Source organism: Chenopodium quinoa, unplaced genomic scaffold, assembly GCF_001683475.1.
Source record: "Chenopodium quinoa cultivar QQ74 unplaced genomic scaffold, ASM168347v1, whole genome shotgun sequence".
NCBI lineage: Eukaryota > Viridiplantae > Streptophyta > Magnoliopsida > Caryophyllales > Amaranthaceae > Chenopodium > Chenopodium quinoa.
In genome coordinates, this window is record NW_018744878.1 from 5801217 (window position 1) to 5917152 (window position 115936).

The following is a 115936-nucleotide window of genomic DNA, read 5'->3' on the forward strand; positions in this document are numbered from 1 at the left end:
ATGTACTTGACGTGATGGGCCTTTTCCGGGCATGAAATCGAACTCTAAGACCCTGATTGGACTACCCATTTCTAGGAAAACAACGATAAGAACGCACCACTGTTCACCGCTCACCACCTGTCGACACTCAACCGCCACGAGGTCCACAGATGGCAATAATTCACTTTGCCCCACTTATTTTCATTTTATACAGTGCAGAGAACATTACAAAGATTCATTGATGAGACGAGGTCCACAAATGTCAATTATATATTACTCGCTTAATTATTCTCATTTTATATGATGCAGAAAACATTACAAAGGTTCATTGATGCAGACGAGACTTGAAATTAGATAATACGATAAAAATTCTCATACAAATTCATTACAACTACATAGTTTAACTTTTTCAAAATGTTTCACTTATTCAATTATCAACTTGATGTAGTATTTTCCTTAAAATCAACTTCATGTAGTAAAATGTTTTAAAAGTTGAACATTAAGGTCTCTTGGATTAGAAAATGGACATCTCAACTCAACATTTAAGTCTCTTGGAGTATTACATGATAAAACAGGACATTATTGTTTTTAAGCACACGTGCGTTTTAAATTGACCCACCTAAAACTATGACTTCCACAGTTCCACTTCAATTGCTCTCCCATTAGAATGGAGGCCTAGGGCTTACCCTCCTTCTACTATGTATTAAATAATTATCAACTTCGATTTTAATGAGCAATATATACAATATGAAAGTATTTTGAATAATATTCATTATCGCTCCAAATGATTTTTTTAGTCTTTAACACAAGTATACATTTTTATAAAATCACAAAAAGTTGTTTTGAAAATAATTGATTGAAATTTCAAAACAACTCTTTAGTAAAAGAATAACATGACCGCATATATAAAAGAGGGCCCTAATATTTCATGGTAAATAAGTAAATTTATATTATCAAGCTAATACTGAAGACTAGAAATATTTCTGAGCATCACCTTAAAATATACTTCCACCTGCTTAAAGTCTCCTTAAAACTAAATTACATTACAAATTAAAAGTCAAACAAAGTCTAAAAGTTCCTTAATTAGAGTCTAATGCTCTTATGAGAATTATTAGGAGTTACACATACTTGCTGATGGAATTTACATTTTCACCCAGAAAAAAAGACAAGATAAAAAGGTAAATCAAAAGTAGTTGTTACATATAATAGCAATGCTTCCAATTTTTCATAGGGCAAAAAGTTAGCCCTAACTAAAGCATCCACCTTGCATCCATCCTGGTAAGAATCCAGGAACTTGTGCATGTGTTGTTGCAACACTCATCTGCTCAGTAGTTTCCGGGTTATACCTGCATCCATCCAACCAACCAACCAAACACGATTAAATTGTAGTCTGTATCGTGTTGTGCATTGCACGGGTTTTAAACTAGTAGTTTGGTTTCATGCTTACCCTATTTGAAGGGTAGGGTTGCAACCAAGGGGCTGGAAATTTAACAGCCCCTGAGATTGAGCGTGTTGCTGTCCATAGTGAACGTTCTGATCGGTACCATCCCATGATTGTCGGTATGGAGCATCCTTAATCGTGATCCGATCAAGCTACGTACCAATAAATCAAATTCCAAGATGTAATTGAAAATCAGACTCATAGGACAATTTGTACAATACATCCTAATTAATTATGCATATATATGAATGTTGAAGAAGCTATGATTGTTTTGTTACCTCAGTTTTCAAAGATTTATTAGCTTCCATTAGTGCATGTTCCTGTACGCATGACTACCATATTATTTTAATGATATACAATATGATCGGTTTATTTTTTCATGTTATAACATAGACACAATTAGTCTTCTAATATCTAAAAAAATTCACATAAATGAAACTAAAAATTTGTTTTAAAAAAAAAATGTTAATAATATTATTTTATATCAAAAATAAAGTAATATCAGTAGTTCATTTAAGAACTACAATATCATTAAAATATTATGATAGTCATATTTCAAACGACTACTATAGCATTTCCAATAAAAGTTGCATATAAAACAATTAGAATGTGATAATACTTGTACATACAAAGTACATACCTTGTGCTGAAGGTCAGTAAGTTGATCCACCATTGATTGAGTCTGCATAGATAGCAGCAGTACACACACATGTTTTTCAAGTTAGACATATATACTACTATACATTTCAGTGATTCCAATCCAACAAACAGTACACAAGGTTATTGCAGTTAAAAGTTGAAAAAGATAGTGGTTTCAATCTTATATCACAAAGTAATAAAATGAGTAGAAAATAGATCATGATGCACGCTTCAATTCATACAGAAATACAAGTACTTGATAAAATGATAGCAATAAAAATGCAAAAGCATGAATCTGATTAATAAAATGGAGAGACATCCTAAAGTAGTACACGTGACTAGTACTGAGCAAAGATTGTATTTGTACGCACTCTCTTAAATGTAGGGTAATGTAAATAAATATTAAATAACAGTTACACATTTGATTGTAATGAGATCAAGTGCTTGGTTTATGGTTACTAGTCTTACTACGTACCTTAGTTGATCTGATCTGCTTCAGAGAAGTCTCCAGCTGCCTCTCCAGCTGATCAAGCTCCTTCACATTCAGAGGCCCCAAGTCCTCTCCAAGTAAGTTTCTGAGTGTATAAAATAATGAAATAATACAACCATAAGTTCATAAAACAAAAATATTACTAGTCTCCAAGTAGTATTACATTCAGAATATTCTTCTAAAATACTAAACAGATTTGTTTCACAAAAATGATAGAGAGTACAAATATTTTACCTTTGAGTTCTTTGGAGTGATTCATATCTAGCTTTCAGCTTCAAGTACTCCCTGTAGCTGCTCTGTTGAGAACAAAGCAAAACAAAACAAATTAACATAAAATTCCAAACAAATAAAAAGTCCATTTATATTTACACTAATAAATATTCTTGCAGCAACTGCCTTATACGCAGCGTAGATACTGGATACCCTAAGGCAGTGTGTGATGACATGTTTGCACAAGCACAACCTTGATCAGGTGCATTCGGGTTGTGCCTAGAGTACATCCGGTTTATGATAGAATGTGTACAGAGATACAAATAATGAGCAAAAAATGGGATATATTATTACCTCAAGCTCTTTAGATGGCTTGTTGACTTCTACCCCACCATAGCTGCACTTCTGGTATCTCTCAAGTGTTTTGAGCATGCTGCATGCAATGCAAATATTAATTATATAATATTAACAAGCTTAGTTTATCAGTAATCCGTTGTAGTCTAGTTGGTCAGGATACTTGGCTCTCACCCGAGAGACCCGGGGTCCCGGCAACGGAATTTTTTTTCTTTTCTTTTTTCTTTTTTTTTTTTTTTTTATTGAATTTCTTTACCATCTAAAACATCTCAGTTTTATCTGGTGTTTTCTTCTGAACTGCATGGACTGCAAAGTCTTAAGACTCTTGACTCCTCACTTCACATCCTCTCTACACAAAGATCTTAGTAGCTAAAAGCTCGAAAATAAACGAGTTTTTTTGTAAAGCAATCTGATGGATGGGAATATATTGAGAGTGCATGATGCAGTCAAATTTTTAATTCAATGAATGGAAATATAGTTTTGTTAGGAAACATGTATGTAAAAACCTCAAGTTAAGCATACATGTATCAAGGCTAAGCTTTTTTCGTCTTATGGTGAAGGTCTGAAGGACATAACAATGGCCGAGCTAGATTAATTTAATTAGTGAAGACAGTAAAGTAACAAAGAAGTCAATCGAATTCAAATCAATGACTACAACAAACCATTTGTATAGGTAAATTTGCATATCACACACCTACAACATTGCCCTATTTAATTATATATATCTTTGTCATTAGGTCAATATGAAACCCCCTCTTTTTTCCATTAGGAAGCAGTATAACTGTACAAGGGCATGCTTATACAAATTAAAGTGCATCTAAACCCATAGTATGTGATGCAAAAACAATGTTGGTTGTATGATTGTATTAGTTGATTTGAACTAAAGAGTGGATATTAATGCAAAATTAAGTCCTATTATTGATAATTATAATTGCTTTCATTACTTATGTAACACTACTTGAGTAAAACTTGACAAGGAGATCAGATCAGGACATAAATAGGCAAATAGCATACCCAATACAGCTATTATAAAAGCACATTAATTTTTTACAAAATTTGAAAATAAGAAAAAGGATTTTTTTTTTTCCCTTCCCCTATACAAGGTCTTAAACATCAAAGTGAAAAGACAATTTAGCAAGCATATACTCCGTATAAGTAATCTGTGATTGAGTACACCATAGAGAATGTTTTGAACAATAAATTAATTTCAAAAATAATAATAATAATAATTATTATTATTATAATCATCAGTAAAACAGCTTTACTAAATAAAATATCAAGTAATTAATTGCAAACAACTTACAAATCTTTTACTTTCTCCTACCAATTCAAGCCCTTAAAAATAATTTGCCTTTAATTGTAGGCAAATAAACCAATATTAGAAAATTATAATTATTACTCTGTAGGATGATTTTATTTTTTACTGCTAAAACAATAGCAAGGGTATCATAATTAAGATATAAACCAATTATGGTCAAAATTTTAGGGTTTTCAATTTTCTTGGCCAAGATCAAATTCACACAATCATGTACAATTTTTTTAATCACTTTCCCATCTTACATATGTATACTATTTTTAGAGAAAATGTTGGCTGAACTTAATGAATACTTGAAATTTTGAGGGAAATGAAAATTTTAAATTATATACTATTTTTTTTTTAAAAAAAATTATATACTTCGCATAAAAGAGTTTTAGATCTAGGGAAAAATTCATAAACTTATACTCTAAATTTTAACAAAAAATGAGAAAGATATTTTAGGTTTATAATATAATAGCTTTGATCGGAAATCAGAGAAAAAAAAAAAAATTGTTGCACTTTAGGTTGAAATCAAAGCTACGATATAACATAAATTCTTAAATAAAGCAAGCTTTAAATTTTTTATTTTTAATTTTTGAGGTGTAATCTTGTAAGACTCAAACTCAGTTAAAAGCAAAGCTGATGTTGCTATAATTCAACAAAATCATGAGAATTCATGATGAATTTTCAGAAAGTAAGAGAAAAACACAACAATTAAACATCCAATGGATAAAGAAATGCACAGGTATTAAACTGATCTTCTAAAGTAACAAAACATCATATCAAATAAAACAAAGCTGCAATCCAAAGATCTAAAGTAGTACTGGTACTATAACATCTTTAACCTATGAATTTTTACTCTAGATCTTTAATTTAAACAATTATGTAAAAAAACAAAATTACTATTGTAGAAAAAATAAGCTTACAAAATCATACAAACTAAACCTATGAAATTTTTTATTAAAAAAATCTGACCAGATCTATTGAAAACAACAAGAAAGGCTCAAAGTTTTATTTCCATTCTAGGTAAGTAAAACATAAGATGGAAATAAAATAACCCAGATCTCAAAACTTTAAGACCAACCCAGAGTCCGGGTTGTTTAAATCAGGGCGACGTTTAGCTATTCACTAAATCGTAATCGTGACCAAAACATAAAATTAAAAAAAAAAAAAAACCCGGAAAGGCGGTATGTGATGATCACCTGGGTCCACTGCAGAATTCATAGAGTTTGCCACGGTTGGAGAAGATGATAAGAGCAACTTCAGCATCACAAAGCACAGAAAGTTCATAAGCTTTCTTCAACAAACCATTTCTTCTCTTTGCAAATGTCACCTGCCTGTTTATTTTGTTCTCTATCCTCTTTAGCTCAACTCTTCCTCTTCCCATTATTTTAATCTTTACTTTTTTTACCTCTTTTATAAATATATATTTTTTTCCTTAACAATATTATTTTCTAATATAATTTGGTTGAATCTAACAAACCTACCTCTTCTTGTCTATAATATTTTTGCTAAAAATTTCCCTCTTCTCTTAGACAAAACTACACCAAATTTGTGAAATAATAAAAATTTATAGTAAGAAAGAAGTTTTTGAAACCCTAAACAAAGCTATAAATATTAATGTGAAACATTGAAAAATGAAGAAATAAAAAAGAGGAGAGAGAAAAATGGGAAGAAAGAGAGAGAAAATTGCAAAGGTGAAGATGTGTTTTTGCCAGAATGAGGTCTAACAAGAGAGAGTTAGGGTTGGTATATGTGCTTTCATCACTTCATATATTAACTCCTGTGTTTTTTGTTTTTTATTTTTTTATTACTTGTTTTATTAAATTTTTCTCATACTATGTAATTTGATGCTTTTTCCCATTTTCATGTTTTCTTCTACTTTTGTTTATCCAAGTTGCATTCTTTAGAGCGTGAAGGTTAATTCCTTAAATTAACTTCAATTAAGCTAGCTAAGGTTTTAATTTATAAAAAGTAATCATAATTGGCTTTCATGATCAAATTAACTAATCTGTAGATGTGATCATGAGCTAGCTAAGTAAATATGAGATTTGGATCATACTGGAGCAAATTATATTTTTGGATTGGACCTATATTTGACACAACAAGTCTAAAAGTCGAGTCAGATCACGTAGTAAGGGCATGTTCTAATTTACTGAACTAAACTAAACTAAATTAAACTAAAATGAATTGAACTGTTTATGAGAGAAGGAAATTAAGAACTAAACTGAAATTAATTAAGCTGAAAAGAACAGGTCCTAAGGCCATGCTTTATAGATCGACTTTACTAAGAACATTCTCACCAAGCCCTAAAAATATTACATTCATTATCTAAAGCATAATTATTGACTTAAATAATACCCTACTTTATATAAAGTACTCGTATTAATTATTTTTTGAGAGATCGTTAACGAATAGACTATATATATGAGAAAAATCAGTGAATAGTTTGAAAGATAATGTATGTTAGGATGACAATTTTAGCTAGCTCCAATTATTAAAGCTATTAAGTGATAGTTAGAGAACAAAACCATCATCAAATTAGAAGAGGATGCATGCATGCATGCATGTAGGTCTAAAAAGTGATACATATATACTGATCTGATGAGTATGATGACTAAGAATTAGCTTATTCTTATATTATTAGGTAATTTTGTGAAAACAAAGGTAATACGGGGCATAATTAATTTCAAGACAATTTCATGTTTTATGTTGTTCAAGTAAGTCTTTATTTGGTCGTACTAATATTTTTATTTACTTCTAATGTACATTTTGCTAATTATTTAATATTCTATCGGAATTGATTGCAACATATTTTTAATTTTGTCACCAAAAACATGAATTGGCAACTTTATGGTTTAGAACAATTACCCAAAAAAGGTTACTTGGTATAACTTATAACACATACACAAGTCATGAAGTCAAGCTAAAAGAGTTGTAAGTTGTCAAGATTTATTATCAAATGAAATATAGAGTAAATAAAAAAAAAAAAGTACTTGATCACTCATATTTTATTTGGAAAAAACAATAATAAATCAGAGAATCGCACGGATTGCTGCTCACAACAGTTAAGCAATTAGTTAGTTTACTAAATGCAATAGATCTTACGGGTCGTACAAGCGTTATGATGAAGTTGCTAGGGTTGCTGGCTTTTGTGTATGGAAGTTCATTCAAGTCCATTTAATCCGAGCTTTAACACTCTCTAAAGTGACGTGACAACAACCATGCAACATTGATAATTAATGTTAGGGTTCTATACTTCATTTTGTGGTCTTTACTAAGTTAATCATAATATACCGTCAACTGTGTGACTGTGTCCAGTAATCCACACCTAAAATTGAATCGCATTCATATTGATACACAATAGGCCATGTTCACTTTACTTTTAAAAAATTCTCCTTAATATTTAGCAAATATAATTTTAATTCAATAAATATCAGACTATCACTCTATAGTCTATTAGTAAACATTAAAGAACAAATATCATAAAGAATTAGTAAAAATAAATTTTAATTAGAAAAATTAATTTTGGTTTGATAAAAATGATTTTAATTAAATAAATAAGTTAAGATAATAGGGCCTAATTGGATTGGAGTATGATTTAATTAACTTACAAGATTAGTTTATACGAGAGTAAGGAATAGCTCAAGTGGTAAAGCTTTCCTCCGAATTCAATGGATTCTGGGATCGATTCTCATTCCCGGCCTTTTGGCTCTTAAACACACATACCCAAAAAAAAAAACAAAAAAAAAGAGTTTATGCGGAGTAAGTAGTGATTTTATCCGATTACACCTAACCCTTTATGTATCCAAGTACAATAATACGAGTACACAATTAATGTGAATTCCGACGAAGGATATGAAACAGCGCGAACCCTTGAACCTAGCCCTCGGACTCTACCTTTTTTTTTCAAAATTGATTTTTATGGAGTAAATATTACTGATTAATACTCCGTACCTTTTTAATACGTACTCCGTAGAAATATTATTGATTAATACGGAGTACTTCGTATGGAATATTGTTTAAGACGGTAGCGTTAAATGACGCGCTTTTGACAACGTGATGAAAATACTGGTAGTATATTTATCTCCTACAAATTCTGTACTACGTCTATCTACCGTCGTCGTTAAAAAATCTTAACGTTTCTTAAAAAAAATAAAAAAAGAGAAAAGAAAATTCTTAACGTCGTCACATAACTTAAAATGGTTGTCCACGTGTCGTTTCTTGAATGGATAGCCATCATTTTCATGCAGCATCCTTTTATTTCACTTTCACCATGTGACACTGTAAAAAAATTAAATCCTCAAAATGGTATGCCCACTTGCATTTTCCTTGCCACTTTTTTCATGTACATAAACTTATAAAAGTCCATCATAGATTCATAGTACTTGTAATAAAAGCGTTACATGTGAGCTATTCACTTCAATTTCATTTTTTTCTCACCAAGACAACAAAGGTGAACTAGATACATATATATATATATATTAGATTTAATTAAATTAAGCTAAATATCTATATATATATATATATATATATATATATATATATATATATATATATAGGAAATACTGTAATTCTTACTTTATGTAAAGCCTTTATGAATTGTGATTAAATTTTAATATTTCTGAACTGATTTAATTTTTCATTGCGTGATAGAGTAGATCATGGAATATGAAACGAAAAGAAGCATTCACACCTAATGATGTTGATGCAAATGTTGATTTGAAATAATGCTCTCTAATATAAGATCCAAATTTGGTTTTAATTAGCTAGTAGTTATATTATTACTATATATGGTCGTTGATAAGTGGTATAGTACTTTATAGTAGACATAATCTTTTAAACTCAATTTAGATATTTTGTGACTTTTTAAATGCGTCTAATATATACTTCTAACTTAATTAGGTTAAAGAAATTAGTGATCTACCCGAATTTACTCATAAAAGTTAGTAAAAGCAGTACATTAGCTTGTATAATTAGATTTCTCTCTTTCAAGTGAGGCCAAACTTAAACATCTTTTCAGACTAGAATTTCATGTACCTTCGAGAAGCAACAACCCTAATCGAGCTACCACTTAAAGTAATCTAAATCCACTACATAATTAACTTCATGTAAACATGGTGAATGAAATATGTATGTACCCAAAAGACCGTGCAAAACATGTATTGTTAACTAATTACTCCGTAGCCTTCATATATGAGATGAATTTACCGCCGTATGTATACATCCATGGCTAGCTTTATTAATTAAAATAGAGAACCATAATTTCCCAAAAGCTTTGTCATAATATATACTTATTAATAGCAAAAAAATAAATATTTTTACTTGATAAAACTAAACTGTTTGGCTCAAATTCGTGCATAATTATGAAAAGTTTCTTTCTTAAGTCTCTCCAATGAACGCATACAACATAAGTACATGTGTCATGGAGTGTCTAAATTATGTCGCTAGAAACGTGTCCAATTAAAACGTATTGCTAGTTGAATGTTGAATTGCTGGTAGTCTTTAAGGGAAATTAAATGTTGAAAGAAACGTGCTTCGAATTATTTTTCCTCAAGGATTTATTTCGATTTTAATTTAGTATTATCCAGAATGATTCTCGGCTCTAATAAAAATCCGATTTGCAACAATTTTGTAAAATTCGGAGTAACTAGATATGCATGTTAACATACATTTTTTTTTCTTTACTTGGGTGCACTTAAAAATCATTTTGTATTTAAATATGTAAATTTATTTGTACACTGATAGAGTATAAAACATATTCCTGAACCACAATCATGAGTTTAAGATTTTTGGTTGAGATGGTCCACTAACATGGTATCCGAGTCCAAAAGGCCTTTCATGTGAGGGGAAGTGATAGAGTATAAAACACATTCCTGGGCCTCAACCATGAGCTTAAGCTTTTGGTTGAGATGGTCCACAAATATACACAATACATTAGTGTTACATACTGGTTTGGGTTAGATCCATCACCAAGAAAGAGTCTATTTCACAAGACCAAAGCAGGTTACATCCTTAAACAATATGCCGCGGCAATAGGAGAAGTAGTCCCTTAGCCTTATAAAGTGTTATCCCACTCTGCTTTTATCAATTTGAGACATTTATATATGTTGTTTGGGATGACTAACTATATTTCAAAAATTATGCTTATTTACCCATACAATTTATGCCGATTATTATGTAAATAACATGAATTGATCAAACTTGAAAAATTAGGTTTTATAGATTAACGGTTAAGATTAGGGGTTAAGTAAAGAAATCTCAACCACCTTCCCCGAATCCCCCCCCCCCAACAAGAACTACTCCCAAGCACAACTGCACAAGTAGATAATTGAGCTTGTTTGGTTAACCTTCAAGAGCGTAGGAAATTTTGATGGGAATTTGCATATGGGGTGGTTGTTTGACTTGGCAATAAAATTTGAAAAAAGAGGAAATAGAAAATCTTGGGAATTTGAACTTCTCACAAAATATAGAAAATAAATTACCACATCATTCCTTGGTCAATCAAAATTCAAGGAAATTTCAAATGCCCTTGTTCTAAGGGCCTGTTCTCTTCAGCTTTTCAGTTTAGTTCAGTTCAACTTCAATAAGTTCAGTTCAGTTCTTATCTTAATATCCTTCTCTTATAAAATATTCAGTTCAGTTCAGTCAATCAGAACAGGCTCTTCATCAAACAAAATTCCTAGGAATTGCAAGTGAGAACTAATTTCCTTTGTAATATGATTTTCTATAGGAATTTACTTCCCCTGGAAACCAAACATGCCAGACTTGAACATGTAACATCTAATTAAGTCATAAAGTGCTCTACCCACCATGTCCATCAAGGTCATCTAATGCAATGGCAAGATAATTAGTATAGGTAGTACAATATGGATCGAAGTACTAATGTAGATCTTTTGAATGAAGTCACTCTTTTTCGAATAAAAACTTACGATTGTTTAAACCATGGATACACTAATACACCATGTAGGTGTACATGGATAACTGCTCACCTTGTGTAACATTATTATGGTATAAAGGAAATGTTACATCTTGTATATCAATCAAAACGCTAATCTTATCGTATATTAAATGAAATTTATCTTTACAAAGAGAAATTAACATCATTTACTGTACATGTTTTGGCATTGAGAAAGTAGTTTCTCCAATCGATTGTCAATCACTCAAATAATTTGAAAATATCTGATAAATAAATGTTGCAAGAGTCAAGACACATACTACAGTTTATGGTTACAGACAAAGATCTCTTAAGTAAATGATTGTGCTAACCCCCTAACAAACTTAGAACAACCTTTTACGTAGTGTACAATTTGTCACCACCATCTCTGTAATTTTTGTCTGTAAAATCAATGAACAATGCTAATTTCCGAGTTTTTTTTTTTTTTTACTTTCAGATAAATATAAATTAAAGTATTTTTTTACTATTTAAACAAAAAAGAAAAAAGTATTTTTATTTTTTTCAATTTAATTTGGATATGATTGTTTTTACCTTTGTCCAAACAAGCCGCAAACATCACGTACGTGTCAATTTATGAGTGGCTAATTGGAAGTTATTTGGAACAGTAATTCAGGTGATTGAAGTGCCGTGACATGTTAATGAGTGACGGCAGTGTCTGAACAGTAATTTCGGCCGTTGGATTTCCGTTTTTTTACTCATAAATTTTGTGCTCTGTTTGGCTTCTTTGCTTGACATTTGTCCTATAAATTCAGAAGAAAAAAATTACCCCTAAAACTCTAGTGAACTGTAGTAACTTGGGCAATATGTTATTTTAAGATTTGTTTTATTTGATATAATTAGAGATGCAATGTGAAATAGTCTACGGTCTAAAGTTTGAAATTTACTAACAGGGTACTTGTTCCGTGAAAACATTTTCGATCTTAAAATAATTAGAGTACTAATAAGGATAATAAGGTTGTGAATGATCGATTGACTATGCTTTAGGGTTATTATGCAAGCAATAGAAGTACAATCACAATAATCTTTCAGGACTTTCTAATGTAGATATTGTAGCTTTGTTATGTTTAATACAAGTAATATTCTGATTGTTTAGTAGTTAGGGCACACATATATCACTTTTTAAAGCAAACACAAAATATTTAAATTGGGTAACACATGAACGTGACAATTTATTTACGGAGTATAACGAAGAAAAACAAACTCATAGTGTGATTAGCGTCAAAGTCGAGGTTGACATTCAATTTAATGGAGTAAATTTCGAAATTGATAACTTGAAACCAAAAAACTGCTAAGAATTTATTTTTATTTTTAATTTTTTTGGTTCTTTTTAGACATTTATAGTAGATTTGAAATAGTATTATTGAGTACGTACATCATAAGCGACACAACATTGTCTTTAGATCTTTACAACAAAATAGTAACCTAAACACTATTATTGACCCCTGGTAGTTGTGGTGGTTGTGGTTCCTCTTCATCAACCAATCGCGGTCGAGTACGTAAATACTCTTGCCAATCGCGGTCGAGTATTTTTTCATTCCTCTTAATTCTCTTTTTCTCCTCCCGGTGAATAGAGCAACACAGGCAACAGGCGCAAAGAAATAAAAGAGCCACAATGCAGGCTTCTACAACTATTATTATTGCTCCATCATGGCGCTTTAAGTCCTTTAACCAATGCTTAGCTATGTTATAGGAAAACTTCATTCTTCTTCACCCAATCAATATAATTTTATGTTGTTTAAGAAATTATATTAACAATGTAAATCAATTGATGTTCTTAATTAATTAAATAATGTGTTAAAAAAGTACTAACGATTTCTTACCTTTTTTTTAGTACAATAATTTCAAAGTTTAGTAATTTTACTCCTTCAAAAAAAAAAAAAAAAAAAAAATTCGGACCCTTATTATGCATCATATAATTTTAATTTTGGGAACTATTTGCGTAGAAACATTATGTGGAAACTTTAGTTACTAAAATATTAACCCCAAAAGAGAACTAGATGTTAACAAAAATAAATCATATGGCATGGAATATATATATCTATAATCCTATTTTGTTAAATTTCTAAAATTCTTGATTTATAATAATGTGAATAAATTTGGCTTCCAAATGAGGAGTTTTGGTCAAATCATAACTATTATGAAGAATATACTTTTGCATATAACAAGGATATTCTTACCAAGCTTAATCCGATTTAAAAAATAAAATAGTTTAGATCCAATTTTAAAAAAATTTCCGTTATATAAAACATACTTCGTGTACAATGGTATGAATATGACTATTTTATTAGATGCGGTACATGTCATTATTCAAATAAACTGTGTCCAAATTAATAAAATGTCCAAAAATCTATATGACTTACTCGTATGTTTTAGGAATGCAAAGCATTATAGGAAGTTTATTTTATGGACATTTTGGTTTCAACGTGTTTAGAATTGTTATAATTTTAGGTTCTAGCTTAGCCAAAATGGTCGGGAAAATGTTTCTTTGATACTAAAAAAAAACCATACACAGTGACGTGCTTTCACAAGCAAATGCCTAATATGGCTATCAAACTTTGACCTTCTACTTACCATAGTCACCTCCAAAGCTAGAATTAATGCTATGTTGAAGTGTACGACCTTTCAGGTTTGCCTTTTACACACGCTTTTAAAGTGGTGGAGTTCCATTGAGTAAAGGAAATTATGAAGATTAGTGAAGTTTGTTTGATTAGTGAAAAAAAAAGTGAGATTTGTTTGGTTAAAATTGAACAAAAATTGATTTAACCAATAATAGATGATAAAGGGTGTACGATTAATTATGATACAGAGCAATATCCCCTTAAAAATACAAAATTGATACGGAGTAATAACTTTTACTTGGAATTTTTTTTACTACCTTCATTCCATAATTTTTGCAACTTTAGAGTGTTATTTATGAGATATAAAATATTCCAAAGTTACCAAAAATATAAAACGAAGATAATATAAAAAATATATATATAAAAAAGAAAAAATAAAATAAAAATGACCCACGTTGATAAAAAAAAAAAATGACATTTCTTAATTGGACTGAATATGGCCCAAAGAGTATGGGCCTGCATGATCGTTCAATTTAGATAGGATGCCACAATCGGCCCTTATTTTTACTCGCAGAAATCTCTAAAGCCATTTACTTGGGACTGAGTATAATTTTGTACTTTACGTTTTCTAATACAAGTAGTAATGTTTTGTTTGTCCAAGAACTTAAGCCAAGTTATAAATTTGCGAAAATTGTCCTTCAAAATAGTTTGCAATGACGGAGTACTATACAAAATGTAGGATCTTAGTAATTTATCTAACTATTATGCCAAAACCTCAATAGCAATTGCAAATGATTTAGAATATGCTTAGAAGCTGAAATATCTAGTTGATTCAAATAAGAATCTAAATTTTGTTTAATAAAAATTACATCAAAACATCTCATGTATAAATTTCCATGCTTTATGTAAAAAATACTTATTTGTTGGCACCAAAACATATATTAATCTCTTTTATTGGATTAACCATTAATCAAAAAAATCATACACATAGAAATAAACCAACATACAAAGTACATATATCATAGAAAATCTTCTAAGTTCTAATTCAAAACAAGGTACAAACTTTTGTATCATAATAAACTATCATACTCCATAATAATTTACATTAATAATAATCTTATTGTGATTCAGTAAAAGCTTGGTAACATTGAGGGCAATGAAAATGACCCTTAGCTCCACAATTAACACAGGGTATTGAACTCTGATTGGATTCGAATCGATCCGAAACTAAATCACCCATTGGATTACTCAGTCCAAATAATCCACCCGGTTTAACTAATCCGGATCCTTTACATTTTTTGCAAGGTATCAGCTTTACATCCCCACATCTCCTGCACATCTTCAATGAACTGCAAATTAAACCAACAACAATATAAACGACCCGTGAAGTCAAGTTTAAATTACACTATCAGCGTGACTATTAATTCTAGACGAAACATGAATAAAATACACATATCGTATAGTAAATTAATTAGAAAGTGTACCTTCTTTGGGAAGAGGAGATGAAGGCATCAACTTTAGGGGCAGCAATAGTGGCACAAAGGAGGAAAGCACCAACCCCTAAACCTGCAATTTCACTTGCTGTGATATTTTCCATTTTCTTTTTTTCTCTCTCTTCAATGACTAATATGATAGCAGATTTTATTTTGGTTGTTCATTATCCAACTTTATCCTCATTTTAGTGCAGAATGAATCTCCTTATGATTATTAACAAATGCACATATTATTAACAGTGGCCTATTAGCTCAGTTGGTTAGAGCGTGGTGCTAATAACGCCAAGGTCGCAGGTTCGACCCCTGCATGGGCCAATTTTTTCTTTTTCCAAAACATTTATGGTGTTTAATTCCATACACTAAGCCCCAAATCCTGGCCTGTTAGTGTTTCCGTATTTATATTAGCCACTAGGTCTGGTGCCTTTTTTGTGTATATTAAAGATATACTCTCATAAAATTTGAGCTAAGGTATACTCTCATAAAATTTAAGCTAAGATATAATCTCATAGAATTTGAGCTAAGATATAATCTTGATATATAATTAAGATTAGCTAATTTTATATTTTTCATATTACGATTCAATCTAAATCAAAGTTGAGATATTTATATTATTGGTCAACTATAACATGATGAGTTTTACTTAATAAATCTTTCCTAACCCTAGCTATAGAAGGGAAGAAAATAGCTAGCTAGGTCCTAATTAATGATTCGACTAACATACACTTTCGGTTTTAGGGTAAAACAATTTTTTTTTTTTTATTAATTTTTTTTGGATGATAAAAACAAACATAAAATAAAGAGGTCATCTAAACCTTTTTCCAGGTAAAACTAAAAACAGTATATGACCTTTCAAAAAAGCAATCTAATTAGCACTAATTAATTCTAATAATAGCAATTTCCACAAAAAGCAAGCATTACAAAGACTATTAACATCTGTACATTGGTCCCCTACATTGCCATACCTCTTTGGTTAATTAATTCTTACTTAATTAATTAACTTTAAGCATAGTTCCATAATCTATTGGCATTCTAATCTACGCTTATTGTCAACTTTATATTAAGATGATGCATTCTTTCATTCATTTTGTTCTTGAAGTTTCATCGCATGCAAAATTCTCATCCATATATTCAATGGCGTCACAATATATTATAATGTGCTTTCCTATTATGCACTTTCGATCGTGAACTTTACAACCTTTTTTTTCATGGCTACCTATTTGTATTAACAATGAATTAAAGCCATGAAACTAATTATGATCGACTTGCATACGTGTTATCGATAATTTATCATTAATTATATATCGGAGATATAATGAAATCTCTTTATGACATTGAGGTAATGTTAGTTTTGTGTTCTAAATATGGAGATAAACAAGTACTCCTTTTCGTCCCTAAAAGACTGGCTTATTACGTTTTTTATTCAAACTTTAAAACTCAAAATATATAGGGAGATAAACAATTTGATCTGATGATAACCTTTTCAATGTTCAAGTTTTATTATATTGTAAATATATGCAATTATGTTTTAGTAAAATGATAAATTTGTATTCTAAAAATCTACCCAATACATTAAGATTAATTCAAGAATATATTACACATTAACACTTAAAATTTTCGTATAATAGTAAGAAATTATGTTAAAACTCATATGAATATGATCACCTGAAACTGGTAAGGAGCTCTGACTACTTGAGATTTCATTCACTCTCATCATATTCATAAGTTATTGATAACACTCTCTTTTTATATGGTATACATTTAAAACAAAGTACAATTTATATCTTCATACAAGTGTATATATTTTATATAAATTTCCATACGTAGATGAAGTGTATAACTATTCTCTTACTTTATGTATGTTTAAAACGGATCCTATGACATTTAGTCTTAAAATAGATTCTAGCTTTTTTATTATATTCCATAGAGCGCACTAATATGTTCATTTCTTCCAATTAGTGTTCATTTACAACTTTAATTAGCAGCACTAATGTGTTTACTTCTTAAGTTGATGCAATGTTCTTCGTCCAATAAGTATAATTGTTGCTCATCACTTTTATCTCTGAGCGAGATAGGGGTTCGATTCTTCATTCCACACTTGGAGGGATACCCTATTCCTTACTCCGATCCATCCCCCATTAGGGTTAATTGGACACTTGTAGGGTTCAATCTCAAGTACAAGCATATAATTCGCTTTATCGAATATTTGATTTCATTGTCTTTTATTTATAAGAAATTTGGAAAGATTATGGAATATTTGATGATTTCATGATTTTGAATTTTTTTTTTTTTTTTTGGTTCTAACTTGAGCCTAGGATCGGAAGTGTTATAACACATACTTTTCATACATTCAGTAAGGGTTAGAAGATCCAGTACGTTACATAAATATAGTCACATCTGTTTTTGTGATACATATAAAAAATATCCGAACAACACTTAAGTGTATGTAACATAATTATAACACTAAAGATTAAATAATCAAGACCATGCAAATTAAGAATAGCTGGCTAATAAATAAGAAATTAAAATGAATAATAATAAAAATTAAGATCTGATTGAAGAATTAAGAAGTATATTACATACAACATACGAACAATTTAAAAATTGCATGCTCTACAGCAGCAGTCGTACAAAGTCAAAAGTGAAGCCTGAATAACTTGCATTATACAGCGCAGACCTTTCTCTTTTGCTTTATTACCAAACGTTAACCAATGATCATCATATACGTGCATTACAACCAAATTAAAACTAAATAAATTTTTTTTAAAAAAAAAAAAAAAAAAAAAAAAAAAAAACTAATAATAATGTACGATTACACATCATTAGCTGGCCTAATAATAATAATAAGTATTATCTTACAAGAACACCAATAATAATGTTTAAGATGAAGAAATTAAACTATATGATTAATATGCTCTCTAAAAAATGTAACCTCCATTATAAATATTGTTTAAATCCCCTTCCCAAGAGAATCCATTATTATTATTAGTGTTAATAATAATATTATTAGTTGTACTACTATTAGTACTAGCTTGGTTTTGTAGTGATAGTGCCATCTTACTACAGTATTGAGAAGTATCAGCTTGTTGCATTTGTTCACCAAAGTTCCATAGACTCCCCCACCACGAACCGTCTTGATCGTTACACGTGGTGTCCATCCAAGAAGACGCCGCGATCATCATCAAGTTTGGCTCCTCTATGGTGGTGTTGTTTGGGTTGTTCATCATGAACATAACCTCTTGCTTATTATTGTTATTTGGACTATTTTCTTGAGATGGAGGAACTTGTTGGTTCATTGGTTCATTTTTGGTTCCTTGTTGGACTTGTGGTTGGGGTTGTGGCCGTAGTACTGGCTTAGGTTTTAGGTTTTGGCCGGATTTTCGTCTTTCAGAGGCTTTTCGAGATCTTTCCTTCTTCTTGAAATGAGTTCGCCAATAATTCTTGATTTCATTGTCTGTTCTTCCTGGTAAATATCTTGCAATCGTCGACCATCTATACAAATAATGATAAAAATAGATAATTAGTACATGTTTTTTTTCTTCTTCTAATAATCCTTTTATAACTAAACGTGTTAGAATCATTTTTATTATCTTGGAAAATAAGTTGTTACGTATTATATATAGAAAGTAAAATTAAATTAAAGTATCTTACTTGTTACCCCAAATAGAATGTAATTCAATAATGATGCCTTCTTCTTGAGGGGTAATTTGACCTCTCTTAAGTCCTGGCCTTAGGTAGTTCACCCACCTTAGCCTGCAACTCTTCCCACTCCTATTCAATCCTGTACAAGCCCCAAATTTCACTAAAATCAATAATCAAACAAGAGAAAAATTAAACTCGATACATGGATTTATTATCGTGTTTAAAATAAGTCACTAACTCTTTCAAAAACTATAATAAGTCAACTGTTGGTTCGTGGTGGTTGGAGGTAAATTAAAGGTTCGTTTTTGCAGACATATGAACCTAACAGGTTATACTAAGCAGAGACTCGTGTTTTGTAACGTGCACAATGGAGAATGTGCACTAGATTAAATTATTACCTGCACAACGGGCGACGGAGCTCCATCTACCTTCGCCATGCAAATTGACATATTCAATGAGAAGCTTATCTTCTTCAGGAGTCCAAGGTCCCTTCCTCCAACCTTGTTGTTGTTGTTGAACAGGCCAAGCTGCCATCAAACTGCCTACCATTTTTAGAACTTTGACTATATTTTTGTCTGCTGCCAAACTTTGAGACATGCACTCACACACACACACTCTTTAAGGCTTCTAAACTACAACATATATATAGTTGTATAACATACACACTTTGCTAGTCATATCAACCCTTGAAAAGAAATAAAAATCTTGTATGGCACTCAATATATGGTGACCTCATCGACCACTTAGTCTTTAACTATTATATTAAATTATACTTGTTATGTTGTACTCACTTCATCCATTGCTGCTATTATATGTTAATTTTTTATTTGACTGTGATTTTAGATAATGATTTTGAATTCTTATACCACTTGTGGTATTATTATGTTTGTCGGATCATTAATTAGTTAAACTATAATAATAAAAATAAGCGATTGAAAAAACGTATGTTTCTAATGTTACATGAAAGGTTAACAATATTTTTTTTATTAAAAGTTATGCTAGATATATAAATTAAAGACTCAATTGATATGACAAAAAAAAAAGAGGTTAAATGATATGATAATATTTGTATGATGATTACAAGCTTTAAAAAAGGTGAGATGCGTTCGTAGTACAATATTGTTGCTTATATCTTACTTTGTCTAAGCATAAGAAAAGAAACTCACAAATTATAGAATCAAACCAATGTAAAATTTAATGAAATAATATACAAATTACTCATAAAAATATGCAATAAAAGCTTATTCAAAGAGGGAAAAAAAAAAAAAACTTGTTTGCTTGTTATTATTTGAAGTTCACGTACATAGGTCATTAGGTTGCAGTTGTTTGATATATTGCTAATTTGTTATGGGGTATGTATCATGTATCTTATCCATAATGATCAGATGAGACTGATTTGAAGATTATATGCTCATATATTTTGTTAGAATATGCCTTGAATTGTAATTTTGGGCTATAATATTTTATTAGGCCTATTGTGTTTTTTTGTTCGTTTTGGATATAGTATACAATCTCCTTAATTAAGTAATTAATTTAATCTATGTTATATCTATCTATTCAATTATATTTTATATCAAGTAAGCTTCATCGTGATCTACTGCTTGAGGGCGTAGCTCACAGATGATTAATTACTGAATTGCATAAATCTATGTGTTAGTAATTGTTATTCATCATCATTAATTTCTCTTGTCTATATTATGGAGTACAACATCGTACAACATACGGAGTATATATATGGAGTATATCATATTGAATTGACTTTTATCTCACGGCTCGCCAAAGGAGAATGACTCATCATCAACTTAATTACTTAATTGGCAATCCTCATGAGAGATAGACTTAAAGAAAATTTTCATATATAGTACACAAATCACAATCTTGAGAAACTAAAACTACCTTAACAAATAAGAGGAAGTACCAATAATTACCGTCAGAAATTAAGGTTCTATCACCTTTTTTGTCTTAAACTTTTAGAACGTTAGTAAATTACATCGATTGATAAAATCAAAGTTTGACCTATAAACATTTGCCAAATGGGGGTACTAATTGTATGCTACCGTACCGCACTTGATATCGAATATTATGACATATAATTAAAAATTAAAAAATAGATTGGGTGATAATCCTTATAATTTCATTGATTGCGTGTGTGATGAATCATTATTTGTAATACAAATTAATCCATATAATTATATTATGTGGGAGATTATTAAAGCATGGGGACATGTGCTTTACCATAATTAAAAGTAATTAACTTAGTTGAGTTATACTTTGTTTCCACATTATCTAAGTATAACCTGAACCAACAGAACTAGAGCCACCAAAATCCAAAAGATGGGACAAATGTACGAAAACTGGACCAATCTTATTGATTAATATTGGACAAAATCAATTTTTTTGATTATTTGAGTAATATACTAAGAAACTTCATCATTATTTTATTATTATAAAACATGTAGGACATATGACTCATTTTCTCTATATTATTGATGATTCAAAGCTATTACTTTCTAGAAAGGGAAGCCTTTATATATTTTAAGTATGGAAACCCTTTGCCCTTACCATAAGAGGTTTGAAACAAAAATGATGAGGTTGTTTATAAAACTTAGCTTCTACCTACTCAACATATAGATTCACATAGTATAACTTAAAATATAATTCTCCATCCAAAATTATTTAATAGTTGTGTTATGTTGTTTCAACATCTCGTGATGATCAAAAGTTGCATTTTTACAAATATAGTATACTTGTAACATTAATGAGAGTTTTGTCATTTTCATTCTTTTATACTTGTATAAAATAAAACGGGTAATGAAAATCGAGTCCAAAATTCTCTAGAATCAAGAAAGAAGCCTAACCATCTAATATGTCCTTCACCCTCATAATCATCTTATTTCAAGGAAGGGTACATGAGAAATTTCTAATGATGTCAAATTTAGGATAGAATTTATGCTCACTTATTATGGCTTTACGATGGGTGTGGTATTGAAACTTCAATTACTTTATACCAAATTATATTCAAGAATAAGGGTGTATTCTATTTGTCTGATTCCTATCTACTTAATTATATGAATAAAACTAAATTTGCTGTAAATTGAACTTGAATAGCTCATATAACTTTATCTATTTTTTTTTTCCTTATAAATTGGGAAAAATTGTGATAGAACCGGGCTAATTTACGACTACGTAAAGTATACTCCTTTCATTAGGGTTGTATGTAGAAACAACTATTTTATTTTTTTGAAATTTGTAATTTTGAACCAAAAGATTTTATTTTGTTTGTCTAGATATATTTTGTTTGAAAATGACTTTATTATAGATGAAGTATAACTATAAAATAAAGAATTTATGTAAGGATTCATCAATAATTAACAACAAGAAATATCATCCTATTAAATTAGATTTTATATAAGATCATAAAATTTCATTTCATATGGGGCCTAAAGTGTTTAGAGATCAAATTAATGCCGTACTAAATAAGTGCAATTATGCAACCATAATCTCTAGATTAACATGTCTAATATTCTTATTCATCCTAAGCTAGGGCCAGCTAACTCAACAGTAAAACATAATTTTGATTCACCCGGGGGCAAAAGATAAGTGGGTTGTTGGTGTTTCCTTCGAAAGCGGCTTCTTATCCAATGGTTTCCTCACATTTGTTAATCTCATTAACCTAAATTATATGCTTTGTAATTAAAATATAATAATCCCCCAATAATATTTGTTATATATGGCATAAAGAAGTTTCTAGGATACCTTATATGGTAATGGGGCTTCCTTTATTGATATAAAAGGGAAGATGTCTATGACTCATCATTTGGACACGTGGTCGACGATATGAGTCATCGGATCGACACATGGCACTCGAATATTTGTAATTTGGGAAAGTAGTGCATTGTTTAATTGGGTTAAGGTGATTTAATTAAGGACATAATAATGCCATAAATAGGTAATGACATTGAAGTTTATAGGATTATAATATAATGAAAGATTCTAAAAGACAAAATCTAATATAAAGTTAGAAAGATTATATCATGTATAGTACAAGAAATGAGAAAATGCTTTGAATTGATAGTCTATGACAGAAGTGAATCACTTTTTGGTTTCTTGGGACCAATTTTTTAATTTCCCTTAAAAAATTAATTAACCCAAGTACATACTAAACAACAAATTTGAAGAGCCTAGCCTTAGAAATGTAAATGATATGTTGTTAAGCACCCATTCTTCCTCCAATCCTTTTGAATTATTATAAACAAATTAAAGGCAAAATCTATGGTAGATCTAGAGCCAACCAAGTGTACATTAAGATTCATAGTGACTTGCTATTATTAGTGATAATAATAGATTAGGCCCTACTCTTTGTGCCCTATTATTACCTATTGCAACTTAATAAGCCAATATGGATAGATAAATAGATAAACCACAATTGATTATTTAACCCTTAAGTAAGTGTGATAGACGTAATTTTTTAAGTAGCAGTCTTATGTTATCTGGTCCAAATTCTGATAAACATCCTTATAAATTATTTCAATAAGGCAACAACTTAAAAGCATTAGTTTGTTATCTAATCTTTTTATGAAAATATGAGGCCGGCTATAACATTTTGTTTGTAACTCAAAAACTAGCTAGTAGTGCAATTTAGGGTCATGTTATATGCATCTAATTTTTACTTGAATTTTGTTCTTAAATTCGATTTTATTGAACAAATATGATATTTGCTCCATTTCATGATTTACTAATTAATTTATGTTAGTCAAACTAATTATTACGGAGTATTCATTAAAATTACTCGTAATATTTACCAATAGAAGCTTTATACTTCGCAATTCAAATTTAATTACTACTAAAAAATTAATTTTGTAGGGGAAGAGAACTAGGCCTGATTGCTTACAATTAGCAATAAAAAGAAACACAATTATTACAATCACTGATTTTGCAAAGTATGACGTGAGTCCATATTGACCTTATTAGTCATTGACATGAGGTTAGGTAATTTCACTACCTAGTAGCTAGAATTTTACTAAGATAAATTTGGCCTAGTTAATTGTTCAACTACGCTCATATGCTCAAAGATTATCGACATAAATTAAGAATAAACCATATGTTATTTTATGCATTAGTAATAGCAATAGGTGCACATTATTATTACTCATAAATCATAATAATGCTTTAAACGTTGAAGTAGGAGTAACAAATTAACATGACACCCCATATCATCCCCTTCTAGTAAACTCTTTTGAGTTTCAGTGCTACAACATGATATGGAGTAATATATTTGTTATCATTTTATGTGATCATTCTATTTTGAAGTACGTTAATTAAGTGTACATAATATAAAGTCGGTTGTCTTATATATATGTAAATTAAATAATTAATTAGTCTATAAATAAGATAGAAATTTGTTAAATTATTTTTCAATACGCCAATTTACATACATAAAGCCGGTCTTATGCGCGAATTAGATTAACAATTAGGCTATGTATAATTTATAAAATAGAAGATCACTTGAGATGTATCATAATAACCAAGAAGCAAAAGGCTTAGCTTCTAGATGGAATTAGTTAAAATCCAAGGGAAGATTCCTCGTAGACCTTTAGAAGACTAAAACGATAGGTATCATGACATTTGTGGCCCTCTATTACGTCTCTAATCCAACAGAAATTAAAAAACACCACCATAATATTTGTATTTATTAGGATTATTATTTACATGTCTCTTCATTATTTCTTATTTCTATTCTAATTTTACATCATTGGCCCACGTTTTATAATCTACATTCTACACTAACTCCACATTGCAAGCATTTCTACTGTACCTTAAATTTAAGGACGCAAGCATTAGATTTGGGATCATAGGGCAACTAGCTTAGAGTTTCCCTTTTGTCTTTCTCTTCACTCTTCTTTTGAAGGGTGTATGGATTGGACATTTGTAAAGTTAGATGATCTAGATTACATTTTTAATTCACATCTTGGACATCATTATTCAAATTAATGCCGCACTACAAGTTATCAGACCAGATAGCGCATGTATACGTACAGATTTGTTTATTCTGTGTAATTATACAGAATTAATTAATTATCATATTAGGATATTACGTATGTTTGTACATACACCTCTTATAGTTCTTTTTACATTATATTGATAATTGATTGATGAATAGTATATATCTTAAACTAATAAGAGTGAACTATACATTAATCAATTACATTAATTGACATTTGTAATAACATTATTTTGATTTCAATTTATATAATAAGCAATATTTTTGCATTGTAATGGAATGCACATTCATTGAAAATCAAAGATTCATTCAAAGCACATGTGTGCATAGGAGATGAATTTTATATGATATCTACACAATAAAGGAGAAGAAAATTATAAAAAGATATTTACACAACAAAGGATGACCTTGTTATGAAATTGGGGATAATGACTGTTTAATTTGTATACATTCATCTTATTAAAATGTATGATATTTTTTGTTTGGATAGTGACTAGTGAACGTGTTTGAGTTGTATGACCCTATTTCTTCCATTATATTGTACATTGCCACATAGTTGTATGCTTCCATCATCTAGCATACTTCTTGATTGACAATCATTAGATTCATCAACAACTAACAAGTACTTGTAATAATGTATTTGATAGGCGTTTCACCTTATGAATTTGATCTGTTGCAATATTTCCTAGGAGTTAAATTCTCTTACTACCCTTCCTTCATTATTCCTAGAACCTAATTTGTGTAGTTAGACTGACTTGTTAGTGTAAGATGTATACCGATTATTAGCCTATGTAATTGTGATGATGCCTTTAGCATTATTGTAGCATTATTGTATTTATCTTTCCCCATGTGTTGTTTAGTTCCCTAGGTTCTATGTCTGCTATACTTCCCTAGGTACCTTGTATATAAACAACACTATGCAATAGAATGAGGCAAGGATCATATTCTAACACCGATCTATTCGATCTTCTTACAAAAAAAAAAGTTAATAATAATAATAATAATAATAATAATTGAAATTTCTTAAATTTCTTTGCAGAAAATGAACCCTTTTGTGCACCAAAATTCAAACGAAGGTTGGAATTTAGATAGTACTTCGTATTATATACATGTGATACACTCCCCCATACACCATATGTTGAATAATTACATGGAATAAATTATTTTTTCTTCATGATATTTTAGCATTTTTTAAGGAATTAGAGATAGATTAACATCGTCACATTAGTACTTTTATTAAGTGACAAATAATTTAGTACAAAGGGAGTGCTATTCTACTATACATGAACATGGCATAAGCAACTATTATGAATAATCTTTAATTATTTATTTATTTAAGTTATTTTTATTTGGGAGTGGTTCATATTGTCCCGTACTACTTCGATTAAATTTAACAAAAGTTCCTCTTGGAGAATGCAGGCTTCTATTGTTTTTAATTTATTTTATTTATTCTTTAATGATGAATTTTACCAATTATTTCGATGGGAAATAGTGTTACGTAAGTTCATGATTTAAGCAATTTACTCTTTTGTATTGCCTAGGGTTCGAATCCTCATGTCAGCAACGTAGTACTGACGAAATATATAATACACTTTACATCCATTTACAATGAGGCAAACCCAGTTAATTCCCCAGATTAACAAATTATTTGGGGGTATAATTGTCTTTTCAAGTACCAATAGGGGGGTATATGTGTCTTTTCATATACTAGTTGAGGGGTACATGTGTAATTTCCTCACCAAACAGTAAAAGCAAGTTGTAAACAACAATTATACTTCATTTGTTTCTTAATTACAAAAATGACCCTGCTTTTTCAATATAGTTGAGGGGAATAAATGACCCTGCTTTTTCAATATATTTACAAAAATGCCATCAGATTAACAAAAGTTTGTTTACCTCGCACATTAACAAAAATTTGTTTATCTCGCAGATTAACTTGTATTATTCCCATTTACAATATACTTCATTTGTTTCTTAATTTGAGTTTTACACGTCCTAGCACGTAATCATAATATTTTTCCTTTTGCAATAATGTAAATAGGTAACAGAGTAAGTTTAGTATAACTATGTTTTTCCTTTTGCAATAATCATACTCCGTAATATTTATTTAAACCATAAGTTCATATTGTGTAAATACAGTTAAAGAAAAAAAAAATCTCAATTATTAAGATGAATAGGAAACAAATGAAGTACATGATGTACTTGTTCGTTGACATAATAGTAGGGAAAGTAGTGGTACTCTTTTATCTTGCTCTTTTAAATAGTGAAAGTGTTATTTTTTGCAAAAACTTTTGTGTACCTTGTATATTTATCATAATACTAGTATTAATGTAAATTGAACAGTTTAGGGTAACTTTTAGTCAGTTGGAGATAAATTTTAATCTTTTTACGTAACTTTAAAAATGATGTGATCTAATGTAAATAGGCAATGGAGTAAGTTTAGTATAGTTACTTTCATTGATTTTTACTCATTAAGATAGTGTAACTCGATCAAAAAAGTGTATACTCGTACTAATGATTTATATTTATTGAGATATGATAGTATATTATTTTGATATGATAGAATATTTCCATATAATATCTTTTCTATTTTAGTTATTTTCCTAAGATCCTAAGATATCTTGTGATACTAGGATTAGGATTTGTATCTCTTATATATTTCCCAATGTGATGAATGAGAAGGCAAGCAATTCTATTCCAATTAATTTCTCATTCTCTCTAACTTGTCATGGTATCAAGAGCAGGTTAATTTTTTTTTCCCTTCAAAAATCACAACCATGGCCGGTGGTGAGACATCACCTCCGTCCCCCTTACCTATAATTGTGGATAATGCAAAAATTCATGAAAATCATCTACATCGTCAATTTGATGATACTTATTGGATTATAGATATGGGAGCTACTCATCATGTTACCGACAATAAATCTTGGTTATTTGACACTCGTTATATTGAATGCCCCGTTGGATTGCCGAATGGTGACAGTGTTCTTGCTACTTTGGAGGGATCGGTCAAATTATCCGATCAAATAACTATCTCTGGAGTTCTTTTTGTGCCACATCTTAATTGCAATTTAATTTCTGTTACACAACTCAGTGATCAATTAAATGTTGTTGTCCAATTTAACTCATATATGTGTGCTATACAGGACCGATTGAAGCAGCTGATTGGAATGGGAATTAGGCGAGATGGACTATATTATTTCTTTGGCAAGTCGGATGTGGTGCAACGTGTGTCTGTGGTTGAAGCAACTTCGGATTTGGAGCTTTGGCATAGAAGAATGGGGCATCCTTCGGAGAAAATAGTTAAGTTACTTCCGCACATTAGCAATAAAAGTACTTTAAATAAAGGTTGTGAAGTATGTTTTCGTGCTAAGCATCCTAGAGACAAATTCCCCTTGAGTGAAAATAAAACATCAAGAATTTTCGAGAAAGTACATTGTGATTTATGGGGTCCATATCGTCATGTTTCGTCGTGTGGGGCTCGTTATTTTTTAACTATTGTTGATGATTATTCAAGAGTTGTATGGATTTATTTGTTGATTGATAAAACAGAGGTTTTTCAGATGTTTATGGCTTTTGTTGCTATGGTTGTGAGGCAATTTAATCAAACAATTAAAATCGTTCAAAGTGATAATGGAACCGAATTTAATTGCTTGATTGATTTTTTTGTCGCTACTGGAATTATTTTCCAAACTTCATGTGTGGGAACCCCTCAACAGAATGGGAGAGTGGAGCGAAAACACAAACATATTCTTAATGTTGGGAGAGCTTTGAGATTTCAAGCCAAATTGCCTATTTATTTTTGGGGAGAATGTGTTTTGGCCGCCGCTCACTTAATAAACCGAACTCCAACACCTCTTCTTCAAAACAAAACCCCATTTGAAATTCTTTTTAATAAATCTCCTTCTTTTGATGCTATTCGTACTTTTGGTTGCTTGTGTTTTGCTCATAATCAAAAGACTAAGGGGGATAAGTTTGCTAGTCGGAGTCGCAAGTGTGTCTTTTTGGGGTATCCGTTTGGGAAAAAGGGTTGGCGTTTGTATGATCTTGAAACCAAAGAATTTTTTGTGTCTCGTGATGTCAAATTTGTGGAAGAAATTTTTCCTTTTGGTTGTCCGGATGACATTAATGTTGATGTAAGTGTGCATGATATGTCTGATAATGTTCACAATGATTTTGCGAAAATTTTTGTGGGGGAAGAAGAGTACGAAGACACCGAGGCAGCCCACACCGCAACCCCCTTGTGGCACGATGATGCTGGCCGCAGGGGGGCTGCGGAGTCTCCTGTCCAGCACGCAACATGGCAACAGCAAGCTGGCCATGATGCTCACGCAACACAGCAGCAAGCTGCTGCTCATGATGCTGCCTCTGTCTTGCAGCAGGGCCTTGGCGAGGCTGATCAAGGTGGCAGCAGTAGCACAGAGGAACCGCATCAGCCGCACACAGACCACACCAACACCACTCCACCCGTCGCCCAACAACCAGATTTGGGGCGCGATTTTCGGGAAAAATTCCCGTCTGTTTTGCTCCGTGATTATGTCACTCACACGGTTTTTTCTAATAGTCCATCTCCGCCTTCCAATTAGTCTTCAGGTACTCCGTATCCCTTAGCACATTATATACATTGTGATAATTTTTCTGTGAATTATCGGAAGTTTATTTCAGCGGTTGTTCAAACCAAAGATCCGACGACTTTCAAAGAAGCTATGCAATATGAAGGATGGCGTAAGTCCATGAATGAAGAAATTCGGGCCCTAGAGAACAATGGTACTTGGACTTTGGAGCATCTTCCCCCGGGTAAAAAGGCTCTAGGGAGTCAATGGGTTTATAAGACCAAGTTTCTCTCTAATGGAGAGGTTGAGCGTCTTAAATCTCGTTTGGTGGTATATGGGAATCATCAAAAAGCAGGTGTAGATTATGATGAGACATTTGCACCGGTTGCCAAAATGACAACGATTCGAACTGTTCTTGCTATTGCAGCTGCAAAGAATTAGGAAATTCACCAGATGGATGTTCACAATGCTTTTCTCCACGGTGACTTAAATGAAGAGGTATACATGAGACTTCCACCCGATTTTTCAGAGTTCGGATCCTTCTTTGGTTTGCAGGTTGAGAAAGTCCCTCTATGGTTTAAAGCAGGCACCGAGATGTTGGTTTGCTAAACTTACTACGGCCTTAAGACAGTATGGTTTCATACAATCCTATTCTGATTATTCTTTATTTACATTTACTACTCGTGATTCTCAAATTACTGTTTTGGTATATGTTGATGATTTGATTATTTCTGGGAACGATTCCGCTGCATTATCTGTGTTTAAGGCCTATTTGTGTGACTGTTTTAAGATGAAGGATTTAGGTCCTTTGAAATATTTTTTGGGGATTGAAGTGGCTCGTAGCTCTGCAGGTTTATTTTTATGTCAGCGAAAATATACTCTGGACATTGTTTCTGAAACAGGTTTGCTAGGCGCCAAACCTAGTGGTTTTCCCATGGAGCAAAACCACAAGTTAGGTTTAGCCACTGGCGCAATTCTCTCTGATCCGGAGCCTTACCAGCGGCTTGTTGGTCGTTTAATTTATCTTACTGTAACGCATCCTGATTTGGCGTACTCTGTTCATATTTTGTCTCAGTTTATGCAGCAACCATGTAGTGAACACTGGGATGCTGCTTTAAGGGTGGTTCGGTACTTGAAAGGGACTCCCGGACGGGGTATTTTGTTGAGCTCTGATTGTGATTTAAATCTGCAGGGTTGGTGTGATTCAGATTGGGCTGCTTGTTTCCTGACTCGCCGATCTTTATCTGGTTGGCTTGTTTTTCTCGGTAAATCACCTATTTCGTGGAAAACCAAGAAGCAACCCACGGTCTCCTTCTCTTCTTCGGAGGCCGAATACAGGTGCATGTCTTCGTGTTCTAAAGAGCTGATTGGGTGAAGGCTTTGTTGTTAAGTCTTGGAGTACACCATCCAAAGGCTATTAAGTTATTTTGTGATAATGAAGCGGCTTTGCACATTGCAAAGAATCCGATTTTTCATGAACGGACAAAGCACATTGAGATTGATTGTCACTTCGTTCGTGATGCAATTACTGAGGGGTGGTTATCTACATCTCATGTTCCGACTTCTTCACAGCTTGCGGATATTTTTACAAAAGCTCTTGGGAAAGCACAGTTTGATTATCTTCTTTCCAAGTTGGGCACTTACGATCCAAGCGCTCCAACTTGAGGGGGGGTATTGAGATATGATAGTATATTATTTTGATATGATAGAATATTTCCATATAATATCTTTTCTATTTTAGTTATTTTCCTAAGATCCTAAGATATCTTGTGATACTAGGACTAGGATTTGTATCTCCTATATATTTCCCAATGTGATGAATGAGAAGGCAAGCAATTCTACTCCAATTAATTTCTCATTCTCTCTAACTTGTCAATATTGGATGACTTTTATTTATTTAAAGATAACTTTCGACCGTTTTAGAACAGTTTTACAACAGATTTACAATATTTATTGTACATCGAATTTATTAAAAAGTTTGTGTGTTATTTTTATTGGTGAAGTAAAAGGAGAATCAAAATTCAGAATTTCAGACCACATGATCTGAATAATACAGTCTTTTTAAAATATTGGGCTGCTCCTTTTGCTGATCTTGACAGGGTACAAGGTTATGGCCCATAAACCCAGCTGAGATCATGTTTGAAATAACTACAGTTCATTTTGGCTTTGGTTGCCACCATGTTGATCCAATTTGTAGCTTAACCTCAAATTTGAAAAGAGGTTAAGTACTTAAATATCAAATTATCAACCAAATTATGGTCTTATGGATGTTATAAATTGAACTTATGCAGTAACCTATCGTTTTAAAAATAATAAGAACGCTTTATAATAGATCTGTAAAGATTTATGTCACTGGAGTATATCGCATTTTTATGATTTTCTTGTCGTTTTTAGCAAAAACAAATAAAGGGTATAGTGATGTAAAAGGAGTGAAGTACAACCAAGAACTTAAAAGGAGCCTCAAATGTCTTTTACCCTACTAAATTTATGTCAATATTTATTCCATTGTAACCAAAGTTATGTTTATCCACAAAAGGCAAACTAATAAGTGAGTCAATAATACTTTCTAACCAACAAATTCCAACTCTTAAATGTAACATTATTGATGAGGGTCAAGCATATAGAATAATAGCACTATTATTCTCACTGTTTCAAGACTAAAGAGTACCGCTTTTGATTTTAACATGGAATAATGAATAATTTGGTGGGTAAAATGTGATTATTACACTTCATTGTTTACTATATATTCTTGCAAGGTAGTTTTGAATATTTTTGTATTGCCTTTTCACCTAAAGTATCATTATATATTGGCAACCGTCAATCATCACATCACCTCAATTTCCCATAATAACTTTTACCACATATAAGAAAAAAAAAACTTTTATTTTCATCCAATAAATCGGTCTTCGTCCTAATCAATCAACAACTAACAGCCAAATAAAATTAAGTTACGTTTCACTTAAAATGGTAGAGTATATAACCAATATTAAGGCAAACGCGAAACCCTCCATGAAATTTATAAAGATATATCAAATATGACGTATAAAGAAAGGTAAAATAGGGCAGATCTACTTAAATTAACATCTTGCTTTTCATTTTTTGCAACATAAAGAAAGCCATCACACCATAGTACAAGATATAAACAAACCTCGAATCCAACATAACCTTTTAAAAAGCTTACCAAAAACTAGGAGACATTCACTTAATATACTCATACTGATCAAACTAATTAATAAACTTGTGGATTACAGCTAATGCTGCATCATCAACATAATCAAGAGCAATTTGACAACGATTAATTGTTTGATTACATTTGCTAATTTTGTATTAAAATAAAACTTGTGGGCTACGTTCACAAAGCGATATGCTAATCATAGTTTATTTGTCTTTAATTTGACAAAAATTAAGCTAAATCATAGGTTATATATATATATAATGTAATTTGTCTTTGATAGATTAGCCTTTTAACCATCATTTTCTAGTCCTTTTACCCTTGGCAATAAGATGTGCGTGTGTGGTAGGTCTAGTCAATTGTTGATTTAAAAGCATATACTTAGAATCCTTAGCAAAAATGTGTTAGGTATGATTGTTCATAGATTTCTTCGAAAGGGATTTCTCTAATACCGACATAATAAACTATGATTATAGATTTAAATTCTTTAACTTCGAAAGCTATGTCACTGATTTAATTACTGTGCATGATTTTAATTACTAGGTTTTGAAACAAATGAGATTTTTGTTTAAAAGAGAATGTTATTGCTTGCATGATATTGACTTCCATTATTAGGTCAATACCTAGGGTGTGACCATGTTAGGTTCCAACTTACAAGCTATTCCAATCGCTAAGGGTTCTGTTACCACGAGGACACGATACTATAATATGGTGTAGAAAATTACTAGTGCGGTTTGCATTAATAAAGGTATTGTTTATTAACTTATAATCTAATCTAATATAGAGAGTGAGGGACAACTCAAATGGTTAGAGATTCCTTCCCAATTTTAAGTGATTCTCATTTCCGTCCTTGTGACCCTTTAAATAAACACCAAAAAAAAAACCTAATCTAATATAGTAATATATAATAACCCACTTTTTCTTCTTTCACTTCATTGTTTAACTTATGTCTTATCTTTACCCTCAAAAAAAAACTTATGTCTTATCTTGATGTAAGTAGTTCATTTCTATTCTCACTTCTCATGTAATAATTTAACCTAAAATTGAAACGTTTACAATTGTTACTCAATATTTGGGCAAGTTCTTTATAATAATAAGAATGAATAAGATGTAGGGTATTAATTAAGTTTATTATATACGGAGTACATCAAAGGCCTTGTTTGGTAGTAACCTTATTGGGGGTATATTAACTTATTTGACTAACTTTAGCTGATTGACTAGTCAAATAAGCTAACATAAGTGTTTGGTAGAAAGCTTATTGAAAGAGCTTATTTCACTAAATAAGCTCTTTTTGAAAAAGCTCATTTTAGGAGCTTTTTCAATTAGCTTATTCATTAATTATTGTGAAATGACACTTATAACCTCATTTAATTTAAAATCCTATCTAAACTACCTACCCCACAATTAGCTTATTGGTCATTTCACAAACTCAATCACCTTTAAGATATCAGCTATTTACCAAACACTTTTATATAACCAGTTAATACAATAAGTTAGTCAAATCAGTTAATAAAATCAGCTAGTCAAAATCAGCTAACTCAATCAGTTTCAGCTTTCAGCTTTCTCCCAAACAGGGCCAAAGTCTTTAAAATATGTTGTCACAATATAATTCTTTGTTAGATGTCCTAATTTAATTGCAACCACTAATCGACTTAATTTTTGGCTCTCTTTAAACTTAAGTTAGGAGCTTGACTTATTAAGTTTTAATAAGAATTGTTTTGAAAGTAAGTATCTAAATTTTTAACTAATTTCTCATGGAAGGACAAAAGAGTATAATTTTATGTATAACATTGACTTTTACAGTTTTACCAACACAACACAATTATAGATCTTTTGAACTTGAAATTTTCTTCTTGTAAAGTTTATTTTATTTTATTTTTTTTAGTTGTATAATAATAATAAAAAAATATCCGTTAATTTTAGTACAACATCCCTAACTCAACAAAATATATATATATATATATATATATATATATATATATATATATATATATATATATATATATATATATATATATAGGGGAGGGATCCGGTAAGAACCCCTAGATATATAAGAACCCTAGATATATAAGAATCCATCTCAACCGTAGGATCAAGTTGTTTTAGACGGTTAAGATTAAAACACGTGTCCAACTTTTTCAACCCCCTTACCCACCTCCCAACCTTTTCTCTCTCCTCTAACTTTCTTTCCCTTCTTCCCGATTCTCTCATTTTCTCTCTCCTAAAACCCCCAAAAATCTGATAGAAGTTGCAATTTGAAGGATTTTCGCTTCAGGTATGTTTTTCTTTTCGATTTTGTTCAAATTTTCATGAAATTAGCATGATGTTCAAGTGAATTTGCAGTTTTAATTGGTGATTTTTGCAATTTTTAGGGTTCGGATTTAGGGTTCTATTTTTGCGATTTTTAGGAGTCGATTTTTGCGTATTATTTTGTGCGATTTTTGAGTTGGATTTTTCGTATGGAGTTTGATTATTTTGAGTTCGAGTTTAGCAAATTTAGGGTTCGAATCTTTGCGAATTATTTTGTTCGATTTTTGCGAATTATTTTGTTTGATTTTTGCGAATGATTTTTGTTCGATTTTTGTTCATTATTTCGATCAATTTTTGTTCATTATTTCGTTCGATTTTTGTTCATTATTTTGTTCGACTTTTGTGAATTATTTTTGTTTGATTTTTGTGAAATATTTATGGTCGAAAAATTTGATCTGTCAATTATTTTTTTTTGTTCGAATTAGTTCGATTTTTGCAAATTAATGTCAATTTTTGAATTTTTTTTTGAGTATGTGTATTCGAACAATAGATCTGTTGCTGCTATGGCTATTACTACAGCCTCTTCTACTCTGCCTACTGCCCCTCCTATCTTCTTCAAGGTTAATTTATATATATTTTGTAGTTGAAGGCATTTGGTGAATTTTATGAAGAAATTGATAACAAGAGTGTCGTTTTGTCCACTTTCGAAACAAGAAACATTGAGATGAAATGGAAGAGCAATGCAAACAAACATGATTGTGGAGTATTTTTGTTGAAGCACATGGAAACCTATGAAGGACAATGTCAAAAACAATGAAATTCGGGGCTAGAGAAGGGTAATGTACGTGTCAAGACATATGATTGATTAGGTTCTAATTACATCTCCATATTCTGATTATGTTCTAAAGTAATTCTGATTATGTTCTAAGTTAAATGTCTATGTTCTAAAGTAAATCTGATTATGTTCTAAAGTAATTATGATTATGTTCTAAGTTTAATGTCTATGTTCTAAAGTTAATCTGATTATGTTCTAAATTACTTGATTATGTTCTAAAGTAATTCTGATTATGTTATGAGTTAGATGTCTATGGTCTAAAGTTAATCTGATTATGTTCTAAAGTAATTATGATTATGTTCTAAGTTTAATGTCTATGTTCTAAAGTTAATCTGATTATGTTCTAAATTACTTGATTATGTTCTAAAGCAATTCTGATTATGTTATAAGTTAGATGTCTATGTTCTAAAGTTAATCTGATTATGTTCTAAAGTAATTATGATTATGTTCTAAGTTTAATGTCTATGTTCTAAAGTTAATCTGATTATGTTCTAAATTACTTGATAATGTTCTAAAGTAATTCTGATTATGTTCTAAGTTAGATAGATTATGTTCTAAAATAAATCTGATTATGTTCTAAAGTAATTATGATTATGTTCTAAGTTTAATGTCTATGTTCTAAAGTTAATCTGATTATGTTCTAAATTACTTGATTATGTTCTAAAGTAATTCTGATTATGTTGTAAGTTAGATGTCTATGTTCTAAAGTTAATCTGATTATGTTCTAAATTACATGGGAATGTTCTAAAGTATTTTTTATTATATTCTGAATTACATGTGTATTTTAATTTTAACGTGTTTGTATTTTTTTTGTTTGCAGTTTGAGCAAATGAAAAGGTTATGAGTGGAGTATTGTGGGAAGATTATAACATCAGAAGTAAATGAAGAACGGAAAAGAGTGATGAAGATGGCTATAAAGTGGTCAAAGCTGAACAAAAATTGATATATGATTGTGTAAATCTTAAGTTTATATCTTTAGACATATATTTAAAACAATATATAGTACATTTTTTGTACAAATATGGAGATGACTATTTTGAACATGGGTATCATTTGGAATATTAATATCATTTGAAACATTAACCTGATTTGAAACATTATTTTTATAATGTTCTAAAGTATTTCTGATTTGGAATAAGCTTAAGTTTTTCTTTCGTACAATGAAGAAGGAAGAGGAAAGGAATGAGGTCACACTAAAGACACCAACTCCTCCAAAAACGACACAAAGATATTTCTACTCTAAGCTTCAATTAGTTGTCGCTCTCACCAAGTTTTTTTTTATATATATATATAAATACATTATACTACCTCCGGTCTACTTTAGTTGCAACTATTTCCTTTTTGGGCTGGTCCACATTACTTGCAACTTTCCCATTTCTTTCCTTTTTTAGTAACTTTTTAGTGATAAAATTAGAACATAGGTTGAAAAAATTTAGAACACAGGAAAAAAAAAACTTTAGAACATAAGTAGACTAAATTTAGAACATAGAAAAAAAATAATTTTGAACATAGATAAAAGAATATTTAGAATATAGGTAAAAGAATATTTAGAACGTAAACAAAAAAAAAAGAAAAAAAAAAGAAACTTTAGAACATAAGTAGTAAAAATTTAGAACTTAGGAAAAAAAAACTTTAGAACATAAGTAGACTGAATTTAGATCATAGGCAAAAGAATTTAGAACATAGGTAAAAGAATATTTAGAACATAAGAAGAAGAAAAAAAACTTTAGAACATAGGTTGGAAAAATTTAGAACATAGGAAGAAAAAAAAAAAAAAAAAAAAAAAACAAAAAAAAAAAAAAAACTTTAGTATATAAGTAGACTAAATTTGGAACATATAAAAAAAAATTAGAAAATAGGTAGACTAGATTTAGAACATAAGAGTAGGCAAAAAAATTTAAAACATAAAAAAAGAATTACAGAAATGCCATTACTAAAGGATGGTTTTAGATGGTTGGATCAAAACTAATAAATGGTTGAGATTGGTTCTTATATAAGATTGAGTTCTTATATAGAGGAGGGTTCTTACATGAGCCTTCCTCTATATATATATATATATATATATATATATATATATATATATATATATATATATAAAAAGTAACAGGCTAACAGCCAGTGCTTAACCCCTTCACTTGGGCATTTTGCCCTGATTTAGTGATTGTGAAAGAATGGAACCATGCAAAAATGCCAAAAACGGCCCAAATAAGCAAATGGATTCTTAATTTGGGCCTAATTGGATTATTCTTGAAAATAGATTGGCCCAATTTATAAGGTCCAAACAACTTGGCCCATCCGATTGGGCTCAATGGAATAATAATGCAGCGGTTGGGTTACGTCTTATCTGGAACACTTGGAAAAATTAATTTAATGGGATTGCTAACCTTGTTCTCTTCACTTTGTAAGAGCTTGTTTGATTTTAGAAGATAAGGAAAAAAAAAAAAATGTTTTTCCTATACTATTGTCAGAAATTATCATGATTATGATAAGTTTAACTAATGCTTGATTACATTATATGACATATATATCATATGATTTTGAAAAACAAAAAATCAAAAAATAAAAACCAAAGCGATATCAAACGTAGATATTTCCCGTTTTCTTTAAAAGAAAAAAAAAATCACATATCTTCGCTGTTTTTTAATACTGGTAATACATAATTTTTTCACAGAATTTTTTAAAAAAATGAGCCTCACATGATTTAACACCTTAAATAGAGTCATTGTTAGAAGCATAGTTAAATTGAGTGGACCACAAGGTTTAAACAAATGGTAATAGTACAACTTTAAAGGTTTTTTTTCCAAAGATTAACTTGTATGAAAAACTACTTTTTCTCCTGCTATTTTACAACACACCCCAATATAATGTAAGTGCTACGGAATTTCAGACTACAAGGCGTTTATTTATTTATTTATTTTAATATATTTTTTATACTCAAGTAACTCACTCCTCCTATTCCAAAATAATTAACACATTGAACTATTTTTTTACTATTTATATTCACATATTAACTTTGACTATAGTTTAATAAAAAAATAATTTATCTCAAAATATGTTGTTAAATAGATACTTGTACGGAGTATTAATTTAAGTTTCATTATATCAATTTTTTAATCTCTATTTTTTTTACCAATATTTAATTATATATGTATGGTCAAATGCTACATTGATATGTGTGTCAAATTTAAATGTATAAATTAGGGTCTGTTCTCATTGACTGAACTAAACTGAAGTGAACTTAAATAAATATTTTACTTTCCCTGTTCTTTTTTACTTGACATGTTTCTTTTATCATGTTTGCCAATGCAAAACTTTAACGGTTAATAACTTTAATTTTCTATAATTAAAAAATATAAAAGTTATATATTATGATAGTACTTATTGAGACGAATTCAAAATGATTAACCATAAATATGTTTTTCCTTACATATTATTCACAAAACACGGTCAAGGAGGGATGGTGAATAGTGTAAAAGTCAAAGCGGGTCAAGTAAAAAAGAACAGAGCAAGTATAAGAGAAGGAAATTAAGAGCTGAACTGAATAGAAATTCAATGTATAAAAACAGACCCTTATTCTAAGACAAAGACGGTATAACAATGATACAATTAGAATTTTTTTATGAGCAAATTGTAATGAAACTTTAGTGAAAATAAGTAATTTTATACAAAATAAAAAGTGTATAGTTTAAACTCTGAAAACCATGGAGATAGGGTTTTGAAGTCGAACATATATAAAAGTCGGCTAATTTGACTCTGTGTTATGCACTCGTCGTTGCTCCCTAAATTATTTAATTTCACACAAAAACTACCCTTTCTTACTCTCCCACTTCTCCCACTCCTCCTGCACTTCAAAACTGCCCAGAAATCGCCAAATCTTCTATTGATTTCCCCCTTTTCTTCGATTTTTGAGAACAATAAAGATCAGCGGGAAGAAAAATTTGTGGGATTTGAGGAGATGGGTGGTTCTAAAGATGGGTCAGTTGAAGATGAACAGGGTAACTCTAATTCTATTGATGTCAATGATTATGTTGTTGTCAAAGAAGGAGAGGCTGAGATTCTTATGCATAACGGTAATCAAGTGTTCTTTAATAGAACCCAGGTGATTTTTTAATTATTTTATGTTGATTTTCATCTGAGGTTTATGTTAATTTGTTTAATATTATTTAATTTGAATTGGGGTTTTGGGATTTTTTTTGCTCATTGAGTTATTTTTTATGAGATGGTTATCTGCCCTTTGTTTGTTCTTTGATGCATTGGTTTGTATGAATTTAGTGTTGTTGATTATTGTAATGTTTGATTTGCAATTGGAATAGATTGGTGCTTGTTGATTAGGGCAAAGATTTAACCTTTGATCTTGTATGTTAGGTTGTTTGATTTAGTGATATTACCTCGTTTTGCCTGAAGTTTTGTGGAGGAAGTGTTAAATGCATTCGTGCATATTTTTAGTAGGTCACATTGTTTTATATAAGTACCCTAGCAAACACACTCATTGGTTTTTGCTCATTTGATCTGAAGGATTGTGGATTGGTGTAAATTAAGCTGTTGCAAACTTGCAATCCTAATGGTTTTTTTGATAATTGATCTTGCTAGCTTCATGTGTTATTCTGTGACAAAACAATCACGGGATATAAGAGTGATAAGCTATACAATCGTGGAATGAGGAGTTGAATGGAGTTTTTTGGGTGATTTTGCTTCTTGGGTTGATTCTAAAGACTAAAAACTAGCTGGGGGTGAAGCCGAGATTTTGTTAGAACTAGAATTTCTACGGTATATTTTGGGACGGTCTTTAATCTATCTGGCACTATGGAATATAAAGTGGCTAAAGTTAGTTTTTGGTGGATAAGTTTTCATTATGATTGTGGAATATTCTCATGATTCTAACTTGATATCCTGTCTTTTCATTTAATCAGGTTAACAATAGGGACATATCTATTGCAGTCCTGAGAACATATATAGACAAACGTAAACAAGAGCATGAAGCATATCTGTCAAAGAAAGCAAAGGGGGCACCTAAAAGATCTGAAGAAAAAACAGATGCCCCAGCTTCTGTGAATGGACCGGTAGAATCAAAGGCTGATTCCCATACATCTAATGGAGTTCATGATAATAATGTTGCTACTGATGGAAAGCCTGAGGATGCTTCTTGTGAAACTGTAGCAGAACCAAGCAAAACCGTGGTAGGCAAGTTTCAACGGGAACTAAAGCCACCAAGACTTCTTGAGGTATCAGCTTTTGATTTACTTTGGTTGTTTCATCTTAGTGGAGAAGATGCTGAAAGAGGCTGATCTTAATATTTTGCAACATGCATCATTATACCTTTCCTTGAGATGAATCTTTTTTATGTCCAACTCTGCAGGCGTTGTCTGCCTCTGGTTTAAGAGCTCTTAGGTATGCTCGGGAAGTTGAGGGACTTGGTCAAATTGTGGCCCTGGACAACGATAAAGGTAAGTTTCTTTTAAGATTAATTATGAGAGTTAGCTCTGACGCTCTGTGAATGATTTGTTCTAGTTTTGTACATGGCTAGTTTCTTTTATGATTGTTAGTGGGTCGCCATTGATTGATGGACATGCTGTTGGAGTTGCTTATAAAGGATAATATCTTCTCTGTTTCTTAATATTTGGCCATTGTTGTTTTTTATGGTCAAATGTCACTAGCTTTGAACATTTTTCCCCTATTAGAAAGTTAATTCCGTAATTCTAGTTGGTTTTAAAAACTGAACAAGATATACTACTTCCGTTACAGGTTATGGGCAACGATTAGACATTTCCCCTCTCTGCTTTATGTCAAATCGTTGCACATAACCTGTAACGGAGGTAGTATTATTGTCAAATAAGTAGTTGTAGATAGAAAATTTGATCTAATTATTCAAATATTGGCCTACTTTGAATTGGAGGCAGAATTTGCTTAAGATCCATATGATTCTTATTTTTGCATGAGAGTGCTGTCTTACTGATAGAATTTACCAATTTTGTGCAGCTTCTGTTGAAGCATGCCAGAGAAATATAAAATTTAATGGTTCTGTGGCAAGTTCAAAGGTGGAATCTAACTTTGCTGATGCTCGGGTTTACATGCTTACTCATCCTAAAGAATTTGAAGTGGTATGGTTTCAACTTGTGAATCTATCACTAGTCCTGCTTGAAATGTGGAATTTTGGAGTTCTGCTATTGTTTTGAAACCTTTGATACTCTATATTAGTACAATCATTAGTACAATTGTATCTAAATGCTCATGAATGGATAGAAAAGAGAGCTATGCTCTCATTCAATATTTGTTGTCTTAGTTTGCTAAATTTAATCATTCTTAGAGACCTTGGTGGATTTGCTTTCAAAATTTCATTGTCACGATCTTCTGAAGAAAATTTATTGAAAATTGACTCCTTTTTACTTCTGATTTGGTAGCTGAAGAAGTGCTATATTCTTTTTGTTTGCTTTTATATTATCTTTTTCTTAGGGGATGTACTAATTAGTGATGTTGATTTGCTTCCAGGTTGATCTTGATCCTTATGGTTCACCGTCTGTGTTTTTGGACTCTGCTATTCAGTCTGTTGTTGATGGAGGCATGCTAATGTGCACAGCCACAGATATGGCAGTATTATGTGGGGGTAATGCAGAGGTTTGCTATTCAAAGTATGTCTTTTTCTCCATTAAACCCTAATTTGATGATCTCCCATACCTACTAATTTGTTGTGGTGCTGACTGGGGAATAATTCAAAATTTCAAACAGGTATAATTCAATTCCATTGAAAGCTAAGTACTGTCATGAAATGGCTTTGAGGATTTTGCTGGCTAGCATTGAGGTAATTAATTTTGTAGTCTGAACTCTCTCTTGGTACTCAATTTTTGCCTACATTTCCAAATTTGAGACTTTGAGTAGCCACTTAATTAACTGATTGTTTTTCAATTGCTTGGCATGAATTAATTTTGTTTCTGTATTGATAAGCAACACCGCTGTGCTATCAATTTAATCGATGATTCAAGAACTGTGTAATTAAATATTTTGTTGATTGTGGGGCCTGAAGAAGAATCCTTTTCTATTCTAGTTCCTCCATAGTTCATGTTTAGATCGCTAGGTGATGATCTTATTATTCCATACAGTTACAAAGTGCCTTTTATGAGGCTCCTACCTAGGCCAAAATAAGGTGTTCGTATGTATGCAATTAGGGGACACTACTTTTAAATGCCATACTGAAGTGCCATTGACTCATCTACTATTCCAAAACTACAGTAGTACGATACAGTGTAATGAAAATTTTATGTAGTACGTTGTGATCAAAAGTCGAAAAATCAATAAATAGCAATTGTTAAAGCTTTATTGAAGATGGAAGACCTTTAAAGGGTGAATGGCCTGTGATCAGCAACTTTCTGTGATCTTTGGATATCAGATTCTGTGACCAAACTTAATGTATGTAATTGTGAAGATCTAGGTATTTTAATGGTTTTGCTAGTTTGTATGAATTCTGGAGCACTTTCTCAGACCTACTCTCTTGATTGTTTAATAGCAAAGAGAGCAATCCAAAATACGAGTAAGCTTATTTATTTTTTTGGTGTAATATATGTACTCCCCTGCTTGGAGAATATATTTATTTAGGAGAGCACAAAGTATTTGCTTTCCCCTCCAAAAATTCATGTTTTGTATTTGATGAACTTTTGAATTATTATTGTTCCTTGATCAGTCCTTACTTCTAAGATCTCCCATATATATGCCATTAGGGTTAACCTTTACTCTATTGTGCAGAGCCATGCAAACCGGTATAAACGCTACATTGTTCCCATACTCTCTGTACGGATGGATTTTTACATTCGAGTATTTGTTCGCATATACAGGTGGGTTACATATCCTGCTCAATTAAGCTATGATGCCAGATATTATTTTCAGAGCACACCATGCTACTAAATTTTTTGCTGTTGTAGTTTGGATTTTCACATTGCTTCTTCCTCAAATTCATGTCTTGACATTATGCAGTTCTGCAAGCATTATGAAGGAGACTCCTCTAAAACTGTCATATGTTTACCAGTGTGTTGGATGTGATTCTTTCCATTTACAGCCTCTGGGGAGATCTGTCTCCAAGGTAGTGTTTTTCTTATGAATCATTTGTTTATTATTTTATATAAAGTATATGTATTTTTCTTCTTTCTGAGCTACCATTTTGTTTATTATTTACTTTTATTTTTGTAGAACAACAATTTGAAATACTATCCAGGCTATGGTCCTGTAGTCCCACAAGAATGCTCTGATTGTGGCAAGAGATTTAACATGGGTGGGCCAATTTGGTCAGCTCCTATACATGATCAAGAGTGGGTGACCTCAATACTATCAGATGTGAAAGCTATGAAGGATCGTTATCCTGCTTATGATAAAATTGTTGCAGTGCTGACAACTGTTTCAGAGGTTTTTTTTTTTCCTCAATAGTTTTAATTATCACTCTCTTTAAAGATGCAGAATCTCTATACATATATTAACTCATGAACAGTGATGAATCATTTCATAGCTTTCGTGTAATTTGACTTGTCGTGCAGGAGCTGCCAGATGTTCCATTGTTTTTGTGCTTGCATAACCTTTGTGGAACATTGAAGTGCACATCTCCGGCAGCTGTTATATTCAGATCAGCTGTACTAAATGCCGGGTATCGCATATCAGGAACTCATGCAAGTCCTCTTGGTCTAAAAACAGATGCTCCAATGAGTGTCATTTGGGACATCATGCGCTGCTGGGTAATTATTTGACTTATATCTAACATCTTGTATTGCATAATAACATTGTACCTATTAAACTGAAAATTGGAGTATTGATGGCTTATGTTAGTTATGTACATAAAGTATTGAAATGTATATATTCCACTCACCAAGATTCTATTATTTGTGTTAAGTTGTGCACTGAATTAACATTTCTCTGCTGTAGGTGAAAAACCATCCAGTAAAACCGCAACCTGCCGATCAGTCAGGAACCGTGATACTTTCCAAGGAACCAGAAATTCAGGTAATTATCTTCCCACCTTGGCTGTCTCCTTTTCATCATTATAGGCCACATTTCATCCTGGAAGCTCACTATGTTTGGTCTTTTTGTAACCATGAAAATTACATGTAACTTACATTATTAGAAAATGTTGAAAATGTTTTTGTTTTTAATCTCTTACTAGAAAATTTTTTAAATTTTTTTTTCTTTTTCTTTTTCCCCATGTAATCAATCTCATGTTCTGCTGGATCTTCTACTAGGCGAACTTTACCCGAGCAGTTGCCTCTCTTAGCAAGGCACAAGCGAAGAAAGTTGCTCGTTTTCTTCCTAATCCAGAAAGGTATTGGGGGCCTAAAGTCCGGGGAGGCCGCCAGATTACCAGCAAACATGTATCTCTTTTGGGTCCAGAGGCCATCAACGGTTCTGCAAACCACGACGAAGAAGAAGGTGAAGAGTCTGATGCTAAGCGTCAAAAGATCGACAATCATACCTCTGATTCATGATAATCCTCTTTAATTATGTTTTTATGTACCTCAACAGGGGATGGAGAAGAGGACTGATGGGAAGTCCAACAGTATGAAGTCATCCTATGTTGGGACATTTTTTTTGAAAAAAAAAAAAAGCATTTTGTTTTCTTAATTAGGGTTCTTTGATGTGCCATTTTTGAGTTTGGCCTATGTTCTAGATTTTTACATCCCTATGTAATTCAGTTTTTGTTTGCTTTTTAATATTTGGCAATTTTGTGACTAAAATTATACTTGTATGATTCTTTGTTATTAACTCGATTTCTTCATATTGATTGATCGGAGAAAATTTTCGACATTGTTCACTCTCTATTTTTCCCGGACATACAAATCAATCATATAATCTTTTCCCCTTAGCGTATTGTTAGTATACTTGTGTTTTAAAGTATGTTCAAGCTGAGTGTTTTTGTTCATAAGAAGGGTTGGCTTTTCTTTGTATTGTGGTTTCTTGGAGAGACTCTGATTCGAAAGTGCGAATGAATAACCTTCCCTTATAGGTTTACATTACTGGTATCAATTTTTATTGATCAATCGTCTTCAGCAATATGGAGTCCATTGGCCATAACAGAACAAAGATACACGAGCTAGAAGGCGATATGAAGTACTCAGAAAATTGAAAGTTTTATTGATCTAAAAGCTCATGGCCTGCAGATAGCCAATGTAATAAATTCCTCTATATTATCGGTCCTGAATAGCATAAGCCTGACCATAACAGGCCAAAAGAAAAAATTGCTTAAAGTAAATGCAGAATATAAGAGCAGCTCTGCTAACCTATATAAATTACCCCTAACTCCGACCTCAAGTCACAAAACAGCTGCTTAAAAATAGAGTTTTGGAAAATAGGAGAATGATGTATAATCTGAATAGTTGTTGGTTGATCTACTTGGCATCACCGTTAGCCAACTTGGTCTCAGCCGGGTTGAGCTCGTCCCATGCATCGATCCAGGTGACCATAGCATCGGAAAGCTTCTCAAAGTAGGGGTCTATCTTGGCTAGCTTATCCTTGACCTGAGTAGCTAGCTCCTTGTAGCACTGCTGAACAGTGGTGCATTCCTTGGGAATCACGGCAGATTGGAAGAAGGGGATGATCTCTTCTTGCCAGAAAATGCCCTTGTACTCCTTCCTCAAGTTGGTAAATGGGTTGCTAGCCTTGCTGTGGTAGATGTAGGGAAGACCGGTCTTCACTCCCAATCCCAAGTGATCACAGATGACCTATGAAAACCACAACCCGAAGATAGATTGTCATTAAAATTTCTAAGACATGCTGAATTACATACCATAGGAAACATCTGAAATTTGTAATGATTCATTATATCGTTTTATAAAAATCAAGACAATGGTGCATTTTAGAAATTCATGTGTGTGAGAAAATGAGGACAATGAAATACCTTTGTGCACCATCCAGCCCACATATCATCGTAACGACCAATAGGCTGACCATCACCCATGAGGCCAAAGTACATGGCAGGGCCGATGAGCTCACGGTCAAAAGCCAAGTTCATACCACACATGGGGAACAATGTACCCTTTGGGATGGTCAAAACTGTGTCCACATACCTGAGACAGCATACATAACCAATTATTTTAATCAGCAAAAAAAATTCAGTTGAGTAGAACATTAAAATTTCGAAACATGGGTGCACTAGGAAGTCACCTCTTGTTCCTCTCAAGGGGCTTAACAAGTTGAGTGGGTGCATCATAATCAGGGATATTGAGCCAGAGACCATGGGAAACAGCAGTAGGAACACCCTCGCGCAGGCTGAAGGGGTATCCACGGACAAAGTCAGCACCATCACGGAATGGGTCATACAAAGTGTTGAAGAAGTAAGGTGTTGATGGGCACAGAAGGTTCCTAATGTGCTGCTCGAGAGCATTGATATCATTGCCGGATGGATCCTTGGCAACCTATACGCCAAAAGAATAGATTTAAGGTACATTAGTCAAAAAAAAAATAACACTTGCTTGTAAGAAAAACAACATAGCATCACGAATAATGTAATATGTAAAGGAATTAGCAGATCAAAGGATTCAGGTCTGGTGACAGAATCGAATCACAGATCTAGAGATGATTATAAATAATGTATATAAAGAAAGCTGCACATGGTATAGCAGGTAGCATCAGTCAACTAAAGTATGTCAAAACACATAAACTAAACATATTACTGTCATAATCCTGCTAGAAAAATCAGATGAAAATCTGAAATGCAAAGATCAATTCATGATTTTGTCGCGGAATTAACTATAATTATACACATGTCATCCATAGAAAGACTTAAGACTTGTTAACATATCCCTAATACTGAATTATTAGCTGATTGTCCATACACTCATCATCTTCCTATCCTATTTTCGGCATCAGCATTGTCAGATTCCAATGATTTATATCAAATCAGTTTATGCTAAACATGAGCCTCATTAGTTTATAATACAACCACCTTTTCCTCTTGTTACAGCTAAGAGTCTCAAATATATCTCAGTTATGGAACAGACAATGTGGACAACTTGAAGCAACATTATTTATGGAAAATGATACATTTGTGATAGGCTAATAACTGCAATTGAAATTGTAATGATATCTTCATTGAGAAGGGAAGGAAATAAAGCCATAACATGCCATCTGTTTCATTTCCATTCAAAAAGGTGCAAGATTAGAGGCTTTTATGACCCATGATATAGACTAATAATGTTGTGAGAAAAGAAAAAGGTTGTTACTTTTTGTAGTCAAATGTTACCTAAACAGAAAGATCTCATTCAAATTTCAAATAGTATCAAAGAGATCAATGGTCAAATTAAATAATTGCATCATTTATTTGGGAAAATATAGCATTAAAATCATGATATGCTCATTAAATTGCCATGAAAAAGAAATAAAATCACACTAGACTAACCTCACTCAACAATTCAATGGCAAAATTCACTAATTTCAACAGTTATGATACTTCCTAGTTACAAATTCAGTAATTACTCCATCCTAATTTCGTCACATTACTAGTTCAAATTACACTTAAAAATCCCAATTCCGTTGTCACATTACTAGTTCAAATTACAATTAAAAATCTCAATTCTGTTGTCACATTGCTAGTTCAAATTACAATTAAAAATCTCAATTCCGTTGTCACATTACTAGTTCAAATTACATTTAAAAATCCCAATTTCGTTGTCACATTCCTAGTTCACATTACACTATCAATATAACAATTAATTTTAAACACAGTAAAATAAGATAACAATATATCAGAATACATCAACAAAAGATAATAAAAATCACAACTTTATAGAGATAAAAATTGAAAACCCCAGATCCATGATCAAAAACCCATAATTCAAAAACATAAAAAAAAAAAAAAAACACAATCAAACCCCAGAAAACAACAAGATCTAACAAAATTCAACAACCCCAGATGAAAAAAACAAAAATCAATGAATACCCAAATAACAAAATCAACCAATCAATCAAAAAAACTACAAAATTTTAAAAAATTGAAAGAACTTACAAAGCAATCATCATCAATGGTGTAGATATACTTCTTCTTAGAAACCATGTAACCAAAACAACGACAAGCAGAATCCTTAAAAGAGATACAATTAGCTTTAGGACCCAAAATCCTGTTAATATCATCTCTGTTATAGAGTTCATAATCAAAACCATCAGGAACATGAATCTTCTTTGTCGGATCACCATCTTGTACGATGATTAGATGATATGATTGGAAAAATGGTCTCCACATTTCGAGGAAATCAAGGTTTCTGATTGTCGGAATAACAATGTCGAGCTCATCTTTCAGCAGAGGAGTTGCAGGGGTCGACATTGTTGGGAAAAAAACAGGGGAGGAGAGAGAAAGAATGAGTTTGGGATGAATTGGAATGATATAATTTTCAAATTTATAGAGGTTTGATTATTTAATTTATTTATTTTTTTATTATTATTGAGGGAATTATTGTTTTTTTTTTAATTTGAGGGAATTTTTTGTTTTGTGAAAAAATAAATATTGATGCGAGAAGAACGTGAGGGGCACGTGGTTTTATATGTGAATTCTCCTTAATTGAAGGTTTTTAATTTTTGGGAGGGTGAGAGTTAAGGAAAGAGCGTTATTTGGGGCCTACTTTTATGCTCTTATGTTGAAAATTAAACGTTTTAATAACGTTGTATTTTATTTTTCGTAAAATAAATTTATTTTATTTTATTTTAATTGGGTGGTAATGAAATTATGAAATGATTAAATTATGAAAGATCGGCACCTTTTTGGTGCAGCAGGCCACACCGTGTGGCCTGCTTCCAAGTCAGCAAAATAACGGAGAACGACGCGCGCATAACGGGATTAGGAAACAAGCGCTGAACAAAATGGCTCTACAAAACACGCGCAAATTTCTAAACCTTAAAACCCATAACAACTCATTTACGAGGAACGAATGCGAAAATTGAGCGAAACCTCATACAATTTTTCTTCCATAAATTAAAGAATAACAATGGCAGAAGAATTCGAAAAATTACCTGATTCACAAGAATCATTAGAGATCGAACAAATTGAAGATTCTTTGATGAATCTTGAATTCCAAACCAGTAATCAGGTATTGGATCTGGAAGATGAAAACAGATACAATGAAATTGAAGAAATTAACAAATAACCCCTGTAAAATTAACATGTAACCCCTGTAAAACTAATAACTAACCCCTGTAAAATTAACAAGTAACCCATGTTAAACTAACAAATAACCCCTAAAATAAACAAGTAACCCTAACAATAATTAACAAGTAACCCCTAAAGTAAACAAGTAACCATAACAAAAATTAATAAGTAACCCCTAAAATAAACAAGTAACCCTAACAAAAATTAACAAGTAACCCCTAAAATAAACAAGTAACCCTAACAAAAATTAACAAGTAACCCCTAAAATAAACAAGTAACCCTAATAATAATTAACAAGTAACCCCTAAAATAAACAAGTAACCCTAACAAAAATTAACAAGTAACCCCTATAAAATTAACAAGTAACCCTAACAAAAATTAACAAGTAACCCCTAAAATAAAATAGTAACCCTAACAAAAATTAACAAGTAACCCCTATGAAATTAACAAGTAACCCCTGTATAATTAACAAGTAACCCCTAAAGTAAACAAGTAACCCTAATAAAAATTAACAAGTAACCCCGAAAATAAACAAGTAACCCTAACAAAAATTAACAAGTAACCCCTGTTAAACTAACAAGTAACCACTAAAATAAACAAGTAACCCTAACAAAAATTAACAAGTAACTCATAAAAATAACAAGTAACCCCTATAAAACTAACAAGTAACACCTGAAACTTAACAAAAATTAACAAGTAACCCCTCTAATTTAACAACAAATTCTATAAAACTAACAAGTAACTCCTAATAAACTACAAGTAACAAGTAATAACCCCCTAAAACTTTACAAATAACCCTTGTAAAATCAACAAGTAACCCCTCCCTATAAAACCAATTCAACGAGTAACCCCTAAAACAAGTACACTGTAATTTTTAAATTAAAAGTAATCCCTACATAATGAAAAAAGTAACTATTGTTGTATCTTCTACATTACCAAGCTCCTCCAGCATCTTCTTAGCAGCCTCCATTTCATCTGCCTTTTTTTTCTTTTCATTCTCTAGTAATTCTTCATAAATTGCTTGATTTCTACTCACGAAAATTCTTTCACACCACCAAAAACAATCTCACGATGCTTGTTCAAATTGCAGAGCATAGATGACAAGAAAATCAAAAAATTACTAAAATTAGGGTTTGATTTATATCAGAAGTAGGAGAGTTCAGCGTATATGTCGATTCTTTCTTTATCTTGGGGAAGATTATCTTGATTTTAGTCATTATCAAAGAAAAGAACAATTTAGAGGAGAGAGAATTTGAGGAGAAGAATTTGAGGAGAGAGAAAATGGAAGAAGAATAGTTTGAGGAGAGAGAAAATGGAAACAGAGAAAATGAGAAAACTTTGGGAAAGAAGAACCTTTTGATGTAATAAAATGAAAAAAAAGAAAGACACGTTTTTTTTTAATTTAAAATAACGGACCCGTTTGGTATAACAGAGTCCGTTATATAAAACGGACTGGGTGGCCAGTCACATATAAAAATTTGTCATGAAAGATAGGATAGTTTTTCTTTTTATTTGTTTGAAGATGAAAAGATAGAAATTTATAAATCTTTTTTTTTTTTTTTTGACAGAATAAATCTTTTTAGGATTAATGAAGGAAATATATGGTTGTTTCTAAGGTAAAGGAAAGAAATAATTGTGTGATATTTAAGAAAATCTTTTGGTTTATTGTTACCATCAAGTATTCTTTGTAATATCTTTGTATAATTTTACAATATTGAATTGTAGTGAAGAAAAAGAATAAAAAAAAAAAAAATTACCTAGCACAAATGTTAAAAATAAGGTGAATACAAGTATAGTATACAATTTCCATTAAAAAAAAAGTATGTACGGAGTATATCTTACTATTCTATGATTTTATTATTTACCTTGCTTATTTAAGTTATATTTTACTATTTATATAGGTCATTTAGATAGGAAATTAAAGGTAAAAATTGCTTTAAATTATATTGTGATCATTAAGATTAAAAATTTTCATTTCACGTCACATCTACAAGAAAGTATGATACTATTAGAGTAATAATGTTTGTAACTTCACATGCATGACTCATGTTCAATATAATGAAATAAAATACTTGCTAAGCTAGAGAAAATGCAACTTTTGAAGACAGCTAATTAATAAGATGCATTATGTTTCTCATGTATAAATCTCACACATTCTTGTTACAATTTCAAACATCTTATTGCTCACTTGTCACATTTTTCAAGTTTTAGGGGACTTTGCAAGAAATCATATGTATATTGTTTTTCTTTAACATTTTTATGGTATTATTTTTAATTATCAAGGGGCATATTTACACAGCTACACTAACAAGATCGACGATACAATGATATTGTATATTAGTATATATGAATGAGAGTCCGCACACCACATTATTTAACTCGTTACCTAATCATCAAACTTATCAAGTGATGCAAATATTATCAAATTTTACCGAGAGTAATAGCTAATTCTTTTGTTGTTATTTATTTATTTTTTACTACGGCTATATTATGATTGCATGTGGACTCAAAGTCATGTTGATAATCAAGCTAGCAATCGAAGACACGCAGAAAAGAGTGGAATATAAGTTGGAAATTGAGAGTGGAAGTAAACTAGAAAGTTAGGTTAACTTAGACTTGGACAAAGTGAAAGTGAAAGAGAAAAGAACAAGTACTTAGTACTAGGATTCTACGAAAGTGGGAAAATTAATTGGTTTTGTCGCACTTCAAAAGATTGAGGAGTAACTTGCGGTGTGGGTGACACTTTTCTTAATCCTTGAACAATGTTTTGTCTATATATTTATATTTGTCCAAATCTTATTGGCTTAGATCTAATTTTGAAGTACTTTTAACATTCTTAATTTTCAAATGTTTATGATGTGTCAATATCTAGTCAAGGACTAATATATTTATGTATGTGCATTGAAACAGTCGGTTGGGTAATAAAATTTTAATTTGCTACCTTCTTGGTAACTTCTTCAACGTAAAGTGTTTTTTTTTTCTCCAACTATGGAAGCATGTATGGAGTGAGGGATAGCTCAAATAGTTAGAGCTCTCCTTTTGATTTGATTTTAAGTGATGTTATTGAGATTGATGCTCATAATCTAATCTTGTGGCTCTCTAAGCATGCATGTACAGAGTAGTTTTGTGTAAAAAAAAATGAAAGCGTAACATGTACTTTTATTATGTAGTACGGAATATTTCCTTTGTTTCTAATTGCATGCTAGTTTTTTTTTTCTTTTTTTTTTGCACTAATTAAATATTAAATTCGATCATTAATATCTACTCCGTATTATTATTATTTTTAATTTAATTATTAAAAGTTAATGTATGATATTAAATTATGCATTAGGATCAAACCAATAATAAATAGAATAATGACATTTAGTTTTATTTGTTAGCAATTAAATTAGGTCATTTTTTTTAACGAGAGTGTTTTTTTCAACTTTAACCTAATTTAATTGCAATTTATTTGTTAGCAATTAAATTAGGTCAAAGTTGAAGAAGAGCACTTAAAAAGATTCAATGTTGTATGTACTAAGAAATGGACAATGTATATACCTTCTAATACATCTCAAATTCATTTTTGCAACTTTCAGATTATGAATTTCAGCTTATAGAGATCGTGTTTCTAATGAAATTAGTGATGTACTCTTCAAGGGTGTGATTAGTCATTAGTACGTAAATGTGATATAATTAACTACTAATTCATGTACTAGATGACACTTCCGCTAACCACGCACTAATATCAATAAAACCTTTCTCATGAAATATAAAACATATTGGTTAAAATCATGCATCCTCGTGGAAGTTTAGGGTTTAAAAGTTTTCATATCATTATGACAAATTATTTATGAGAAAATAGCTTGAATTGTATTGATGATCTTGTCTAATATTTATAGCCTACAAAACATAACCTACACAATATAAAACTCTATCATATAAACTTCCATAAATCTATCTTAGAATATCACTAAGATATATTATTATCCTAAATATAATATCATAAGATTTATATGGAAAATATATCACAATAATATATTTTCCTATATTCCTAACACCCTCCCGCAATCGTAACGACGGTAACACAAACGTTACGATTGGAAATTCGCACTTTGTTGAAGTCGATCGAGTTGCACTACTCTGTTGATGTCGCCTTCAATTTTTTTTTATTTAAAAAAAAAAGAACTTTTGCTACCACGGCCCTTTGCTGGTGTCCATGGTCTTTTGTCACGGCCCTTTGCTGGTGTCCGTGGTCTTTTGTCACGGTCCTTTGCTGGTGTCCGTGGTCTTCTTTGCCACGGCCCTTTGCTGGTGTCCGTAATCTTCTTTGCCACGGCCCTTTGCTGGTGTCCGTGATCTTCTTTGCCAGGCCCTTTGCTGGTGTCCGTGTTCTTTTGCAATTTTTCTTTTTTTGAATAAATAAAAACGCCAAACGTGGCTTTTCTTCATCTCCATAGAGATGCAATAATGGAGGAAGCACACTCAAACACTGCAACCTAGCCAAATCACACATGATCATTCCAATAATAACCCACGTATCACATGGTTATTCCATAAAAAAAATATGATTAAATCAAAAAATAAAAATTTCAAAGAGCAATACTATTGCATAGTGGAAGCAAATTTATGAATCCCACCGGTGGGTTTAATATTCTAACCCACCGGCAGGGGGAGAATTTGTGTGAACGATCCCAAAATTTAACCTGCTCTGATACCATGACAAATTATTTATGAGAGAATAGCTTGAATTGTATTGATGATCTTGGCTAATATTTATAGCCTACAAAAGATAACCTACACAATATAAAACTCTATCATATAAACTTCCATAAATCTATCTTAGAATATCACTAAGATATATTATTATCCTAATTATAATATCATAAGATCTATATGGAAAATATATCACAATAATATATTTTCCTATATTCCTAACACATTATCAATTATGTGATAGTAAGATTAGTAACACACATGCATGGTTAGTTGGTTACTACGTGAGGCATGACTATAAAGCAAATTCCGATACTAACTTCTGACTGGAAGGAAATCAATTAGAGTACTTTCTAATTGTTTGTTCTTATATTATCACCCTTTTTTATTAGTTGACACATTTTGACTTTAACACTTTTCACACACCTTCCTTTGATCATATTTTGTGGTTTATGTGAAGAAAAAAATAGTCAAGTGAAATCTTGTTAAATTCGTCACAATTTATATTTTCCAAACATCAACATATATAATTTTTGCTTATCGCTAATTAAAGATATAAATAAGTGAATTAGTGCATTGACAAACGTGAATACAACTAAAAAAACAGAAAAAGTATTAAATTATTTCCGAGAAACACCTAATAAAATTATGAAAAACAAAATAGCCCTGCCGCCCTCAAAATGTTTCTATCATAGTCAAATGTTAGGTCGTGGAGTAAGAATCATGTGCATTATATGGTTTGACCTTGGAATATTTGGTACCATACCATTTTGAATTTTGGTCAAACGTTAGTCCGTAATCCTACATTCCTACCTCATACGTTATACGTGCGAATTGGTCGTTACGCAATATCTCTTGCCTAGACAACTGGATACTTAAATGAGCCTTATTCTTTAAAAGGTTTGTAGTTGACCCAATAAAGCCCAATTATAAAACCTTGACATCGTAAAAAATAGCCCAATTATAGCCCGTAAAAGTTGAAGGTAGCCAACTTTACTTGATCCAAAGTCAATTACCGAAAGTTAAATTTAAATTGGGCTGATTAATATTAAAAAGGGCCCAATCATCAGGTTGCGTTTACATGATTGGGCCAAAAATTTACCCAAAATTGTGCTTCACATTTTTTTTTTTTTTTAAAAAAAAAAAAAAAAAAAAAAAGAAAATCAAGAATATTATATAATGTACTCATATTGATATAATAAAAATAATGTTGAAAGTTATGATATGTTATTGGTTAATTATGAAGTTCACAAAAATGACGGATTATGAGCTTAGAGGGTTGGTGATTATGTATAGGATTTTATGAAGGAGATTATATGTCTTGTTAGTTTTTCGGATTTTCAAATTGCTTCTCTAAAATAAATCTCCAATATTTCTAGTTTTCTACAATAATCGCTTGCTATCCATTTTAAGCATTTACATAATATCGTTGTGTTACAAACTTACAATTAAAAACTAGGCAAGCCTCGGTGTCCCTTCCTTTCGAGTACAATTAAGGACCATAGAGTAATTCTTTAAGCATGATGTACGTAATCATAATATTGTAAGGTTGAGGAGACACAAAATGATCAAACAACTTGCAACATCATTATCTAAATCATGGTGCATAATAATACATAATACCTTGCTTTCAAAGAAGCTCAAATTCAACAAACCTATTCGTGTGCTTTTAAGGAATATGAAAATTAAAAAATTCAACACTAATTTTGTTGCACTTTCTTATAACAAGATGGGTTATGCTTCACTCCTTTAATTTAATTGTGCTCTTTCTTTATAATTTAAATTTAAATGTTGTTATAAATTTGATAACCTTTCATTTGTGGACATAACTTTCCAGCCTACAAAATATTTATATAAATTATATAATAAGGTAAGATAATTAATAAAATTAGTGCAAATATAATGATGATCAAAAAAATTTGGCAAAGGATGAGATTCACTTTGGGAAGCACACATAGAGAATATGGACAATAAGGCTTTAAGCTAAGACCAGACTGTAAGGTTGCATTTGCTTCTGGGTCCAATTTCCAGACTGTACCAAGGTCCCCATCAGATTATACAACCAATCATTCTTACTTCTACATCATTAGCATCAAGAACTACTTTTTTTTTTTTTTCTTCTTTTTTTTAAAAAAAATAAAAAATAAAAATAAAATTGGAAGGGTTTTTATTTTTATTTTGGACACCCAAATTATTGAAATATGCACTTTCATCATTATTCCAATATTGAGTATCATTATTTGTGATGGGAAGTTATTGTTGTATGAAATCATAACATTTTTATGTTATAGATGAGTGTTCAAGATTGACATTGAGATTCCTTGATACATTACTTCATTCATTAAATCTTTTTAGCTTCTTTGCATGCTTATGTGTTACGTGTTAGTTATGTGATAATGTGACATGGGTGTGTGTCCAAATGTCAGACACGATTACTTTGTGAAATTATCATATGATTTGGTCCCGTATGGTAGTAATTATATTAGAGAATAGTTTCCATTAAATTTTTATGCTTTTTATTTATTTATTTATTATTATTTTTTTTTTTTTATGGTAAGACAGTGAATAGAAGGTTCTAATTTTGGTTAAATAAAGTTCATCATGTTCGGATGATGTAACATTCAATTGATCTGAGATTCTATTTAAGCGGTGTATAATCGATTATATTCACAAGAATGAACTTTTTATCTATGAAAAATCGATTAAGGGCCTGTTCCGATTGACTGAACACAGCTGAACTGAACTGAACTTATTAATTAGTGATTTCTAACTACGGATTAGTGATCTTTGATTATTTATTGATTATTTATTACTATACATATGTGTATATACAAATGTACATATTATTATTATTATTATTATTATTATTATTATTTTTTATTATTATTATTTATTGATGATTATTATTATTATTTATTGATTATTATTATTAGTATTATTATTTCAATTATTATTATTATTATTATTATTTATTGATTATTATTATTATTTATTACTTATTGATTATTATTATTATTATTATTTATTGATGATTATTATTATTATTATTTATTACTTATTGATTATTATTATTATTGTTGTTGTTGTTATTATTATTATTATTATTATTATTATTATTATTATTATTTGGCTTTATATCATTAGCAATATCATTAAACGTAAATTAACAGCTGAACTGAACTGAGCTGAACTGAACTGAATTTCAACGGAAGAAAACAGGCCCTAAAATTAATCTTATTAACTTAGGACGATAATGGACAATAAAGACATATAATTCTCGATCAACAAGTTAATATTCCCATGTATTGTAACTGGTGTACAAAGTTTTTAATTAAAAATTACAAGTTAAATTAAAAGAACACGAGAAACAATCAGGGCACCTCATAAAATGAATGTTATATTTCATTATAAATTCTACAAATGTGTTAGATGTTAGGGAATTATTGTACAAAAAATCCCTAATCTCATCTGCCTGTGCTAATTCTGTACACTAACAATGGAGTCTAATTCAATTTTCCCTCTAATAACTCGAAACTCGAATCCGTAATCCATTTGGTGCTTCAACTCTAGGGAACTTGACAAGCTTGTTACCCTCAACTTCTTCCCATCTGCAAAATTTGAGCAAATTAGTCAGTTTTTAATTACATTTTTTTTTCATTTGACATATAGTAGTAATTAATATAAGGTTTATATTGATTAATGAATATTTTTACCTGTATCTTGTTACAAAATAATGAAGGAATGTAGAAATTTCAGCAATTCCTAATTCCTTGCCAGGGCATTGCCTTGTCCCACCTCCAAATATTAGAAAGTAATTCTGTGACTCCAAGCTCCTATCCTGAATATCATGTAATAAAAACATGTGAATAAAAATGTACATTAATTAATTATCAAATTAATTAGTTGCTAATGGTAGGTCGAATTGATTAATGAATTTGTTCGCTTACCATCCATCTCCATGGATTGAATGACAATGGATCAGGGTACAAGTATGGATCATAATTTACTTCTCTTGTATATACATAAATTCTCCATCCTTCCGGGATCACGAAACCTGATATTTTGTAATACAATTTCGTTAGTAATTAATACGAGTACTTAAAAATTAAGCACGTATAGAGAGTAAACACAGGACAAGGTAAGTTTCTATGTCCAAAATCGATGATTAAAACTCATGTACATGTGCACGTTGGTTTTAAAAGTCTTAGAGCCATCATACTTTATATACACAACTTTATTGAGAGTGAAATATAAGTGCATGTAACATAACATAGCATGTTGACTTTAAGCAAATAGGAGCAAAATAAAAGTTAACCTTATATGATTATATATGAAGATCTCCTTATAGAATTATGCAATGTGCACCAAAAGCTATGGGCCTAAATGGGTCAGAATTATAGGCAGACCATGTGGATCAAAATATTATAGGGCCCACTTTAAAAAAAGGATTTGATTAACCCAAAAGTTCACAATAAGTATGGTCTTTTACATTTTATATTTCCAAAGTTGTAATAAAGTGTAACTTAATTCTAACTTCTTAGCCACCTTGAGCATATCAACCCACCAAAAAGGCAGTCCATAATTAAATGACTAGTAACATGGGCTAATCACATATTTATGCATTAAAAATAAAAAATTATAATATGATTTTATGTCAAATAAACCCACCATTTATTTCCATATCTTTTGTTGTTTTTCTCAATACTCCATTAACAATTGTTGCTAATCTTGATGTCTCAAATATCACCTGTTAAAGTAAATAGATGAATTAGATCATATGTTAAAAACAAATTAAACAAAAATTAATGTAGTAAAGTACTGTATAGTTTACTATTGTTCTTACAGCTCTAGTGAATTTCATAGACTTGTAATCTTCCCAATTAATTGGGTCCTCTGGCTTCTTTTTTGCTCTGATTGCCAAATGCTCTTTCTACAAAAAATGACACATAGATTGTTAGGACTTTGATCGACAACAACGAGAGGTTACGACAATGTGACAACTGATTCCGAAAAGAAGTACGAGTATAGCTTACTCTTAGCTCTTCTAGAACATGGGGGTGATCATGAAGGTACTTGACAGCCATCATTGAAGTAGTGGAGACAGTTTCATAACCAGAATATGCAAGAGTAATGATGAGATCAATGATCTCTTCATCACTTAATTTATACTTATTTTCCTCTTCTTTTAAGAGACAATTAAGTATATCAACTTCTGTTCTTTCTGTTGCTCTTCTTTCTTTAATAAGTTGTGTCAAAATATTCACTATCACCTTCCTTGCCTGTAATAACACAAAAAGGTCAAACATAATCAATCATTCTGTTTTTTATTTTATTTATTTATTTATTTTTAATTACAAAAATGAACCAATAATAATTTAGTTTTTTACAAGATTTATTGTGTAATGGTGAAATTACCTGAAAACCCCTACGATAGTTGGTGCCGGGGAGGTCAATAGGGAGAGACAAAGTCCCTACAACAAGCTTGAAGAATTCAGACATAAATTCCTGAGCAGTTGAGCTTGATTCAATCCCAGCAATTTGCTTTAAGGAAGATAAGAAAGCCATCTGAACACAAATAAACACATGCAACTATTAATGTCAATCAATACGTTATACCGTTATGTTACTCGGACTCTTCATTTTCAACCTCGTATGTGTAATGTTACACACACACGGTCGAGTAAAGGAGACATAATGAGTGAGGAAAGGAAAAAGTAAAGGAGGGGGATAGAGGAACTGACCTCCTTAGTCTTTTCTTGGATGTCAATGACATGATCTTGCCAATTACTAAGATGGGATCTCATGAAGTGATCAACTTTGGGAAGAATATGATCTCTAATCATAGTGGGGCTGACCAAAGAAAGAAGGGCACCTCTCATGTACTTGTGAGTGGAGCCATGAACAGCAGCAATGTTACATTTCCCAAGAATGTCTAGCATTGACTGTGGGTACCCTGGTACTAACCCTTTTGATTCATTCATTAGTATGTACCTGTTTAACTCTGGATCCATTGACACTATCGTTGGGCACCCTAATATGTGGGACTTGAAGAAATTCCCATATCTAAAAAAAATAAAAATATATATATAATTAATAAAGTTATAATCTTGGTCAAACAATAGTCACCTAGAGGAAAAATATCGTTTTTAAAAGTTCTTCCTGTTTTGACGTTAATGTAAGATAATCATTGTCGAAACACAAAGAACTTTTAGAGACAAGGGTAGGGAGGTCAGGAAAAACAGGGGATAATCTTAATGAAAAACAGGGGAAAACAGAGGACTCTGTTTTAAGAAGAGGAACAAACCTTGATCTTTGGTTTTTAATGAAGTTAGGGCCTTGTTTAAGGAACTCAGTAGTTTCACCAAAAATAGGCCAGCCCATTGTACCAGGAGGTAAACCTTTCTTCCTATACCTAAGTTCATTCCATCTTAACAAAGCAGATGAGAAGCAAAACAAGCTGAAAATCACAGCAAAAACTACAATAAAAAAAGCCATTTTTATGATTTTTTTCCTTTCTCTCTCTAAGAAACTCCCTTTGTTGCTCAAATGAGGAGAGAGAGAGAAAAAAAAGTGAGAGAGGAGAGAGAAAGATGGTTTAGAGAGAGAAATGGAGAGTTGGTTTTAAGAACTAAGGAGGGTGAGGTGAAAGAAGGTGTATATATAGGCCTTTTAAAGGGGTGATGAGGGGGTCATATAGGGCCAAAATCATGCACCAACCTTAGCTATGGATGGGCACAATCCTATATAGTATTACCATAAGGTTGTTTTTCCTAGTTAGTAGTGTTTCCTATTTTAATAAATGTATTGTATCCTATATTTTGTCATTGGGATGGGAATATTGTGTAGGTTTATCATAGATAGATGGCAATCTACTTTGATATTAAATCTTTAAATTGGATTTTTATTTTTATTTTTTAAAAAAAGGAAAAAGAAAAACTATATTTTGATAATAATGAATTGAGAGAGATAGTATAGGATAGAGTTCTAAACCATTATAATTTATAAAGTAAATTAGCGTTTCTATTTATGATATGTGTAATAGAGAATTGACCCGAAAACAATGTAAGTTGATATTACGTATATATCTTACATTCTGTGTTAGCTAAATGTGTGAAAGAATTAATTGTGAGCTGAAATGTTCGACATCATAATTGTGATCATTTTTTAGCTGGAAACTTATCATGGTTATTTTTAGTTAGAAAAATATCATGGGGATATAGGATTATAATATCATGGAGATATAGGATTATAATATCATGGAGATATAGGATTACATGTAATCTGAATTGATTTGTTTCATTTTATTAAAACAAAATCCCAAAAAATCTGTCACCTCACAAAAACTATGATTTATTTCTTTTTAGTAAAATAAAATCCCAAATATCTGTCACCCCTCAAAAAGTATGAGTTACTTTTGACACAAAGATAACTAAAAAGAAATTTTGTTTCAATACGAGTATAGATTAGTAGTGACTAAAGAAATTAAATTGAAAGTAACACGAAAAATTCTCATAAAGTAAGAATGATTGAATAGAAGAGAAGATAGGCAAAGAGAGGCAATAAGAAAAAATTGTAAAATATTTGAAATATAAAAAAAAAAAAATCCATGCTATATTTATTCAAATACTCCAAAAAAATTCCATGCTATATTTATTCAAAGATATGACATTTCAATCAACTTTTATAGTAGTATAATACATTGAGCTCATGCATATATTGTTTTACTGTCCATTAATCTTGTTAGCTAAACCACCATTAACAACAATTAACTTGGTACGTTGTAGTAACAAATTATCATGTTGAAGGAACCTAAATTAATAAACAAAAATTAATAATAAAATAAAAAAAGGAATAAGGAATAATAAAATGACAACTCTTCAAGTCTTTCAAGAGTCTGCTCATCTGTAAAAACTTTTGTTGTTATATGTAATAGTGCACACGTGTGGATGGAAACACACAGAAAGAGATTGAGATATGGGGAGGATGTTGACAGTTGATTACAATATTATTAATTAATTACATTTTACAGTTTTCACTTCTTTAATCAATCAATGGGCTACTTTTTCCTTTTTTCCCCTATGCGCGTTTTTTGTGTGGCTACCCATATCATGTAATTGTTTGTAAAAGAATAACATAACCCCTACAACACTGATTGAGTAATTTTTGTACTCCTTATAACATTGATTGAGTAATCTCTAATACTAATGAAATAACTCCTGGAACACTGATTAAGTAGTCCCTATAATACCAACGAAATAACCTGATAATGTATTATGTATTATTTATGTTTTTTTTATAAGGAGATATATGAAATTGAAAAAAAAAAGGAAATCAAGGTCAATACAAGGTTTAATGTAGACGTGTAGTTTTTAATGGTTTACTATTGAACTTGTGAGGTGAAAGGGGTAAAGGAAGAGAAGAAAGTCACATGCACATGGTCATGCATCATTCCCAATTAGAAAGACAAGTACGTGAAATAAGGGTCTGAAAATCACAAGCTCTACAATACTACTGTCAAAGTTACTCGTATATTATAGGTATTCAAATTAATAAAATAAGGTGTTTTGATCTAACTTTATTAATGTTAGTTTGATGTAATCTGGTTTAAAATTTTCTAATATGAGTTAGGGTCTGTTCTCATTGACTGAATTCAGCTAAACTGAACTGAATTGAACTTAGCTGAACTGAACTGAATTGAGCTGAACCAAACTAAAATGAATATTTTATAAGAGAAGGAAATTAGGAGCTGAATTGAACTGAACTGAACTGAACTGAATTTCAACGTAAGAGAACGAGTCCTTAATACTACAATGTATCTCCTGATTTGCCTTAAGTTGGTTGTTCGCATGCACTGTTTGGGCTTGATTAATGGGTGGGTTGGGATGAATTAGTGTAATGGGGTGATTGATACAAATTAGGTCATGTTCATTTCAGTTGCTCTGCTCTGCAATGTAAGAAATTATGCCTTGTTAACCCTTGTTCTGCCCAGAAATTCAAAAGAATAGGGCCTTAGCTTAGACTATGTTTAATTTTTAAAATCTTATTTATTTTCTTTGCTATAATTAAAACTACTAGGCTATCTTTTTATCCAAGCTTTAAAAAAAATATTAAGTAAAAAATACACTGATTTAGTTACTTTGATAACCATAAACTGAGCTCAATCTATTTACAAGTATCAAATTTAGCTCCTTATCGTTATTACGGAGTATTTTTTTCTTAATCAATCATTGATGATTTATTGTCAAACATAACCTTTGTAAACAATCAATATTTGCTATATCTTATCCTGAAACAATAAAGGACTTAACTAGTACAGTATTACTACCAATTAGCAGATGAAATAAAAACACAAGTCAAGTAAACAAGCTAACAACCAATAATTGATTACGAACTCGACAACACTGATTGCCAAATTTTTGTCAATATGAAATCTGTATAAGTTTGACAATTAAAGACAAACTAATCCGAAAAGGAGGAGTACGAGTGTTTTATATGGAAGATTGACTATCAAATGACAAATTATTAGAGAAATGTGTGTGGGATCTCATTGATTCACATAAGACAACTAAACTTGTCATTCAACTATGAGGCCATTTGTATATAATGATATAAATTATATGCTAATCACATCATCAAATTATATTAACAAAACTACGCATTAATAAGCATTGGGTTGACATTCATGCATGCACGGGTGGAGTTTACAATTGCCACAAATACCCTTTACAATTTGTTGCTAATAAATATGATAAATTTTAAAATAATTTAGTGTTAATATATTATTTACTTATACTACTATATGATAAAATTAAATATTTGACCGATTTTCTTAAATTCAATGATTGAGCATCAAAGTGAACTGCAAATACTACATGCTAGAAGTGGGAAACGTGCACCAATTGGTTTCCATAAGTTTTGGCTTGGTCCTTGGTTGATTATTCCATATTTATTTGCTATAATTTATATTTTTTTGTTTTCATTTCTCGATAATTATGAACATGATAGCAAGATCTTTCGGTTTTAATAATTGACGATGAAGAAAAACCAAGATATTTGAGTTAATAAAGAGTACTAGATTATTATTCTATCCTCTAATAATAATCAGATGAAGTCAGTAGATCCAAGTATCAAACGACCGTGCATACAAGTATCTAACATTTTGTCCAGGGAACCGTATAGATTTCTTTGTATAGACGACATACGACATATAGTGTGCATATACGTCTACAAGCTTATCTCATTCGTCATAGTTTATCACATGTACATATGAGTAATTTAATCGGTGTTTTTGCTATCTCTCATGTGTATGAAGAGAATCGATTATGAGATCTCCTGAAAAGTGGAAGGAAAACTTTAACCACTTGAGTTAGTTATCCCTCACTCTCTGACTCTCACATAGTAGCATATTTAAGGGCATGTTTTTTTCAGCTTATTTTCAGTTTAGTTTAGTTCAATTCAGCTCTAATAAGTTTATTTCAGTTCAATTCTTAGTTTCCTTCTCTCATAAAATATTCAGTTCAGTTCAACTCCAATAAGTTCAGTTCAGCTTAGTTCAGTCAATCACTCAATCAGAACAGACCCTAATACATTGTATCTATGGTGGAGTATTATGCTTGGTACACTTGCTTTACAAAAAACGTCAGCAAACAAGAAACAAATTAAAATTATGAAGGCCACCAAGTCTAACCACCAGATCCCACCTGATTAGATCTCCTAATGTATGATCTGAAGCAGTCAGTAAAACGATTTTAATTTCAATCATAATCATATTAGACACTTTTATTATAATGACGCCCATTGACACATATAAAGAAAATAATGTTGGTCGTAGTTTATGCTTGACTGCATGAGTTAGCGTATATTATGTCAGAGAATAAGGAAAAATTCATCTTATATTACTACAGACTTAATTTATTCATATAGAAGCTTATTATTATTGGAGGAATAGTACTGGAGCAAAAATGAGACAAGTGACGAAGGAATAGCAACTCCATATCATGACTATACAAAAAAAGTGTATAAATAAATAAATCAGAAACAAAAAAAACAAAACTCCAAATTAAACAAAACTAGTGAAAGTTAATTGTACGGACAACAATCGTCATGCCATATTTGTATATCCTGTTTATAGTGTTGATGATGTATTGAAAAAAAAAAATTCTTTAATCAAATTTGTTTTGTTTCTAAATTCTAATGCTCCTACACAAATGATCTAAATTAATTTTTCCTAAAAAAAAAAAAAAACAAAAACAAAAAACAAAAAACAAAAAACCTAGGGCTTGTTTGGCATCAGTTTTGGTTTTAAGTTTTCTGTTTTTTTTGAAAACCAAAAACCAAAAACAGGAAACAAGAAAAAGGTGTTTCCACTTTTTTGTTGTCAGTTTTCAAAATTATCATAATTTTAACAAGTTTATACTACCTCCGTTTATTTTTATGTGCAACTTTTGCCATTTTAGTCCGTTCACTATTATGTGCAACTTTCCTTTTTCATTCTGTTTTTGGTAAATAAAAACCCTTGAATTTACTATATTACCCCCACTTAAAAAATTTAATCATCTTACTTTTACCCCTCATTATCCAAAACCCTAACTTAATTTAACACACCTAAATTAACCTAACCTAATTACTCCCTCCAATTTACCCCCCAACCGACACAACTCTACATCTTCCCAACCACCTTTTCTAAACTGATCTAGAGAATTCTATAGAACCCTAGATCAGTTTCTTTGTTTTCCTGTTCTTCGTGTTCTAGGGTTCCTGTTCTTCGTCTTCTTCGTTTCGTTCGCCCTTTTCCTGAAGAATTCAGAGTCCCACAATTATGTCTTCCCCCTTTCCCTCCCCTTTCGAGAGGCATCCAGACTTCACAATTCCGTTACATGACCTAGATCCACTTGTTGACGCCTATATTGGCACAGATTCACAGAGTGAGGCTCGGTTCATCAAGTCCCTCATTAACGACATCAACAGGGGCAATGATTTTCCTCGCCGCCTTTACAACTCTGAGGAAGGCCCTAGTTGCTGTTCTTCGACGACTTTCAAAGCTTTGGGGGAAGTCCTGAAAAATATCGACGAGGGGGAGAAGACGAACAAAGAGGAGGGTGAAGGCGAGTCCCATGCCAAAAAAAAAATTGATTTTCAGGTTAAAGATGTAGATCTGGAGTCCGATTTTGAGGTCAGTGTTGCGCCCTCCCCCACCCCCAAGCGCGGATCTAAGGTTTCCAGGCCTCCTCCGAAGCTTTGGCGAAAGAGGAAGGCTGCGGTGGTGGCGATGAGGCGTTTGCGCGGGTTGCCTGATTTGCCGGAGTCCGACCTCGTGGTGCTGTCCTCTGATGAGGAGGCTGAGCACTGACCTTTGCGTAACGATTCCTATTCCTAATTTTTTTAAATTTTTTAAAATTTAAAAGAGTCCTAATTTTTGTGCCGGTGGATCTATGGCTGAAACTAGGGTTTCACTGTTTATTGCGGGATTGTTTGACTGGTTGTGGTTTCATGATGGGGTGTTGGTTGTGTTGATCTACTCTGGCTGCTAAGGGTTTGCTGTTATGGGTAACTTTGACTCGTTGTTGTTTATTGTTGGGTTGTTGATTATGTTAAATGTTAGGGTTTATTTGTATGTTTGTGTTGATGTAGGCTGGATACTAGGGTTTGCTGTGTAATGTTGGGTTGTTGGTTATGTTACATCTGGGAGATTTATTGCTGGTTGCATGTGTGTGTTGATACATCTGGTTGCATGTTGTCTTTATTGCTGGCTGTGTGGACTTGATTGATGAATGATGAGGCTGGTGTCTTGTGCATGTTCATTGTTGCCTAGTCAGTCCCTTAAAAGGAGTCCCATGATGTTGCCTTCTGTTTCTTGTTTATTAAAGAGTCCCCTACTTTGATATGCTATTTAGCTTACCCATATCCACATGATGAAGGGACTCCAATGAATTTCAATATGCACAGGTGATTTGCTCCATCAACATGAAAGTTGTTGTTGTTGTTGAGGTACCCTTGTGCATATGTGTAGTATTCAACATTATAACCCTCTGATGGATTTAGTGCCCACATAAATTGTTTATCTTTGTCATTCATAATCAACTAAAAATGTGGGTACAAAATACTAGTACATAAAACTTTACAAAAGACCATATGTATGATAATCTAATGACTATACTTCAGACTGCCTGACTTGTTTGGGTAATTGTAATCAACAAAATACACCTAACCACTGGATTGCTCAAAATGTTTTTGGGAAAAAAAAAAACCAATAAAACTTACTATGATAAGTGGTTATGTGTGGCAGTCCATGTGTTGTCTGGTTGTTGTAAAGACTCCCCTAATCTGCATCCACCTCCAAATCTTCTGTGTCTTCTTGAGTGCCTTGATTTGCTGGCCTAAACATGGTGTTTAGGTACTCCACAGCCTCCAATACATCCTCTTTCTGAACCTCTACCAAATCTGGAAGACTACCTAGGTTTTCCAGCTTTTTTTTGTTCATATGTGGTATTTTGTACTTGTTACCACCTTCTGCCTTGAGTATCTTAATCATACACTTTTGCAATGTAACCCAGATGTACTTGTTTACATGAGGGTTGAAAGTGTCATAAGACTGTTTGACCTTTTGAATTAGCTCCTCTAAGTCCCTAGGAAAAGACTGATATTGCAATGATTGTATAGACCTAAATAGCCCTAAGTCAAGGACATTCAAATCAGGAGACTGTGCTGGCTGGAAAACAAATTGAATGTTAAAGCCATTAGCTGTTGTTGCTGCCACAAACTCATCATCTGTAGGAACTTGGTGTGGCCTTGCATTGTCCCATTGGATGACCACATCCTTGGGCAGACCTTCAGGCCACTTTGATATGATTGCTGGAATAACCTTTGTTAGCAGCATCTCTCTGATTACTTCTCTGTTTATGTTCTGGAGTGCCTTGGTTTCCATGGTCCCTCTTGGTCTTTTCTTGCTTGCTTTCTGTGCTACTTGCTGGACAGTGAATGGAAAGATGCCATACTTTCCATCATGTAAAACTTCCCCATTTATGCCATATAATGGCTTCCCTATGATTGCCATGAACATTGCCTTTAGTTTGAATCTTCTTGACTGAACTGCCATATAGGGATCCTCCTCACATGGCAGTAGGTAGAACCTCCTTTTGTCAGGGTTCAAGTAGAACCACTTTTCATCACAGTGTATGACATTCCTCATGTCAACAAATGTGGGGTCCTCATTCCCTGTAATTGGATTTATATGTGACAAAATCCATCTTAGTCTGGCAACCTTGTGGTCTGATGTGAGCAATGGTTTGTTGCAGCATGTGTGTGTTCTTAGCCTGCCTCTTTTCTTCAAATTGTGAACTGTAGTTAGACTGATCTTCAATGCTCCTGCATAGCTTCTTTCTGTCTGCCTTAAATGTAATGGGACTGACTGGAGAGTTTCATCAGAAATCTCCATTGGCTTTCTCCCTGTTTTGCCAAATTTTTTGGTCCTGACATCAATCAAGTCCCCTGTTGCCAGCTGTTTTTTTTATGTCTGAAAAGATTCTTGTGATTGTTGATTTGTGGACATTAAATTCAGATGCTAATTGCTTCATGTGACCCCTTGGTAAAGTCCCATTGCTCATTTTCAGCAAAATTGCATCAACAATCTTTCTTCTTTGCTGCAAAGTTAATTGTTTTCTGCATACAAGACCAGTCCCTTCATGACCTTGCTGTTGCATTTGTGTGTTGAGAACATTAGTTTCTGTCTGTGGCTGCTGTTGCTGTTCTTCTTGGTTGCCATCCTGCATTTCATCTTCTGAGTTGTACTCCCATATTCCTGCATCCTGCATTTCTTCTTCTTCCTCGAACCACAGCTCTGCTAGCTCTTCTTCATTGAGAATGTGTTCAATATCAAAAAAAACAGAGTCATCAATTTCTGCCATTCCTCTTTTCCAGCACAGGGAGGATGAAGTCAGGGCCCTGCTGAGTTGTGTGGGTTGAAGATGAAGACTACACCCACCTGTGCATGAAGGACAACAGAGCACCCCTGTTTTTTGTAAAGTTTTAAGGAGTAGTTAGTGTGTAATTATTCTAACCTAGGATTTGATAAGCTTTTGTGGATGAAACTGTGTTTTTGGTGGAATGTTTCACCCACCTTTAAACAATGTTGATTGTAATTAATGCCTGACAATGGAGGATGATTTATTCCCTCCTTAAATGCTTGAATGAATAGTGACATTAAATGGGGGCATGGCTGTATTTATAGCCTCCTAAATTTTTTGGGAAAATTTGACTTTGGTATGAAATTTTTAAAAAAGGAGGGGGAAAGTAAAATTTCACCCCAAATTTTCGGTGGGTTTTGGGTGGGAAATTATGCTTTGGTTTTTTCTGCCAAACTTTCCCACCACAAACAAAAAGTGTGGTCCACACTTTCTCTCTCCTTGCTTTTTAATTAAACCCACTAACTTCTCCTAATATTTACTCTTCAATCTTTTGCCTCGTGAACCGTATTATCACTCAAAGTTGCACATAAAAATAAACGGAGGTAGTATAATTTTTGATTCATTATGGGACACATATCATATACTTTTAGAAAACAAAAAACCAAAAAACAGAAAACCATAGAGGTGCCAAACGAACCCCTAGTTACTGAATACTGATGCATGATGGTCAAATTTATATCACTCTAACTACATACTAATTTGTTTCAATTATATATTAGGTCGATTATGAATTCTTTATTATCTTACTAAGTACTCCATAGTCCATAGCATATACTATATTATATGATTATTGTTTCATCATGATTGTCGTTGCATGACACATTTATTCATCAAGTAATTAATGAACTGAATATTGTTAAATACGGGTTTGAGCTACAAGCGCCAATCGAGAGAGAGTCCACTTTACAAGTTCAAAGGAGGTTTCATCTCAAAACCATATGACTTGATGAGTTACGTTTATCAAATAGAATAATTCGAAGAAAAATAGAAATCATCAATAATTATCATTTTTAATACGATTATAATATATGAGTAGGGAAAAAAATAGTGTATGGGTGAGAAGCAAGTAGCATCAGGCGAGAGGAATGAGTTTGTCATGGTGTGGCACAAAAGTTTATATTGGGATAGTGACCAGAACAAAAGGGAGGATCCGTATACAGATCCGTGGAAAGGGATTGGACACACAAAGCATGCAATATATATTTAGCAAATAATTATCTTAAAATTGTACTACTCCTATATATACAATTTGCTTTTATTATTGTTCTATTGGTTTGTAATTGTATATTTGTATGTGAGCAATATAACGGAATTTTATTTCTTTTTTTCATTCATTATAAGTATCAAAATTGAAGTATATTGATGATAAGGAAACATGTGGTTGTAGTAATATTGGACAACTTCATCTCTTCACTCCTCAAAATGAATCCGTACACCTCCATTGTAAGGTCAAGTCCTAATCTACCTATTGACTATTGTAAAGTCGGCAATTTGGCTTTCAATCTTATAAATTTTTATTTTATTTATTTATTTATCATATATTGTTGAATAAAGTTATAGTTTTTTTTTTTTTTGGAAAATAAATTAAGTTATAGTTGAACTTGTAATATACGAAGTATACACTTATATATATACGCACAAGATCGAAATCTAATTACATATGTATGTATACTTGCTTTCATGAAAAACATATTTTTTTAAAATTAAATTTTAAATAATTTACCTTTCATGTCGTCCTTTTTTTTAAGAAAATAATGACTTTGATACTTATTTTGTAAAATTTTGAAATTAAGCTAGCATTTAATTTAGAATTAGAGTCGGTTAATAAATTAAATTTACATTGTACTTGTATTGAGTATTATTCGATCCCCGATGATGAGTAATTGAGAACCTTATTTATGTGTCGAAAATTTTGTATAGATGTTGCAATGTCAATTATGAAGAGTACATTTTGTGTAGGAAAAAAAAATTTAGTTATTTTCATTGTCATAGATTGAGATAAATAATGACTTAGCATATTCACTTAATTTAGAAAGTAAAGGACGAGACGCCTACATTCAAATGAAGTAACATTCATTATAATGAGACGATGCCTCTTCATCATCGAAAGAGAAAGGGGAAGGGAGGAGGGTTGGACAAATAGATAGGGACATAAGATCTCAATCACTCAATGATACGATTGTGAGTAACCATAAAAGCAAACTTATGGATACAAAAGAAACACCAATTGCACGGAATACCCTTCAATATTAGATGATGCATGCAACTATGCAAGTATATATATAGGGTGGTTAGGAGTTTCGGACAAGCACATAACTACCCTTTAATACTTGTTAAAAAGACAAAACATCATGTATAGCACAATTATGATATTATTTTGTGTTCTAATAATATGATTAATACTCATCAATGATACATTTATGGTGATATGTAAAAGAAAATAAATAGTATTTCAACTATTTTTTGAAAAAGAGTGTATATAGTCAGATTAATAGATATTGATTGTAATAATAATATTATATAACAGATCAATAAATATATTCATTGTTCGTTTGAATCCATACATTTTTTTTTGTATGTGTGTTTGTATGGAAAGGGACTTAACAAGGAAATAATCCAAGAGGGTTGGTCACACAAATAATACAATGTTTTTCCACTAAGTTTTGAAATTGATTTGGATTTTAAACTATAGTGTACATGTATGATAAACAATAATCAGTTGGAAAGTTTAGGGTGATGTACATCTAAAAATCCATCCATTTGCACGAGTGTGTGTGTTTTGTAAGCTAGTGGCTTCACTGTCCCACTCGCTTTTGTTCCTCAAATTTGGACCCACAAAAAATAAAAACGACTCGTTAGTCGTTTCCCATTGTGAGGTGAGCTATAGCTATTGTGTTAAGGGGCTCACCATTTTTAATTTGTATCAATTTCAAATACCTCTCCCTTATCCCCTATCTCTTTCATTCTTGTGCATGATTATATTTTTATTTAGCTGTAGATGGATCAATGCTGAAAAATCTTCCAATCAAGTCCTTTATGCATTTATAAATTATTTGTGTAATTGATTGATGTGAAATGTATAATTGAATAGAGTAATAATTTTTCATGAATGTGTGCTTTTTGAATTTTGTATAATATAAAAAATGTCTCGATTGTTATTGTCTTTCCGTGTTGATTAGTTTAGACATTTAATAATTTATTATAAATAAATTTTATTTATAAAAACCAAAATAGTATATTTAAGCTATAAAATAAAGAATATCGTACATAATTAAATTAAATTAGGTTATCCAAACAAGTTGAATTGCTTATTTGCATTATTCATGGTAACAAGGGCCAAGGGCCGCCTAAGCATAAACCAAAGTCAGGCATGTGCAAGGCATGGACACTCAAAGCACCCAATTCTTAAAATACGTACACCTATATACATATGACCAATTGATTATAGTGGGTAGCACCTTAACTTTGTAAGCCAATCCTAAATTTACATGTTTCTATATTAAAGACTATATAATACATGAAATCAAGGACTTTTGAGTTCCAACACTTGATGTCAAAAACTCAACTAAGAGCTTGTTTTCATTGACTGAACTCAGCTGAACTGAACTGAACTGAAATGAAATGAATATTTTATAAGAGAAGAAAATTAGGAGTTGAACTAAACTGAACTGAATATTTTATAAGAGAAGGAAATTAGGAGCTGAACTGAACTGAGCTGAACTAAACTGAATTGAACTGAATTTCAACGTAAGAGAACAGACCCTAATTATACGGAAAAAATATCGGATTCATAAAAGTTTGTTTAAAATCTTATAACTCCAATAATCGGTAACATAAAGCCTTAAAATAAAACGCGTTAATAAAAGAAAATGTGCCAATAATTAAATTATCTAGATAGATAACTTAGAGGCAAAGTAGATGGTTTAAAACATTGGAGTGGCTTCCCATGGTCTCTTAAAGTCTAATGGAGTAGCTTTTTCCTTCTTTTTTTAGTCCAAATATAAAAAGTTGAAAATTTTCTAAATTTGAAAGGTATACAAATAATACACGATTTTCATTTAGTTTCGAGAAAAATATTCAAAACTAAGGTGCATGCAATGTGAAAAGTGCCTCTCAGGATCATAAAAGTTAGGTTTGAACCATAATAAAACTACTATCAATGTGTCTCTATCCCGATAATAAGTTTGGTTAATTCGAAAAGATAAAAAAAGTCCCCTCTACCGTCCAAACAAATTACACCATCTTATCAATGTATAAAATCTTTTCATGATAAATAAAAAATGCTAATACACAAATAAATAGTGTAAAAATCTAACCATTATTAATATTCCATACGATAATAATATAATCATAAAATGAACGTAGTAACAATACTCCATAATTTTTTTTTTAAAAAAGGCGTTATAATGGGGCCGGCTGAAGCACGGCGCCACATAAGTATGTAGGGCGTCAACCGCATATGTGATTTGTGGTTGGGGACCAAAAACCATACCCCGTATTACCCAAAATCATTTGATGCAAATAATGTAGAGTGACTCAAACCTCAATAGAAGAAGTAGACTAGTACTAGAGTAGTACTACACCATAACCATATTATATATTGATCTAGTTAATACTTTGACGGTGATCTGAGCTTAGTAAGGGTAACAGTTCACGCTTTCCTAGATTAAAAAGTGGGGGCCTTTTTTCCATTTTTATTAAACAATTTTCATATTTTGGGTGATAAAATTTCGTCACTTTGCATTATTCATCTACTGACGGTACTGGGCTCGACACAAATTTATTCAATAAAGTTATCAGAAACAAAAAAAATAGTTACTGATTAAAAAAATATATAAATAATTTAAAACATTTATTTATATTTAAATAAAAAAAAAGGGGTGGGTGAGAAATTTGGCTCCTTTCACATAAAAGATGGAGTGCACGTGTGGGCGTGAAAGAGCAGATAAATAGTGAAGGAGCATTTTTGTAAGAATCTTCGTGTGCTTGTTCTTATGTGACTCACAATATTATACTCCATATTATTTATTAGTCAAAAGCTAATGAGCGCCCCCGGGGCTTTAGATAAGAGAATTAAAGTGCAAATATTAGAGTAAATTAACATTAATTACACCGAACGACGCGTGATTTTATCATGAATTCCTAACTTAATATCATTTCAACCAATATAATTTATCCTTATCTAACGCCCCAGGGCGCTCGTTAGCAAGATCCTATTTATTATTATTATTATTATTATTATTATTATTATTATTATTATTATTATTATTATTATTATTATTATTACTTCCTCCGTTTTTATTTTATTACACCATTAGGACTTTTACACTATTCGCTTAATCTTCTTTGACCATCATTTGTGATTTATACATTAGGAAAAATATAGTCATGAGTGATCTAGTTAGATTCGTATCGAACTCTACTTTTCAAATATCAAATTTTTATAATTTTTACAAAAGTGTAATTGAAAATATTGATAGCTAAAGTAATACATTGACAAGCGTGAAATCCCTTATGGTGTAATAAAAAAAGAACGGAGGAAGTATTATATATACTCTTACTCACATACTACTTGTTCTTTAGATTTTAATGAAGAGAAAATACTACTTCGTAGTAAATAATTTCTCCTTCGTATTTGTTTGATTTTGTTGTTTGCTTTGGTTTATGTTCCCCTACTATAAATATTATCGTCATAGTCGTCAACTCGTCATGGATTTGCATGATTAATCATCATATCCTTTGTTCATTATTTATATCTACGGGAGTAGTTCATTTTAGTGTATGAAGTCACTTAGCTTATACTTTCCTTGTTTTAGGTTGAGATGACACTCCAACGGGCCGGTATAATGGGTATAAACGTATACTGGGGCCCAATATGACAATGACACAACGTGATACTACCTTTTTTGAGAGCTGATACACATACAACCATTATATGTTGTCCCTATATACAACATCATTAGAAATTTGACATTTCAATAAAAAATGGGAGAAAATTAGGAGTCTAAATATAAATTGAATTTAATGAAAGTTGTGTCTATTATTTTAGCCAATAGAAACATGCCAAATTAGAGTTGTATGTAGGGACCACATACAACAATTGTATGTGTAGCCTTTATGTTGTTTTTTTTTTTTAATTGACATGTTTTGATTTTAGCACTATTCACTCACTCTCCTTTGACCGTGCTTTGTGTGCTTTATACGTAATGAAAAATATAGTCATGTGGGGTCTTACTCGATTTATCATGATATATATTTTCAAACTATTAACTTTTTATAATTTTTGTTTATCAGTAATTAAATATATTAATGGTTGAAGTCGTGCGTTGGTAAACGTGACTACAAAAATGTGTAAACTAAAAAGAAAATTTCGAAAAATCATATGACAAGCTGTATGAACATATTTTGAACTTTTTTTTTAAAGGAAAGAAACAAAAAGTTAGGCTAGTTTTCACTCAAGACTGTAACCCAACTTATCTTAAGCAATAAAAAAAGAAAATTTACTATCTAAAAAAGGATCAATATCCTGGTGTATTTGCATGAAATGACCTAAAGAAGCAACATAATCTGCTTCTCTATTGCCCTCTCTATAGATGTGTCTGGATTCGACGGAAGAGTAAAACGAAGGAGTAAAGACGAAGGAGCTCCCTTATATCTTCCAACAAAAACTAAATCTTCCACGGGCACTGAGCTTCACCCTGCAAAATATTATTTGTACTTATATTGCATATTATTTGCTCAATATAATCACTTTTTTTTTTTTTGACATTATCACTTTTGTTAATTTTAACTATACAAGTATTATTATTATTATTATTATCATCTTTTTTACTAATATTTTCAATTCGATTTAGAGTATGTTCTCTTCAGCTTAATTTCAGTTCAGTTCCTAATTTCGAGACAATATGAAATGAGCTTGGCAGCTTGAACAAGGATGAGAAGAGTTTGGTCCACAAACAAGGCTTGAGAGCTTTCATACTAAAACCAATTGATAATAGAAGGAGTAACTTCTCAACCTTATAAAGTGGATATATCTCTCCTCTTTTTCCGGGACACTCACAAGTGGGTTACAATAAGTTTAATCACATATGATGAACAAATTATCCAAATTCAATCCGAACAAAAATAATTCATCCAATTCCAAAGACATGTTTGGCAGCCCTTATATTAGCTACGTACCTAAGTTATGGGGTACAAATTAATATCCTAGACTCCTAGTCCTAGAAGGCTACAATTCCCCCAAACCACATAAATTCTCACAAACGATAACTTCAACATCAAGAGATTTTCCCTTTCTTATGCTTTAACTACCTCTACCTTTTTTTTTCCACAAATTATTAAAGCTTTCTTACATAAACCTAATGATGTACGATTGGATATAGAATAGATTTTAGCATAGAAAATGCAATTTAATCAAAAAGAAAAGAAAGCATGCAATATATTGAGGATTTGAGGGATTTATTTATTATCAACAAACAGCCTTACCATAAGTGTGCGCTACCAACCAACATATCGCAAAAGATTCCTAGCCCTTGTTTTTGGTTCCACTATACAACTTCCCCATGTGTTAAGGTCCCCATTACAAGCAATTTGTTGTGTATTTATAAATTAAACTAGCTTTATTACTTTGATTATATTGCTTGTCCTTGTTATTTTGCCATTCCTTATGCTCGTTTGTTTTTTGCATAATACAATTTATTAAATCTTCTCCTTTATAATCTTAAATCAGGATAGAACTATAATCAGGTATATATATAGCGACACAAAAAACTTATATATGTACATCATTTATCATAACTTAAAGAAAAAACGTACCAAAACCATGTGATAGGGGCATACATATATATTACATGGTGATGAAAAAGGGATAAATTGGAACCCATTAGTGGGGCAATACAAACTTGTTATTTCAGTTAACAACAAATGGAAACTTGCCCATTTGCATGTTATCACCTCGTGGGGGTGATAACATTTTTCCAACTGTCCTTTTGGGTTACACTCAAATGGATAGTTGAAATTTGCCAAAGTTTTTATTTTTGTGGTCCTTTTGCCTTTTGGTGGTTGAATTAGTCTTGTGGTTTCAAACAACATAGTTTTGGCCTTTGATCTTTGTCAAGCTAAGGCAGCTACCTAGCCTATGTTATGTTGGTTTCAATGTGTTTTTCAACTATGCATGGGTTCTTCTCCTTTCGATTTATTGTAGGGTTTTATTCTCATGAATGTTATTTATTGGGCGGTTATCGTTTATATATATGTTTCTAAGCACATGATAATAAGGTTATCAGACAAGTTATGTACGTTGGAACCTTCTTCAAATTTTTCATTTTATTTTATTTTTTTAATTTTATAAATACTGTGATAACGACAATTGAATATGTAGCTTTTATGTGGGAGATGGAACCTAACTACACAGTATGAAGATGTCGATTTATTGATTGTTCTATTATCAATGTTAATTACTTATCTATGTACATGTTATAAAAAAGTATGGAATAACTTGTGTAATACAATAGCATTTATTTATTTTCAATTTTTGTTGTTTACCATAAAGATTAACACTGACCTGTGTGAAAAGGTTCAAATGTCCAACTAACTATTCATTCATGGGATGTAACAAGGAATAAAATGTCAACTATAATATTTAATTCCTCATTGATAGACATCTTAAATTCGTGCATGGACCGTAGCCTACAAGCTACTATGCTACCTCCTGCGGCTTTGTTGTCCGTCTCTTTTACAATGAACATGTATGTTATGAACCCTCCATTAACTACACCCTAATTAATAAATCTAACTTATCAAATTTAATGTCTTTACTTACCCCTTTGTAAATGTGAGATAGTGACATTCTACTTACAATGTTATGATTAATCTTTTTGCATGATTATAACCCTAATTATTATTTGATTGATTGAATAATCTTATGTACAATTACATATTGTGATATTTCCTTAGTTTCTCAAAAGTGTCGGTTGATAAATCATTTTAGTTAGTACTTTTGTAAGCATACTTATCTTATCAATTACAACCTTCATGTTTGCTCATTAGCTTGAAACTAGAGGCATGATTAGTTAGTTTTAGTCTAGTACACTTCACTTTCAATTCAATTGTGCAATAATTAATTATATTGTTGTTGGTTATAAATCACAAATTTCTTTTAAAGAGCAAATAAAAGTATAATTAGATTAATTACAGATACAGACATAAAGAAAGGACCACTAATATGCTAATTAATTAGATGGTAGTTCAACACGTCGTGTTAGCTTTTCAAGATACATAAAAATGGACCAAAGTTGCTCTTAAAAAAGCGTACGAACACTAAGATTAAATATTTGGAAAATTAGTATGTATATCCAAGTGAATTAAGTGTTTTTTCATCTTAAATGTATTGACGTTATAAATTCCTTTATGTATATATACAAATACAATGGTCATCTGTTTTTCTTTTTCTTTTGCATGAAATAACTCAAATGTGTACATATATCCATAACGTGTAACAACAATTTCTTACTGTTGGATATATACATTCACAAATTAGATATCATATTGTCATTAGCAGTGATCAAACTACAACAGTAGTAAAAAATTTGAAGTGAGAAAATAAGTAGAAATTCATGAGAATGTTTTTAATTTTTTTATTTTATTTATTTCTTTTAAGAGAAAATTAATAAGAACGAATCTAACATTCTAACATGGCCATTATCAATACTTTTTTGAAGTAGTACAAATTTTATGTTAACATTATTACCAACATTTTTATATAGTTCGTCAATTAGTGAGGAGTTATCATAATAATTTAACAAATACTTAGATTATACCCTTGATGTTCTTTAGACTGCCTAGCTAATTTGTCCGAAACGAAGCTACACTACAAAAAAAATGAGAATAGGCAACACTTAAGATTGCAACACTTACAGAAATGATACTCTTAGTAATTTAAAGCAACAATATTTATTTGTTACCTTGAACTAAAGTAACAGATAAAAAAGTGTTGCTCTAGAATATATAAGGCTACAGTCGCTTAAAGTGTTACCTTTTTCTAGTCTAAGACAACAAACATAATAATTGTTGCATGAAAAGATAACAATAACAAAACTATTGCTTGAAAATGTAACATTAATATCTGTGTTGCCATCTACGACAACATTTATATTAAAAAGACAACATAATTTAAGATATTGCTTTTATGGCGAGTGTGTGTAATGTGTGATATATATATATATATATATATATATATATAGTTTGGTGGAGTTGGTGGTGAAGTTATCTTGTGACTTTGAGGTCACAAGTTCGAGCCCTACAACCTACTAAATGCTTGGGAGTGGCAACATTTAAAAACATTTTTGAATTGTCTCCTTAGATGGCAACATTTTTCATTTGTTGTCTTTATAAAAGTGTTGCCTTATGTATTATTTTACCTTGGTTTTCAAAATTGTTGCCTTTGAATAAAAATGTGTTGCCTTATGAATAGACAACAGGGGCATGTACTACGCCTCATATGTGTTGCCTTAGCTACAAGGCAACACTTTTTTTATATCAGGCAATGGTTTTTCACTGTTACCTTTGCTTTATTTTGTTGTAGTGCTAAAGTTGCTTTCATTCCTTGTTACATATGTATATATTCTATTCTCTAACAAATTGCTTTCATTCCCACACACGTAGGGCTGCTACTTTGCTTTAATAACCTGAACAACAACAACTAACAACAATTAATAATACATTAATACTCCTCGTGTTCTTTACAGTTCTACTCACTTTCTATTTTAGTCTGTTTCATACTATTCATTTAATTTGCATTTATTTTTTATTTTTTTGTAAACATTACTTATAGTTATGTTTCTATGGACTATGGCCAATTTATACACCGTCTCTTTTTCTTTCATTTGAAATCTATTACGGAGTATATGTACACTCTATCTAACCTAAAAATAAAATATTAAACAAACCAAATGGTCTCCAATTTTTACACTATTTTAATCATTTTCATATATGTCAAAATATAACTCTAACTGTATCGTTAATATCTTTTAGTGCATCATACTATCATCACACATTCATACATAAGGATGAGTTACTTATTACGTGATTCAATTTACTACAAACTTTGTTTATGTCTCAATCCATTATAATATGACAAAACTATAAGCAAAAAAACAACTAAAGAATAGAAAGACGCCTTCCAAAAACACTACCATATTACCATTAATAAACTATGTACTGATTTGTTTTCCACTACAACATATGATTATAAAATTACATGATGAAAGAATGATATTTTTTCAAAAGATTTCAAAGGTATGCTCATGTAGTAGTATATGCGACTATTAATTTGGAACGAAATCTTTGTTGCATGCATATCCTATAACAATATTGCTGATATATAATCTTCTCGAATTAAAGTTGATGGTGATACGAGTGATTTTTCAAGAGAATAAACAAGTGGACCAGTTATCTCTTCTCATACTGTCATACATTGTATTTGATTTAATTTAATATTATAATTTAAATAATTTCATCCAAAAATCCACTAAAGTTGGGCGTGTTCATCATCTTACATACCTTTACAGATGATTTATTGTCTATAACTGTATATGATGTTGATTCTATATCTTTGTTTGATAATGTGATAAATGTTTTTCCAAAAAAAAAAAAAAAGAAAAGTAAATACTATACACAAATAAATAAATACATAAATGTTTATTGTACAAGCTTTTCTTCAATGATCGACTATTTTGGCGGCCCATAATTTTTAAGAGCATGTAGCAAACTTGTACATTATGTATGAAGTTAATTTTGGAACAGAATAAATCTTAATGCAATAACATTATATTGTGTACCTATCAACTTTTACTAGACAAATAAAATGCATGTTGAGTGATTAATGAGTAGCTAGTCTAGTAAAATTTTGAATTAAATGTTGGAAAAAGATAGCTTATCCAACCTATAATTAATTAATAGCCCTTTTTTTTCCAAATCTATGTCATGAATAATTTACTTTATTCACTTTTTTTTTTTTTAAAAAAAAAAAAAAATCTATGTCATGAATAATTTACTTTAATCACTTAACTATAACAACTAGCTACTACTATACGAGCATAATTAACTTGTGGACATGTTCCAAATATTTTGTATTGCTGATTTTATTATCAAATTAAGAACTCGAATTTGAAATGAATGATAAAGATTTGAATCGTATTGGTATAAAACTCTAAGTCTTAGGAACTATCAATGTGAAACTGTAATGCATGGTGAAAGTATAAGACCCTATTCTTTAAATCTGCTCTACTGAGCCCTGCTTTGCTGACTCAATCTGCTCTGCTGGTATCTGCTTTGTTCTGTTGAAATCTGCTATACTCTGCCTAGAAGCTCAAAAGAACGAGACCTGTTAAAATCATGAAATTTTCAAGTGTGAAAAGCTCAAGAGTTGGTTCAAGGTTATGGAATACAAGTGTCACGAGTCAGGCAAGAAGAAATTTAAAACTCTGTCTCGGCTTAGCTCATTAACACCCAATTAGCAAAACGTATATATTAGCAATAAAAATAAATTGTGGTTAGACAAACATCTATCTAGCAACCTATGCTATATACATATGCTATACACCTATATTATGGTATCTAATGGTACTATCATAGACATTAACACAAGACTCTTACAACAAAATTACACTCCAACTTCGATTTCATTACCACAATTTATTACCGCCTAACCGAATGAGTCAATCTCAAGAGAACAACTGTCTAATGAAATTGGATGAGAACTAGACTCTTGGAACTTGGTCTCTTATCGTCCTACATAATAACAGCTTTTCATTAATCCTTTTTTGCTGGTTTCATCGAACAAGAGTACAGATGCATGTACATTTCATCTTCAATGGTCCTCCTTAGCTATCCTGTCACTGCATGCTCAGAATTTTGTCCAATTCTTATTTTCTCAATTCTTACCTTTTATTTATTGTTAACTATATTTGGACCTACATAATATTTTTGGAATCTGCTTAAATGATGGTAATAATCAATCCTGATTTTATTGGTATCCCAAAAGATTTCAATTTTATAATTTTCAATATTGATTAGCTCACTGAATTTTTATTTTTACACCTAATAATAATGCCCACATAATTCAGTGAGTTGAATGTGTAATTGTGTATGTTGGTAGAAGCTTTCCCACTATCATTTAATTGTAATTAATTAAGAATGTAATTAAGCTATGTTTAATATGATAATGTAGCCGAGGATTGCTATCGTATAATATAATATAATATAATATAATATATATGATCAAATCGATTAAAGATTACCTGAAGGGTGAAGCTCCCTTATAGTCAAAAGGTACACTGGCCATGAGCTTTCGGCCTATACGTAGTCAAAGGATGCATACGATGTAACTAGCTCGTTTAACATGATAAGATAAGTTAGCTAATATGATTTAAGTTTTATATTTTGCTCATGAATATATTATAAATTCAAATGTATGTATCTACCCGAAGCAACATTGCTATATTTCAGTATTATGATGTCTTTAAAGATACAAGATCAGTTGAAATTATTTTATACAAGTACAATTAACACGCATAAATCAAGTTCATTGAAATTGACTATATGATTGCATATAAGCACAACATTTTTATATAATTGACAAATCCACTCAACTTTAATTTACTCCAAGCTAATTGATTAAGCTACCTCCCCTTTCATTATTACATAATAATTCTTCCCATTAACTTAGGGTATAAGTGTATGACTAGGCCTTTAAATCTAATACCTAATTTACTGAACTTCCATGTGATAATTAACTCTTTAGTACATTACAGTACTATTTTCTTTCCCATTGAAAAAGTTGACACAGTCATATCCACTAATCTTAATTAGCTTAACCTAAATATATATTATCTCACTAATCTCTCTACATGTCAACACATAATTAAGTGTAAAAAGACATACACAAATGACATAATAGTCATGCTTCTTCCTACTTGTTTCCTGTACCAGAGAATCCATTAATCTAATTAGTAAAGTTAATTATTTCATAAAAAGCTGTTAATGAGATCACTAATTGACCTATGAGAGGTTGAGATTAACAATGATTGGACGCTTTATCTTAATTTATAATACTAATTACTTTATAATACTAATTCTAAAATGCATCTTCCAATAACGTGAAGCCCATTATACCAATGAAATGCAATGCAATATTCTGCAGCCATGTGTTGCTATGTAAAAGTAATCTAACTTATTCTTAACTATATTCTTAGATCCTTTAACCATATTTATTAACATTTTATTGGTCCATATTATGTATTAGTGTACTAATTTATTAATTTAAGTAGCTTAGCTTTAGTTCAACAAGGAAGGAAAGTCCACCTTGATTTAGTAAGCTACTAACTACTACTAATAATCTAGGTGTTAACACTTTTCCAAACTTATGCTATGCCATCAATTTTCATTGGCTAATGGATTAATATTGTTTGGGTCCAATTTAGTCCAATTGGGCCTGGTCACTGAATGATCCAATTAAAAGCCCAAGGCAAAGGTTCAACTCTCCAAATATGCTAAAGTCAAAAATCAACATCCTCAAAGCCATGTCAAGGTCAGTCAACGGCCCAATCAGCTTGGCCCAGCCCAACTGATTTCCGGGCCCAATCCGCCTCCTTCATTAGCCAAGGTATAAAAGCCAACAATTTGGTCAATTCTTGGTAAGACAAAAAGACAAAGACAATAAAGCCTCAAGCAACTAAACTCTTGCACAGCTTTCTCTCTCTAATATACTGACTTAAGCATCGGAGGGGCCTTCCTCGGCGTCCCCCCCGAGGCTAGTTTACGTGTATTTGTTGTGCAGGAAACCCTCGGCTCCTGCGTCGTTCGGACCGAGACCAAGTTCCCTCAAGATAAAAGGATCTTCCGAGATTCGATTGTTTTCATCCGAAACAATTTGGCGCCGTCTGTGGGGAACGCTACTAAATTTCGCGTCAGTCATCAAACACTCCGGCAGTCGCCATGACTAAGAGTGGAAAGAGTTCCAAGAAGGCTAAGAAGGGAGGAGGCCGGATTACGGTGAGGGAACGCCAGCCGGTTTATCCCTCCCCGGAGCAAGCCTCTTCCGAATCGGAGGCCCCCATTTCTCCGGAAAGGGAAGCCTCAAGAGGTCCTAGCCTCCAGGAGGAGAACACCTCGCACCACACTCGGCAGCCGGGGCCATCCCCGAGACCGAGTGGCTCAGGAGCGAGGAACTCCCCGCCGCGCCATAGCGTGCAATCCAGGTCACATCCGCGGGAGACTCCTCCCTCCGGACCCTCCACCGAGGAAGTGGCCAGAGCAGTGGCCATCTGCATGGAGTTCCTTAAAGCTCAAGGGGCTCCAATCCGGATGCCTGATGATCACCAGCCGAGAAACCTGAAAAGGAGGATCGGTCAGGATGATGGTGGACAAGTTCCACCACATAGACAGCTCGGCCAGAGGTGGCGAGGGGACACCCGAAACTCCAGTAAGGAGAGGAGGAGGAACCCTCAACCCTCTGACCACTCTGAAGCTCAGAATTCCATGGGGCCCTCCAAGGACCCGGAATTCGCCCGCCGAAGTGTTCACGAACGCTTGGGTTCGAGGGAGGTGAGCGTGCATAGCCGCCTCACCTTCCCAGAGGATATCGGACCCCACCCAACCTTGTCTCAGCCGGGGACGAAAACCACTTCCACCTCTGAGAGAGGAGGGAGCGAGGTCCCTGAGGCCGGGTACAAGGGGAAGGCGGTCATGGTTCCATCGAACTCGCCCTTCCAGAAGTGGATTCTGGAAGAGCATGTGCCAACGGTCAAAATCCCGGCACATATTACTTACGATGGTACCTCAGATCCTAAGGATCACATTGCCTCTTACGAGGGGCACATGTATCTGAACCCGAGGTCTGAGGCTACCTGGTGTAAATACTTTCCTACGACCCTCAAAGGTGTTGCCCAATCCTGGATCACCAAAGGGCTCAAGGAAGGCTCCATAACCGGTTGGAACGACCTCTCCAACAAGTTCAAGAGCAAATTCTCTACGGCCAACCGCCGAGAGAAGACCACTGCAGAGCTAATGAGTCTGCAGCAGGCGGAGGACGAGAGCCTCCGCGACTATCTGACTCGCTTCAGCAACGAGTCATCCGGAATCACAAGCCTGGATCAAGGCCTGGCCGTGTTCGCGCTACGGAACGGCCTCCAAGCTGGAAAGTTCCTGGACTTCATGGTCATGCATCCCCCGCAGACCCTGGAGGAAGCCTTGGAAGCATCGGATAGGTTCATCCGAGCCGAGGAGTGGAACAGATCCAGGTCTCAGTCTCGTCCGAGAGTTGAGAAGCCGAAAGGGCAGCAGCCCGAAGTCTCGGCGCAGAGGAAAGGGAAGGCTAAGGCCTCAGAACCGTCCTCTGCTGCCGAGCCGAAGAAGGAAAGACACTTTCCCTACACGGGAAGGTACGATTCATACACTCCACTCTCCCTTCCCCGTGCTAAGATTTTCAGCACGACGAAGGACGAGGGGAGATTCAAAAAACCTCGTCCATTGCCTCCCTGGCATCAGACGAGGGGAAAGGACCAGTGGTGCGAGTTCCATGACTCACCCGGACATCGCACCGAGGACTGCGTCCAGCTGAAGGACCAGATTGAGGATCTGGTCCGCAAGGGGTACCTGAGCCAATACCTCGCGGACAGGCGCGAGGAGAAAAAAGCTGAAAAAGATTCTCGGCAGGACCTCAACTTCGCTCGGAAGAAGGATAAGGGACCTCAGGGCAAGGAGTCCCTCGACATCCTGGTTATTTCCGGGGGAATCTCGCAAGGCACAGCCAAACGCCAACTGAGGGGTCTAACCCATCAGATTCATCAGGCTGAGCTTCGGCAGTCCCAATCACCGGCGCCGAACATCCTGTTCACAGCCGAAGACTGTGAGGGGGTGGTATACCCCCACGATGACCCACTAGTAATCATTCTGGGCATCGCCAACCGCAACGTCTGGCGGACCCTCGTCGACGGCGGTAGCGGGGCGAACATCCTCTTCCGAGGAGCGTTCGACCAGCTGAGGATGGGAGCCGAGCACCTGGCCCCCGCACCCTACCCGGTGTCTGGGTTCAACGGCTCTTCCTCGTATCCTGACGGGAAGATTACACTTCCTGTCACCATCGGCGAAGGCCGAGCAGCTAGGAATATCATGGCCGAATTTTTGGTCGTAGATGCTCCATCTGCATACAACGTGATCATGGGGAGACCCCTCATTCACGGCATTCAAGGAGTCGTCTCCACGTATCATCAAATCATGATATACGTTTCAGACGAGGGACGCTCCGAGAAAATAAAGGGCAGTCAAAAAGAAGCCCGCCGATGCAATCACCTCAAGCCATCCACGTCTCGCCGAGGCGACCGTGGCGATGGGGAGGAAAAGCACCGGGACCGAAACGCCAAAAAGCCGAGAGGCTCAGACGTTTCGGCTAATGAAGCCCCAGACAACGAGAAATCTGATGGGGGCCAAAAGGCTGACTCCGCCTCAGAGCCGAACGACTCTGATGGCCAGCCGCGGTCAGGAAAGTCTGCTAATATTGATAGCAGGCCGGAATTCGAGGAATCCAACTCTAAGAGCATGGAGACGGATGACCTGACCGAGTCAATAGAACTGACCGTAGGAGATCCGAACAGATGTGTTAGCATCGGGTCGTCACTGGAGCCAGACACCCGTGCGGCACTCGTCCAACTCCTACGGGCCAGTGGAGACGTGTTCGCCTTCTCAGCCGCAGAAATGCCCGGGATTGATCCGGACTTCGTCTCCCATAGGCTTAATGTCGACCCCTCCAGTCGACCCATTAAGCAGAAAAAGCGGAACTACTCCGCCGAAAAGAACCAGAACATCGCAGCTGAGGTCGATAAGCTCCTAGATGCTGGGTTCATTGAACCCTGTCAGTATCCGGAGTGGCTGGCCAATGTTGTAATGGTTCAGAAGGCAAATGGTAACTGGAGGATGTGCGTTGACTTCACGGACCTGAATAGGGCATGTCCCAAGGACTCCTATCCGCTGCCGAGGATCGACCAACTGGTCGACTCGACAAGCGGGCATGCTCTGCTCAGTTTCATGGACGCATTCTCGGGATACCATCAGATCTTCATGCACCCCGAGGACCGAGCTAAAACAGCGTTCATAACAAGTTCCGGGTTGTACAATTACAGAATGATGCCCTTCGGATTGAAAAATGCGGGGGCAACATATCAGAGGTTGGTTGATCAGGTTTTCGCCGAGCAAAAAGGCCGAAACATGGAGGTTTATGTTGACGACTCAATCGTCAAAAGCATAAAAGAAAAAGATCATGTCACGGACCTAGCCGAAACCTTCGCCACCCTCAGAAAATACAAAATGAAGCTGAATCCGAAGAAATGTGTCTTCGGCGTGAAGTCAGGCAAGTTCCTCGGCTTCATGGTCAGCAAGAGGGGGATTGATGCAAACCCCGCCAAAGTACAAGCTGCTTTAGACCTCCCCGAGCCGAAGACAAAAAGGGATATTCAGCGTCTAGCCGGGAGAATGGCTGCCTTGTCCAGGTTCATCTCACGAGCCTCAGACAAAGGGCTCCCTTTCTTCAAGGCGCTGAAGCTCCAAAATTCAAAAGGCATTGAATGGGGAGACGAACAAAAGTCAGCCTTTCAGCAGCTCCGTGAACACCTGGCTCAACTCCCAACACTGGCAAGGCCAGTTGTAGGAGACATCCTATACTTATACGTGGCGGTCAGTCCAGCCACGGTAAGCGCGGTGCTGCTAAGGGAAGAAGAAAAAGTTCAACAGCCGATCTATTTCGTCAGCCACACCCTGACGGATGCCGAGACGCGCTACCCATTGTTAGAAAAAGTGGCTTATGCAGTGGTGGTGGCTGCTCGGAAGTTGCGACCCTATTTTGATTCTCATCAAATAGCGGTTCTAACTGATCAGCCGTTAGAGAAAGTCCTCGGCAAGGTTGAAAAATCCGGTAGACTAGCAAAGTGGGCTTTCGAGCTCACCGAGTTCAGTATCGGTTATCAGCCGAGAACAGCCATCAAGGCGCAAGCCTTGGCAGACTTCTTGGCCGAGTGCTCCTATCAGGAGACTCTGGATGCAAGGAGGAAAATCTGGACCGTCTTCACGGATGGGTCCTCCACCGTGAACGGTTCGGGGGCAGGGGTCGTCATTACCTCTCCCGAAGGCAAAACCTTCGAGTATGCACTAAAATTTTCATTCAAAGCCTCTAACAACGGGGCCGAATATGAAGCAGCCATTGCTGGCTTAGACCTGTGCATATCGTTGGAAGCCGAGCATGTCTACCTCAAGACAGATTCTCAGCTGGTCGCCAATCAGATCCGGGGGGAGTATGAGGCTAAAGAGCCTTCAATGGCAGCTTACCTCACAAGGATCAAATCGACAATTGCGAAGCTGAGATCTTTCGAAGTAGAGCTGATCCCAAGGGGTCAAAATGCTCAAGCAGACGCACTCTCCAAACTTGCAAGCTCAACTCTGACTGAGTTAAGCCGTTCTGTCTATGTGGAGGTGCGCCGAGAAAAGAGTGTAGCCGAAGCAATATCAATCTGCTGCGCTGCACTCGAGCCGAGCTGGATGGATGACATCCTGGCTTATAAACTCAGGGACGAGCTCCCCGAGGATAGGAATTCGGCCTCCAAGATAAAGCGGATCAGTTCACGATTCCTCGTCTTCGACGGCCAACTCCTCAGAAAATCCTTCTCCGCTCCATTATTGAAATGCGTGGGTCCAACGGATGCCGACTATATTCTCCGAGAGATTCACCTCGGCATCTGCGGAAACCACATAGGAGGGAGAACCTTAGCCCACAAAGCTCTCAGGGCAGGGTATTTTTGGCCTACAATGATCTCGGATGCAAAGAACATGGTCAGAAAATGCGAGAAATGCCAAAAATTTGCACCGGTAATCCATCGGCCATGCCTAGATCTCCAGCCAATTCTTAATCCTCTTCCATTTGCGCAATGGGGGTTGGATATTCTGGGACCCTTTCCCGAGGCCCCATACAAAAGAAAGTGGCTGATAGTCGGAATCGACTATTTCAGCAAATGGATTGAAGCGGAAGCTGCTTCAAGCATATCTGAGCAAACTGTCAGACAGTTCATCTGGCAGAACATCATAACTCGGTTCGGCATCCCAAAAGTTTTTGTGTTCGACCACGGCAGACAGTTTGACAACCTGCCCTTGCGCCGATACACTGATCAATTCGGGATAAAATTGGCTTACTCCGCGGTTTGCCACCCTCAGAGTAATGGCCAAGCCGAAGCCGCGAATAAACAGATCCTTAACGCTCTCAGAAAAAGAGTAGAGGATCAAAAGTCCAAGTGGGTAGAGGAACTTCCGGGAACCCTCTGGTCACTCCGGACAACCGAGAAGGAGGCAACGGGGCATTCACCTTTTCAGCTGGTGTATGGATCCGAAGCAGTGCTTCCAGTGGAAGTGGGCTCAGAAAGCCTACGAGTGAATCTCTTCTCAGCCGAGGAAAATGAGCAGCTCATGAAAGAGTCCCTCGACTTCCTTGACGAGATTAGAGATCTAGCCCGAGAAAGGATGGCTGCACACAAGCTCAGAATGAGCAAGTCCTACAACCGAAGAGTCTATCAACGACCTCTCAGAGTTGGGGATTTAGTTCTGAGGAATGCTGCAGCTGTTCAAAAAAGTCGCATTCATGGCAAACTCTCAGCATCTTGGGAGGGACCTTATGAAATTTATCAAGAGCTTCAGCCCGGTACTTTCAGACTCAAACAAATGGATGGCACCGAGCTGAAAAACCATTGGAATGCCGATGTGCTCAAAAAATACTATGTGTAAATCCTTCGGATAGTACAATCTATGTAAGTACACTGATTTTGTTTACAAAAAGGCCATCGAGCCAGTATTCATTCAGATTGCGTGTATTCTTTAAGTCTTTATGCTTTCTACGGTTTTTCAAAAATTCAAGGTTTCATTCGGCGCTGTCCGGGGTATTGCATAATGATGCCTTGTACCTCGGCAAGCCGTAAAACCTGCCAAAAAAGGATACAAGCCCGAAGTATTGCATAGTGATGCCTTGTACTTCGGAGAATCTGTTCCTTTGGGCAAAAAGGCCATAGACTTATCCGAAACATAGCCTAAAAAATAGGAACTGATAAAGCCCCGAAGTATTGCATAGTGATGCCTTGTACTTCGGATGAATCAGTTCCGGGTGGTAGTTGCAACTCTGAAGTATTGCATGATGATGCCTCGTACTTCAGATAAACTGCTGCCCCGGCATGGTGTTTCGGATAGTTGTTCCCTTGGATGAATTGAAGAAAGTGTCACAAGAGTACCATCTCTAGAGTGAAAACTCTCAGGTGGGAAATCAGTACTTTAAAAACAGATGTAGAAAATAAAGCAAAGTGTTCAAAGATCCTCGGCTTAGCCGAGAAAAATTATCAGCCATTCCAGAATTCAGAAGACCTCATCTTCAGATTTCTGGGGGGGCAGAGGGAAATAGAGAAATGGCACAACTGATCTAATACCCTTCAGCTCAGCCGAAGTTTGATACTTATGTCAGTTTTTTCACAAGTTGAAAACATCCGAGTACAAACGGCAAAAAGAAGTCTCAGCAGAAATGATTCTCGCTAGCCGAAGTTCTGCACTTAGCAAATATTTGAAAGATCATTCAAAGAAAGCAGTAAAGTGCGAAGACTGGTAAAGCGAAGAAAAAAAAAATACACAAGAAAGCTGAGAAAGTGAACTTCTTTGAAATAAAAATGTTGAATTACAAAAATAGTCGGCAGCCGCCCACAAGCGGAAAGTAACAGCTGCCGAAATACGTACAGGCAAAATAAAAATATAATAAGCTGTTGTACGATAAGGCAAGCTGAAGCAAAAAAAAACAAAAGGCAAAAATTCAGAAAGCGGCAAGTCTAAAGTTGAACGCATGATGAACCGCAAGATTCTGAAGACGACTGCCCGAGTTCCTATGCTTCAGCCTGAGGATCAGACTGATCAGCTTCATTGGGCCCAATGGTGGTCTCAGCTCCAGCAGCAGAAGAAGCAGGCTTTGCACTCTGCCGAGCCTCCCTTTCCCTCTGCTCAGCCTCCAACTCCATCCTCTCAGCTTCTTCCTCGGCTTCCTCAGCCTTAAGGATTTCAGCTTCGATTGGAGTGGCATACTTCATGTGAGGGTCTTCGGGATCTTGGACCCATTCAGCACATTTGGACCAGTCCAGCTTCGGCTCAGCATGAAGGCAGACCCTTCGGCACACTCTGAACCCGTTTCTAAAACCCATTTCATACTCTTCTTGGGTATAGATACGGACTTTGAGTAGAGCCTCAGCATCGGCCAACTTCTTCTTCGTCTCCTCCAAGTCTTCCTCGGATCTCTTCAGCTCATCGACGAGCTTGGAGGAGGAGCCTTTCAGCTCGGTAAACTCTTGCTGAACCTGGGAAGCCTCGGCCTGAACTTGGACCATTTCTTCCTTCTTGGCAGTGAGCTGATCCTCAGCCTCTTGTAGCTTAGCTCTTTGAGCTTCAGCAGCAGCAGCAGCCCTTGAGAGTTGGACATCCCTAGCTTGGAGCATCTCTTCAGCAGCCATTCTGCTGGCTTCAAGAGATTCTAGCTGATGCTGCACCTCAGCCTGTGCAGCAGCTCCTTGGATTCGGCTCTCGATAGCAGCCTTGAACTTGGAGATGTCCACCCCCAGGTGCTCTTGGAGGAATTTTTCCCCTTCCATCAGTGGGGGAAAAACCTCCATCTCCATAGCATCACAGAAGGTTTTCAGAGCTTCGGCAGCTTTTTTGCCGTACTCCTCAACCTCCTGCTGCTTCTCTTCAGCTGCTGTCTGCTTCAGCTTAGCAAGCTTTAGCTCTTCCTCGGCTACCCTTTGATCGTGCTCGGCAGCGTCCACCCTATCTTGTAGGGAATCTATCAGCTCTACAGTGAGAGTCTGATTGTGCACGAACTGAAAACAGGGGCACAAGTTAAAAAAGTAAAAAATAATAGCTGAAAGGTTGAGCTCAGAAAGAAATCAAGGCAAGGAAAATTACCTGCATCATCAGCAGTTGGTTAGACCTGGCTGGGTCAGGAACTGATCTACTGGATTCGCCCATCCCAGCAGTGGCCTTCAGCGACCAGATCCTTGCCCTGTCTACTTCGGACATGCCAGCAAAATTGCCGAAGTAGGCTGCAGCTCCTTCTCGGTTTTGACCCCATATGAGGTCCCAGATGTGATCTGGGATTGGAATTCGGGGGGCCGAGAAACCCATTTCTCCAGAATGCAGAGTCTGGAAAGAAGGGAAGGACGACGATGGAGCTTGATTAGCTTTGGTTGTCTCAGCATCGTCCTTCTCAGAGGAGTCAAGTACTATGACCTCCTCTTCTTCAGGGGTGAGGACGAAAGCCTCAACCTCTCTTGCGATATCTGCCGTGAAGCCTTCAGCACTTGACATCACGGCATCTTTATTTCCGTGCTCAGCAGCACTCTCCTTGATTTCTTCTTGGACCCCTCCCTTAGGTCCGGGAGTTCTCTGATCCACCTCCATCTCAGGAGGTGGTGGAGGGGTCTTTTGAGGAGATTGGGGTGTTGGCTGGGGAACCCTCGGCGATCCATTGCCTTCCTCAGGTTCCCTTATTGCGACGCCGATGGTCATCGGCCTCTGCTGAAAATCATGAGGGCCGATGATGGCCATCCTTCGGCGCCTTTTCAGAAGGGGCTGCTCGTCCATATCTGAGTCTGAAGACTCTTGTATTTGATCTTCGGGACGAACAGGAGCTTTGCCTTCTCTGTGTCTGTTACTCTCTTCAGACTGTAACAGACAGGGGGGAAGAAGAGTAAGAGTGTGAGTAAAAAAAAAAAAAAAAAAAAAAAAAAGAAAGAAAAAAGTTGTCTAAAAACTCACCGAGGTCTTCAGCAAAGCCTCGTCTTCTTCAGCTGCTCTAGCTGCAGCTTCGGCTTCAGCAGCTCTGGAGGACCCTTCTCCTCCTTCACAAGCTTCAATAACCCGTGCAACCTCTTCGGCTGTACGGGCAGCTTCAGCTTCTTCTTCCAGCAGCTGAAACAAGGGATCCCTCTTCTTCCACCAAGGCTTCTGCCTCTGATACAGAGCAACAGCCTCAATTTGGAAGTGGGAAGAGTCTAGGTGAACCTCTCGGCGCCTTGGTTCAGTGATAGGGGGAGCCCGATCAGTTACGACTCGTTCTCGGTTGACGCCAAGGCGAGCGTAATCAATGCCGATGTTGGTCTCGTCCCGTTCTGAAAAAGAAAAGGGGAGAAGTCAATTCAGTTAGTTCGGCACATCACAAGAAAGCAAAATGAAAGAAGAAAAGAGATAATTAAAAGGCCTCGGCCCCAGCCGAAGAAGATTACCATCCCTAAACTTTCGGCTGAGGCCGACAGCTGCCAGCATATTCTCTTGGAAAACATAGTGCGTATCGGGGAGCCAAGTCTCCGGGATATGCTGCATTCGGCCGCTGCCTCCCCGGTTCGGCAGCTTGCCGAAGATGTTCTGCTGATTAAGGTTCGGGTCTGGCCCGCTATCTTCGGGAGGACCTAAACTTCCCATATCGGGATCCGGCTCGGCAAGATACCGGGGAGCGCTGAAAACATAAGGATGGCTCGGCTCCGTGGGCGCCCTAACCCAAATCCATTGACCTCTCCAGTCCTTGTCTGAAGAGTCGTTCGGCCACATGGTTAGGAACGGGGGCCGAGACTCAATCCGATACCACCCAGAACCATGGCTTCCGTGCCCACTCTGAATATTTGGCACTAGCCGATGGAGCTTTCTGAAGCAGTGCAGGTTCGGCACGTATCTGAAGAATTTGCAGACCCATAAGTACGTCATTACCCTTCGGATGCTGGTGGGGGTCAGCTGGCACAGGGAAATGTTGTAATGGATCAGCAAGTCTCGGACGAATACGTCCAAAGGGAACCTCAGCCCATACTGAAGCTGTCTCGTGTACACCCCCACATACCCCGGGGGTGGACGATGGATTCTATCGGATGCTGAGGGCATTCGGCACCAATATCCATCAGCTTCAAAAATGCCGTAGTGCAACTCAATTTGCTCAGCAAATCGATATTGATCGGCGTTCTCTACCCACCATGAGTAGGGACGGTTCTTTATCATGGCCGAAGCTACTTCGGCATCCTCCCACTCTGAAAACCCTGGGAGGATATCCCAAAGGACAGCGGGAACTTCATCATCCCGTCCTGAAGCTCTCACCCCCTCAGCCCTCTGAGGAGGAGCCGAAGAAATGGGAGTCGCCCTAACCCCTTCAGCAGGGTCAGACTCTGTCCTTCGTCCATTCCAGGTCCCAATCCTGTCCCTGGGATCGGGGATTAGCCTTGCTCTCCTTGGAGCACGGGCTCCACCTCTAACTCCCCTCACCATTGACGAATTTCGAAGGAAAAAGTCGAAAAAGGGGAAAGAGTGCAAAGTCGAAGAAAGATGAAATAAAATCAAAGGAATTTACCTTGATCTGAAGCAAAAGCCGCCGATTTACGAATTGGTAGTGACAAGTCTCAGCTTCTAAGCTTAATGCTCGGGGAATTTGCGAAGTTTTGATGCGGGCTCTTGAGCGTTCTTGAGAATTCTGGGTTTGTGTTGATGAGTGAGTGGGGAGAGAAGACGCGCCTCTATTTATATCTCCAGAAATGGGAATTCAAGGAGTCTGCGTTTCAATTTCTCTCAAGCACCCCACTAAGTAACCGTTAAACACACAACCTTGCAGTTAAATCGCCCACTACCCGTCCAACTTCCGCAATCACCCACATTAACTGTTGTTATCTCATTAATCATGGGTTAATTACGGTTTAAATTCACATTTTTGGATCAGCAAATCATTCACTTCCCTCCTTTTCTGGTTAAATCAAACCCGACCCGTCATCCTTCCAAATCGGGTCTGGGGGGCAAGTTGTTTGGGTCCAATTTAGTCCAATTGGGCCTGGTCACTGAATGATCCAATTAAAAGCCCAAGGCAAAGGTTCAACTCTCCAAATATGCTAAAGTCAAAAATCAACATCCTCAAAGCCATGTCAAGGTCAGTCAACGGCCCAATCAGCTTGGCCCAGCCCAACTGATTTCCGGGCCCAATCCGCCTCCTTCATTAGCCAAGGTATAAAAGCCAACAATTTGGTCAATTCTTGGTAAGACAAAAAGACAAAGACAATAAAGCCTCAAGCAACTAAACTCTTGCACAGCTTTCTCTCTCTAATATACTGACTTAAGCATCGGAGGGGCCTTCCTCGGCGTCCCCCCCGAGGCTAGTTTACGTGTATTTGTTGTGCAGGAAACCCTCGGCTCCTGCGTCGTTCGGACCGAGACCAAGTTCCCTCAAGATAAAAGGATCTTCCGAGATTCGATTGTTTTCATCCGAAACAAATATTTTTGTTTATTATTAGTTATTTATCAAGGGGTAATGGTGTTAGGTTGCTTTTGTGGATTTTTGGTTAAATTTATGGATTTTAGGTTAAATTTATTGATAAGTTTTTTCCCTTCTTTTTCATATTTTGTTTCTCTAAATTTACTGTAATTTGCGAAAACTAGTAAGAGCAACAATAACTCTTGATATTACTCCCCATAACCCCTAAGTCCTAACATAGTGATTTGATCTTTAAATTATATGACAATAATTAGATTATTACCAATGAGATAATGAGATATATTTCCTCCACTTCTTAACAAGTTAAGTTTATTATACACTTATTTAAAGTGAACATATTACATCTATAGACTATGTACGAAGACATATATCGACTTAGGGCCTGTTCTCCTACGTTTATTTTCAGCTCAGCTCAGTTCAGTTCAGTTCAGTTCAATTCAGCTCCTAATTTCCTTCTCTTATAAAATATTCATTTTAGTTCAGTTCATTTCAGCTCAGTTCAGCTCGGTTCAGTTCAGCTAATTTCATTCTATTAGAATAGGCTCTTAGCTTGTATGTATGGTTATCAATCAAACCAATTAGCACTTGTTATTAATCAACAGAATCTAATTAGAATAGCTATTTAAGTTTTTGAAAAAGTGATTATGATGATGTAGATAATTCAAAGTAGCATAAGAAAAAAATATTCATAGGGATCACACATGTACGTGGATTGATGGGTACAAAAATTGCTCTCTCTCTCTTCTCTTTTTTTTTAGAGTGAGTCTAGCATCCGTGTATACGGCTTTGGTGACCTGCGGACTCGTTTTGGAAGCTTACCCGACGAGGTAAAGGAGATTGTGGAGCTTTCAGGGATCGGTCGCGCGCTAGCGGCTCTTTAGGATTTGTCGACTCAGTCTGCTTCGTCAGCTTTCCTCCGCGGATTGCTGGAGTTTTGGTGGGATTCAACCAACACTTTTAACTTTCCGTGGGGAGAGATGACGGTCACCCCTTACGACTTCTCTATGATTACGACTTTTAACTTGAGACTGAGGGATCTCGTGGGGGATCGTCTAGCGGCGATCCTTCATGTATATCCTCAGTCTTGTCCGTACTCGATTCTTGCCGACAAGTTGTCGGCTGACGAGGTTGACCAGCAGTGTACACCTAAGCAGTTGGCTCGGATATACATTGCCCACATTTTCCATCACTCTCTTGATTGATCGGGGGGAGCGTTTCCCTATCGGGTTACTTACTTGCCTCATAGACTTAGGGCAGGTAAATAACCTAAACTGCGCAGAGGTGTCGTATGGTCGTATGCTTAGAGCTATGGGCAAGGCGACCCGAGTAGTGGATCCTGCGGCAGCTACTAAGGTGCCTCGGATCTCCCTTACATGGCATGGTCGTATCCTTGAGGTACGTACTTTAAACTTTCTTTTAACTTTTTATTATTTATTTTCCTCTTTTTAAGTCGTTTCTCCTTTGTTTAGGCTTGGGGATACTCGTACTTGCCTAACCTAGCCCCCATAGTGCTCGGGGCTGCTTGCTTTCCTATCGACCATTGACTGGCTACGATTAATAAATTCCTAGTCCTAACATGTGTTAGGTCCTCTTCTCACATGCTTCCACCATTTTATGACACAGTAGAAAAACAATGCTTTGTTTTAAATACAAAGATACACTTCTATGCAATTACAAATTTGACTATACCTTTGTTCAAATCACATAAATCGATGCATTATTTGACTACATATACTATATACATGGACTCAAAACCATATATAAGTAGGGTCCCATACACCACGATATACAGTATGTTACTCCTATGCTTGTTTATAATTGAAACATGCTAATATTATTAGTTTGCAGTCCTAGTATATGGTAGTAATCCTAGCATAATTATTGTGTTAAACACCTATTGGTAATTTTAATGTTGTATTATCTTTATAATTCTCATTTTCACACTGTTTTTCCCCTTTAAATGGGGTCAATTTGACTGATCAAACCTTATTATGCAATATTCTCCCTATAAATAGGCTTTGTTAATATCATATTACTAGGTGGAAAATGGAAACCACCAGTCCACCAATGCATCTTTTGAGGATCATATGCATGAATGCATGATCCGTTTGCTATGCTAGTGGTATCAAACCCTACTCGTATCAAGCAAGATGTCAAATCTGTAATTTGGAAATTCACTCACCTAGTTATAATAGGAGTATGAAATGTCTTGCTATGATATAGCTTTACTTAAATAAAATTGATAATTTAAAATCATGAAATGTTTGTTTTTACGATATAAGGACATAAGGTTATAATTAAGAATAACATTCTCTAATTGTTTAAAGGTAAGAAGAAAGACCCTAACCGTACCTCAACCCTCACGATATTTTTTGGTCCGGTATTTGCCGGTCAGACTAACATTTTTTAATTGTTTCCTCTAAAAAGTGGTAAGAATGATAAAGGGTTGCACTGAGTCATTGACCACCAGATTTTAAAATTAGGAATGTTGATAAAAAAAAAAAAAAAAAAAAAAGGAGTTGGGGCTTAATTGTGGGCTTGGATCCCTCGGTGTTATACTTTCTTTCAAGCCCAATAAATCGTTTGGCCCAATATCTAACCACTTATATCAGGCCCAGTTATTTGTGTACTGGAATTGCAATGCATTATGTTCTAAATCCAACAATCCAATCCTGTTTTTTTTGGCAATGAGAAAATTTCTATTATATATAGCCCTTAAGCAAATTACAGTTGATAATTTACTAGCTTGATGATAACAATGACAATTGATACTTCCATAACACAATTTGTGTTTGTTACAATGTAAGAATTTGTTCAAATGACTGATGTCAAAGATTAGATCACATAGCAGCCTAGCAAATGATATGAAGCTTTATCGCGTTCAATTGTAGAATCCAGAGTAATTATCCATGCTGCAATAGGCAATGTAGCACCATTAAAACCACGAATTTAAAATCTCTATCAAATATTATTGAATACTTTTTTAAAACAGGAATTTGTTCTTAGAAAATAGTATGTTCATGTAATATACAATCATGTTGTGTTATGTATTTGCTTACCTTACAAGCATGTACATTATCAGACCCACAAAGCAGCTCTCCATTTAACATGTCTAGGGCATCGAAAGCACCCCCTCCCTCACTTCTCTGCAAACACATATATATACGATTAATACGAAAAATTTATTAGCATCATCTAATCTAGTACGGTGTTGTATGTTACATGCCACTAAGTTATTAGTGTCTGTGCAATATGCGACTTTATAAGTTATAACTAACTTTAGCGAATATATTACAGAACAAATTTACGGGTGTATGTACCTTGTAATAATCAACAGCAACAAAATTAGCCCATCTATTCCCAGCAACATCATGGCATGTATGAAGAATTTTGATCAAATTCGCGGAATTGTCAACACAAGAAAGGTCTCTCAAGGGCACAGACCTGAAAAAGTTTACTAGAACAAGAGACTTGGTTGTAGCATCAAGAGCTGATGATTCTGCCCTGTTTGTGCAATTTCCTGCTTTCATCCCACCGTCTCCATCTGTAACAAAAATTTTAACCACACATTATAAAACAACCCTTTATTTTGTTTGAGACATTTTATAACAGTTTAATCAATAATCAGCTAAATTCATATTCAATAAGTTAAAAACAAAATTAGTAAAAATCAGTTTTAATCAGCAAAAAATCAAGTTAAACATTAATCCGATAAAATAAACAGGAAGAGAGGCTGTTTACATTGATTTTCGACCATATAATTCCATTGATACGGGATGCCTTCACTAACTTCCTTAGATCTCATAGAAGTAAACACAAGAAGCCTTTGGTTTTTCGCTACCATGTCACTAACTAATGGCCAATCCTGGCCTTGTTTTGGCATCCTTGAAGTAGGAAACCAGTACTTCATTAACCCTGCCTTTGTAAATACTTTGGTTAACCCCTTGGGTGCCTTAACATAGTCCTCCAATATCAAGGTCACAATCTCTGTTGGGTTGGAAGATAAGAAAGCTTCAATCTCTTTCAAAGTATCAATTGCTGGTTCCTGATAGATGTACTTAGACTTAACAAAGCTTGATTCTTAAAATAAATAATCGATCTGTGTTGTGCTAAACATTACAGATCAATTTTAAATTTATAATAGTAGTAATGGTTTATCATCAGATTTTCTAAGAACCGTGACCAACTATTTAAATTATAGGTAGATACATCATGTCATATCCTTTTTTATGATGAATTAAGACAATGTGTTAAGCTATATAAAAATATTTGAATTTGGATATGAAATTAACTTACAAAAGCAGTATAATCATAGCATTTTCCTCCAAATGAATGACACAACCATACATCTCCATTGAAGTCATATGTATCAAGCATCAAGGCTCGAACTCCATTCTAAACATAAACAGAAACGAAATAGTGTTATTTTACAATTTTACAATTGTACATCAATATTATAGACATTTAAGCGAAATCCATATGAAGAAACTCTTACATGTAGCTGTTGAGTGATTCTATCTTCTTGATTTGAAAAGGTGATTCGAGGAACTTTGGTATGAGATGGTTCTCCATCAATAGCAAACGCGTTATGTGTTGTCAAGAATGCATATTTGTTGAAAGGTAGAGAATTGTTCTACATTCGACGAAACAAAGTTAAAAGTAATCCCTTCATCCCTAAATTACAAAGTACTATATAGTTACAGTCTTACAGAGCATTACTTTATCTGTATACAGATTACAAAGTACGAAGTAGAGTTGATCATCATCGAGTCATCCCCAAATAGATACATTCGTGAAAAAGTAGGCCAAATTAAATTCATGTATCAAACTCAAATTTATCATGTGACTACAAAATGGGTGCATTTGGTGGGGACTAACTACCTACATACAGTTGATACATTAAAGTACTTGACGAAACTTCATTGGACAATGACTTAACTATGTCACGCTTTTTTTTTTTTTTGAAACATACAAGGATGGGAGATATTCAATTCTGCAACCAAATCTAATTTTTTGCAAATTCAACTCAATCAACTAATCTACTAGCATATATCTTCACCCAATTCATCATACAATGCCAATAAATCTAATACGGAGTATTAATTTTGCGAATGTGCTGTAAATCAAACTAGTCGTAGAGTGTATATTGGTGAACCCGTGCAAACATATAAAATTGTAATTAGATGGTACAAGTGACCATGTTAGACGACAAACAAAATTTGAATTACGAAGTACAACGTTATAATCTTGTGAATTATTTAAATAAGTCTAATGAATTTTCCATTAATCAGACGGGTAAACATAATTAATTACATGTTAAACAAATTAAAATTGAGATTAATTAAGATTATGTAATACCAGGAGTTTAAATTGATCAGTGGTGGTACTTCTAACGCAGCTTGGTCCTTTAAATCCTGCTACACAATCAAAGCAACGGAACCCTTCTTCACATTTCCCACACAAATCTACTTCCTTGAAATCCTGTGAATTCTTATAAAAAAAAAAAAAAATCATTAATCACGAACTGTCGCATAAAAATATGATATCTTATTATTAGAATAAAGTTTAATAAAAAAAAAAAGTAATTTGATAAGATAAAGAATTGAAAACAAACCTTGCATTCAGAATTGGAGCACGAAAATGAGAGCAGAAAAGAAGACTGAAGTAAGAGTATGAAAATGTAGGGAAGAAATGTATAAAGAGACATAATGTTTGGTTAATAAAAGGGTGAAAATAGAATTAATGAATTATATGTGTAATGAAGCATAAAAGTTGTGATATGAAACAATGAAAAGATTGTTTTTTTTTCTTCCCTTTTTTGAAATTTTGATTTACATAAAGATTAATATTACAAAAAAAAGTATAACGAGAATACGGCATTTATGGCAGTATAATGGGGTGTGACTGTTAAATTTTGGCTCTTCATGGAATGGAATCAAAATTGATGTCTTGAAAATTTCAGTAATCCTTTATTTCCATGCATCCATCTTTATTTTCATTAATGAGTATTGAGTATATTTTTATTTGTACAGAGTAACACAAACTTTAGGGCTCAATTAAAATTTGAATTTTCTAAATTACAGTGTCTATGATTATGGCCTTGCGGGTTGTTTAAAAAAAAAAAATGGCCATATGGGTATGTTCGCTTTGCGTTAATATAGTAATACGACGTAAAATTATCAGTACAATCTAGTACGTAGTGTGTCTAATATATAGCAACAGAAATTATTTTTGGCCTATTTCGGAATGTTGTTGCATTGGTTGTCAAGACTCAAGAGATGCAAAAGATAGGTTACAATCATCAACATGGCATCCCAACGTTTCATTAAGATAACAAGAATCCTTTATTAGGTTATCAAACCCAAACCCACCATCATTTACCAAGTTACAATTACATTGTTGAGTATAGAGAACATACACATAGTACATGCAAAGAAATTAACTATTGTTGACTGTTGAGTGTATATTATTATGCACATAGTACCAGTAAAAACTTAGGGCTTGTTCACATTTACTAAGCTGAACTGAGTTGACATGAATATTTCATGAGAGGAAGAAATTAGGAGCTGAACTGAACTGAACTGATTGGAGCTGAACTGAAATTAAGCTGAAGTGAACAAGCCCTTAACGAGATAAGCTATTCGCTTGTTCCACTGTATTACACGCATGAAAAGAGCCAAAGATATGACAATGTCAACTATAGGTTGAAAAGTTAATCCTTGATCGATTCAATTAAGATTATATTTTTGAGACAAAAAATTAAAGGAGGTGTATAAATTATTGAACTTCCGACCACCGGTCCACCGTTGGCTATGCTTAACGACTATAAAGTACTCCTTATGTTAGTAAGTAGGTATATTGTGGAGTATTGGAAATTAGAGATAAGCTCAACAATGAAAATTGGGTGAACATAAGTGGAAGTTGACTTGTAAAAATACATGATTAGATTAGTCCACTCTTATATAATTAGTAAAACCATACTATTATTTATCACCAACTTTAAAGGCTTTAAGCTTTATACTTTGTCCTCTTATACCAAAAGTACTGATTAGTGATTACTTTAACACGAGGATAAGTATATCCATTATCATTTGACAGTTCATAACATTGTACTTATCACCTTTTTGATTCAATATTTTAGAGACAAATGTATGTGTCGTTTCTACTAAGTATTTGATTAAAGCATGCATAAAATTGTTTACAAAGGTGCATTACATACATTTTACATACACATGTTTCGCAACCAAAATATATAAGGGGTGACTTTTATATAAATTTGTTTGGCTTCCTACCAAAAATTGGACTATTTAACGTTGAACATATCTTCCAATTTACAAAATAAAAGAAAATTACTGTGTAGTGTTTTATTTTCAGAATTTCAATATTAGCTAGGTTTGATTAGGAAAATATCGTTTGTGATACAGTACGTATCCATGTCAATTAGATATGCATGATATGATTTGCTAGATAATATATTAGGAAATTTGATACAATATTACAAGGTTTATGAAATATACAAAGTAGTAACAATATAGTATAGTTTCCTAACCATCAAGATTTGCTGAGATGTATAGACTTGGTTGATTGATTCGATCATAAGAACAAATAAAATTTGCATTTTTGTAACCTTACCACTTCTTTTACAAAGGTTTTTCAATGCGGCAAGTCACATGGTATGTCAGAGGTTACTTGTAGGGTGTTACATGGTGCGGTAGGGGTTACTTGTAGGCCAGTAACATCCTATAAATATCCCCTGATCAAAACCAATAACACCCTACAATTAACCTCATAATACAAGTAACACCCTGACCAAAACCGGTAATACCCTACAAGTAACCCATACCACACCATGTGACCAGCCGCATACAAAAAATTGTCCTTTACTTATTATTCATAGAAATATAATCCAAAGTTCCAAACCCAAACAATTACTACTGAATTACGTACCCCTTAATTTCTTATCATCAAACTAAATAATATAATGGTCTCATATTTATTTTAACAACATTGAAACAAAACAATTTATTCAAATACTTTGTGTTTGGGTCCAATTTAGTCCAATTGGGCCTGGTCACTGAATGATCCAATTAAAAGCCCAAGGTTAAGGTTCAACTCTCCAAATATGCTAAAGTCAAAAATCAACATCCTCAAAGCCATGTCAAGGTCAGTCAACGGCCCAATCAGCTTGGCCCAGCCCAACTGACTTCTGGGCCCAATCCGCCTCCTTCATTAGCCAAGGTATAAAAGCCAACAATTTGGTCAATCCTTGGTAAGACAATAAAGCCTCAAGCAACTAAACTCTTGCACAGCTTTCTCTCTCTAATATACTGACTTAAGCATCGGAGGGGCCTTCCTCGGCGTCCCCCCCGAGGCTAGTTTACGTGTATTTGTTGTGCAGGAAACCCTCGGCTCCTGCGTCGTTCGGACCGAGACCAAGTTCCCTCAAGATAAAAGGATCTTCCGAGATTCGATTGTTTTCATCCGAAACAATTTGGCGCCGTCTGTGGGGAGCGCTACTAAATTTCGCGTCAGTCATCAAACACTCCGGCAGTCGCCATGACTAAGAGTGGAAAGAGTTCCAAGAAGGCTAAGAAGGGAGGAGGCCGGATTACGGTGAGGGAACGCCAGCCGGTTTATCCCTCCCCGGAGCAAGCCTCTTCCGAATCGGAGGCCCCCATTTCTCCGGAAAGGGAAGCCTCAAGAGGTCCTAGCCTCCAGGAGGAGAACACCTCGCACCACACTCGGCAGCCGGGGCCATCCCCGAGACCGAGTGGCTCAGGTGCGAGGAACTCCCCGCCGCGCCATAGCGTGCAGTCCAGGTCACATCCGCGGGAGACTCCTCCCTCCGGACCCTCCACCGAGGAAGTGGCCAGAGCAGTGGCCATCTGCATGGAGTTCCTTAAAGCTCAAGGGGCTCCAATCCAGATGCCTGATGATCACCAGCCGAGAAACCTGAAAAGGAGGATCGGTCAGGATGATGGTGGACAAGTTCCACCACATAGACAGCTCGGCCAGAGGTGGCGAGGGGACACCCGAAACTCCAGTAAGGAGAGGAGGAGGAACCCTCAACCCTCTGACCACTCCGAAGCTCAGAATTCCATGGGGCCCTCCAAGGACCCGGAATTCGCCCGCCAAAGCGTTCATGAACGCTTGGGTTCGAGGGAGGTGAGTGTGCATAGCCGCCTCACCTTCCCAGAGGATACCGGACCCCACCCAACCTTGTCTCAGCCGGGGACGAAAACCACTTCCACCTCTGAGAGAGGAGGGAGCGAGGTCCCTGAGGCCGGGTACAAGGGGAAGGCGGTCATGGTTCCATCGAACTCGCCCTTCCAGAAGTGGATTCTGGAAGAGCATGTGCCAACGGTCAAAATCCCGGCACATATTACTTACGATGGTACCTCAGATCCTAAGGATCACATTGCCTCTTACGAGGGGCACATGTATCTGAACCCGAGGTCTGAGGCTACCTGGTGTAAATACTTTCCTACGACCCTCAAAGGTGTTGCCCAATCCTGGATCACCAAAGGGCTCAAGGAAGGCTCCATAACCGGTTGGAACCACCTCTCCAACAAGTTCAAGAGCAAATTCTCTACGGCCAACCGCCGAGAGAAGACCACTGCAGAGCTAATGAGTCTGCAGCAGGCGGAGGACGAGAGCCTCCGCGACTATCTGACTCGCTTCAGCAACGAGTCATCCGGAATCACAAGCCTGGATCAAGGCCTGGCCGTGTTCGCGCTACGGAACGGCCTCCAAGCTGGAAAGTTCCTGGACTTCATGGTCATGCATCCCCCGCAGACCCTGGAGGAAGCCTTGGAAGCATCGGATAGGTTCATCCGAGCCGAGGAGTGGAACAGATCCAGGTCTCAGTCTCGTCCGAGAATTGAGAAGCCGAAAGGGCAGCAGCCCGAAGTCTCGGCGCAGAGGAAAGGGAAGGCTAAGGCCTCAGAACCGTCCTCTGCTGCCGAGCCGAAGAAGGAAAGACACTTTCCCTACACGGGAAGGTACGATTCATACACTCCACTCTCCCTTCCCCGTGCTAAGATTTTCAGCACGACGAAGGACGAGGGGAGATTCAAAAAACCTCGTCCATTGCCTCCCTGGCATCAGACGAGGGGAAAGGACCAGTGGTGCGAGTTCCATGACTCACCCGGACATCGCACCGAGGACTGCGTCCAGCTGAAGGACCAGATTGAGGATCTGGTCCGCAAGGGGTACCTGAGCCAATACCTCGCGGACAGGCGCGAGGAGAAAAAAGCTGAAAAAGATTCTCGGCAGGACCTCAACTTCGCTCGGAAGAAGGATAAGGGACCTCAGGGCAAGGAGTCCCTCGACATCCTGGTTATTTCCGGGGGAATCTCGCAAGGCACAGCCAAACGCCAACTGAGGGGTCTAACCCATCAGATTCATCAGGCTGAGCTTCGGCAGTCCCAGTCACCGGCGCCGAACATCCTGTTCACAGCCGAAGACTGTGAGGGGGTGGTATACCCCCACGATGACCCACTAGTAATCATTCTGGGCATCGCCAACCGCAACGTCTGGCGGACCCTCGTCGACGGCGGTAGCGGGGCGAACATCCTCTTCCGAGGAGCGTTCGACCAGCTGAGGATGGGAGCCGAGCACCTGGCCCCCGCACCCTACCCGGTGTCTGGATTCAACGGCTCTTCATCGTATCCTGACGGGAAGATTACACTTCCTGTCACCATCGGCGAAGGCCGAGCAGCTAGGAATATCATGGCCGAATTTTTGGTCGTAGATGCTCCATCTGCATACAACGTGATCATGGGGAGACCCCTCATTCACGGCATTCAAGGAGTCGTCTCCACGTATCATCAAATCATGATATACGTTTCAGACGAGGGACGCTCCGAGAAAATAAAGGGCAGTCAAAAAGAAGCCCGCCGATGCAATCACCTCAAGCCATCCACGTCTCGCCGAGGCGACCGTGGCGATGGGGAGGAAAAGCACCGGGACCGAAACGCCAAAAAGCCGAGAGGCTCAGACGTTTCGGCTAATGAAGCCCCAGACAACGAGAAATCTGATGGGGGCCAAAAGGCTGACTCCGCCTCAGAGCCGAACGACTCTGATGGCCAGCCGCGGTCAGGAAAGTCTGCTAATATTGATAGCAGGCCGGAATTCGAGGAATCCAACTCTAAGAGCATGGAGACGGATGACCTGACCGAGTCAATAGAACTGACCGTAGGAGATCCGAACAGATGTGTTAGCATCGGGTCGTCACTGGAGCCAAACACCCGTGCGGCACTCGTCCAACTCCTACGGGCCAGTGGAGACGTGTTCGCCTTCTCAGCCGCAGAAATGCCCGGGATTGATCCGGACTTCGTCTCCCATAGGCTTAATGTCGACCCCTCCAGTCGACCCATTAAGCAGAAAAAGCGGAACTACTCCGCCGAAAAGAACCAGAACATCGCAGCTGAGGTCGATAAGCTCCTAGATGCTGGGTTCATTGAACCCTGTCAGTATCCGGAGTGGCTGGCCAATGTTGTAATGGTTCAGAAGGCAAATGGTAACTGGAGGATGTGCGTTGACTTCACGGACCTGAATAGGGCATGTCCCAAGGACTCCTATCCGCTGCCGAGGATCGACCAACTGGTCGACTCGACAAGCGGGCATGCTCTGCTCAGTTTCATGGACGCATTCTCGGGATACCATCAGATCTTCATGCACCCCGAGGACCGAGCTAAAACAGCGTTCATAACAAGTTCCGGGTTGTACAATTACAGAATGATGCCCTTCGGATTGAAAAATGCGGGGGCAACATATCAGAGGTTGGTTGATCAGGTTTTCGCCGAGCAAAAAGGCCGAAACATGGAGGTTTATGTTGACGACTCAATCGTCAAAAGCATAAAAGAAAAAGATCATGTCACGGACCTAGCCGAAACCTTCGCCACCCTCAGAAAATACAAAATGAAGCTGAATCCGAAGAAATGTGTCTTCGGCGTGAAGTCAGGCAAGTTCCTCGGCTTCATGGTCAGCAAGAGGGGGATTGATGCAAACCCCGCCAAAGTACAAGCTGCTTTAGACCTCCCCGAGCCGAAGACAAAAAGGGATATTCAGCGTCTAGCCGGGAGAATGGCTGCCTTGTCCAGGTTCATCTCACGAGCCTCAGACAAAGGGCTCCCTTTCTTCAAGGCGCTGAAGCTCCAAAATTCAAAAGGCATTGAATGGGGAGACGAACAAAAGTCAGCCTTTCAGCAGCTCCGTGAACACCTGGCTCAACTCCCAACACTGGCAAGGCCAGTCGTAGGAGACATCCTATACTTATACGTGGCGGTCAGTCCAGCCACGGTAAGCGCGGTGCTGCTAAGGGAAGAAGAAAAAGTTCAACAGCCGATCTATTTCGTCAGCCACACCCTGACGGATGCCGAGACGCGCTACCCATTGTTAGAAAAAGTGGCTTATGCAGTGGTGGTGGCTGCTCGGAAGTTGCGACCCTATTTTGATTCTCATCAAATAGCGGTTCTAACTGATCAGCCGTTAGAGAAAGTCCTCGGCAAGGTTGAAAAATCCGGTAGACTAGCAAAGTGGGCTTTCGAGCTCACCGAGTTCAGTATCGGTTATCAGCCGAGAACAGCCATCAAGGCGCAAGCCTTGGCAGACTTCTTGGCCGAGTGCTCCTATCAGGAGACTCTGGATGCAAGGAGGAAAATCTGGACCGTCTTCACGGATGGGTCCTCCACCGTGAACGGTTCGGGGGCAGGGGTCGTCATTACCTCTCCCGAAGGCAAAACCTTCGAGTATGCACTAAAATTTTCATTCAAAGCCTCTAACAACGAGGCCGAATATGAAGCAGCCATTGCTGGCTTAGACCTGTGCATATCGTTGGAAGCCGAGCATGTCTACCTCAAGACAGATTCTCAGCTGGTCGCCAATCAGATCCGGGGGGAGTATGAGGCTAAAGAGCCTTCAATGGCAGCTTACCTCACAAGGATCAAATCGACAATTGCGAAGCTGAGATCTTTCGAAGTAGAGCTGATCCCAAGGGGTCAAAATGCTCAAGCAGACGCACTCTCCAAACTTGCAAGCTCAACTCTGACTGAGTTAAGCCGTTCTGTCTATGTGGAGGTGCGCCGAGAAAAGAGTGTAGCCGAAGCAATATCAATCTGCTGCGCTGCACTCGAGCCGAGCTGGATGGATGACATCCTGGCTTATAAACTCAGGGACGAGCTCCCCGAGGATAGGAATTCGGCCTCCAAGATAAAGCGGATCAGTTCACGATTCCTCGTCTTCGGCGGCCAACTCCTCAGAAAATCCTTCTCCGCTCCATTATTGAAATGCGTGGGTCCAACGGATGCCGACTATATTCTCCGAGAGATTCACCTCGGCATCTGCGGAAACCACATAGGAGGGAGAACCTTAGCCCACAAAGCTCTCAGGGCAGGGTATTTTTGGCCTACAATGATCTCGGATGCAAAGAACATGGTCAGAAAATGCGAGAAATGCCAAAAATTTGCACCGGTAATCCATCGGCCATGCCTAGATCTCCAGCCAATTCTTAATCCTCTTCCATTTGCGCAATGGGGGTTGGATATTCTGGGACCCTTTCCCGAGGCCCCATACAAAAGAAAGTGGCTGATAGTCGGAATCGACTATTTCAGCAAATGGATTGAAGCGGAAGCTGCTTCAAGCATATCTGAGCAAACTGTCAGACAGTTCATCTGGCAGAACATAATAACTCGGTTCGGCATCCCAAAAGTTTTTGTGTTCGACCACGGCAGACAGTTTGACAACCTGCCCTTGCGCCGATACACTGATCAATTCGGGATAAAATTGGCTTACTCCGCGGTTTGCCACCCTCAGAGTAATGGCCAAGCCGAAGCCGCAAATAAACAGATCCTTAACGCTCTCAGAAAAAGAGTAGAGGATCAAAAGTCCAAGTGGGTAGAGGAACTTCCGGGAACCCTCTGGTCACTCCGGACAACCGAGAAGGAGGCAACGGGGCATTCACCTTTTCAGCTGGTGTATGGATCCGAAGCAGTGCTTCCAGTGGAAGTGGGCTCAGAAAGCCTACGAGTGAATCTCTTCTCAGCCGAGGAAAATGAGCAGCTCATGAAAGAGTCCCTCGACTTCCTTGACGAGATTAGAGATCTAGCCCGAGAAAGGATGGCTGCACACAAGCTCAGAATGAGCAAGTCCTACAACCGAAGAGTCTATCAACGACCTCTCAGAGTTGGGGATTTAGTTCTGAGGAATGCTGCAGCTGTTCAAAAAAGTCACATTCATGGCAAACTCTCAGCATCTTGGGAGGGACCTTATGAAATTTATCAAGAGCTTCAGCCCGGTACCTTCAGACTCAAACAAATGGATGGCACCGAGCTGAAAAACCATTGGAATGCCGATGTGCTCAAAAAATACTATGTGTAAATCCTTCGGATAGTACAATCTATGTAAGTACACTGATTTTGTTTACAAAAAGGCCATCGAGCCAGTATTCATTCAGATTGCGTGTATTCTTTAAGTCTTTATGCTTTCTACGGTTTTTCAAAAATTCAAGGTTTCATTCGGCGCTGTCCGGGGTATTGCATAATGATGCCTTGTACCTCGGCAAGCCGTAAAACCTGCCAAAAAAGGATACAAGCCCGAAGTATTGCATAGTGATGCCTTGTACTTCGGAGAATCTGTTCCTTTGGGCAAAAAGGCCATAGACTTATCCGAAACATAGCCTAAAAAATAGGAACTGATAAAGCCCCGAAGTATTGCATAGTGATGCCTTGTACTTCGGATGAATCAGTTCCGGGTGGTAGTTGCAACTCTGAAGTATTGCATGATGATGCCTCGTACTTCAGATAAACTGCTGCCCCGGCATGGTGTTTCGGATAGTTGTTCCCTTGGATGAATTGAAGAAAGTGTCACAAGAGTACCATCTCTAGAGTGAAAACTCTCAGGTGGGAAATCAATACTTTAAAAACAGATGTAGAAAATAAAGCAAAGTGTTCAAAGATCCTCGGCTTAGCCGAGAAAAATTATCAGCCATTCCAGAATTCAGAAGACCTCATCTTCAGATTTCTGGGGGGGCAGAGGGAAATAGAGAAATGGCACAACTGATCTAATACCCTTCAGCTCAGCCGAAGTTTGATACTTATGTCAGTTTTTTCACAAGTTGAAAACATCCGAGTACAAACGGCAAAAAGAAGTCTCAGCAGAAATGATTCTCGCTAGCCGAAGTTCTGCACTTAGCAAATATTTGAAAGATCATTCAAAGAAAGCAGTAAAGTGCGAAGACTGGTAGAGCGAAGGAAAAAATACACGAGAAAGCTGAGAAAGTGAACTTCTTTGAAATAAAAATGTTGAATTACAAAAATTGTCGGCAGCCGCCCACAAGCGGAAAGTAACAGCTGCCGAAATACGTACAGGCAAAATAAAAATATAATAAGCTGTTGTACGATAAGGCAAGCTGAAGCAAAAAAAAAACAAAAGGCAAAAATTCAGAAAGCGGCAAGTCTAAAGTTGAGCGCATGATGAACCGCAAGATTCTGAAGACGACTGCCCGAGTTCCTATGCTTCAGCCTGAGGATCAGACTGATCAGCTTCATTGGGCCCAATGGTGGTCTCAGCTCCAGCAGCAGAAGAAGCAGGCTTTGCACTCTGCCGAGCCTCCCTTTCCCTCTGCTCAGCCTCCAACTCCATCCTCTCAGCTTCTTCCTCGGCTTCCTCAGCCTTAAGGATTTCAGCTTCGATTGGAGTGGCATACTTCATGTGAGGGTCTTCGGGATCTTGGACCCATTCAGCACATTTGGACCAGTCCAGCTTCGGCTCAGCATGAAGGCAGACCCTTCGGCACACTCTGAACCCGTTTCTAAAACCCATTTCATACTCTTCTTGGGTATAGATACGGACTTTGAGTAGAGCCTCAGCATCGGCCAACTTCTTCTTCGTCTCCTCCAAGTCTTCCTCGGATCTCTTCAGCTCATCGACGAGCTTGGAGGAGGAGCCTTTCAGCTCGGTAAACTCTTGCTGAACCCGGGAAGCCTCGGCCTGAACTTGGACCATTTCTTCCTTCTTGGCAGTGAGCTGATCCTCAGCCTCTTGTAGCTTAGCTCTTTGAGCTTCAGCAGCAGCAGCAGCCTCTGAGAGTTGGACGTCTTTGGCCAAGAGCAACTCTTCAGCAGCCATTCGGCTGGCTTCAAGAGCCTCTAGACGCTGCTGCACTTCAGCTTGTGCAGCAGTTCCTTCTTGAATTCGGCTCTCAATAGCAGCCTTGAATTTGGAGACGTCCACTCCCATATGCTCCTGGAGGAATTTTTCCCCTTCCATCAGTGGGGGAAAAACCTCCATCTCCATAGCATCGCAGAAGGTTTTCAGAGCTTCGGCAGCTTTTTTACCGTACTCCTCAACCTCCTGCTGCTTCTCTTCAGCTGCTGCTTGCTTCAGCTTAGCAAGCTTAACTTCCTCTTCAGCCACCTTCCTTTCGTGCACAGCAGCGTCCACCCTATCTTGTAGGGAATCTATCAGCTCTACAGTGAGAGTCTGATTGTGCACGAACTGAAAACAGGGGCACAAGTTAAAAAAGTAAAAAATAATAGCTGAAAGGTTGAGTTCAGAAAGAAATCAAGGCAAGGAAAATTACCTGCATCATCAGCAGTTGGTTAGACCTGGCTGGGTCAGGAACTGATCTACTGGATTCGCCCATCCCAGCAGTGGCCTTCAGCGACCAGATCCTTGCCCTGTCTACTTCGGACATGCCAGCAAAATTGCCGAAGTAGGCTGCAGCTCCTTCTCGGTTTTGACCCCATATGAGGTCCCAGATGTGATCTGGGATTGGAATTCGGGGGGCCGAGAAACCCATTTCTCCAGAATGCAGAGTCTGGAAAGAAGGGAAGGACGACGATGGAGCTTGATTAGCTTTGGTTGTCTCAGCATCGTCCTTCTCAGAGGAGTCAAGTACTATGACCTCCTCTTCTTCAGGGGTGAGGACGAAAGCCTCAACCTCTCTTGCGATATCTGCCGTGAAGCCTTCAGCACTTGACATCACGGCATCTTTATTTTCGTGCTCAGCAGCACTCTCCTTGATTTCTTCTTGGACCCCTCCCTTAGGTCCGGGAGTTCTCTGATCCACCTCCATCTCAGGAGGTGGCGGAGGGGTCTTTTGAGGAGATTGGGGTGTTGGCTGGGGAACCCTCGGCGATCCATTGCCTTCCTCAGGTTCCCTTATTGCGACGCCGATGGTCATCGGCCTCTGCTGAAAATCATGAGGGCCGATGATGGCCATCCTTCGGCGCCTTTTCAGAAGGGGCTGCTCGTCCATATCTGAATCTGAAGACTCTTGTATTTGATCTTCGGGACGAACAGGAGCTTTGCCTTCTCTGTGTCTGTTACTCTCTTCAGACTGTAACAGACAGGGGGGAAGAAGAGTGTGAGTAAAAAAAAAAAAAAAAAAAGAAAAGAAAAAGAAAAAAGTTGTCTAAAAACTCACCGAGGTCTTCAGCAAAGCCTCGTCTTCTTCAGCTGCTCTAGCTGCAGCTTCGGCTTCAGCAGCTCTGGAGGACCCTTCTCCTCCTTCACAAGCCTCAAGTACCCGTGCAACCTCTTCGGCTGTGCGGGCAGCTTCAGCTTCTTCTTCCAGCAGCTGAAACAAGGGATCCCTCTTCTTCCACCAAGGCTTCTGCCTCTGATACAGAGCAACAGCCTCAATTTGGAAGTGGGAAGAGTCTAGGTGAACCTCTCGGCGCCTTGGTTCAGTGATAGGGGGAGCCCGATCAGTTACGACTCGTTCTCGGCTGACGCCAAGGCGAGCGTAATCAATGCCGACGTTGGTCTCGTCCCGTTCTGAAAAAGAAAAAGGGGAGAAGTCAATTCAGTTAGTTCGGCACATCACAAGAAAGCAAAATGAAAGAAGAAAAGAGATAATTAAAAGGCCTCGGCCCCAGCCGAAGAAGATTACCATCCCTAAACTTTCGGCTGAGGCCGACAGCTGCCAGCATATTCTCTTGGAAAACATAGTGCGTATCGGGGAGCCAAGTCTCCGGGATATGCTGCATTCGGCCGCTGCCTCCCCGGTTCGGCAGCTTGCCGAAGATGTTCTGCTGATTAAGGTTCGGGTCTGGCCCGCTATCTTCGGGAGGACCTAAACTTCCCATATCAGGATCCGGCTCGGCAAGATACCGGGGAGCGCTGAAAACATAAGGATGGCTCGGCTCCGTGGGCGCCCTAACCCAAATCCATTGACCTCTCCAGTCCTTGTCTGAAGAGTCGTTCGGCCACATGGTTAGGAACGGGGGCCGAGACTCAATCCGATACCACCCAGAACCATGGCTTTCCGTGCCCACTCTGAATATTTGGCACTAGCCGATGGAGCTTTCTGAAGCAGTGCAGGTTCGGCACGTATCTGAAGAATTTGCAGACCCATAAGTACGTCATTACCCTTCGGATGCTGGTGGGGGTCAGCTGGCACAGGGAAATGTTGTAATGGATCAGCAAGTCTCGGACGAATACGTCCAAAGGGAACCTCAGCCCATACTGAAGCTGTCTCATGTACACCCCACATACCCCGGGGGTGGACGATGGATTCTATCGGATGCTGAGGGCATTCGGCACCAATATCCATCAGCTTCAAAAATGCCGTAGTGCAACTCAATTTGCTCAGCAAATCGATATTGATCGGCGTTCTCTACCCACCATGAGTAGGGACGGTTCTTTATCATGGCCGAAGCTACTTCGGCAATCCTCCCACTCTGAAAACCCTGGGAGGATATCCCAAAGGACAGCGGGAACTTCATCATCCCGTCCTGAAGCTCTCACCCCCTCAGCCCTCTGAGGAGGAGCCGAAGAAATGGGAGTCGCACCTAACCCCTTCAGCAGGGTCAGACTCTGTCCTTCGTCCATTCCAGGTCCCAATCCTGTCCCTGGGGATCGGGGATTAGCCTTGCTCTTCTTGGAGCACGGGCTCCACCTCTAACTCCCCTCACCATCGACGAATTTTCGAAGGAAAAAGTCGAAAAAGGGGAAAGAGTGCAAAGTCGAGGAAAAATGAAATAAAATCAAAGGAATTTACCTTGATCTGAAGCAAAAGCCGCCGATTTACGAATTGGTAGTGACAGGTCTCAGCTTCTAAGCTTAATGCTCGGGGAATTTGCGAAGTTTTGATGCGGGCTCTTGAGCGTTCTTGAGAATTCTGGGTTTGTGTTGATGAGTGAGTGGGGAGAGAAGACGCGCCTCTATTTATATCTCCAGAAATGGGAATTCAAGGAGTCTGCGTTTCAATTTCTCTCAAGCACCCCACTAAGTAGCCGTTAAACACACGACCTTGCAGTTAAATCGCCCACTACCCGTCCAACTTCCGCAATTATCCACATTAACTGTTGTTATCTCATTAATCATGGGTTAATTACGGTTTTAAATTCACATTTTTGGATCAACAAATCATTCACTTCCCTCCTTTTCTGATTAAATCAAACCCGACCCGTCATCCTTCCAAATCGGGTCTGGGGGGCAAGTTGTTTGGGTCCAATTTAGTCCAATTGGGCCTGGTCACTGAATGATCCAATTAAAAGCCCAAGGTTAAGGTTCAACTCTCCAAATATGCTAAAGTCAAAAATCAACATCCTCAAAGCCATGTCAAGGTCAGTCAACGGCCCAATCAGCTTGGCCCAGCCCAACTGACTTCCGGGCCCAATCCGCCTCCTTCATTAGCCAAGGTATAAAAGCCAACAATTTGGTCAATTCTTGGTAAGACAATAAAGCCTCAAGCAACTAAACTCTTGCACAGCTTTCTCTCTCTAATATACTGACTTAAGCATCGGAGGGGCCTTCCTCGGCGTCCCCCCCGAGGCTAGTTTACGTGTATTTGTTGTGCAGGAAACCCTCGGCTCCTGCGTCGTTCGGACCGAGACCAAGTTCCCTCAAGATAAAAGGATCTTCCGAGATTCGATTGTTTTCATCCGAAACACTTTGTACTCCATTAAAATCAAATAAAACAATATATAGCTAGTGAAATTATT

The 115936-nt window shown here is 35.4% G+C and overlaps 9 protein-coding genes, 1 long non-coding RNA gene and 1 other non-coding gene across 15 annotated transcripts; 4 read left to right on the plus strand and 7 right to left on the minus strand.

Moving 5' to 3' along the window:
• Positions 1-903: 903 nt before the first annotated feature.
• LOC110705778 (developmental protein SEPALLATA 1-like) lies at positions 904-6183 on the minus strand. 3 transcript variants are annotated; one of them, XM_021883710.1, is made up of 8 exons: positions 5613-6183; positions 3114-3192; positions 2784-2845; positions 2535-2634; positions 2061-2102; positions 1699-1752; positions 1427-1572; positions 904-1325 (listed from the first exon to the last, which is right to left on the minus strand). In XM_021883710.1, the coding sequence occupies exons 1-8, from the start codon at positions 5795-5797 to the stop codon at positions 1226-1228; spliced, it is 768 nt and encodes a 255-aa protein (XP_021739402.1). In that variant the 5' UTR covers positions 5798-6183; the 3' UTR covers positions 904-1225. The 3 variants fall into 3 exon arrangements, with proteins under 3 accessions (XP_021739402.1, XP_021739403.1, XP_021739404.1); XM_021883711.1 differs by having other exon boundaries at positions 1699-1740; positions 5613-6177; XM_021883712.1 differs by lacking the exon at positions 1699-1752 and having other exon boundaries at positions 5613-6182.
• Positions 6184-15025: 8842 nt separating this feature from the next.
• Positions 15026-15571, minus strand: LOC110705337. Its single transcript, XM_021883170.1, has 2 exons — positions 15411-15571; positions 15026-15275 (listed from the first exon to the last, which is right to left on the minus strand). Exons 1-2 carry the CDS (start codon positions 15521-15523, stop codon positions 15044-15046), a joined length of 345 nt encoding a protein of 114 aa, XP_021738862.1. The 5' UTR covers positions 15524-15571; the 3' UTR covers positions 15026-15043.
• Positions 15572-15660: 89 nt separating this feature from the next.
• On the plus strand, positions 15661-15734 carry TRNAI-AAU. Its single transcript has one exon. It is a non-coding gene; the product is annotated as a tRNA-Ile (tRNA).
• Positions 15735-18058: 2324 nt separating this feature from the next.
• Positions 18059-19702, minus strand: LOC110705780 (transcription factor MYB82-like). Its single transcript, XM_021883713.1, has 3 exons — positions 19457-19702; positions 19068-19197; positions 18059-18908 (listed from the first exon to the last, which is right to left on the minus strand). The coding sequence occupies exons 1-3, from the start codon at positions 19653-19655 to the stop codon at positions 18335-18337; spliced, it is 903 nt and encodes a 300-aa protein (XP_021739405.1). The 5' UTR covers positions 19656-19702; the 3' UTR covers positions 18059-18334.
• Positions 19703-30102: 10400 nt separating this feature from the next.
• LOC110705279 (uncharacterized mitochondrial protein AtMg00810-like) lies at positions 30103-31277 on the plus strand. Its single transcript, XM_021883121.1, has 5 exons — positions 30103-30110; positions 30168-30463; positions 30515-30732; positions 30805-30950; positions 31004-31277. Exons 1-5 carry the CDS (start codon positions 30103-30105, stop codon positions 31275-31277), a joined length of 942 nt encoding a protein of 313 aa, XP_021738813.1.
• Positions 31278-35466: 4189 nt separating this feature from the next.
• Positions 35467-37052, plus strand: LOC110705781. The gene is made up of 2 exons (XR_002508130.1): positions 35467-35875; positions 36690-37052. It is a non-coding gene; the product is annotated as an uncharacterized LOC110705781 (long non-coding RNA).
• A 2534-nt stretch (positions 37053-39586) lies between these two features.
• Positions 39587-45573, plus strand: LOC110705782 (probable tRNA (guanine(26)-N(2))-dimethyltransferase 1). Of its 2 annotated transcripts, XM_021883717.1 has the most exons (13): positions 39587-39968; positions 40780-41091; positions 41226-41313; positions 41846-41967; positions 42356-42495; positions 42593-42665; positions 43604-43692; positions 43832-43937; positions 44045-44257; positions 44386-44580; positions 44768-44845; positions 45082-45268; positions 45362-45573. In XM_021883717.1, the coding sequence occupies exons 1-13, from the start codon at positions 39630-39632 to the stop codon at positions 45379-45381; spliced, it is 1962 nt and encodes a 653-aa protein (XP_021739409.1). In that variant the 5' UTR covers positions 39587-39629; the 3' UTR covers positions 45382-45573. The 2 variants fall into 2 exon arrangements, with proteins under 2 accessions (XP_021739409.1, XP_021739408.1); XM_021883716.1 differs by having other exon boundaries at positions 39588-39968; positions 45082-45573.
• Positions 45574-45942: 369 nt separating this feature from the next.
• Positions 45943-49213, minus strand: LOC110705783 (UDP-arabinopyranose mutase 1-like). Its single transcript, XM_021883718.1, has 4 exons — positions 48840-49213; positions 47000-47250; positions 46734-46902; positions 45943-46557 (listed from the first exon to the last, which is right to left on the minus strand). Exons 1-4 carry the CDS (start codon positions 49152-49154, stop codon positions 46225-46227), a joined length of 1068 nt encoding a protein of 355 aa, XP_021739410.1. The 5' UTR covers positions 49155-49213; the 3' UTR covers positions 45943-46224.
• Positions 49214-58043: 8830 nt separating this feature from the next.
• Positions 58044-61445, minus strand: LOC110705784 (cytochrome P450 85A-like). Its single transcript, XM_021883719.1, has 9 exons — positions 60973-61445; positions 60410-60731; positions 60084-60233; positions 59702-59947; positions 59512-59598; positions 59337-59415; positions 58616-58722; positions 58382-58506; positions 58044-58276 (listed from the first exon to the last, which is right to left on the minus strand). The coding sequence occupies exons 1-9, from the start codon at positions 61161-61163 to the stop codon at positions 58189-58191; spliced, it is 1395 nt and encodes a 464-aa protein (XP_021739411.1). The 5' UTR covers positions 61164-61445; the 3' UTR covers positions 58044-58188.
• A 6541-nt stretch (positions 61446-67986) lies between these two features.
• On the minus strand, positions 67987-69102 carry LOC110705280. The gene has a single exon (XM_021883122.1). It carries the CDS (start codon positions 69100-69102, stop codon positions 67987-67989), a length of 1116 nt encoding a protein of 371 aa, XP_021738814.1.
• Positions 69103-98124: 29022 nt separating this feature from the next.
• Positions 98125-101860, minus strand: LOC110705785 (PI-PLC X domain-containing protein At5g67130-like). Of its 2 annotated transcripts, none has more exons than XM_021883721.1 (8): positions 101599-101860; positions 101343-101465; positions 100480-100617; positions 100281-100379; positions 99726-100029; positions 99305-99528; positions 99044-99130; positions 98125-98896 (listed from the first exon to the last, which is right to left on the minus strand). In XM_021883721.1, exons 1-8 carry the CDS (start codon positions 101689-101691, stop codon positions 98888-98890), a joined length of 1077 nt encoding a protein of 358 aa, XP_021739413.1. In that variant the 5' UTR covers positions 101692-101860; the 3' UTR covers positions 98125-98887. The 2 variants fall into 2 exon arrangements, with proteins under 2 accessions (XP_021739413.1, XP_021739412.1); XM_021883720.1 differs by having other exon boundaries at positions 101343-101474.
• Positions 101861-115936: the final 14076 nt, after the last annotated feature.

Bases quoted from the DNA above. Each gene is read 5' to 3' on its own strand.
- LOC110705337 (XM_021883170.1), bottom strand. From the start codon at position 15,523: ATGGAAAATATCACAGCAAGTGAAATTGCAGGTTTAGGGGTTGGTGCT. The intron at 15,276-15,410 runs GTACACTTTCTA...TTTAATTTGCAG, and splicing joins ATCTCCTCTTCCCAAAGAAG to TTCATTGAAGATGTGCAGGA.
- LOC110705785 (XM_021883720.1), bottom strand. From the start codon at position 101,691: ATGTCTCTTTATACATTTCTTCCCTACATTTTCATACTCTTACTTCAG. The intron at 100,030-100,280 runs GTAAGTTAATTT...TACATCTATCAG, and splicing joins GCTATGATTATACTGCTTTT to GAACCAGCAATTGATACTTT. The intron at 99,131-99,304 runs GTACATACACCC...ATGTGTTTGCAG, and splicing joins TTGCTGTTGATTATTACAAG to AGAAGTGAGGGAGGGGGTGC.
- LOC110705784 (XM_021883719.1), bottom strand. From the start codon at position 61,163: ATGGCTTTTTTTATTGTAGTTTTTGCTGTGATTTTCAGCTTGTTTTGC. The intron at 59,948-60,083 runs GTAATTTCACCA...GTGTTATTACAG, and splicing joins ACTATCGTAGGGGTTTTCAG to GCAAGGAAGGTGATAGTGAA. The intron at 59,416-59,511 runs GTAAGAACAATA...TTACTTTAACAG, and splicing joins CTATGAAATTCACTAGAGCT to GTGATATTTGAGACATCAAG.
- LOC110705279 (XM_021883121.1), top strand. The intron at 30,733-30,804 runs GTGGTTCGGTAC...TTAAATCTGCAG, and splicing joins ACTGGGATGCTGCTTTAAGG to GGTTGGTGTGATTCAGATTG. The intron at 30,951-31,003 runs GTGCATGTCTTC...TTTGTTGTTAAG, and splicing joins TCTTCGGAGGCCGAATACAG to TCTTGGAGTACACCATCCAA.
- LOC110705782 (XM_021883716.1), top strand. From the start codon at position 39,630: ATGCACTCGTCGTTGCTCCCTAAATTATTTAATTTCACACAAAAACTA. The intron at 41,968-42,355 runs GTATGGTTTCAA...ATTTGCTTCCAG, and splicing joins ATCCTAAAGAATTTGAAGTG to GTTGATCTTGATCCTTATGG. The intron at 42,496-42,592 runs GTATGTCTTTTT...AATTTCAAACAG, and splicing joins GCAGAGGTTTGCTATTCAAA to GTATAATTCAATTCCATTGA.
- LOC110705783 (XM_021883718.1), bottom strand. From the start codon at position 49,154: ATGTCGACCCCTGCAACTCCTCTGCTGAAAGATGAGCTCGACATTGTT. The intron at 46,903-46,999 runs GTGACTTCCTAG...ATGCTGTCTCAG, and splicing joins CCCCTTGAGAGGAACAAGAG to GTATGTGGACACAGTTTTGA. The intron at 46,558-46,733 runs GTATTTCATTGT...TGGTTTTCATAG, and splicing joins GGGCTGGATGGTGCACAAAG to GTCATCTGTGATCACTTGGG.
- LOC110705280 (XM_021883122.1), bottom strand. From the start codon at position 69,102: ATGGAGATTTCTGATGAAACTCTCCAGTCAGTCCCATTACATTTAAGG.
- LOC110705778 (XM_021883710.1), bottom strand. From the start codon at position 5,797: ATGGGAAGAGGAAGAGTTGAGCTAAAGAGGATAGAGAACAAAATAAAC. The intron at 2,635-2,783 runs GTAAAATATTTG...TTATACACTCAG, and splicing joins TCACTCCAAAGAACTCAAAG to AAACTTACTTGGAGAGGACT. The intron at 1,573-1,698 runs GTAACAAAACAA...ATTGGTACGTAG, and splicing joins ATAAATCTTTGAAAACTGAG to CTTGATCGGATCACGATTAA.
- LOC110705780 (XM_021883713.1), bottom strand. From the start codon at position 19,655: ATGTCTCAAAGTTTGGCAGCAGACAAAAATATAGTCAAAGTTCTAAAA. The intron at 19,198-19,456 runs GTAATAATTTAA...GGGCTTGTACAG, and splicing joins CTCCGTCGCCCGTTGTGCAG to GATTGAATAGGAGTGGGAAG. The intron at 18,909-19,067 runs GTAAGATACTTT...TTATTTGTATAG, and splicing joins CATTCTATTTGGGGTAACAA to ATGGTCGACGATTGCAAGAT.